Source organism: Lissotriton vulgaris, chromosome 11 (assembly GCF_964263255.1).
Source record: "Lissotriton vulgaris chromosome 11, aLisVul1.2, whole genome shotgun sequence".
NCBI lineage: Eukaryota > Metazoa > Chordata > Amphibia > Caudata > Salamandridae > Lissotriton > Lissotriton vulgaris.
Genome location: NC_141699.1, coordinates 473,742,023 through 473,886,201, shown reverse-complemented (window position 1 = coordinate 473,886,201; position 144,179 = coordinate 473,742,023).

Genomic DNA, 144,179 nt, shown 5'->3' with positions numbered 1-144,179 from the left:
CCTTAATCACAATGGCAGGGGGGTCATCACGCAATAGCTTAGCCAAAAGCGCTCCTGATTTATCCGCCTCAGTGTGGGATCTCTGTGTGTACCTCCGATAGTCTATATAGCGAAGTGCTTCGAATATTTCTGCATGTTGAATATGTAGTTCCTGAAGTGCCTCCAGCTTCCCTCTGTTGTGTGCGGCCTCTTGCTCTAGTCTATCCATTTTCCGTTCGGTGTCTGTGAAATACTTATGTATCTCCTGCCTAGCTCTGACTGTCGCACTGATAGCCCTCCCTCTAATTACTGCCTTAAAGGCGTCCCACTCCATTGGACCATTAGAAGCTGTGTGGGTATTTTTGGGGAAGTAATGTGTAATGGTGTCCACCATTGCGGCACGGGATACTGTGTCCTCAAGTAATTGCGGCCACAACCTCCCTGTGGGCAATGGGGTAGGTATCCTGCCCCACCTAATCGTTACCTCCAAAGGGTTGTGAACCGGAAAGGTCTTTGCAAGATACATGGAGTGCGTGACCTGCATTGCAATTGTGTTCAAGCAATAAATTCTGTCTATCCTTGTGTGTAGCATATGCACCCGGGAATAAAATGAGTATTCCTGGTGCGTTGGGTGTCGCATTCTCCATACATCCCTTAAGGCCCAGACATCCACCCAACAACAGATCGCCTTTGCTTGTTTAATCACTCCTGAACCAAGTAGTGGGGTTGGGATATGTCCAATGTGACGTCCATAATCATGTTACAGTCACCCCCTATAATCCAGGGGTGGGCCTCCCAACCTGCCAGCGACATATTCAGAGTGGTGAAAAAACGCTCCTGCTCAGTGTTCGGTGCATAAATACTATTAAGCACTAGTTGCTGGCCATCGAGAGTCCCTCTTATAAAAATGTATTGCCCCTGTTTGTCAATTTGCTGTTCCACACATGTAAATGGAACCCCATGTCATACCCATATGGTGACACCACGTGCATACCCCGAGTAAGTAGTAGTAAAAACCTGCCCTCTCCACCTCTTACCGAGCCTCACAGCCTCCTGTTCCAGCATATGTGATTCCTTTAATACACTATTTGTGCCTTCCTCCTAAGCAACTGTGCATGGATTCTATGGCGTTTCTGCATCAAGCCCAATCCTCTTACATTCCACTTTACGATGTTATACTGACTAAGTGAATGCATTCAGGTAGTAGGTCCGGCCCATGTGCAGGCTGTAGCAGAATCCCTGCTGTATCAAGCTGTTTCATATCTAGCAAATAGAAAGCATTACCTTCCAACCCGAAATACCCAATACTCGGCCCGGTCAAACAACCATACCGGACCATACAACAGAACATGGCAAACAGAACAGTGCCTTGCGCTACCACAGAATTCGCAAATTGGGGGACATTGCCAACGCCGCACCTGGTGCGCATATCGCGCATCGTAGTATTCTCGTGTTCCGACCTCACGGAAACCCGGGCTCAAGCAAGTAAAGACCCACAACACTGTATCATAAAAACAGTATAAAAAAACGGGATAGGAGTTCAATGACAGTATCTAGTCCTTAGGTGGCTTCTCTTGATAGTTGTCAACCAAACAGTCCATCTGCCTTTTGAGGGGTCACGGTGGGAAAGAGGGCCACGCTGCCCTCAGAGTCTGACCTGTTTTCGTCTTCCTCCGAGGATACCGAATCCTCTATGAGCGTAGTTTGTCGGAAAGTAGCTGCTGCAATGAAGGCCTGCTCCTTACTCTGTTGCTGCTGGTGTGTTGTCATATTAGGCCTCCGAGAGTTCCTGCATATTCGTCAGGTTCGGCGGATGCCATCTTGCCCTGCTCCACCAGAGCTGCGTTGTGTACTTTGGGAGGCATTGCCTTCTGTTTCTTTAAAGTCCATTACCTCCAGCCATTCCTCAGCATCTTCCGGGCTCTCAAAGACATGTGTCTTGTGCTCATGAATGATTTTTAGTCGGCCCTGGAAAAGCAGTGCATATTCTTTTAACTGCCAAGAAGGAGAAACGCTGCCTCTGCACTATATTCGTGTAATCCGGGTATAGGGATACTCTGCTGCTCTTAAAGTTAATTTGATCCAGTAGACATGCTTTCTGTAACAGAGCGTCCCTGTCCCTATAATTCAATAGTCGGACAATGAAAGGCCGTGACGGGGCACCTGGTCTGGGCTGGCCGGTAGGGATTCTATGTGCTCTTTCCATGCAGTATTGAGCAGAAAGGCATTCTGAGGTAACAGGTTCTGAGAACCATTGCTCCATGTATGTAGCTGGGTCCGTCCCCTCGCTTCTTTCTGGCAGGCCATTGACGCATACATTATTCCGGTGTGTCCTCCCTTCTGCGTCTTCCACACGATCCAATACGGTATTGACTTGATTCTGAAGTTGCTTTATCTGGGCTGTGTTCTGGGCTTGTTGGGGGGGATATATCAGCTATGGCTGCAGTGTTCTCCTTGAACTTATCAGCTAATTTGGTGTGGTCTGCCTTTAGTAATGTAAATCCCGTCATGAGGGCGCCTATCTGTTGTTCGATGTCCTTCCTAGAGTCCCCCACTTCCTGTAGGATAAGGTCCAGTTTATCCACCGGGCCCGTTTCTATTGTAGGCGGTATGCAGCTGGGCTATTGCGAAGGGCTAGTAAAATCCACCTGCGACATCGTGGTGCTCGCAGCAGTGTCAGAGTCCTGAGTTTTCCCTCTGTTGCGGCCCATCACCGCAGAACAGAGTGCGTGAGCCAGTCAAGGAGTCGTCACCCCACCTTATGTCCAGTGGACGATAGTGCCAGGGTGCCGCAATGATTTGCACGCGGCGCTAGCTGCGTAGCTCCTAGGTAGAAGCTATGATCACTGAGGGACCTGTACCAGTAGGCACTATGGACTCCCACGCCAGGTCCTTTGACTCCGACAGCCGCACAGTATGCCCTAGACGTCACACACAGGGCCACATGAACTAAGGCCCCTGTGCCTCAAGTGTTTTATTAGTGGGGTCAAGCAAGCATGTATCCAGCACCCAACCTGCCGTTGGGCTTGAGCCCTCCGCTTCCTACCCCTGCGCACCGTGGGTTCCCAGAATACCACAATATGGCGATCTCCGTGAACGGCGATCACACCCACCAGTGCGCCAATGCCGCTGACCCCACTCCCCAGGGGGGCTCCTCACCGATGTGCACCTGTGTCCTCTCAGCAGCGGCAGTTGCAGCTATGCCGCCGTGTCCTGAATGGTTGCCATCAGGTGGAAGGCCTCTATCATAGGCTGCAGCCAAGCCCCGGAGCTTGCGTAGACCCGGCCCCGGGGAACGCCCTCAACCGCGCGACGCAGAATGTCGCTGCCCGGGCCGGCCCGCTGGGGACACCACCTGCAGAATCTCTGCACCGCACCTCACCGTCACTCCCCGCCGGTGCTCCGATATCATCCAGGCACCACACCATTATGTCCCCGATCCTCAGCGCCCAGCAGAGATGTCTAGCCTCAGGGCCTGCGACACTCTGCTTCGGATCAGCCTGGCATCGGGTCGCTGACATCACTGCTTGCGGCCGATCTCCGGGCGAAAGAGTGGACCGGACAGTGGCACCACTCCCTTCCCCCACGGCCCACCTCAGGTAGTGGACATATATAGCGTGTGGCAGGATGTAGACAGATTTTAGAAGTCCGGGTCCGGAGCCTCACTAGAAAGCAGCCGCCATGTTTGGTAGTCGTACAAAAGGGGGTGGTGATGGACGGAGCATCTGAATCAATCAAACACTCACACCCAGTCAAAAGATCTGGGTTGAATCCATCACCGTTCTTAAGTCCACTCTGCCACCCCAGTTCAGACATGGCTATATGCAAATCAGTCTAACCCTGTGCTTCATGGGAACAGTCCAGCCCGAACTGCCAAGCCATGTCTTCCCGGTGATGGATTAAACCCAGATCTTTCGACTGGGTGTGAGTGTTTGATTGATTCAGATGCTCTGTCCATCACCACCCCCTTTTGTACCGCTTTTGGCCGCCATAAGTGTGGCAGGGTATGCTCAGACGTGAGTCCCTTGCTCACTTTGCCACTGGATTCAAGCAAGCCGGGCTGAAGACGGCTGGAATGCCAGAAACCGGTCCTCAGAAGCTTGTTTCCGGTCCAGGTAAGACATGGCTTGGCAGTTTGGACTGGACTGTTCCCATGAGGCACAGGGTCAGACTGATTTGCATATGGCCATGTCTGAACTGGGATGGCAGAGTGGGCTAAAGAACGATGATGGATTAAACCCAGATCTTTCAACTGGGTGTGAGTGTTTGATTGATTCAGATGCTCCGTTCATCACCACCCCCCCCCCTTTTGTACCATGTTTGGTAGTCGGCCACGCCCCCAAGCAGATTACATAATGATACAGGAAAAAGTGCTGACTGACAGAATAAGTAAAAAGTAGTTTATTATCATTGCACTCACCAGAACCTCGATAAGCGGAGCATTATGACCTCAGTACTGAGTGAGGAGACCCAAGAAGAACCACATGGGTTGAGCTCACTGAGCTGTCCGAAACCTGAAGTGGCCACCAACAAAGCTGCCAGGTGATGTCTCAGAACAACTCCAAAGGTCTCCAACAATTGAAGTGCTCTGATGGAGACCGAGGAGAAGGTCACTGATTCCCAGATTGTCCATGATGATTCTGAAGCCGGTCTATTGCAAGGCCTCAGCAATAGAACAAGTTATGCAGGCTCAAATGGACAGCCAACAGGAGCAGAAAGAGCTCCACCCTCAAGGTCAGCCACTCCCAACCTGTGCCTTTTTGAAACCACCACCTTTCGATACTGCCAAAAGTGAAATATTGGCGATAGATGGTCTGTGTGGATAGAGACATTTGATGATTTCATTGATGCACTTGAAGAGACTGATAACAAAAAAAAATCAAGTATCTCAAAAGTCTCGCTGGGAATGGCGTGAAAAACGTTTAAAAAAATGCTACGAACTGACAAAGAATTTGCATATTGTCAGATTAAAGAAACGCTGACTCTCAAGTTCAATCCAGTACCAAACGTTGATTATTAAAGATACATTTTCAGTCAAGAATGCCAAGAAGTTTGTGAAACCATTGAGGAATTTGTGGTGAGACAAACACTGGAAGTTCAATGGATTTAATGATGAGAGAGCTACTTGAATTAGAATTATTGATGGTTGCTTGGCATAATCATTCAGCTGATGAATGCAGTTGGAAACTTAGTCTTGGGCGAGTGTTGATGGCTGCCAGAGCTGGGGAGCATGCTGAAAGACAAGTCACTGACATGCAGGCTGGAGGTGCCCAGCTTGAATCAGTGATGAGTATGAAAACTAAACCAATATTAAAAGTTTGAAAAACACAAAATGCTGTCTACACTTAAAAGAAGTTATGTTTTAGATGTGGATTTTCATTTCTACATTGTCACGAAGTTCCAAACACTTTGCGGAGGCAGACTGTGGCTATCCCAATCTCCTGCCGACCGGTGTCGCAGCGGTTAAGCTCCTAAACCAGCCGAGAGGGGAAAGGGGAAGTGGATAGAGAAAAGAGACACTCCCGTTGCTGAACGCCCAGGTCAAGGTCCGGAGTCTTCTAGTTGTTTCTTCTGACCATCTTGGCATGGGTGTCTAATGCACAGAGAAGGGGAATTAAGAAAACACAGCTACCAAGATACTCTAATTACAATTCTATAATTAGCACTTATCCTACCAGCTGGCGAGGGAGTCTGCGCCTCTCTGCTGTATTTTTATGCTTGACTGGAAGCCCTGTCTACAAAAGAAAGATCTTATTACTACTGAGCTAACTGGCAGTTCACTCTTGGGGAATTAACTAAGTTTCACTTTAGATTACCTGTGAGCTTCACTTTACTGCTGTGTACTAATCACTGTCTTCAGGTAGAACTTCTTCAAGAACCATTTTACAAGAGTCTGAAGTAACAGCATCCTCCACAAGCGTGCAAAAAGGATAGGGGAAGGAACAGAGGGAAGGATAGAATAGGAAAAGCGCAAGCTGGGAGGGAACGATAAATAGGCAAGCTGACAGCTCCTCAGCGCAACAACTGTAGTCTTACTGTAGGTCTGTGGTTGAAGTGGCTCAGAGTCTGTGGCAGCTTACTCCTGGGCTCTCTCCTGACGAAGTTCTGACTGACTCAACACCAATTCCGTCATTGGCGCTTGAGACTGAAGTAGTCGTCTGATAACTCCGTGTTGAATAAACTCTCAGCAGTTCCAGAGGTGCGCAATAACGAAAACTTAGAACAAGGCTGCGCAGAAGTTTTTGACAGATTTACGACTTCCCAGCAAGGAGAAGTGACAATACTCTTAACATGAATTACACTCTGAGGATAGACGTTCGCTTCCTTATCTTAAGACAGAAAGGAACGAACACGAAATTATTCCTCCCGCTAATACAATTTAGCGGAGGAACGAACTCAGGCTGGCTTTTCAGGAAAAACGTTTGTTGAAGTGCGCAGCAAACAGCGCTCGCCTCGAACAATATGTGGCATAGAATGGCAACCGGTTCCTTTACCGTTCATAATGGCGGCCATCTTAGGAGAAGTTGTATTACTAGTTACAGTAATACCACACATTCACTGTACTGGGTTTAATGCTCAATCGTGGCCGTTTGCACTCTACCTGACTCACTATGGACGCCACAACATGACTCCTGACACACATGAAGGTAAATGACTGCTATTGGACGGATTTGGAATTGCTGTAGGAAAGAGAACTATTTTGTGATAGTTTGGGAAGCGAAAGGAAAAAGTAAGTGCGTCACGGAGTAAAGATAAAATAGCCTCCAGCCCATTCCAGAGGCAATGTTCTACCCACTCCCACAATGCCAAGCGGCAACATCAAGTGAGGCAAAATGACCCATAAAAAAGTCAATTGTCGTCTAAATCTTTGTAAAACAGTTTCTCCACGTCAATATCAAGTGAAAGTGAAGAAGACGGTTGTGCCATGTTGATTTTTACCTCAGAGAAACATGCGCATGTTGACTGACTGCATGTGAAGAAAAATGTCAGTCAAAGAAAAGTCAAAATGCCAAAGCACCAAAGTCATACAAATATTGTCCGAAAATTACATTGAAAACAAATGATTCCTCAATAAGTTTGATCATCGACAATGGCGCTTCAATAAACATAATGCCTGAAGAGAAATACCATGAATTATCTCTATAGAATTGACTTACGTCATTGAAAATCAAAGTGTGTTCTAGTTCTGCATTCACACCCATACATGGAAAAGGTTAATTTTTAAAGAAACACAAAAAAAAAAAGTGCAAACACCATTAATGTGCTTCAAGGTATAAGGGCAGGTGCCTGCCTGCTCAGTTCCAGTACCATTGCTGATATGAGGTTGAATTCTGTGAATTTCAATATAAATGCGAAAGAGCAGATGAATTCCCTTCTTTGTTTCATGGTTTGGGAAAGCTAAAGTTACATATTATTGACAATGTCCGTCCGGTTGCACAGAGACATAAATGAGTTGCTTTTAATTTACAAGAGCTGTTGAAAAATAATTTGAATCATTACTTTAGCATGACATCGAGCGTTCAGCTGGTCCAACGCCATGTGTTTCTTCCATAGTGGTAGTGCCCAAAACGGACATGGAAGGAACTGGATGCATATGTGTCGATATGCGCCAAGCAAACGAGGCAATTAAACGAGAACGGCATCCATGTCCACACATTGCTGGCATAATGCAATTAAATGGTGCAAAAGTTTTCTCTCACCTTAATTTAAATAAAGGTTATCATCAGTTGGAGCGCAAAGAAGGTTGCAGTTAAATTGAAGATTTAATGAGAAAAGCACCAAAAAGCTCAAAGGGCCAACTGTGGACATCTGGTTGTGCCAAATGGCAAGTGTGGGCTGACTACTGGGACCCAAGATGCATCAGGCAGCCGAGGCAATGTATCGCTTCAGAGACATTGTGAATTGTGGAAATCTGGTCATGTCAGACTGGGACTAAGCCACAAGTTCAAGCCAATTGCGATGGAGTGCAGGCTGACTAATGGAAGCCAGTTATGTCCTCTCGACAAAGTGCCTTAAATCCTGGTCTACAAAGCATTGAGAGGGTCTAAGTTGAAGATGGTTCATGCAGGCGATATGTTGATTCTAAGATGTGGTGAGGCTGCTGTGCGAGGACCTAAATCATCATTTAGGATACCGTTGATGAGAGCTTGCAATGCGAAGTCCGGCATCGAGGAGGTGTTGCACAGTCAGGGCAATGTGTCATTTCTAGGGAGCTGTTAGATTGTGTTGTGGAGTCCGTCATCATCAAGGCTGCTGTCAATGAGGGATTTGAGGGCCTGTGGTGGGAATGCATAATGCTGCAGCAGTTCCAATGAGACAACAGGCTGTTATTTGATGTGGTCTTTGGGACGAAGAAGATCAACAGAGCTGTGGTGACGTGTCGTTCTGCTCAGGGTTGCATTGCAGTGCAGAGAATATGCGTTGGTTCTGCTGGATCCACAGAGGTTCACAGACCACCTTAGGCCCACTTCCAAGGGTCAAGAACTGGTGTGGCAACACTTAGCAGGGTAGACTCACAGATGGCAGAGTCCAGGTGCTGGGGTCGAGGTTGTTGGAGCCTTCTGTCCCTGAGCTTCAAGTCAGGAGACCAGTCAGTTAGCTATTGAGGTCATGCTGGTGGTCCTGGGTTCAAACGATGCAGGTATAGTCTTTCAACCCAGGAAGTAGGGCAGCCAGAAGTAGGTCACCACAGCAGGGCTGCAATGCATCAGAGCCACAGTCCAGCAGAGTTGCAGTAATTTCAGCATCACAGCAGTCAGTTTCTGGCTGATTATCTACAGGCCTAGAAGAGTATTGAAGATGGGGGTGTCTGAGGTCCAATATGCATACCTGGTGTCCTTCACCTAGAAGGTGGGATACGTTTCCAGAGGTTTCCCTCAGATGTCCTCAGTTATCATCCTGCCTTCCCTGTCTTGGCTCCAAACTAACTACAGGGTCATGCAACCCTTTGTGTGGATGCAGGACACAGCCTATTTAAGTGTAAGTAGGACTGTGCCCAGCCTCACCCTCCCATTCTGCCAACGATGGCCCATCCAAGCACACCTTAGCTCTCTATTGTGTGTTGCTGTGTAGGAGGAATACAAAAAGCCCATTAGCCACACCCAGTCATGTAACCACTGGGACAGGCTACATATACTACATGGTTATTGGAGGAAAATGATGACTTTCCGAAAGTGGCATTTTCAAAATTGTAATTTAAAATCTGACATTACCATAAAAGTGGATTTTTCATTACAATTGCAAAGACCCCAAACATGAGCAGATCACCTGCTGCTGTCACGGTATGCCCACTCCTGACCCCATTCAGTCACTTCCTGATCCCATTCGCCATCAACCCCCAGCCAACCATCCATTCTGATTCCAAGATCTGGTGCCCTTGACTGAATGTTCTCAGCACCTGAGCACCATTAATACTGCAGAAAACATCTCAGCCCGAGCAACAGGTAATGTTTGTTTATATTTCTGCATTGTGCTAAGGACTCGTGTAACTTATACAATGTTTCATGCTTACTGTGCACAAGTTACATCATATCGACATTGCTAAGTTGCATCTGTATCAAGTGTTGAAGTTCTGTGAAACTTAACCTCTCATGAAACTACAAAAAATAATGACAGCCATTGTGGGCGTGTTTCTATTTAAAGCATGGCAAATGCCGACTGCGTGCTTTGCCTTGTGGTTCCCACCCAGAGAGGCCTTAGCCTGTACCCGCTTTCCTTTTGAAGGCCACTCGCTTCCTGTACATCTCGTGGAGCCACCTCACAGGTCAGCACCACAGAATCCTTGCGACCTCCAAATACCTGGAAAAGAAAAAAGAGTTAGACCAAAGAAACCGCCGGAAGAGCATGTTACTTCTAAGGTACCAAACAGTAAAACAATTCATAGAAGCACAAAGGCTTAACCAGACTTTTCTTTCAATCACAAAACATACCTGATTTGTAGTTAATCGATACTATTCCGAATTGAACAATCAATCCAAGTACAGACATATGTACAAGCTTGTAACAGACATTATTGTGTATTCACAGGTTCAAGACAATGCAAGCGAAGACTTAAATATATGGCACCCTTCCTTTTGACCTATCTAGGGCCTATCCTGGAGATTACTTATATGTATCAAATAGGAAGGTTTGGACCTGTCAAAGTCTATTTTACCAGATTGACATTGCAGTTAAAAAGTACACACACAGGCTGCAAATGGAATGCCTAAGACATATTTTAAGGACTACCTAATAGGGTGGCACAACCAGTACTGCAGGCCCACTACTAGTATCTAATTTTCAGGCCCTGGATATATGTAGTACAATTTTACTAGGGACTTATGAAGGGATATATAAGTATATTAAATATGCCAATTGGAGATAAGCCAATGTTACCATGTTTTAAGGAGAGATTACAATCACTTTAGCACTGGTAAGCAGTGGTAAAGTGAGCATAATCCTACTGCAAGCAAAAATGAGATAGTCAAAAGTGGAGGTGGAAGGCAAAATGTTTGGGGCAAGACAGGTCTAACAAGAAGTCTTTTTTTTGTTCAATCATACATGGCAGCATGCCTATTTTTAAAGAACAATTGGAAAGATTGTATAAATGATATAAATATAATACATGGGATTCTGCAATCCTTGTACAAATGCCTCTCTAATTTCTTTATAAGAAGAGACAAAATTGGACTGTAATAAGATATTGCATTTGAGTTCTGACATCTCAATGCCTTCTGGCAGAGCCAGCAGCCTAGGTGAAAGGCGGGTCAGGTCATGGAGCAGCTGTTTAAAGCAACGAAAATTAAATGTTGGCTTTCTTTTGCTCTATTTTTCTAGTTTATAGTGACTAATGAAAAGAACATGATTATTTTTTGCATTCCATAGATAGAAAAAAGTTCAACTCCCTGTGCATGTTTCTACACATTTTGAATTACTGCAGCCTTTTTTTCAAATTAGCATTGACAGGTTTCTAATAACTTTTTGCAAGAAATATCTAACAGGTTTTTGATGTGTTTAATTTTTCACTAAAGGTACTGTTTTTTATTCTTCATGTTAGCAAGCATGCTCTCTCTTTCTTATTGAAGAGTTACACACTAAAGTTTTAAAGGAGTTGTGGGAAAGATGATGGTGTGACCATGTATTATGTGGGATAAGGTGCCCCCTGACTTGCACAATAAGGATACTGCAAGTCACCTCGGAATTTCATAACCTTATAAAGGATTTCTGCTGCCTGCCTCATTCCTCTGTATGGTTATGGAGCTCCTTGGTGACTTGCAATATCCTTAAAATGTACAACAACAGTTACTGTATCCCCTATATTATCAAGGATGCACTACATAGATATACAAAGACCTGGTGTTAAGGGAGAAAAAAACCCCATCACAACAATGTTATTGAAGGAAAAAATCAATTCATGATGCAGCTCATTTAATAGTTCCATATAAGAACAACAATTTCATTAAGCTTGAAGTTGGAGACTCTTTAAACAGGATATCATGTCATTTATGTAACTTTTTCTACAAATGCAAGGGCTGTAGATGATCTAATTTCAATAAGATATTTTATAAAGCTGCTACCAATGCTCGAGCCACCTTTTTCTTCTAATGGTAAAAAAAAAAAACATTTCGTTTTGAACCTCACGTGCAAGGTATTTAACATCGTTTTAATTAGCACATTCTGTTGTTTGGTTCTTAATTTCACATTTGACTTGGCGGAGCCCTCACAAAAATTTCTGAACTCCGAGGGGTTAAATGGGTATAGCGTAGCAATCCTGCACAAATGGATTTCCATCATGTTCTTTGGACCTTGATATTCAGCACGATCCCCTTCAATCTGTAATTAAATGTATAAATAAGTGCAGTGCTGTGAATCGAGCGTCTGCTGCAGGATGATGTCACACAGGCCCACTTAGGAGAAGACGGAGCAGGCTGAGAGGCGCTGTGTGTGGGGCTAGGGGCACGCTTTCCCCTCACAGATTTATTTAGACACCTTGATGCACATGACACGTTTACAGTTACAGCTCAATTTACTGCGCCTTTGCAGTTTTCGTGTGGGCTCTTTCACCCGCCGAGTTTTGCAGGGTCAGTGGCTAATTCTTTTATGCAGCAAAAAAGCTGCTCCCCAGAGAGAAAGGCCGACGTGAGCATTTTCTACAAGGAAGAGATCACGTTCAACACCGCCTCCACCCCCACTCCGCCGCAGATTAAATTATGACAGGCGTCAAAAGATTACAGATCTTGCAATAAATTCAGCACACAAATGCCTGAAAGATGGCATCGACTTTGTAATGTCTATGTCTGGAGAAAATCTGAATTAAAGGTGTCAAAGACTGTGACGGGAGAGGTTAAGCAGCAACTTTTTTCTTGATCACCCCTTAATCTGTTAGGTCCCAGGCTCCAGTTCTGCTCCATCTGTAACTAATTTGTGTTTGACTCTTATAACAGTAGCCTAGGCAGATGGGCTGTTGAATGTTTTGACACTGGAAGAAATGTACACAATGCGCCAATAGTGTTTTGTTTTATAAATAATTTTGTATTATTTTCCTACAGGTACAGCAAGTCACATTGAAACCAACAGCAAGCCTCTGTTGAGACATAGATCATCATAGGTACAGTATTAACAGTGGGGATCATCTCGAACATAAAGAAAGACATCAACCTCACTATACCTCCTCATAGCAAGCCCATACCTGCTGCCCCAAACCATTTGCCTCATATTTTAGTGTGCTTAGCCAGGCACCCTAGTGAATCATGAATTTGTTTCCCTTGCTAGGCACACCAGTCCACTCCATGTCTCCACTGCAACTAAGTCGAGGGCCTGAAGTCTTTCCAGTTAGCCGCAATATTACGCTTGACCACTAGCAATGCCGTCCGCAATAGTGCTTGGTCCGTGTTGGTTTACCTTGCACACTTAAGTACCCCTAGTAGGAGTAACAGCGGGAGAAGTTTAGATCAAGGTTTAAGACTTCAAAAAGTTTGGATATCACCCTTTCCCAGTAACGTGTAATTCCAGGACAGGGCCACGCCATAGGATAGAAATCGATTCAGAAAAGGGGGTGGTGATGAACAGAGTGTCTGAATTAAGCAGACCACTCTTACCCAGTCCAAAGATCAGGGCTTGATCCATCACCGTTATTTATCTCACTGCACCATCCCAGCTCAGAATCTGGCTATATGCAAATCAGTCTGTCCCTGGCCCAGTGCATCATGGGAACTGAAGTAGGAGGGGTTACAGCGCCCTCCTACGCCCGTCTCTCTATTCTCTACATATCGTGAAAGTAATCTGCACTAACCTGACTGAGTAAAATAACTGTCTATTGTTTCACACGACCCTAGAGATTGACTCTTGATCTGAGGAGCAAAGTTGTCATGTTGCACGGTTGTTGGAAAACTGAATCCCTTCTTGTCTGTGCCAGGGAAGCTGATCACTTCCTATTTCAGTCAAGAAAGTTTCCAGTGACCTCTAAGCTAGTTGGTAACAAACCCAATTAAGTTTAGCATAGTCAGTAGAGGCCTGGAAGATCCGCACTTCTACGTCGATACTACTGTTTATGTTATTCCAATGTGCAGGGCCTAGTGGGAAACTAGGAACTACACTACAATGGTTCTTATTGCTATTTCATTGAACAAATGTTTTTTTATTTCTGTTCCTCCTCATACTCCTGTAAAGCGCTCTGATACCCCTGGGTCTAGCCAGTGCTTTGTAAAACCTTTAAAATAAATAAATAAATCTCCCAGTGATGTGATGCCTATGTCATCCCATTGACTAAACCCCTCCAGTGTAGCCACCTTTCTCACGTATGCGCCAAGCTTTAAGGGAGTCTGTTGTTTAAGTGTGGACACCCACCCAATGTGTAGTTGGGCCACACTCCATTCACTAAGCACCAACTGGGTCACCTCGGGTAACATAGTGGGAATAGTATCACCATATAGCATTGCCATAATTAGAGGAAAATCCAATGTTTGAAGCTACAATTTAAAATCCGGGTCGGGTCAACTGCCAGTAAATCAATCATTAATGATCAGGAGCTGGAATGATAGGTGATACAAATATAAGTTAGACAGACCCAATCTGACATCGTAAGGAGAACATTGGTAGTTCCCAAATGCCAAGGGCAGTCAGGAAACAGCCTTCACAATGCGGCCTTAAGCACACGTGCCATTTGCTTGTAAGCGAACCCACGCTTGCCTTAATTATGCATATGCGTGGTTAAGGCAGTGTGTGGTCTAGATGTTGGGATGGGCGAGCACATGAAGAGGAATGAACAGGAGAGGACTTGTTCTTTAAAGTGGGGCTGGGTTTTGGTGGGGTGGCAGCTAGTTTTTAAGGGTTGGGGTGGTTTTTAGGGCTCAGGGGGGTCAAGGTACTTTTTAGGGCTCAAGGTGGTTGGGGTAGGTTTTAGGGCTCAGGGCGGAGGGCTGGGGTGTGTTCTTTACCACATATACCCTTTTACCATTCATGCCTTTACCACAAAATTGCGTGGTTAAGGCATGTGCTGTTCAGATGCATTCATTGTTCAGGCAGCATTGTAGTGGCCCACGTGGTTTAGCCATGCATGCCCCTGTCATACAACCAGCAGGGTTCCTAGTTATGTCATAGAAAGGCTATTTCCACAGAATCCATCTCCCAAAACCAATTACAGGAAATCATGTGAGAGACATTTTGGAGAAGATAGAGGGTGCGTGGCAGTATCATCATTTTGTAAAACACTATTCTCCCCATTACATTTAATGGGAGTGATTGCCATTTTTTAGGATCCTCCTTGACCTTGCGAGTTAGAGGGGCGATGCTAAGGGACAATGTCAATGGGGATCTAAGGCAACTTAGATACCCAGATAACAGAAGCTAAGGCAGGGTACCTGGATAGTAGTTTACCAGTCCGCACAGTCCCGCAAAGGAGCCAATGGTACCAATACCGGTTTCGGGGAAAAAATCTCAAAATCCGGAGGCACCATGGGTCACTGGTAGCAGGGTTTGCCAGATATAGGAGGGCATCATCCGCATAATGGGATATATGGTCCGCATGCACTAACGTCCACTCTCACCCCTGTGTCTGAATGAACAACATATGACTCTCGCAAGGGGTTCAATAGCCAATGTAAAAAAGAAGAGGGATAGGGGTCAGCACTGATGGGTGCCATGCCATTGGGGAGCTCATCAGGCCCATTCCATTGATTTGTATTCTGGCTGTTAGATCGGAGCAAAGAACCAGCACAATTCCACATAATCAGTGTCCAAATACTGCCTTGTCCAACACAGCTAACATACACCCCCTGGCCAAGGTGTCACAAGCTTTTCAAAGTCAATCAATAACAATGCTAAATGGGAGGATAATGGGTAATAATAGAGAAGGTATCTTTGCATTATAAGAAAATAAATCACAGGAAGACAGACCAATCTGTATTACCACCTACAGCATAGCGTTCAACAAAGTAAGCAAAATAGTCAACAAACACTGGCGCATTTTAAACATTGGATCTCTGAATTTTCCCAAACCAATGTTCTCACATAAACGTGGGAGGAGCCTTAGAGACATTATAGTCCACACAAGACTACGTAATAGGGAAAACTCTGCCATATCTCAGAGATTCCTTTCCCCTCTCAAAGGCCACCACCAATGTGGAAACTGCAGTGTCTGTACCCTAACGGCCAAAACCAAACAATTGACTTTCAATAAAACACAAATTGGGAAATAAGACAATTTACTAACTGTAAATCGAAAGGTGTTGTATACATGATTACTTGCCCATGTCACCACCATTACATTGGTATGACAAAACGATCAATCAAGAAACGAATCTGCGATCACCGCAGTATTTTGAGATGTGACCATTTCACTACAAAAATGTCTGTACACTTCATGGAGAAAAAACATATAGTGCAGGATTTCCACTGGCCGGTCCTTGAACAAATCCGTAATGACTTCCAAAAAGAGCAATGTAGAGTCTTCAGATTGCAAACTCATATTAAGGGGCTGAACAATAATATACTCTGGAGCCATTTCTCCTAAACCCTCCTACCTTTTATGATTCCTCAATGCCTACATAACCCTATGTACAATTGTCCTTTTTGTAGGGTTTCCAACCCTGAGCCCGATAGAAACCATCCACCTGTTTGCTCGTTATAATTTTTTCCTAACACAAATTGGAGGAGGTATACCCACCACCACCTCTCTTTATCATCATCTGTTGGACGTGAAAATATTATTTGTTGGATAATGAATAGGGAACATGAAAGAATTAATTTTTTCAGAGGTCCCTTTCTAAACAATTCCCACACACTTCAATTTTTTCCCAAAGGTCTCATTTTTCCTCTTGACCCCCTGTTTCAAACCATTCTGAGAATGCTGTAACAATATCCAGTAGGAATATTACAATATAGGAAGAATTTTCACAGGAAACCCTTCCCATAAATTAACATTTTTTTTAACATACAAATTCATTTTTTACCTTTCTCTCTTCATTATTACCCCGGTACTTTGGAATTTGTTTACTCCATAGCACTTTCTTCACATCCAATAGGTAAATATTATTTGGGTGAAGATCCAGGAAGTGGTTTCACCATGGATGGCCATTTTGTAAATGAGAGCTCTAGCTTTTTCCAACACGAGGACGCCCACGCTACGCCCCGTCTCCCTGTCAAAAACAGACAGTTTCCCGCACACCACAAGATCATCGTAGCGCAGACAGTCTACTTTCAATTGACAGAGGAGTAGCTTTGATTAAGGAAATACGGTGTAGCCAAGACTCCCTCGAGTGCAACCGAGGTACACCACCTTTTTGACTACTAATATCTGTGACTCCCTCTAATTTTTACAGAGTTTGACTACAAGCGTCCCTTCCCCTATTGAGCTAGTTAGACCATATTATGGCATAAACATGTATGTTTTAGATTTTCACTGTACTTCTCCATTTTCACTTGCCAGTGGTGCCTGTAGTTAGCTCTATGAGACTCAGCAGCGAAGTATTGGTTGGCTATTAATTATTAATACCTGTGAATTCAAAATCCGGCATTGATAGGTTCTGAGCAATAGGGTGCGAGATGTTTTCCGAACTCATTATTAACCACAGAAAACTCTAATCTGTACAATGGCACATTCCTGCTGGCATAATGATATTGGATGCGACTGAGTGTGTTTTATGTTTAGTGTTCTGCATTGTGCCATCTGTCTTCTTTCACAGACCTGTTTATGGGTATCACAGACACAGTCTTTCTCAATACGACAGAGATAAATGAGAATAAAAATATTGTAAGAGAAAAATATATCACGTTTTCCACTAATGATGATGTGGTAATAGTTTTTTTATAAAGTTACCAGCAGTGTTCCTGGACAGAATAACTTTTCTCTCTTATCTTTCCAGATCTAAAAGAAAAAACACTACCGATTGGGTATTGTACTATGCTTTCATTTTGTCTTGATATCTATTAAGGTGACTACATTTCACGTAATTTGTAATTAGAAGTGGTAACAGGGATCATATTTGTGGTCCTTATGTAAAGCCTTGTGGTAAAGGCTTGAAACATGTAGACCTCTAGATACACATACATAAACGTATGCTTCTAAATTTAACCTTTTAACCAAACCAGCAAGAGGTCCAAATAAAACTTTTGTTCCTAATTTTCCAGGTATTTTTAACTCTAGATAAGACCCTCCCACTCCTATTCCTACCACCTCTTCTGAGTATTTGAGTAAAAAGTGCTCCCACATGTCCGTTTGGTCGGAGCATGACCCGTTCGCAGAAGGACAGGTAGAACCCGATGATGAAGCATGCCACCAAGAGAAGCTTGGTGGGTGAGGGTTATTTTAAGAAAACTTTGTTTTCTAATGTAAGAGTGAAAAGATAATCCAGTCAGCACAGATGGACTCTTTTTGTTGGACAAAGTAAATACAGGAGGGTGAGTGCTCTGTTTCCTGACCTCTGTCTCCCATTTTCTTGACTTGCTTTTTTCTGTCTCCATTTTATGTGTCTAATTCACATGCTTCGTTGTCTTTTGTCCAATCATAATGTAGTAGGTACAGCATATCAAGCAGAACTTCTTTTACTCTTCCTGAGTTTCTTGAATCTGAAACTAGCTCATCCGTGGCCTTTCATTACCTTTCCTCAGTGTTTCAAGCCCAGCCAGACAAATAATTTCTATAGACATTAGGGTGTCCTCCTATAACATCAACCGTGATTTGGGTATTTTGGGGCCTGTACAACTGGACCACTTAGTCTTCAAATTTGTACCTTCATTCCTGCCCCCAACAATGACATTCAGTATAGGCAGCAGCATTACCCTACCCTTATTCATGTTCTCCTTTGAAGCATTAGTCTCGCAAATGCCTTCACATTGTTATGTTATGCGTATTTGTAAAGCACGCCATCACCCGTGAGGGTACCCTGGCACTGAACAGATGTGTATGCCTAGCCCTTCCTATTGTAGGTTGGTTAATTGAAAAGTCAGGTCTTCAGCTTCTTGCAGAATTCAAGAAGAGAGGAGGAGGCTTCAATGTGGAGTGGAAGGCCGTGCCACACTTTAGGAGTGATGTAAGAGAACGCCCATCCTCTCGATCTGGTTCTGTTTTTTCATGGGATGTGTGTGAGTAGGAGTCCTGTGGAGCGGAGGTGCCTGGGTGACTGAGGATGTTTTGTGTATGGTGCCTTAAAACAGATTGCCCCTTTCCATCCTGTGGGTATTGTGATAATCTGGAGTGCATATCATCACCTTAGGTGGGATTTTAATTTTTGCTCATAGGTGGCCTAGAGAAGAAACATTATCCATTCTGCATTTCTCCTATTATACCCCTTTCTCTCTTGTGTGGACTCGATATAGCTTGTTCCTGTTACTCCTTTGTGTAGAGCACAACCCATCCCATCCTATACCTACTAATGTAACTCTGCCGAACTATTCCTTTCTCCTTAATGTCTATATGCATTACTCCTCCACATCTTCATTCTCTAAATCTCTCTGATGAACCCACCAACACTTAATTGATGGGTCTGTCTGTCTCGTTGGAGTATGACCCAGTTTTTTGCTCCCCTATTGCATTCAAATGAAATTCCCAATAAGTTAATCCACATGTTCTGCCTGAGGACGAGTGACAGTGGTGCTCTCTGTATTGAGAACCAACAATAGAATGTGACGAAAGCTATCTCCACATGTGCGAATCTAGGGGCATATTATCAAGGAACGGCGTTAAAATTATCGCCGCTTTAGCAGCAGGAATGGCGGTAATTGGCTTGATAATATGCCCTTGAGAATTCCACTAGAAGCCCATGTTCTGGTGTAACCTGGGCTTCTATTGGAATTCTCTAGGGCATATTATCAAGCCAATTCTCGCCGTTTTAGCGGCAGTTTCCTGCTGCTAAAGCGGCGATAATTTTAACACCGTTCCTTGATAATACGCCCCCATGTCTCTCGATGCACAGTCTGCTGATGAATCCGATGCAGGCTTCTGAGCTAATCATCTACAAACGTTTTTTTAAAGCGCTTTCTGTTACTATTTGTAAATACGGAAACTAGTTGTGCCTTTGTTTTCTTTTTTCTTCTTTTATTTTGATTCATTAAAAAAACGAAACTTATTAGATCAAGTCATTAATGTGCTGGGGTGAAATTCAAACAATTGAAATATGTCCGAAAATTTAAATTATTATCCACTGCATTCCTTGATTGCATCCAAATGAATTTCGGGTGACGAACGCCCTTCCACCGGTTTGGGGGTGAGGGGGGCTTTCAGGACTCACACATACTCTTTCCGCCACTACAACAAAGCGCTTTAAACATTTTTGGGGGAGAGGATTATTATCTGATGAGCCCACATCAGCTTCAACATTAGACGGTGCAGCGTAGGCCTAGATTCACTCCTGTGGAGATAGCTTGTTCACATTCCTTGGAGCATGACAGCACAAAAGTCAGAGTAATAACATCACGGGTCCTGGGTGCTGTCAATAGTCCTTTTCTGGAAGTGGTCCAAGTTTTCTGGGCCATACTCAGGGCACTAGGTTTAGGTGATTTTGCAGCTCTTTCACTTCCCTGCATGACTGAAGATGTACTTCAGGTCCTACACTATTCACCTGAAACTACCTTGGACCCTTGTCAGTGACAGCAAAGTGTCAAATAAATGTTACAGTACAATGCAAATATATAAGCATGGGAGCACAACTACAAACACGGGTGGGGAGGACTACAGTTATGGGTGACTATTGATTTTATCCACTGCAAATGGTAGATGCTCCCTGAGAAGGACTGGTTACATTCGTGTATTTGTGCATTGCCTATTAGGCACTACCTTGTTGCAGTATGACCATAGCATGATGTGTGTACAGTGTTCAACCCCTACTTTGGTTGAGGATATCTTTCGAATGTACCTCCTGTGTGTCACGTCGTCTCGCCTGACCCCTTTGGGACAGGACAGGTGAGCAGGAAGAAGGAAAAGGAAGTGAGGAAACAGGAAAGAGATTTAGTCTGTAAGTCAGTCTGAGGCTGACAGGGAATAAAGATAGACGTTCCTGAAAAGCCTCCGCCTCGGTGTGTTTATTTAGAACGAGTGATCTTGACAATGGTGACGAGGGTGGGATATCCCTAAAACCCACTAACCCTAACATCACTCAGCCAACCAGAGTGGCCGACCACCGAGCCCAGCAGCCTGTTTTGCCGGCGGCGCAGAAGAAACAAGAGCGTGAAATTCAAATCATCGCTGGCGCTGCCAACATCGACTCAGCGTCAGAGTTGCCGCTTGATGCACTCACCGAGAAGCCTGAGCAGTTCCTGAAGTGAGGGCCGCCAGCCAGAAACAAGGGGAGCGGGAGCGCATATGCCAGAGCGCTGCCCCACGTGGTCCCGACGCGAGCAGCCTGAAGGGTCCCGACGCGAGCAGCCTGAGGAGTCCGAGGCGCCAGTGCGGCGCGAGGAAGAAGCTGCCCGCATCCGCGATCGAGGAGCGAGGGTGAGTCACACCCGGCAGCCTCCCCGTGATGCCGGACTCGAGGAAAGGCAAGATCATACTCGAAAAACGACACCAAGTAAGGAGCAAGAAGTCCCGCGCGGCGGCCATCTTAAAGTCAGGCGCCGGCGCTTACACAGTCCACGAATCCACGATGGCGGCCATCTTGGGGTCAGGCGCCATGTACTGAATAACACACCCCAGTCAAGAAAAGAGCGCGAAAGTCGCGCAAAGACACAAAAAAGGCCTGGCCACTTCTTCAGAAGCCTACAATTGACGTGTAACAGATCACACTTGCCATTTAAAATAGAGATTACGCACAGAGTCACAGAAGACCCTGGAAACCTTCCTAGGATCTCACAGTCACTGCGCAGTCAGGCAAACCCACCCATTTCTCAAAGGGGATATTACAGCTGTCCGACCCACCTCCTGATAGCTCATCTGGTAACACGAGCCCAACTCCACAAGCAAACACAGCAGCCCCACAATCAAACACAGGAGGGCCATCCAATCCGGGTGACGCACCTACCATGGCCAACAACCCCATTGGAGCCTCGTTCATGCGCCAACCGCAGCCCCTACCTCTAACACCAGGCAACAGTATGGGCCCCACGTGGAAGCGGTGGAGTGAGGACTTTGAGGACTATATGATAGGGTCCCGGGTGGAGGACTCCAAACAAAAAATAGTGGCACTAAGGAACCTGATTGGTCCAGACATTGCACAGATCATCAAAGAACTACCTAATGTAGCAACCGCCACCTATGATGAAGTAAAGCTTGCTCTTGACAGACGATTCCTCCACAAACGCAATGTGGATTACGAAAGACACACCTTTCATCTAGCCACTCAAGACAAAGACGAGTGCATGAGTGACTTCATCATGCGCATCAGGAGACTAGCACAGTATTGTGACTTCGACAACTTCAAAACTGAAGATGCACTGAGACTTCGCATCATTGGTGGGTGCCATTCTGAAACTCTCCGTCGACGACTTCTAAAGAAACCATATTCGCTGGAGGAAATCGAGGAGCTGACCCGGATAAACGATCAAGCAGAAGACTATGCCAAGCGAATGGGCACACACAAATCCGACCAGAAGGACCACGCACTACGTGTTCAGACACACAGATCATCCAAGTCATCCAGACCGACGTCAAGCTCCCACAAATCTCATTCCTACCGGAAAATTCCGTCCAAAGGAAGCTCACGTCATTCCAGATCTGCCAAGTCTGCGCCCACCTGCTACAGATGTGGTCAGGATTACCCACACTCAGGACAGTGTCCAGCAATTGGCCAGCGGTGCCACCGCTGCGGGAGAGACAATCACTTTGAAGTGGCATGTCAAGCCAAGCAGTCACCTCACACGTCATCGACCAGAGGCCGTGACACTCGCCATCGTGACACCCGCCACCATGCAAGAGCCATCAAAGGGAGGGACAGTCGCTCCTCCAGCTCATCAAATTCCAGTGTCCAGTCCGCCTACTCCAGCCAGTCAAGAAGTCGCTCCGAGAGCATTCATCGGACCAGACACCACGCGACCGACTCCTATCGGTCACGTAGAGACACATCCAGTGGGTCTTCCTCATCGCACACCCCAACATCTCAAGACAGCGATGAATACATCTGCATGGTATCTGACCCGGACCGTCTGAAGCGATACCCGAAGCTGGACATCCTGATAGGAGAACATCCTGCAAAATTTGTCCTAGACTCAGGGGCTTCACTAAACTACATCTGCGCTCTGGAATACTATAGCATGAAACAGAGGCCCAAACTAACACCTGCCGCCGTCCGCATCTTCACATGGATGTCACGCAAGCCCCTACCATGCCTGGGCCAATTCCACACCACCCTCACCTTCAAGGACCGGACAGTCGATGCATACATCCATGTAGTAGAGGGTCCAGATGTAGCAGACTGCCTCCTCAGCCTACCAACGGCAGAAAGACTCAAGCTGGTAGAACTCCTCTACATGACGGAAGATGCTCCAGACATCGTAGCAAAATTCCCGAACCTCTTCAAGGGCCTCGGGATACTAAATCACTTCAAAGTAAAACTCCATATCAACGAGAAGGTGACACCTATCGCTCAACATCACAGAAAGGTGCCGTTCCACCTCCAACAGGCCATGGATTACGAGTTACAGGACCTACTCCAGACTGACCTTATTGAACGCACGTCAGGACCCACACCATGGGTGTCCCCAGTTGTGGTGGTCCCCAAGAAAGGACAAGACAACAAAGTCCGTTTGTGTGTCGACATGCGCGCACCCAACACCGCCATTGAGCGGGAGCGTCATCCTGGGCCGCACATCAGTGACATGATCACGAAATTGAATGGCGCCACTGTTTTCTCCAAACTCGACCTTAATAAAGGCTACCACCAACTGGAACTCCATGACAAATCGAGATACATCACCACGTTCACTACGCACCAAGGCCTGTTCCGTTATAAACGTTTGAATTTCAGCATCTCCTCGGCCGCCGAGATCTTCCAAGAGGCCATCAGACGGGTCATTCAAGGAATCCCCAACGCCTTTAATTATAGTGACGACCTGCTAGTGTTCGGCAAAGACCAAACTGAACATGACACGGCGCTGGACAGGGTCTGCCACGCACTGTTGACCGCAAACCTGACCCTCAACGCTAGCAAATGTGAATTCCACAGAGACACTCTGAAGTTCTACGGACACATCTTTTCCAAAGAGGGGATGCGACCTGATCCCGAGAAGGTAGTGGCACTTGCAGACACCCCAAAGCCTCGAGACGTGAGCGACCTTCGCTCTTTCCTCGGCATGGCAAGTTACTGTGCGCGCTACATTCGCGACTACGCCACGATCAGCTATCCCCTACGTGAACTCACTCGCCAGGGCCAACCTTTCGACTGGACTGACCCGTGCCAACAAGCATTTACCACCATCAAACAAGCTGTTGGGTCCGCCACAAACCTGGCATACTTTGACACCAAGAAAAAGACAGAAATCACAGTCGATGCCAGCCCAGTGGGCCTGGGCGCCATCCTGGCCCAATACCGTGATGACTCAGACCAGCGCCACATCATTGCGTACGCAAGTCGCAGCCTCACGGACACTGAAAAAGCCTACTCCCAACCGGAGAAAGAAAGCCTGGCTGTGGTGTGGGCGTGCGAACACTTCCACTTGTTCGTATATGGCAAGCACTTCACGATCATCACGGACCACCAGGACCTCATCACCATCTTCGGAAATCCCAACGCAAAGATGCCACCGCGCATTGAACGGTGGGGCCTGCGCTTGCAAGACTACATCTTCACAATCATACACAAACCTGGCAAAGCTGAAAACCCAGCCGATTTCATGTCGTGCCATCCCATGGCCGGAGCCCGGAACTGGCTGTGGCTGATGAATACCTTCACTTCGTCATTGACGCGGCCTGTCCACCCACAGTTCCTATTGCCGCAATTCAAGAAGCATCCACGACTGACCCACTCATACAAGCTGTCATGGCTCGCATCCGCACGAACTCCTGGAGGGATGTGAAACACTCGCCGCAAGACTCTGATCATCTGCGCCAAGATCTGGCCGCATTCCAACGGGTGCGTGACAAACTTTCCATCAGCGACAATGGCCTTTTCTTGCGGGGGGGAAGGATTGTGATTCCACTCAACCTGCGTCAAGGGGTCATCAATCTGGCACGTGAGGGACACCGAGGCATCAACGCGACCAAGAAAGCCTTGAGAGAACGCGTGTGGTTCCCCACACTTGACCACATGGTGGAAACAACCCTGAAAGACTGTATGACCTGCCAGGTGGTCAGTCGGGAAGAGCCTCCGGCACCACTACAAATGTCAGACCTCCCGGAAGGAGTATGGCAGCAAGTAGCAGTTGACTTTTTCGGACCACTGCAATCAGGACAATACATCATTGTCATCATGGATGAATACTCCCGATTCCCCTTTGCACAGCTAATACCATCAACTCGAGCAACAACAGTAATCCCAGTGTTGGATGAAACCTTCGCTGCATGGGGCATTCCACTGCGCGTAAAAACAGACAACGGACCGCCATTCAATGGACATGAATTTGCAAACTTCGCAACCCATCTTAATTTCAAACATAAGAAAATCACCCCACTATGGCCACAAGCCAATGGCATGCTGGAACGATTTATGGGAACACTCAAAAGGGCGATCCAACAGACCGAACTAACTCACAGAGATGTTCAACAGACACTAAATGAAGTGCTAAGAGCATATCGAAACACACCACACAGCACCACTAACCAGTGCCCAGCTACCGTGATGCTAGGGAGGACACCTCGAACTCGATTACCCATGGTGGATCCCACACCTCAACAGCGGCATGTCACCATCGACCACAATACACTAGTTGAGATAGACCACAGGAACAAACACCGAATGAAGACATACGCAGACCAGCATAGGCATGCCAAAGACACTAACATCCAAGAAGGAGACTGGGTGATTGTCCGGAGTGATCGGCGTGCCAAGGCAGACAGCCGATACCTCGACATTCCCTTCCAAGTTGTCAAAAAGAAAGGGACTATGATTACAGCCAAAGCAGATCACAAACAGATAACGAGAAACATCTCGCACTTCAAGAAATGCAACCGGAACACCCGACGAGGGACATCGTCGAGTCAAACCTCAAGTGAATCTCACAATCACAGTGACAGCAGTGACCAAGGTCTCCGCAGCCCGGCCAGGACAGTGGAAGTCACAAGACGTCAGAGTTCACCGCCAAAGCAAGAGAGACGTCCCCAGCGTCTCATCAGGAAACCTCGACGACTGGTGGAGGAGATGCAGTAGAAGCAAGACTCTGTGAAACAGGGGAGATGTCACGTCGTCTCGCCTGACCCCTTTGGGACAGGAAAGGCGAGCAGGAAGAAGGAAAAGGAAGTGAGGAAACAGGAAAGAGATTTAGTCTGTAAGTCAGTCTGAGGCTGACAGGGAATAAAGATAGACGTTCCAGAAAAGCCTCCGCCTCGGTGTGTTTATTTAGAACGAGTGATCTTGACACTGTGCAGCCAAGCTGTATGCTCTGTTTAGGAGGAAACAAACTTGTGAAGCACATTTAAACAGTTTGAAGTAGTTTCGTTTTCATGAAAAGACACTGCCATCAAGAATATTTGCCGATGGGGAATGCGGCACAACCTTCCACTCGGTGAGAGAGTTTGGGGCTTTCATCCCTACATTTGTAAATCATTTATTGGCTCACACAGTAGCTGTAGCTTTTGGTAGAGGCCGTGTTTTGGTTAACTTTGGGCAGACTGAGTGACTGTGGCTAAAACTGAATATGTGTGCGACGCTGTCTGTTCTTTTGTTTATGTGTGTGTGAGAAAGCTGGACCAAGAGAGTGTGTGTAGGCTTCTGTGCCTCACTTAGTGTGCTCCCTATTTAACACGAGAGTCCACCTGAAGATTTGTCACCTAAGATGTCAAATAACGTAGTAGCTTCAGTCAACCAAATATTGTGCTACTATTTGGTGATCTGCTCCTATATCCTATGGTGCAACGGCTTACATCTGACCGAATTCCATTGGCACCTACTCTTCTAGTTACCAGCACTACACATTGAGGGGCAGATTTATGTTTCCTGACGCATCGCTGCAAATCAGCAGGGATACTCCAGGAAACATGCGACACGCATCTCAATCCTTGCGCCACCATGGATGCGCCGCATTTACAATGCAGCACACGATGGCGCAAGGAAATGCAGATGCGTGTTGCATCTGCTGCCGTAACAGCACAGTGCTGGAGTTGTGTTGCGGGCGCGACGCAACTCCAGCACTGTGCCAACCCTGCCTATGTCTAACATGGTGCATCAAGCCTTACGCCTGCTTCAAGCAGGCGCAAGGTTTTGACGCAGCTGGGTCGGAAAAGCACTGCGTTATCTGCGTTAAAGGGAACAATATCTACAAGGCAGCATTAAGTCCAAAAAGGGGCTTAGTGCTGCCTCGTAAATATTGAGCATGCTCCTGTGTATTGAAGCGTCACAAAAAGTGACGGTCCGAAGGCGCAAGGAGCCTCATAAATGAGGCCCTGAGTCTTCTGCTACTCACCATTCCTCTTTTTTAGGGGAGGCAGGCTGGTCATGGTATAGTTAGCTTTTTATGGGATTTACTGACTCCATTTGCTTCTCTTTACATTGATGTGGAGCCTATGTCTGGGCATGATTTTACCACCTCCACCAAGTGCTGTACCCCCGGTGTGATGGAGAATCTGGTAGAGGTCTGCAGCTGTGGACTTTCATATGCTAATATTATCTACAGCTGCTCAGTACAAAGGTGGGACCAGGCCTACCCTAGACGGATGGCCATTTAAAGGGTGTAGGGGACTCTAGGATGCAAGCAGGTTGAAAGTGTCTGTTCTGTATCTCTGCAGACACATACGTTCCTCAGATCAAAACATGTTCCCAGACATCAACACAAAGCTGAATAGTAGAGAAAGTCAAGTGTTGGGTATTAAGTCACCATCCAACCTGGCATTGGCAGTCTGTGGGAGTTGAAGACATGATCCTGGTGGCAAAGGTGCCTCCTACCCAGGGGGCTGAGGGATTTTATGCAGCCCTAGCACTGGGTAGGCATTAAAGAGACAAATACTTCATCTCTGAGGTGATACAAAATCTGTATCTGGGTAGGAAGGGCAGATACACTAATTGGGCCCTGGCAGGCCTTAGAGAATGAATATACAATTATTACACCACAGCCAGTCAGCTCAGTTACGAATCTAATTTATCGAACTTGAACACATCCACTGAAAACATATAGAGGAGAAACATTGTAGTCTCTGATGGACATCAATATGAATCTGCAGGAACACATGGGTGGCCTGCTTGGTTGGCACCCTAGTAGGAAGCTAATCTAGGTACACGTTTTAACTTAACTTAAACATGGTTGATCCTCAGCTGTGGAGTGGTGCAGCTGTTAAGAGAATGGGACTAGAACCAGGCTCCTGTTGTTCAGAAACTCCGTATGATACAGCGATATCACCATGAAATGGAAGGGTGCTGTCTGTGGAGAGTGCTGTATTTCCCTCCACCTGCCTATGTTGATCAGGTAAATGCTTGTTCTTTCTGTGGGAGGCAACAACAGAACCTGCCCATGGGCCTCTGAAAGTAAAGCAAGAGTGAGAGATGTAAAGAAACTGTCTCCATATGATCCTTTTGAAGTCCTATTCTTCCCTCACACTGCACATTAGCAATTTACTGAAAGAGAAGGGGATCAGTATTAAGCATGGGCGAAATTTGCGAATTCGCGTTCCGCGAATTTGCGGATTTCCCTGTGAAATCGCACAAAAATCAGCAAATTCGGAAATATTCCTTCAAAATCACAGATTTTTTTGCGATTTGCCCTGGAGTACTTTCTACTGGCTAATCCAGTTAGTGCTCCCTCATTGGGTAAATGTATAGTGCTTTTACTACACTGCAGCTTCATAAAGGGCCAGAAGATGTGTCTCCAGTGACCATGTGTGCCTGTAACACAGGCACAGACATACATGGTCACCGGAGACACATCTGCTGGCCATTTACACAGCTACAGTGTAGTAAAAGCACTATGGGGCAGATTTACAAGCCGCTTGCGCCTCTTTTGTGCCGCAGTTGCATCATTTTTGTGACGCAGCGGCAGCACAAAAGATGCGCCATGGTCTTGGGTATTAACAACGTGACGCATCTGAGAGATGCGTCACGTTGTAAAGCCCTGCGCCATCAGGAGGGGTTCCGGCGCAGGGGAGGGCGTTCCAGCGCAGGAACACCTCCTAAAAGTGGCTGAGTGAAATGTACAAGATTTCACTCAATCACTTTAGGGCCAATGCTGCGTCAAAACCCTGCGCCTGCTTGAAGCAGGCGCAAGGCTTGACGCAGCATTGGGGAGATAGGGCCCCCCAGAGCATTGCTGGAGCTGCGTCGCGCTTGCGACGCAGCTCCAGCAATGCGCTGCTTTTATGGCACAGATGCTTGACGCATCTGTGCCGTTTTTGCCACATGGTGCGCCGCATTGTAAATGGGTGCACCATGAGTGGCAGAGCTGCGGCGCACAATAACTGGCGCATCCCTGGGGATCCGCCAGTTATTTTAAATCTGCCCCTATACATTTAGCCAACGAGGGAGCACTTACTGATTAGACAGTAGAAAGTACTTCAGTTGAGTAGAGGTATTGCACAAAAAGGTGGCATCTTCGTGGACAAACACGCAGGGCGGGATTCATTCTGCCCCTGTTAGACTCGTTTTTTGTGCCCTTCTGCCCTCTGTTAGACTCGTTTTTCCCTTGTTTTTCTGCCCTTCTGCCCTCTGTTAGAATCGTTTTTCCCTTGTTTTTCTGCCTTTCTGTCCGTTAGACTTGTCTTTTGTGCCCTTCTGCACTCTGTTAGACTCATTTTTCCCTTGTTTTTCTGCCCTTCTGCCCTCTGTTAGACACGTTTTTTCTGCCCTCTGTTAGACTCGTTTTTGTGCTTTTTTCCCCCTGTAAGACTCGTTTTTTGTGCCCTTCTGCCCTCTGTTAGACTCGTTTTTCCCATGTTTTTCTGCCCTTCTGTCCTCTGTTAGACTGTTTTTTGTGCCCTTCTGCCCTCTGTTAGACTCGTTTTCCCTTGTTTTTCTGCCCTTCTGCCCTTTGTTAGACTGCTTTTTGTGACTTTCTGCCCTCTGCATCACCACATCATCACTCAGCGCTAACCCAGCATCACTCGGCACCACCACATTATCACTCAGCACCACCACATTATAGCTCAGCACCACCACAGCACCACTCAGCGCCACCACAGCATCACTCAGAACCACCACAGCATCACTAAGCACCACCACAGCACCACTCAGCACCACCACAGCACCACTCAGTGCCACCACAGCATCACTCAGCACCACCACTGCACCACTCAGCGCCCCACAGCACCACTCAGCGCCCCCACAGTATTACTCAGCGGCACCACATTATCACTCAGCACCACCACAGCACCACTCAGCACCACCCCAGCATCACTCGGCACCATCCCAGTATCACTCAGCAACACCACAGCACCACTCAGTATCACCACAGCACCCCTCAGCACCACCCCAGCATCACTCGGCACCATCCCAGTATCACTCAGCACCACCACAGCACCACTCAGCATCACCACAGCACCACTCAGCACTACCACAGCACCACTCAGTGCCACCCCAGCATCAATCTGCGCAACCATTCAACAACAACTGGTTCAAACATGTTCTCTCAATGTTTCAATCTTTATTACAAATGTCACAAAAAGATGTTAATATTTCACTTCTGTTCTTGGATTTTCATCACAATAAAATACACTGAACATAATTTTCACAAAAGTTATTTGCAAAAGTTTAAGCTATTGCATTATGAATTAAAATCACTTTTATTTAAGTATTAATTATTTAAAAAAATTAAAAGCCTTTGTAATTTGAAATATCAATACATCTAAGTCACGTAAATGCAAACCATGTTGCATTACAAATGCTATAGGTGTCTCATTTGCGAAAGTTATAACTATTGAAATCGTAAATGACAAAGCTATTAATTTAGATATTTTCAAAACCAACACATAAATAAAAAAAATTGTCATTTACAAGACCAATAGCTCAAACTTTCCTAATGCGAGACCTATTGCATTGCAAATGCTTGTTTTTTATCTGTCAGTGCTTCCTGTTGAGGTTTAATTTTCGTGACAGGCGCCTGATTGCCTACTTGTAACTATTCTCTCACCTTTCTTCAAGGGTCAGAATAGGGTCAGAGAATAGTTGCAAGTAGGCAACGAGGCGCCAGGAAGCACTTACAGGCTTACAGCAGCAAGTGCCCAAATTTCTTTGTAACCCTTTTGTAAAAGGTTACAAAAAATCAGTTTTAACTTTTGCACCTGCCGCTGTAATCCTGTAAGTGCTTGGCTGAAAATTCATCCCCGCTGATTCGCGGATTTTACCCCGATTTCGCGAGATTCGCGGATCGCAAAATCGTGGAAAATCGGCAAATTCCACGAGAGGAACAAATTTTCAGTAATTAGTAAAGGGAGAGGCACTCCTGGCAATATAAACAGTAAACACTTTTTTAATGATAAACATCAATTAATCACGCGTGCTGAGGAGGAAGACGCACTGTCCAATTTGCGGCAATATGTAAACGTGAAAAATAATCAAGCGGAAACCGCTTGCCCTCTACGCACTGTTGCGATTTCAACCTGAATCGGTTGGCTTGTTACATCACATTTTTTTCATATGAAAACTCATAAACATTTTTGTTTGCAGATATTAGATTTTTACTAGATTTGAAAAACATGAAATTCACTTGAATGTCAGTAAATACCACGTATTCATAAATTTCAGAAAATGTATATACTGATAAATGTTGTTTTCACATCATGAACAAAAAAGTTTCTTGCCCACACTTTTGGCCCTGCCCAATGCATTTCGGGCCTATATGGCCCTTCCTCAGGGGCGATACCTGAAATAAAAAGATACAAAACTGGGTCACATAAATGACATCTGGCTCTCCAGATGCAAAGTTCATAGAATGTCACTGTATTGATTATAATACATGAATTAATCAAATGTCTGTTTATCCTAAAGAATCATAATGTAATCACGTACAAACAATGTAGACAAAACAATGCGTGGTTACACACTCACTTGTGTTCGTAAAAGGCGTGTGTGAGAAAAAATGGGACCTCGTGGAACGGGAAGAAAGATGAAAATATGTTCGGTCTTGCCTGAAAAAAACAAGCACCCTCATTAAAGAGATGTAGATTCAAAGATACGGAAGTAGCGAACAACCACTAACCAGAAACAACACTTACTGCTAGAAGCCACGGCGTGATACGGCTATAAGAGCTGGCAGAATCGGCGGTGTCCAAACATGCCCATGTGTCTGTCCGCGTCTTCGGAAATACCTAAGTGGATCCTGAAAAAGCGTAACAATCTGGCCTCAATACACGGTGTTATATTCGTCTGGTAAGCTTAAACTAACTCACTCTTGCATCTCACTGTTTGACTCACTTAAATGCGTGGTATCCCAAGTAAATGGCTTGCGCCTCATTAATGTGGCAGAATGCGGAAATAGTCACAACTTCCTCTGGCTATCCGTACATGCCGCTAAAACAAAACGCAAACAGCGACAATCAGTTCCACTGTATTCTATCCTACAAACAAGAACTACTCCACCATATACGACGCTAGTACCTGACGTGGTTGTGAACAACGGCTTCAGTCCGCGAAAAACCTCTCTTCCTCTCAACCGGTAACTGAGTCCGGTGTTTGTCCGGAAACTAGCACCAAGCTAACAGCGACGGCCTGTGTTTATGACGCGTCGATATGTAGTCATAGAAAAAGGACTTCAAGACTGAAGTGAATCTAAAAAACGACTCGAGGGCGCCATGTTGGTGTATTGTGATGACATAAGGTTCTATACGAGTAAAGTGCAACATTGAAAGTACAAATTACAAAACGTAATGAAAAACTTGCTTAATGTAATATTCAAAAAAGCCATGAAAATTAAATTATACAAAATAAACAATAAAGACAGTCCTCCAGCGTATTGTGTTGCGCAAATATCATAGAAAACACGTTAGATCAACTCGATCATTGATCCCTTTGGGATCTTGTGTCTGTAATTTTTTTATCCAGAAGATCTCTCTTTGTAGCAGAGTTTTGGTGAGAGTTTTGCCTGGTGATGGGGCAACCACTTCTAGGATCTGGAATTTCAATTGAGCTATGGTATGCCTGTCTCTTTCCCAGTGTACCGCCAAACTGCTCTTGGTATTCTTGTTCCGTATAGTACTTTTGTGTTCGGATATGCGAGTCTTAATTTTTCTCTCAGTTTTCCCCACATATAACAGTCCGCAGGGACATTTGATAGCATATATAACATTCATGGTGTTGCAATCTGCGTTAATTCTAGTGGGAATGGTTTCCCCCGTATGTGGGTGCTTGACTGTGTTGGTTACAATGACATTTTTGCAATGTACACAGTTTTGGCATTTTCTCATTCCTTTGTAGCTCTCGATGGTTTTGACTGAATGTGGTTTCAATAGTTCTTTGATATTCCGCGATCTCTTGTAAGCAAAAATTGGTTTATTGGTGAATAGATCTTTAAAATCAGTTTCTGTACTCAGTAAATCCCAGTGGTGATTGATGCTCTTTTTGATCTCTTGTGAACTGGTGGAATATTTTGAAACAAATACCTGTTGTTGTTGATGCTGCTTTGTTTTTTTCTGAAACAAGGTTTCCCTGGTTAACTTGTCGTTTTTTTCTTTTGCTGTTTGCAATACTGTAATGGGATATTTTTTGGATAGAAACCTGGTGTGAATTGTGTCAAGATTAGTTTGTAGAGTCTCCTCTTGAGAACAAATTCTTTTCGCCCTTAGCATCAAAGAATATGGCAAATTATTTATCAAGTTTTTAGAATGAAAACTGTTGTATGACAGAGCTGTATTTCTGTCAGTTGCCTTGTGGTAAACCTCAGTATCAATAGTGTTATCTCCTATTTTTACCTGTACATCCAGGAAAGGAATCACTTTCTCTTCAATGCTATTGGAAAGGGGCGACCATTCGGTCCCCCCGAACGTATGGTGGAGTACCTCGATCCCCCCGGGAAGCCATCTTGGGCGGGAGGCGAGTCTCGGCTGGTATGCCCGAAGCGGCGTAGCCGGGGCGCGCCTTTTTCCCGCCCTAGAGTGGGCTGGCCTAGACACCGACGCGGCCAGCCACGCCCTCGGAGGCAGGCGGGGGCGGGTTCACGCCCACCCTGAAGACGGATAAAAGGAGCGGAAGCCAAGAAAGCATCCTCTTATTCCTGTGCTCTGAAGCTGCACCTCCCCGCTGCACGTGAGCTCGAGACGGAACGAAGAGCCAATTTTGAGCGTTGTAATCTTTCTTTTGTCTTACAGATATCCCGTCTGAGAATGCCCAAGAAAGTCGGAAAGCGGGTCGGTACCGAGGAGATGCTCCGCATGCTCATGAAGGAGATAGCCGATCTGAAGAAAAAGGTTGAGGCTAAGGACGGGGAGGGAGGACCGAAACGGCCTTTGCAGGGTACAATCCCCGGTGGAAAAAGCAAGAGGCCCAGAAGGGGAGCACTTGGGGGAGAGACCCCGGTTCCCGAAACCCTACGAGAGGAGCCAACCCCGGTGCCGAAAGAGGGGAATCCAATCCCTGTGGTGGTCACCCCCGTGAACAGGGAGGATATGCCCCCCGAGTTAGCGGCACAATTGGCAGCGTGGTTGGGAAACGATAGCGAGGGCGCCACGGCTGACGACGCCCGGGCAGTAATGAGGCAACTGCGGGAATCTAGGGAGGCTGCGAAGGCGCCATCTTCTGTTCCCCCACAGGTTCCGGCGGCTGGAAGTACAGCAGGCCCAAGTTCGGCGACAAGCGCGGGGTCTACTTCAGGTAAGCGGACATTGCCGATTGCGGGGGAGGGGTCTGTACCTTCTCGAAAGGAGAAGATTGCCCAGCACGTCCCACAAGAAATCAAGGAATTGATTTGGGCTGATAAATATGTAAACATGTTTTCATTGCTTACCGACCATTACGAGATCGAGCATGTGAAGAGTCAAAAGGAGCTCATGCATCCGAGTGTTTGGCGCGCAAAAATGGCCGCCTTTAAGGTCGACGAGACCATTGGTACTTGGGGCAGAGCGTGGGGCATTTTTACTTCCATCATGGGTGAGCGCAGGCCCGAGTTGTTGACCGAGTTACCCATTTATCAGTCGCGTATTATGGAGTATTCTGTGGCATATGGGGGCAATCAGTGGTTCTGCTATGACAATCTGTTTAGAAAAGCTAAAGAACACAACCCATTGTTGTCTTGGGATTGTTACGACTCCGTGTCTTGGCAGAAAATGGAGAGTACAGGGATGTTGAAGGTGCCATTGGTAGGGAGTAACGGGGGGGAATCCTCCCGCCAAAACTCTGTGACACCCTTTCGGACGGGTGCAGGTAACGAGTACCACTCGAAGCCGAGTGGCAACACAGGTAAAAGGGGGATCTGTTGGAATTTTAACAGAGGCAAATGTACTAGGCCCCAGGGGTCATGCAAATTCAGACATGAGTGTGGGGGGTGCGGGCAGCCATCCCATCCTGAGTCCATGTGCAGAGCCAAAACGGGTGATAACGGTGGTAAGGGAGGCGCCAAACAGGTCTAATATAGTCCGAGGGGCGCCTTTACCGACCCCGATTGATACCATGGCAATGATTCCTTGGCTCAGCGAATACCCGGATCATGCTTCCGCTGGGGTGTTACGGAACGGGTTTTCATATGGTTTCCGCATCCCAGTGGGGGATTTTCAGGGGGTACCAAACTGTAAGAATCAAATGTCGGTCTTACAGCACACGGCGGTGGTGCAGGTAAAGATTGGGAAAGAGGTGACTCGAGGTCGTGTCGCCGGACCATTCGATTTGCCACCGGTTGCTAACTTTGTGTGTTCTCCTCTAGGGGTGGTCCCCAAGAAGGACCCGGGTGAGTTTCGGCTGATACATAATTTGTCAGCCCCACGTGGTCTTTCCGTGAATGACGCGATAGACCCGGAAGTGTGTTCGGTGCGGTACGCATCTTTCGATGAGGCCGTTGCCATGTTGAATCGCCTGGGGCCCGGGACGCTGATGGCCAAATCGGACATCGAGTCAGCGTTCCGGTTGCTCCCGGTACACCCAGACGATCAGCGTCTCCTTGGTTTTCAGTTTCAGGGTCGCTATTACATGGATAGATGTATGCCAATGGGATGCTCGATTTCATGTGCCTATTTCGAGAAGTTCAGTTGTTTTCTGCAGTGGGTATTCATGAGGAAGACAGGTTTTCAACATGTTATGCACTATCTCGATGACTTTCTGTTTTTGGGGGCAGCCGGGGATTCTGAGTGTGGACAGGCTTTACATGAATTTTGTGTCCTAATGAATCAATTCGGTGTGCCATTGGCGCCAGGTAAGACTGTGGGTCCCTCGACCTTGATCGAGTTTCTGGGGATCGAGCTCGACTCGGTGGAAGGTTGTTTTCGATTACCCAAGGAAAAAGTGTTAAAATTCAGGTTATCCCTTGAGACATGTATTCGTGCAACGAAAGTAAACCTGCATCAATTGCAACAGGTGGTGGGTCAGTTGAATTTTGCCCTAAGAGTAATGCCGATGGCGCGCCCTTTTTCCCGCTCAATTGCACAATCCATGGTCGGCTTGAAGGAAGGGCATCATCGCACGAGACTCTCGGCAGAGGTTCGCCAGGACATGCGCATTTGGATTGCATTCCTGGCGGATTTCAATGGTCGAATTGTCTGGAACAAACCAGCGGTGTCTTCCGAGGAGTTGGGGCTTTGGACAGACTCGGCGGGGAGTATGGGTTTTGGCGCCATATTGGGTACACAATGGTCGGCTCAAAAATGGCCGCCATGGTGGCATGAGTGCGGGTTGACGAGTAACATTGCTTTTCTCGAACTGTTCCCTATTCTGGTAGCTTTGAAAACATGGCCAGAAGGGTTTAGGGATCACTCTGTGGTGTTCTGGTCTGATAACATGACCGTGGTTGAGTGTATCAATAGTCAGGCAGCACGATGCAAATTGATTCTGAGACTGCTCAAGGAAATTGTGTTGTTATGCATGCAACTGAATGTACTGTTTAGGGCGCGACACGTGCCGGGGGTGATGAACCAAGCGGCTGATGCGCTTTCTCGTTTCCGTATGCAGGCCTTCTGGGGTTTTCTGCCCACAGCGGACCCGGTGGCGGCACCCTTTCCCGAAGCTCTCTGGTCTCTCGGTGGCCCGAACTACAAAACCTCGTGGGAGAGAGTTTAGCACCCAGGACGAGGAAGGCATATGAAGGGGCGTTCCGTTCCTATTGGGCCTTTTTGGGTACTGCCGGGGGGGAGCTTTGGGGTCAGGAAGAGTTTGTAGTGAGATTCCTGCTCTCCTTACATCAGGCAGGCAAGTCAGTAGCTACGGCCCAGAGGCATCGGGCCGCCATTTCCTTTATGGCAAGGGCTCATGGGATCCAGGACCCGACAGCGTCTTTCGTTGTGCAGAAAGCGCTACGTGGGTGGCAACGCCTTGAGGGTCGCAGAGTAGACGATAGGCACCCGATAGGTCTGGATAGGTTGACCCTGTTATTGTCCGTGCTACCGCTAACATGTTCATCCCAGTACGAAGCAGTGTTGTTCCGAGCCGCATTTGCATTAGCATTCCATGGGGCTATGCGGGTAAGCGAATTAGTGGCAAAGAACAAGCAGGATACGATGGGGGGACTGTGCCGGGAACACATTCAGGTCAGGGAGGAGACGATGACGGTCTCGTTTGTCAGGTCCAAATCCGATCAGGGTGCAATCGGGGACTGCATAATCATTCAGAGGATCCCCGGGTCTTCTATGTGCCCTGTTGTGTGTGTAGAGGAATATTTAGCGCAGAGGGTGGCAGCATGGGGGGGGACCTTGTTAAGACACGCTGACGCCACCCCACTGACGAGGTTTCAGTTTCAGCGGGTGCTTGCGATGTCGATTTCGGCCGCGGGCTTGAACCCCGGCGAGTTTGGGACCCATTCCTTTCGGATAGGGGCTGCTACAGAGGCTACAGCCAGGGGTCTGAATGTTGAACAAGTAAAACGTGTGGGGCGTTGGTCCTCGAACTGTTATAAGAGGTATGTGCGGTTGCACATGTTGTGAAGCTGTAATGATGTACTCACGCTTCTTGTTTTTGTTTGGTTTTCAGTTGCGCAAGCCTACGAGGCGGGGCGGACTGTGCAGTCGACCCGACACCGGGGGGCCAGCGGTCAGACATCATCGGCTGTGAAAAAGGAGGTGTGGGTCGTGGGCCACTCATACGTGAGGCGTGCCGCGGACGTATTCAAAGCAGGTGACATGATTCACGTGGCTGGGGAATACGGGTACAGTGTGTCCTTCTACGGAAAGGGCGGGCTCTGTATTGACCAGTTTCGATCATTTTTTGAGGGTTTGTTAGGGCGGACGAGGTCACCGCCGTCTGTAGTCATAGTACATCTTGGGGGCAATGATTTGGTGACCACTGGTAGACGACTTCTTCTTAAGGCGATGCTTTCCACGGTAAGTTGGTTGGCGAGAAGAGTTCCAGGGTGCACAATTGCATGGTCCCATATGATCCCACGGAAAGTGTGGAGGGGGGCTATTTCTGTTTCTGCTCTGAATCATTCAGTAAGGAAAATTAATAATAAAGTGAGTAGATTGTTCCGTTCAAGTACACTGCATTCTATTTTGCATGGTTGTATTAAAGGGGACAGTATGTATTTGGGGGATGGTGTTCATTTGTCCCGGATGGGGAACGATTTACTCATAGGAGACCTGATAGCTTGGCTAAAGACTTTATGACATGACCTTTAGGCAGGAGTGTTGTGGGGGGTCCGGATAGCCGGTCAACTATCCGGCCTGTGGCGGTAAGGTCATGATCGGTGAGCAGTAATTCGAAGATCCCTATGAGGGGGCGTCACCCATTACGGATGGGAGCGCACGGGGGAGGTGGCCAATTGGCCCCTCAACGGGGAGGCGGTCCTGTCTAAGGAGAGGCCGCCGGAAGGAAAGGAAAGGTGGTCAAGGCCCCTTCCTGGATAGGAGGGGCTACGGCCCCTCCTGGGGAATTTCCCGGGGCCAGGACATCTGCGACGGCAGATGGGTAAGTTGTGTGGGGTGCGGGAGGGGGTTTACGCTACCTTTTAGACACCTCACACGAGTCCTCGAACGACCGTTAAATGGCGTCGAGTTTATTGGGGCCCCCGTCAAGTACAAAGGGAAATTGGTAGATGCACTTGAGGTACGCCTCTGTGCGGTCACTCCTCTCACAAGTGAGGGGGGTATTTCTGGTTTAGGGATCTAACACCGGTTACGACCTTGCCGTTGGCCCTTAACGTTAGGATGTACAATTTCAAGTCAAATGTTTTGTAGGATGTTAGTTCGGCTAGGAGAACCTTTGTATTAGAGATCTGTTAAGGTTAGCCAAACATCGTAATGTGGAAATGAAATTGTACATAATATGAAACTGTTATTTTAATGTTTTAATTTTGTTTCATATTTTAATAAATACGGCCGGGAAGGGTGACTCCCTTCCCGCCTTCCAAAAAGTTCAAGAACGGTTTCCGGTTTCCCAATTCTTGGGGATTGTGTTGAGAGGGGGTGGCGGGTATCTCAGCCATATGGAAAGGGGCGACCATTCGGTCCCCCCGAACGTATGGTGGAGTACCTCGATCCCCCCGGGAAGCCATCTTGGGCGGGAGGCGAGTCTCGGCTGGTATGCCCAAAGCGGCGTAGCCGGGGCGCGCCTTTTTCCCACCCTAGAGTGGGCTGGCCTAGACACCGACGCGGCCGGCCACGCCCTCGGAGGCAGGCGGGGGCGGGTTCACGCCCACCCTGAAGACGGATAAAAGGAGCGGAAGCCAAGAAAGCATCCTCTTGTTCCTGTGCTCTGAAGCTGCACCTCCCCGCTGCACGTGAGCTCGAGACGGAACGAAGAGCCAATTTTGACCCACCCACCAGCCCCTGAGGACAGCGATTCGTTGTGAATACAGTTGATATAGTATCTTTTTGTTTTCTCTGTTTTCTTACAGGTTGTGATGATATCGTGAAATTTCTTAAGATGCAATAAAGATTGGTTATTTTCAGTATATTTTGCAAATAAAGTTTTGGAGCAAGGATTGAGCAGTATTCAGGCTTGGTAATAAGTGATGTTTGCTTTGTAATCTCAGTAACTTAGTTAGACTTGTCGTATTTATTTTGGTCGGGCGGTAAGGTCATGATCGGTGAGCAGTAATTCGAAGATCCCTATGAGGGGGCGTCACCCATTACGGATGGGAGCGCGCGGGGGAGGTGGCCAATTGGCCCCTCAACGGGGAGGCGGTCCTGTTTAAGGAGAGGCCGCCGGAAGGAAAGGAAAGGTGGTCAAGGCCCCTTCCTGGATAGGAGGGGCTACGGCCCCTCCTGGGGAATTTCCCGGGGCCAGGACATCTGCGACGGCAGATGGGTAAGTTGTGTGGGGTGCGGGAGGGGGTTTACGCTACCTTTTAGACACCTCACACGAGTCCTCGAACGACCGTTAAATGGCGTCGAGTTTATTGGGGCCCCCGTCAAGTACAAAGGGAAATTGGTAGATGCACTTGAGGTACGCCTCTGTGCGGTCACTCCTCTCACAAGTGAGGGGGGTATTTCTGGTTTAGGGATCTGACACCGGGTACGACCTTGCCGTTGGCCCTTAACGTTAGGATGTACAATTTCAAGTCAAATGTTTTGTAGGATGTTAGTTCGGCTAGGAGAACCTTTGTATTAGAGATCTGTTAAGGTTAGCCAAACATCGTAATGTGGAAATGAAATTGTACATAATATGAAACTGTTATTTTAATGTTTTAATTTTGTTTCATATTTTAATAAATACGGCCGGGAAGGGTGACTCCCTTCCCGCCTTCCAAAAAGTTCAAGAACGGTTTCCGGTTTCCCAATTCTTGGGGATTGTGTTGAGAGGGGGTGGCGGGTATCTCAGCCATAGTGTGAATTGAATGTTCTCATCCCGAAGGTTTAGCTGAAATATCTTTTGTTCCAACAGACTTTTTGAGTTCTGCCAAATTAAAAAAATATCGTCTATGTACCGACAGTACAGAACTGTATTGTCTACCCACTCATTGTCTGTCAGTATGTATTGATCTTCAAACCTTGACATGTATGTGTTTGCATAGGCGGGGGCCCCAGAAAAACCCATGGAGGTCCCTTTGTTCTGCAAATAATAAACATTGTCCCATTTGAAATAGCTGTGGTGTAAACAAAAATGCAAAAGTTCCAATAAAAAGATCTTGTTGACAGGTAAGTCTTCTTGTTTCAACAGAGCCCATTCCACAGCCTCTATTCCAGCAGAGTGCGGTATAGAGGTGTATAGGGCGCTGACATCCATGGTACATAACAACATGCCGGGTTTTACTGTGACTCTCATTAGTTTTTGTAGAAAATGAGTGGTATCCTTGGTGTAGGAGTACCATGACTGTACGAAAGGTTGCAAAAACTGATCAATAAATTGGCCCAGAGGCTCGAAGATGGTGCCACATCCCGTGACTATGGGACGAAACGGTGGGTTGGAAAGATTCTTATGGACTTTAGGCAGCATGTATAGTCCTAGCTGCTTAGGAACTAAAACTGTGAGAAATTGTCTTGTTTTATTGTTGATCCATTTCATGTTTTCAGCAGTATCCAGTATTTTGTCTAACACCTCCTTGAGTTCCTTGGTAGGATCATGATCCAACTTGACATATGTGTGAATGTCAGAAATATGCTCAATCACTTTAGACTCGTAAAATGTTTTATCCATTACAACAATAGCACCCCCTTTGTTGGCTTGTTGGATATGAATGCTCGGATTTTGCGCTAGTTCTTGTAATGTGTCTTTCTCGTATTTGGAAAGATTCCATTGGCATTTTTTGATGGTGTTGATCTTTTTAAGGTCATTGAGCACTAGATTTTCAAAAGCATCTAGGATCTTATGAGATGTGGGTGCTTGAAAAGTAGATTTGGGTCTGAACTCCATGTATTCAGGTGGATCTAACACTGAAGCTTGGTCTGGAAGATTGGAGAAAAAATATCTTAAACGCAAAATTCTCATGAATTTAAAGAAGTCAATTTCGATTTCAAGGGGATTGGTCTGATAAGTTGGCACGAAATTCAACCCTTTATTGAGAACTTTGATTTGTTGAGGTGTCAAGTTGTGCGCTGAAATGTTCAATACTAAGTTGGTCGTGTGCTCCTCAGATTGGGTTTTGTGACTTCCTTTGCCTCTCCTTGTTTTCCTTTGGTTTTCCCGGGAGGTTGTGTGGTATCCGCGTCCCCGGCGGAAAAAGACGTTTTAGAGGAAGCTGCTCCCTCATTGATTGTTGTTTCCGTTACACTTGATGTTGTTGTTGCAACTGTTGGAGGTGCTCTAGTGGCTTGAGTTTCTCCCTCCGAAACCACACTTTCTTGTGATGATGTGTTTGGTGTTCTTTTTATAAATGTTCTCCTCTGGGCGTACACCTCCGCCCACGTATACACTTCATTCAACTTGTAGTCCAGTGTATCACGTTTGTATTTCCTCAATTTACCTTCCTGAATTTCTTTAGAATGTTTATCCATTCTGGTGTTCATTTCTTCCAAAAACTTTGACCAATCTTGTGAGTCCATTCTTGTTTGTAGATCTGATTCTATGAGTTTGATCTCTTCTGTAATTTCATTGATAACAACTGCTAGTTCCTCTAATAATAGTAAAAGTAAATCCAAAGAACACTTGTTAAGCACTGCATACCAGCGGTCCATAAAATCTTTCTTCATGTGAAAACGGAAAAGCATAGGTTTTATGGGCATTCTTAGACCTCTAGGTATCCTCTTGGCGCGATGATATTGCACAAGTGTAGACGCATGGAGGCGTTGATTCAATTGCCTTTTTGTCAAAAATTCTAATTGTTTCAATTGTTGTGACAAACTACTCCCCTGCACATTGAAGGACCTGACATCATGTATCAGGGAATAAATTTCTGTGGCTTGGTCATTGGTGTAAGCCAGAACATTGGCACGATTGTCCGTGAGACTGGTTATGGCATCGAAAGACATTATAAGAAATGGGTGCTCGCTCCCTGTGGACAGGGTAACAAAACAATAATTAGTAATGGGAGAGGCACTCCTGGCAATATAAACAGTAAACACTTTTTTAATGATAAACATCAATCAATCACGCGTGCTGAGGAGGAAGACGCACTGTCCAATTTGCGCCAATATGTAAACGTGAAAAATAATCAAGCGTAAACCGCTTGCCCTCTACGCACTGTTGCGATTTCAACCTGAATCGGTTGGCTTGTTACATCACATTTTTTTCATATGAAAACTCATAAACATTTTTGTTTGCAAATATTAGATTTTTACTAGATTTGAAAAACATGAAATTCACTTGAATGTCAGTAAATACCACGTATTCATAAATTTCAGAAAATGTATATACTGATAAATGTTGTTTTCACATCATGAACAAAAAAGTTTCTTGCCCACACTTTTGGCCCTGCCCAATGCATTTCGGGCCTATATGGCCCTTCCTCAGGGGCGATACCTGAAATAAAAAGATACAAAACTGGGTCACATAAATGACATCTGGCTCTCCAGATGCAAAGTTCATAGAATGTCACTGTATTGATTATAATACATGAATTAATCAAATGTCTGTTTATCCTAAAGAATCATAATGTAATCACGTACAAACAATGTAGACAAAACAATGCGTGGTTACACACTCACTTGTGTTCGTAAAAGGCGTGTGTGAGAAAAAATGGGACCTCGTGGAACGGGAAGAAAGATGAAAATATGTTCGGTCGTGCCTGAAAAAAACAAGCACCCTCATTAAAGAGATGTAGATTCAAAGATACGGAAGTAGCGAACAACCACTAACCAGAAACAACACTTACTGCTAGAAGCCACGGCGTGATACGGCTATAAGAGCTGGCAGAATCGGCGGTGTCCAAACATGCCCATGTGTCTGTCCGCGTCTTCGGAAATACCTAAGTGGATCCTGCAAAAGCGTAACAATCTGGCCTCAATACACGGTGTTATATTCGTCTGGTAAGCTTAAACTAACTCGCTCTTGCATCTCACTGTTTGACTCACTTAAATGCGTGGTATCCCAAGTAAATGGCTTGCGCCTCAAATTTTCAGCCCATGCTTAATCAGTATGCTTTCTTTATGTAGAGGTGTGCTTCAGCCTGTATAAGAATGTTGTTGCTTGTCTCTGTCCCAGCTTACAGGTTCTCAAGGATGGGCAAGGCCCCAAAGGAGCTACTCATACACAAAAACATTAATAGGGGATCCTAGGGAAATCTTTAAAGACCAGGTAGTGTTTAATCCCCAATCTACCACTGAACAACAACACAAAAAACTACCGGTCTGACAAACACGAGAAAGTGGCATAGCAAAAGCTCCTAGATGACTAGGCCAAACAGAAAAGACAACATACATCAAGTAGAAAAGAATCCCATCAGCCCACATGCGTGGCTACTCTTCGTCATCTGGGATTGATGGTTGGTTGCACCATTTGTGCAACCCACCAGGAGTAGTATCAAAACTCAGCTTCTTTTGTACCCCAGTGATTGGTACAGCCACTCGCTAGTCTTGATAAGTGTTGCCGAAGGTTTGCAGTGCAAAAAGTGGAAATTATAAAGTGAAATTGATAAAATTGGCTACTAGGATAATTCCTGAAACTTTAATAAGCATTATCCCAGTGTCAAGCTTAAAAACAGAGCGCAGACAGTTTGAAAGGATAACTGTCAGTTGCGGTGGAATAACAGGTCTACATGTTTCAGCCACTAGGCTTTCGCCAGGACCAATACAGACAACGCTACTGCAAAAAGATGTGAGAAAGAAAAATCAAATCAAACGGTTGGTGCGATACAGCCTACCAGTATCCTGTAGCTACCATCAGGTAAGCCTATCGTACCGGAACTTTGGATTCATTCCTACAAAACGATAAACAAATATATTACAAATATAAACAGGATTGAATCTCATCCCATCTTTCTTGATCCAGGCCCTCCAAGAGCATCACTATCCAGATTCTCTCTTATTTCGTGCGCTAGCAATATTGTCCAACTAACCATTTCTATGTGACTCTTTTTACCATCAACAGAAGAATTTCTCGTACTTACCCAACTTTCTGTGGGAGTACTCCGCACCTCTCCTGGCGACTGCTCAGGGAATGAGGCCCCGCTCTAAAAATGGGTAAACAAAATAGATCACACTAGGAGTAACTATCTCTGTGGATCGGTTCCAAAACAAACATTATTACATATAAAAACACTTCTTAACCAAAAACATTTCTGCAGTTTGCCCCTTCCTTAGATAAACTCAAAAAACTTCTGATTGCAAGAACTCTTATGGTGTAAAAATTCCTCCTACACATTCACAAACCATACAGAGGTACATACTTGTATCCCTCCTCATGACAGGCAAGTAAGTAAAAGTACCCAGACAAATGATCCAAAGAACACTGTTAAAAAGGCTCTGTCGGAAAGACATGTCCAAGATACCATCCAGCATATAGTTGCAATGAACACGGGCAGCTGGAAGATACGACCATGCTCAATTGTGATTCAATGTCTGGTTAATTGAAAGTAAACACCATGTGGATCATACGTAGGCACTTTCTACAGCCTTGACCATCTGCAAGTGCTAGGGGCACAGTGTGTAGTTATCTCTAATGCCCACACTAAAATTTAGTTAAAACGTAGGCAAATAGCTGATGGCCAAGGGCGACTAAAGATAAACAAAACTCACTACATAGGGGCCGATTCCGATCCTGGAAAAAGCGCTAAGATTAGCCGTACGGAGCGTTTTTCCCAAACGAATCGTACCCTGCAACGTCCCCCGTACGTACGACGAAGTACGATTCGTAACAGGAGCAGAACTCCGTACGAATCGTACAAAGACCGTATGACTCGATTCTCAGCACGATTCTCCCTCGGAACCCGCTGTACGCGACATCTTTATGGATCGCGGCTGCTTTGTCCAACCCGGCAAGTATGATTTGTGTCGGGTATGCACCGTACGACCCTTTTCCTACGAGAGCTGAAAACAGCCGTAAAAACAGAGTTCGCCCTGAAACAGGTACGGAATCCCCCCCTGGGTACGGCGTGTACCCCCCATGATCGCAGGGGTACGGCGCGTACCCCTGCGATCATGGGGGGTACGTGCCATACCCCACGATCTCAGGGTGTATGCACCGTGCCCCATGTTCGCTGGGTGTACGGTGCCTACACCCTGCAACCGCGGGGTACGGCACGTATCCCCCATGATCGCAGGGGTACATGCCATACCCCTGCAATCATGGGGTGTCCGCGCTGTACGGTGTGTATGTGATTGTGCGCTTTTCCGTATGAATCGCCCTTACCTGACGTGGACCGTACGAATCGCGTCCTGATTCCCCGGTCCGGATAGTACTCGTCGGGTCGTACGGCGTGTGTACAAGTCGTACGGTTCATGGTTTCAGCCTTGCAATATGTACGGATCGCGATGATTCGGACGGATTCACAGAATGCGGATCGTACTTCGCGACTTGGAGGGACGGGTACGATTCGTGCGGAAAGGGCTCTGGATACGAATCGTACGGACGTTTTTTTACCAGGATCAGAATCGACCCTATTATGTCTCTAAAGCTCTATGATTATAGCTCTCGGGACAAATCTGTGTGAACATAGAGAAAGTGCAAGTACCTAGGGTTGAAACTGGGGGAGGTAATCGCAATGCCCCGATGACATGTTTAAATAGATGCTAGTAAGTGTCCTTATTGGTGAAGGAATCCTGATTAACCCCGGAACTAGGAAACGCAGTGTCCGGACACTTCATTAGTAGTACGGAAGAAAACCACTACAAGGACAACAGCGCATGTGTTGATAGCATGATCAGTCCCGTAGGGATTCCCTCATGGGAGTTGTAGTTCGCATCGCATTATATTGTTTGCGAATATAATCATTAAATAAAGTTTTGCATTATTTGGAAACAACAACAAAATGCGCCTAATCAACTTTGCAGGGACTATGTCTTATATTAAAAAAAAGGAAGAGGTAAATACGATGCATCATTAGTATATTCGATAAATGCTAGCAGGACTAAAAAGAGAGAACAGATGTTGCAGGTTTGTGCCATTAAGATCACCACCTAAAGCTTAAGGGAGTAGTAGTTTTAATGGTCCCCTAAGCGTCTAGTTTTATTATAATTAAAAGCAGTAAGCTGTAACTGCATAATATAGTTAATAAAACTATGCCTGACTCATCATGACCACGGGTTAAGTAGTTTTGGTTGTCGATACTTCGTTTATATGACAACCTACATATGCTGTTGTGTTTAGTGAGATCTGATATAATACTCAACTAACCATCACATTGTTGTGCAGTGTCAAGTGTGTAGAAACAATACTCGAAGTGCATAAATAATGCACATTGATGTTAAAGGGGTCTCACAATACGCATGAAAGTCATAGCTATACAATGGTACACAGTCTAAATATAGATTCCTAATTGTCGACCTACACAAATATCGAGTTGGAAATATCGTAGGTACAGAATTTCGATGTCAAGAATATCATTGGACAGAATATTGACCCTTAGGTAAGTAATATCGAATTTATTTATATCGATGTAAGTAATACCAATAGCATATATATCGATGTAACTAATTTTGATGTTACTAATATCGATATTTGTATTATTTTTATGTATTTAATTATGTATGTGTAATATGTTTTTGTTAAGTATTTACATTTTTTAAAAATATATGTGTATTATTTTAATATAGTAATAATGTAAATTTTAAGTGAATTTTATGTTTTAGTACCAGAGCCAGTTGTGGGTTTATAGGGGAATAGGGTGGGAAGTAATTAAAATATACTTAATTAATTATTAATTTTTAGCAATTATAAATTAATTTTAATTAATTTTTGTTTTTATTTGTGTTGCGGTTTGTGGGTTTATAGGGGAATTGGGTGGGAAGTAATTTCATTGTTATTAATTAATGATTTATAATTTTTTTTGTTATGGATAATTATTTTATTTATAATTAAATATTAATTGGCAATAAATTATTTAAATTGATAATTTATTTTTTTAATTGGTAATGTAAATGTACATGTATTTATATAGCGCAAATCACTGACCGAGGTCGGTATCTAAGCGCTTGCTTAGGGAACCCGTCCTGGTATTCCCCTGTGAGATAACCCCGGCAGGGTATCCACAAGGTGAAAGCCAGGCATCCCGCTGCGAGGGGCCGTTGTGGAGATTAAGCAAGCTATTGCCCAGAGTCGCAGAGTGTGAACCCGTGAGTCGAGAAGGCACCGGAGCGAGAATTATCGAGTCCGTGGAATTTTTGAGCCCAAGACCCACCGAGGCGGGTAATTGAACCCTGGTCCAGGGCCAATCTCAGCTTCCGGGTCTGCCGCCTCTAACCGCTGAGCCACACTTCTCCTAGTTGATGTTTTTAATTGTTATTTAATTTTTTTTATTGGTTATTCATGTTTGTAATTGGGAAATAACTTTTGTAATTGGTAAGTAATTATTTAATTGGTAAATAATTTTGTTAATTGCCAGTTAATAATTTTAATTGGGAATTATTTCTTATTAATTGAAAAATAATTGTAATTAATTGGTAATCAATGTTTTATAAAAAGTATTATTTGGTATTAAAAATAATTTTATTGTTTAATAATTTTTAATTGTGAATTAATTTGAAATAATATTTTTTTGTATTGAAAAATATTTTATTGTTTAATATTTATTATTTGGTGAGTAATATTTATTAATTAATATTTACTGGTATTTGTTGTTAATTTGTTGTTAATAATTATTCAAATGTAATTGCTTTTAATAATTATTAATTGTTTGTAAATTATGTAGATTTATTTTAAAATTTAATTATACATTAATTTAAATATAAAAGTTATTTATAAGTATGTTATATTTAAATTCTCCGCTATCCAACGCTTTCCCTACTGTTGCACCCTCTGGAGGTGGAATAGTAATTTTTACCCCTACACTATCCAATGCTTTCCCTACTGTTGCACCCTTTGGAGTTGGAATAGTAATTTTTACCCCTACACTATCCAACACTTTCCCTACTGTTGCACCCTCTGGGGTTGGAATAGTAATGTTTACCCCTACGCTATCCAATGCTTTCCTTACTGTTACACACTCTGGAGTTGAAATAGTATTTTTTACCCCTACGCTATCCAACGCTTTCCTTACTGTTACACACTCTGGAGTTAGAATAGTAATTTTTATCCCTACGCTATCTAATGTTTTCCCTACTGTTACATCCTCTGGAGTTGGAATAGTAATTTTTACCCCTACACTATCCAATGCTTTCCCTACTGTTGCACCCTCTGGAGTTGGAATAGTAATTTTTATCCCTACAATATCCAATGTTTTCCCTACTGTTACACCCTCTGGAGTTTGAATACTAATGTTTACCCCTACGCTATCCAATGTTTTCCCTACTGTTACACCTTCTGGAGTTTGAATAGTAATTTTTACCCCATGCTATCCAACGCTTTCCGTACTGTTTCACTCTATGGAGTTGGAAAAGTAATTTTTACCCACCCACTATCCAACGCTTTCCCTACTGTTGCACTCTCTGGAGAGGGAATAGTAATTTTTACCCCTACGCTATCCAACGCTTTCCCGACTGTTGCACTCTCTGGAGTGGGAATAGTTATTTTTACCCTTACGCTATACAATGTTTTCCCTACAGTTTCACTTTCTGGAGTGGGAATAGTAATTTTACCCTTACGCTATTTAACGCTTTCCCTACTGTTTAATTTTCTGTAGTGGGAATAGGAATTTTACATTCTACGCTATCCAATGTTTTCATTACTGTAGTTTTTTTTACATTAAATAGTAGTTTTATTTATTTCTGTATTTAATATTTTTTGTATTATTTTAGATACTGTTGTATTTAACTAAGTTTTAAAATATTGAAAGTATATATTTTTTTAATTTATTAAATATAAATGTTTATTTTTATTTATTTTAATATTTTATGTGTGTACATATTTTTGTGATTCATACTATACTTTAATAATTTATAAGTAATTAAAATAATTAATAAAATGTATTATTAGGTAAGTATATATTATATGTTATGTTTATTTTTAATTAAAGTTATATTATTCAATATGTATTATTTATTAATTGTAAACATTATTAAAAATGTTTAAATATGTTTCTTTTATTTATAAGTATTATTTACTTTATTTAATTTTTTTTTAACAGAAAAAAACGATATTTTTAACTTCGATATTTTGGTTTCGATATTTTTGTACTAACCATGTTGTAGATAAGGTGTCGATATACTTGCCTTCGATATTCCATCTTCGATGTTCTGTAGGTCGACATTATATCCGTCGATATTCTGTCATAGATTCCTGTACAATATCTAGGCCACTAGATTCAATCGCGATGTACTTACGCGATCTGTGTTAGTTACCCATATAGCTGTTCAGTATGTTAAAAATTATGATTATTGTATCTCACATATGATTATCAGTAATTTAGCAGTCAGCTTTCAGTCATTCTTACGGTTATTATTTTGTCTAATGATAAGGTTGAAACGGTAGAGGATAATCAGTGTCAATACCCAGAATGTCCAATGTACCTAATGATGTAATATGTGATATGGTAGAAGAGAGCAAGTTATAAAGTCACCCACGGAATAACATCATTCCGCCCCAGACTATCTGATTTAAGTTTAAACATCCATCTTTGCTCCTTGGCAAACAAATACTTTGTGATGTCACTGACATGTGGTGGAATAAAAGGTTGCTCCTGGACAATCCATTTCATATCCTCAGCTTCATGCTTCATGGTTAGAAAATGATCGGTAAGGCATGTAGACTGTTTCTTGCACCGTATTGTGCTCTTGTGTTCACTGATCCTCTGTTTGATCCTGCGTGTCGTCATGCCTATATATCTTAGTGAGCATGGACACGTGATCATGTAGATAACCTTTTCAGAGTTACAGTTTGTATGTTTATTCAGAACCCCCGGCCTCCCAGTGCCTATATCAACTGATTTCATGGTTTCAGTCTGTGGACAGGCAGTGCAAGAACCACACGCATAGTGGCCTTAGACAGAAGGGAGGCCCAAGAAAGTATTGACTGGATTGAGTGCTTGAGTTCTTTGTCCCGTATGGACCAGACTATCTTGCAGACTCGTGCCCCTCTTAAATGAAAAGAGAGGGAGAGGAATAGTGTCAATTGCTACATTAAGAATTTTCTAATGCTTACAAACCGACCTTTGTACTTGGTTGGATAATACACTACATGTGTTCACAAAGGTCAGTCTTTCCAGAGACTGTTTCTTCACTGGTAGATCGAGCAGTGCCTCGCGGTTATTGTTAGAGGCCCTTTTCTTAGCTTTTCGCACTGAACGTGATGGATAGTCGCGATTTTTCAATTGAAGCAATAACGCCTCAGCATGTACTTCAAAATCTTTCTTGTCTGATCAGTTCCTACGGATCCTTAGGAATTGGCCTACTGGCAAATTTTCCAGCAGGGCTCCAGGGTGGTGACTACCAAAGGTCAGGAGGGAATTCCTCGCCATAGGTTTCCTGTAAAGTGTACTCCCCAACTTTCCTTGTGTTGGATAGATCAAAATGTCCAAAAAGCGGAGTTCTGTTTTGCTGTATTCAACTGTAAACTTTAGGAAGCTGTTTTGGGTGTTGAGCCAGGTCTGAAACTCCATGACAGTATTAGGAGTGCCCGGCCAAACGACAAAAATGTCGTCTATATATCTTCTCCTCACCAAACCCCGGTGGTGGAAAGGGTTACTGTGGACCAGGACACGCTCTTGTTCAAAAACGTGGACGTAGAGGTTGGCCAAACTCACCTCAAAAATGCTGCCCATAGATGTTCCAGAAATTTGTAAAAAGATGGTGTCTTCAAATTTAAAAAAGTTCTCTGTCATGGCCAACCTCGCACACTCCATGATGAAGTGTACTGGTGTAATACTGTTGAGGTCCCTTGTCTCTAAAAGGCCTCTTATTACCTCCAAGGTTTCTTCTCGTGGAATGCAGGTATAAAGCGATTCCACATCAAAGCTGACCAAATAGTCAGTCTCGGTATCAAAGTCAATGTCCGGTAGTAGTCTCAGGACATCTTTAGTATCCTGTAGGTAGCTCGGCATTTCTTTAACCAAAGGTCTTAAAAAGTGATCAACATAAGTTGACAACGGTTCTAACAAGGAACCAATGCCTGAGATAATCGGCCGGCCAGGTGGTGGTCTCTGGACTTTATGAATATTTGGTAAAACGTAGAAGTACGACATAGTAGGGTGACTTGTAATCAGAAATTGTGCTTCTTGTGCAGTGATCCACCCTTCTGATTTAGCTTCTTCTACAAGGTATTTTATCTCAGATATCAAGTTCAGTACGACTTGATATCCCCCAGTTGTCTCAAACATTCTGTGTGGTAGGTGTCAGTGTCTAAGATCACCGTGGCTCCCCCTTTATCAGCAGGTTTTACCGTGATGGAGTTGTCATTGGCCAGAATATTCATGGAAAAATTTTCTCTAGCTGAGAGATTATGAGAGGTGGAGTGTTTGGATTCACATAAGGCCATCACATCATGAGTTACCGCCTTTTCAAAAACCTGTATTTGTGAGGGAACTTGATGTATCAAAGGAGTAGAAGCCACTTTCAAACCAGTGTTGATAGTACACATATCAGGAGACCCTAATTCGGCCTCTCCCACTTTGGATTTAAAGGAGAAATATAAATGGATCTTCCGGAAAAAAAATTCAAGTTCACATCTCAGTTGAAAGGGGTCACCTTTATTTGTGGGAACAAAACCCAACCCTTTATTTAATGCCGAGATCTCATCCTCTGTCAAAATGCGAGAGCTCAAATTGACTACTAGGTCGTCCTGTCCGTACTTGGTCCTGCTGTTTGCTATTGACCCCTCCTGCTCTGTGTGTTGGGGAATGTTTTTTCCGTGCCCCAATGTACCTGGGCCTGTGCTCTTCTCCTGCCTCAATTGCGTCAGTGACAGTGCCCTAAAAAAGGCTGATTGTCAAAATATTGTGGGTACAGTGGAAAATGGGGAAACTGGGGAAAGTGTGGATATCCCCATGGGCCTGGCGTTCACCATGGCCCCTGATGTGTAACTGGGCCTTGTGTGCCTCGCCAGCGGTTGAATCTATTTTATTGACCTCTACCTCTGTTGTAAGAAGTATCAGTTTTTCAGGTGTCTGAATCACTCAAGCTCTGGTCAGAGCCTGATGTAGAGTAGTCTGAACCATATCGTTTGCCTCTTTTGTTGTGGAGGTGTGTATGTATCACTGGTGTAAGGATATATCTTGGTCAACGAGAAGCGGGCCAGATACTTCTTAAACTTCTCAATCTTAGTCCAGAGAATATTATCCTTATATTCTTTATTGGACTTGTTAGTCTCATCCATGTTCTTTTTGTATAGGGTGCCGGATATGGTTGTCTTAATTTGTCCTTTTAGATCTGTATTTCAATTAGGATTGCATCTGCTACCCTTTTAGCTGTGCTGATAATTAAGATCAGCCAATCGCGTGTACATCGCCACGCGATCAGCGACCAATCCCTAAGGAAATCTTTATCAGTCAGGAACAATCTTGGCGCATTGGTAACAGTCAACCCAGTGGGCGCACATTTACCTCGTAAGTGCTCTGCCGTTACTAAGCCATGTATATTGGTGCGAAAGTGAGTTTTCTTCAAATTAGATAAGGTTAACCAATCATCTTGTGTACTAGTCTGTACTTCTGGTAACGCATCTAGAATAATAGGATTGTCTGAAAGTATAGAGTTCAGTACATCATTGTCAAAGGCAAAGCCTGCAAAATCAGCCATGTTTAAGAAGTGAGAAGTAGTCAACAAGGCGAGCAAAAACGCACTCCTCTCATTGGGGAGTGACTTCAAAAGGGAGACCCGCAGCCGTGGCTGCTCAAATTCAAATACACAAAAACTTTAATAGAGGGTCCTAGGAAAATCTTTAAAGACCAGGTAGTGTTTAATCCCCAATCTACCACTGAACAACAACACAAAAACCTACCGGTCTGACAAACACGAGAAAGTGGCGTAGCAAAAGCTCCTAGATGACTAGGCCAAACAGAAAAGATAACATACATCAAGTTGAAATGAATCCCATCAGCCCACATGCGTGGCTACTCTTCGTCATCTGGGATTGATGGTTGGTTGCACCATTCGTGCAACCCACCAGGAGTAGTATCAAAACTCAGCTTCTTTTGTACCCCAGTGATTGGTACAGCCACTCGCTAGTCTTAATAAGTGGTGCCGAAAGTTTGCAGTGCAAAAAGTGGAAATCATAAAGTGAAATTGATAAAATTGGCAACTAGAATAATTCCTGAAAGTTTAATGAGCATTATCCCAGTGTCAAGCTTAAAAACAGAGCGCAGACAGTTTGAAAGGATAACTGTCAGTTGCGGTGGAATAACAGGTCCACATGTTTCAGCCACTAGCCTTTCGTCTGGACCAATACAGACAACGCTACTGCAAATAGATGTGAAAAAGAAAAATCAAATCAAAAAGCTGGTGCAATACAGCCTACCAGTATCCTGTAGCTCCCATCAGTTAAGCCTATTGTACAGGAACTTTGGATTCATTCCTACAAAACGATAAACAAATATATTACAATTATAAACAGGATTGAATCTTATCCCATCTTTCTTGATCCAGGCCCTCCAAGAGCTTCACTACCCAGATTCTCTCTCATTTCGTGCATTAGCAATATTGTCCGACTAACCATTTCTATGGGACTCTTATTACCATCAACAGAAGAATTTCTCGTACTAACCCAACTTTATATGGGAGTACTCCTCACCTCTCCTGGCGACTGCTCATGGAATGAGGCCCCGCTCTAAGAATGGGTAAACAAAACAGATCACACTGGGAGTAACTATTTCTGTGGATTGGTTCCCAAACAAACATTATTACATATAAAAACACTCCTTAACCAAAAACATTTCTGCAGGTTGCCCCTTCCGTAGATGTACTCAAAAAACCTCTGATTGCAAGAACTCTTATGGTGTAAAATTCCTCCTACACATTCACAAACCAAACAGAGGTACATACTTGTATCCCTCCTCATGACTGGCAAGTGAATAAAAGTACCCAGACAAGTGATCCGAAGAACGCTGTTAAAAAGGCTCTGTCGGAAAGACATGTCCAAGCTACCATCTAACATATAGTTGAAATGAACACGGGAAGGTGGAAGATACGACCGTGCTCAATTGGGATTATATGTCTAATTATTTGAAAGTAAACGCCATGTGGATCATACGTAGGCAGTTTCTACAGCCTTGACCTCCAAACCATCTGCAAGTGCACGGGGCAGAGTGTGTAGATATCTCTAATGCCCATGCTAAAATTTAGTTAAAACGTAGGCAAATGGCCAATGGCCAAGGGCGACTCAAGATAAACAAAACTCGCTACATAATGTCTCTAAAGCTCTATTGTGACGATATGCTTAATATTTATGTAATGTACTTCTTTCTTCCTTAATAGAATATAGAATGTATTGTGCTTGTTAATTATACACTAGCATGCTCTCATTTGGAATGTCGTGGTTGTGTTCTGGTCAGTTGACCGGTGACAGTTTGTGGATGAGGTTGAATAAACCTATGCACTGAAAGCAATCTTAAGGTCTTTAATTAATTTATATGTCGAAAACACCACATTTATTTGGCGACGATCGGGAGAAGCTTTACCTCAACGCAAGGAGAAGCTTATTTGCATTACCACTCCTCCAGCGTCAGAAAGATTTGAAGCGAAGCGCAGTCTTCCCAGCGGCAGACTGAACGTGTTGAGCTGTGCCCGGATATCGGATGTTGGTGAGGAGTATGGTGGGAGGATTACGAAGAGTGTTCTGTGAGAGTTTTTAAAATAAAATCGGAGTGGAAAATTGGAGAGCGTTGTGCGTGTCAGTGACGTTCCTGTGAGTCACTTGTGCGTTTCAACTTGATACGTGCAGTGCGTCTTCGTCTGGAAGGCTTTCACGCTTATTTGCGATGCGTGTCAGCGACGGAAGACGCTCATAACGTCATCGGCACTGTGAGGTCGATGAAAGGAACATTCTTATCCTTTCAAGGGATGTGAAGAGACGCATTGTAGTTGCTTGGCAACCGAATAAACAAAGAAACTAAGGAGAGAATTCTGTGGCATTTCAGGATATATGGACATTAGTTCTGCAATTGGCTGACTTAGTTATAAACACGTGAAGAGTGTATTCTTTATTTTATTTTTTCATTTTTATCGGAGTGTGAATTAAAAAATGCATAAGCTTTCTAATTGACACAAGTGGAAAGTGAAATAAGCTTCCGTATTGACTCTGTTACTGGAAAAGTGCATAACGGTCAAGGATAAAGGAAGAGGAGAAAGGAAGGAAAAGTTTATTTATTTATTTATTTATTTTGGTATTAACTGTGCATATATTTGGACTAAATTACGAAAAGTTAAAAATGCAAAATGTGACGCAGCCTGTATTCTTCCTAACAAGTTCAGGTGAGCCTAATGTAAAGTGGCAGAAATAGAAGAAAATATTTGCAAACTATGCAAGGGTGTGTGGCACGAACTTGAGTGCTGAGAGAAAGCACTCTTTGTTGTTGCATTGTCTGGGAGGTGAGGGTCAGGATGTTTTGGAACACTTGCCAGAACTAAGTGCATCAGAACAAAGAAACTTGAATGAATATGAAATAGCAATTGAGCAACTAGATCGACATTACCTCCTGCGGCTAAGCACGATAATGGAAAGATATCATTTTGGTTTGCGAGGGCAAAAGAAAGATGAATCGGTGGAAGAGTATGTCTCGGCATTCAGGAAGTTAGCTGCTTCATGCAAGTTTGGTCAAACTTTGGAAGAAAGGATTAGAGACCAGTTTGTTTTAAAAAGTGCACATGATAACATAAGAAAAGAACTTTGGTTAAAAGATGAACCTCCTTTGGATGAGGTATTAGTTATTGCGAAACAAGTTGAGCACATGACAAAATGTGTAGATGAACTCAAAGGAGAAAAAGAGAAGACAACAGACTCTGAAACAAAGTCTGAATCTAAAGTTGAGGAGGTTATATGTTAAGTAAAAAAGCGGATAAGGTTACAGTAGATAAAAGCAGTTCTATGGTGAATAGCTCTAGTACTAGTGTTACAAATCAAGGTAATAGTTTTACATGTTTTAGATGTGGAAATCTTGGTCATTTGGGCAATTCCCCTAACTGCCCTGCAATAAAATCTAAGTGTAATACTTGTGGAAGGAGGGGGCATTTCTCGAAGTGTTGTAGAACCAAATCATATAAAAGAGAAGGTTATTCTAAGAGATGGTCACAACCCCAGGTAAAAACTGTTACTTTTAAGGTAATTGGGATTTTATTGGAGCATCCCTCTCATTTAGTAAAAGTTGACAATGCTGTCATTGACTTCAAATTTGACTCTTGCTCACAAATTACAATGATTGACGAAAAGTTGTATTTTCAAAATTTTCAAAACAAGGTTAAACTGTTGAGAAGTGATATTTTTCCTTTGCGATATGGGAGAAAACCTATCAAAATGTTGGGATACTTTATGGCCTCCATTGAATTGGGTAGTCATATTATTGCAGGAAAAGTTTATGTGGCCAAACAGGGTGATGCATTGTTAGGTTGGCAACATCAACGAGATCTTGGTGTTAAACGTAATCCCAATGCGTCACCTCAAGTACAAATACAGAAAGTTGATGACATGTTCTCATTGTTTGCTGATCAGTTTCCTAATGTTTTTAAAGAAAGTTTAGGATGTTTACAAGGCTATAAACATTGCATAAAGTTAAAGCAGAATGCCATTCCTGTTGTAACGAAGGTAAGGAGAATTCCTTTAAGTGAGCAAGCGAATGTACAGAAAGAAATTGATAAACTTATTGAAAACCAAATTATTGAGCCGGTGGAAGCCACAGAATGGTTGGCACTGGTCGTTATTGCTAAGAAACTAAGAGGTGATATTCGTTAATGCATAGATTTACGTGCTTTGAATAAAGAGGTGGTAGTGGATAGATTTCTGTTGCCAAACATTGATGAAATGGTGGGGATATTAGAAGGTGCGAAGTATTCCCCACCTTAGATTTGGCATCTGTCTACCATCAGGTAGAATTCGATGAAGCTTCCCAGGAGTTAACAGCTTTTATTACACCGATGGGCACTTTCAAATTAAGAAGGATGCCTTTTGGTCTCATTTCAGTAGCTTCAGTGTTCCAACGTATCATGTCAAGAATTCTGAAAGGTATTATAGGTGTAAAATGTTATCAAGATGATTTGTTGATATATGGAAGTAATATTCAGGAACACAATGGACGTGTGTGTGCAGTGTTAGATATGTTGAGTAAGGCTGGATTGTCACTCAAGAAAGAAAAGTGTAAATTCGTTATGGAAGAAGTAAATTATCTTGAATATTGTATTAAGGGTGAAGGAGTGTTTCCTAAAGGAGAACTAGTTGATTCGATTGACAAAATTGCAGAGCCAGTTAATAAGGAAGAACTCATTTCATTTCTTGGCATGGTTGAATTTTATGGGAAATTTATAATGCGTTTTGCTGACAAAACTAAAAATTTTCAAAAGACTTACTGCAAAGAGTGTGGTATTTGAGTGGTCGAGTGAATGTAAGAAAGAGTTTGTGGATATCAAGGAGGAGTTGAAGAAAGCTCTGTCTCTTCATGCATTTGTTCCTAGTTTTCCAACTTACATGTTCACGGATGCGAGTGACAAAGGCCTTGGTGCCGTTTTGATTCAAAGTAAACATAGTAAAGAATCTCTAATTGCTTGTGCATCAAGGTGCCTTAGAGGTCCAGAGTTAAATTATTCGGTAATAGAAAAAGAATCATTGGCAATTTTCTGGGCTCTGAGAAAATTTAAAAATTTGTTTTGGGGAACTAAAGTTTGTGTTTTGTCAGGGATGTACGGCATTACAACGCAGGTTTTTACACCGTGTGCCGTTACAACGCTGTTTTTACAACGCAAGTCGTTACAACGACTTGCGCTGTAAGGGCTGGATAGTGGAATAGTTTAATTTTCTATTCCAACTCCACCCCACGTTACAATAGGGAAGGTGTTGGAATAGAAAATTAACTATTCCCTATTCAATAGCGCCCTCCAGCGCAAGTTGTCATAACGACTTGCGTTGTAAAGGCAGCGTCGTAATAGCAGCGCGGGGTAATGCCCGCGTTGTTAAGGATATTTCCCGTTTTGTCAGACCACAAGCCATTAAAATTTGAATTGTTTAAAGGCAGAATTCCTAATACTATGTGGTGTCCCGGTGGATGAAATTGAATAAAGGACTTGTAGATTATGGTATAGGTGAATGGAGAGAAAGGGAGTTGAGGAAGCAAATTTGTAGGAAAAGGTATTTTGATGACAAAAAATGTGTTCAATTTCAAGAGGTCAAGATTGGGGACTTAGTTAAAATAAAAGCACCTGTTGGACGTAGATCTTGGTCAAAGTATACTGATGTTAGACCTGTTGTAAAAGTTTTTAAGAATGCAGTCAAAACACAAGATGGGAGGATTTGGATTAAGAATCGGGTAGTAATTGTTAAATCTAAGATGCCTAGGCAAAATTATTTTGATGCTAATAACAAATTCTTTAATTCAGTTCACATTTCTATAGATTGTTTCATGTCATCTTGTGATGTTTGCGAAAGGAGTCAAAGGATACTTAGGGCTCCTGCTTACATGAAGGATTATGTATGATCTGTTATTATTCATTTATAGGACCTTTGTTCTCTTATATTAAGTATTGCTGTTTATTTTTGTTATACCCAGTATACATTTTTATGTTTTGTTGAGAAGGAAGATAGGTGATTATATGCTTAATATTTATGTAATGTACTTCTTTCTTCCTTAATAGAATATAGAATGTATTGTGTTTGTTAATGCTATAGTAGCATGCTCTCATTTGGAATGTCGTGGTTGTGTTCTGGTCAGTAGCCCGGTGACAGTTTGTGGATGAGGTTGAATAAACCTACGCACTGAAAGCAATCTTAAGGTCTTTCATTAATTTATATGTAGAAAACACCACATCTATGATTATAGCCCTCGGGACAAATCTGCGTGAACATAGAGAAGGTACAAGACCTGCTGGTCTGTCGGTACCTCAGGTTGAAACTGAGCCGAGGGGGAGGTAATCACAATCCCCCGATGACATGTTTAAATAGATACTGGTAAGTGTCCTTATTGGTGAAGGAATCCTGATATACCCCGGACCTAGGAAACGCCGCGTCCGGACACTTCATTAGTAGTATGGAAGAAAACAACTACAAGGACGACCGCGCATGTATTGATAGCGTGATTAGTCCCATAGTGATTCCCTCATGGTGTTCATGGGAGTTGTAGTTCGCATCGCATTATATCGTTTGCGAACATAATCATTAAATATAGTTTTGCAATATTTGGTAACGACAACAAAATGCGCCTAATCAACTTTGCAGGGGCTATGTCTTATATAAAAAAAGGAAGAGTTAAATGCGATGCATCATTAGAAACGCTGGCCCGCTATGTATATTCGATAAATGCTAGCAGGACTAAAAAGAGAGGAGCTACCCCAGGGAATGCCCATCCATTGTGCTCCCCAAGAACTGATCCGGATTGAGGAAATGATCTGCGCTTCAGATTGCCCAACAGTCTTTTGGTTCTTGTTTTGCCATTGGTAATTACAGGCCACAGCTAAGGGTAATAGGACAGAGGATGACTGCCGCCTAGGTGGTACAGTAGTCCCTGTATGGGACATTTAGTTTTCCCTAGTTCAATCAACCTCGCATTCTAGGACAAACATTTAATGTTTAAGTCTGACAATGAGGCCATTTATCATCTGCAGCCCTAATCATTCTTCGTGGCAACTACCCCATCCATGTCCTATAAAGGGTAAGGAACGTTACAAAAGCTATCCACCATCTATGGGTTGACTCAGGAACTTTCAAACCTCGAAAACTTTTGGCTGAAAATGGAGCCTAAAGTAATGCCTTTCCTCGGTTCTTTCATGGAGGAATGAAAGTTAATCAGGACATAGAAGCATCTCGGTTAGTACACCGGGGAGACATTCACACACTCAGCACGGTATTTCACTGCTTAACCTGTAATGTGATTTTAGATTACATTTTTTTCAGATGTCCCTCATTACACTGCCTTGTTAATTGCTCGTTGCATTACATTATACAGTGGCTAGCTGCCAGATCCCTTGTATTTCAGGCAATCTGTGCAGGTCACAGGTACACACGTGCTCGATAAACCCTCCCTCTGACTGTTTTGCCTCCTCCTCCCTTTTGCTCATTCCCCTCCACCTCCCTTTTAGTCATCCCAAGCCTTCTCATACTGCTATGACCTCCCAAATAAACAAACAAAAGTGATTCTAAATCCTTCCCTTCTATTCCTCAACTATCCTTTTCAATCCAAATAACAGACTAACATGTCCACCACTCAAATTAATTATATATTTCACCATGCTAATTCGCCATTAATCCTTTATGGGTTCCGGAGTAGCGTGCTACTCACCAGAAAAGCATTTCAATGCCTCATCAGGGGTAGCAAGCGCTATATAAATGAAAACCTTGTCACTACTTCTACTCCATCGCTATCCTTCTCAATAAAATAGCTTACTAACATAATCACCACTCAAATTACTTTCATATTTCACTATACTAATTCACCACTAACACTGTATGGGGAGTAGCATGCTACTCGCCAACAAATCACTTCAACACCCTATCAGGTGTAGCAAGCACTATATAAATGCAAACCTTTTACCCTTCACTATCGCTCCACTATCCTTCTCAATCCAAATAACTGACTAACAAATCCACAGCTCAAATTACTTTCATATTTTCACTATACTAATTCACCACTAATCCTTTATGAGATCCGGAGAAGTGTGCTACTCGCCGAAAAAGCACTTTGATGCCTCGTCTGGGGCAGTGAGCGCTATATAAATGCAATTACAATACAATTCAATATGGAACACGTGAGCTCTCTTAAGGGAGGGACCTTCTGTAACTCATGCACCACGGTTTAGAACCTGCTCTCCAGTTGTATTTGATAATATTGTTCCCAGCAATATCATATGCCATAAACGTGTGCCCCAAATACTATTTATGTTCCATTAGGTGTGAGTTTTCTATTTCTGAATCAAATTTGGCGATATTTTTGTGAGCATTTTTTGTCAATTTTGATGCCAGAATATTCTGGTACAATACCTTCTGCACGCCTACACTGAGGTTTGGACCTACAGGTTCAAGGAATCCTGCTATTTATAAAAAAAAGATGCATTAGTAGAGATTGCACTCTGTGCTTAATTTAAAGAGTTCGGATTTTTCGTGAAATAGCCTTTAGTGGTCGCTGAGAAGTTGCTCTTAATTCTGTGGCCAGTTCAGTGACAGCCAGAGTTGTTCTGCCAGTGACAAACCGAGGCCGGCAGAGCACAGAACAATCTGTGCAAACATTAGTGTTCCGAGCTGCTGAAAGCCAGCGGGTGGGTGGTTTTCTGACCGGTAGGTTTATCTCCACAGACACTGGGTGAACATGAGCGGAAGATATCTGCTGTTAACCTCCACACGGCTCAGACCTCTGATGAGATTCTGCACCATGGGCCAAACACATAAATCATCGCAAACAAGCCGAGAATAAAAGCAAAATGAAAAGTGCACGGCCTTGAAACACAACGTAGAGCTGCTCGTGCCAGCAGAGAAGAGCATTAGTCGGTGAGTAACCCAGCGCAGTGAGACAGCCAATATCCTCTGGGCAGTCGGCAGAGGGGGTACCAATAACATCAAGCATCGACAAAGTCAAGAGGCTTCACTTTTGTTGATGATTAGTAAAGCGTGAAGATGTGAAAAAGAATGAGGCATTTTTTTGTTTTGTCTTTGTGCAGGTGCTGTTTTGTAAGTACCACAATATACATTTGCAGTAGAGAATACAGCAAAGCTGGTGAAAGGATGTAAACAAATGCGTGGGAGTTTCTTTTCCAAATGTTTTTTCTTGGTACAGCTCAGTGGTGTGTGCCAGAGATAGTAATGGTAGGATAGTACAAATGTTTCAAAGGAATAAAAATAACAGCGATGGCTTTTGTTATAAGATCTGAGATGCTCGAGAAAGGAAATGTAGGCATGGGATGATACTGCTGAAAATTGTTCATGAAATAAACTGGAAAATGTTCTACCTTATTTACTACAATAAATGATCATGCGTCGAATGCTTGCAAAAATTACAACACTGGCATTCACTCGTCACTGCATTTCAGTGTGAGTGGCATAGTGGGCAAAACATGACCGTTTGGAATGCGAGCCTGAGTAATTATCAAGAATTTCCCTCATACTATTGTTGTTTTTTTCCAAGTAAGACATGCTAAGTGCAATAGGTATATGTAAAAATGGACCCCTGCTTATCGTGCCCTTAGACTCAAGCAGCACCTCACTGATGAGGTCCAAATAGGCTAAAAGTGGTAGGGCAGTGAGTACAAATGGATTGTATTATGACAAGGGGACCTGGAAGTAGCTAAAATCAATCCAAAAGAATTACTCTCATCCCTTTATTTCTATGTGTGACTGTCTTCTGTAAGCCAGTTCAAGGGCAAGACAATCCGAGCTGGCCGTTTAGGTGCAAATAGCAGGGGCCTGCCAAACTGCACTCAGAAAGAAAAACCACATTGCATAGAAAAGGCAGGGCCGGCATCAGACACGCCAAGTATATGGCGGTCCTGCCGGACCCTGACGACCTTGGAGGCGGGCCTGTCGCACACAGCAGTGACGCGTCAGGAGCCTGCCGCATGATAGGTCGTGGGGTCATGGGCCGTGATCCGGAAGTGAAACAAATCACTTCCGGGTCACGCAAGTGTCCAGCACCAGGCCGACTAGAACCGGTCTGCTGAAAACTGCCCATAAAAGGCTGGGGAGCAGAGGAATCTTCCTCTTCTTTTTTTTAGATCAGATCAGATCAGAGAGAGAGAGAGATCACGATTGACCCGGGTTCTGTGACGATCGTCAACGCTGATGGCAGCCCCTGATTAGGGCTCTCCCCCTCCCCTCGCTCCTCGCTCCACGCTCTCTCCCCACTCCTCCAAGGGGCTGGGCCTGCGCTCCCTGGCTTGTCCGGGGCCAGGCTGCGCACTAAGGAGGGGACGGAGAAGTGGTCGCCCCTACCCAGCTAGCCTCTCGTGGGTGCTCAGACGTCGGCCGCCATTTGCCGCCATTTGCTTCCTGGATCGAGACGGCCCCCAGAGGACTTGATCTGACCAGCGGATTTGCCGAGCCGACCACGGACGACTGCATCAGCTGATTCCAGAAACACAGTAGGCGCCATTTTCTATCCTTTGTGATAGATCTGGCCTTTTTCATTACTTTAACAGCCTTACACTGAATTTCGTTTTTTCTCGCTCTGCTTGTTGCTTGTTACTTTTGCTGCTACTGATTGCAATTTGACTTGCTGAGCCCTGCCTGACTGACTAATTTCCTTACTTTGTAATTGCTGCGCTCTGATTGCAATTTTGCATTGCTGCACTGTGTCCAATCCATTCCAAAACGTGATAATATTTACAGTTTGTGCCTTGTAATTGTAATTGCTGCGCTCTGCTTGTAGAATCATTTCCACTGCCAGATTGCTTTGATTTTACTTTTCAGATTCCAATTTGCTCGCCTGCGCTCTGCTTGCCTGCTTAAAATTTTCGCTGCTTGACTGATTTTATCACTCCGAATACAGCCTAGTTAGCCGTGCTTTACTTGATTTATCCCGCTCATCGACACTCGGCCCAGCCCGCTCTGCCCTCCCTCCCGCTCCTCTAAGGCGCTGGGCCTGCGTCTCCCTGGCTTGACCGGGGCCAGGCTGCGCGCTAAAGAGGGGAAGGAGAAGGGCCTGAACCCCTTAACTCCCCCATCCAGCTGCACCAATTGATCATGGAGGAAGACATGGCTCAACCCAGCTCTGCCACCGAAGATGACGGGCAATGGCAGATTAAAGCGAAGAGGGGACGTGACTCGTGCCCAACGTCACCAGAGAAAGCATCAAAGCTTGCCCGCCCTCCCCCTGCAGAAAGCTCAATTCCAACCTCAAACCGTTATATGGCTCTCGGAAATATCCAGGACAGGGACGCCCCCCTGCAAGACCCCAATGCTACTGAACCTGAGACCTCTCCAGCCCCCACCAAGCGACTAAGGATCCCACCCATCATCCTGAAGAACCTAACCACCCACAAGGCCCTGGTGGGGATACTGGATGAATACTGCGCCTCCCCCTACACAATCAAGCCCAGGCAGGACCATGCCAAGATCATGCTCACCACCCCAGAGGATTACAGGTGCTTGACCGACATATTTACCGCCCAGAAAATGGAGTATTACACCTTCCCAATGACCACTGCAAAAGCCCAGCGCTTTGTAATACGGGGGCTCCCAACAAACGCATCACTCGAACACATCTCTGGGGATTTATCTGACCTAGGCCTTCCAGTCAAAAATATTGCGCAGATTACCTCTCCAGCGGATAAGAACAAGAAATTTCCCCTCTTCGTTGTAACCCTGTCAGCAAGCCACGATGGGAAGCCAGCTGACCTCTCGGGAGTCACACGTCTCTGCGGCTGCGTCATCACCACAGAAGCACCTAGAGGGAAACGAGGACCAATCATGTGCTACAACTGCCAGCGCTTGGGGCACACCTCTGCCTTCTGCAAGCAGAAGCCAAAGTCCGTACGCTGTGGAGGAGAGCACACCTCCAACCAATGCACTAGGAACCGGGAAACCGAACCAGCAAAATGCGCCAACTGCGCAGGACCACATCCAGCAAGCTACCGCGGCTGCCCCTACCTCCAGAAGGCAAAGAAGGAAGGCCAGCGCCAACCCCCACAACCACAAAAGACTTCCCCACACTCGACAACGACGGGTCAGGGGCCAAGGAATACTCACAGACCCGCAATGGCACACAGGATCCTAAATGGAAATCCAACCAACAGCCATAGCAGCGCGTGCGTGGATGGAAGATCATACGCAGAAACAACTAAACCCAAGCAGGACAGCCCAGCGCCACCTACCGCCCCAGCATCATCTACCACCCCAGCACCAGCAACCACCCCAGCACCATCCTGTGAGTTAGGCTCAGCCATCAACTGGCAGGAACTCATCGCGAAGATTGCAAAAACAGTCGCAGACATGAACATCCACCCAATGGTGACAATGGTGGCGAACCTTATCGCCGGACTTTTCCAGGGCGAAGAAAACACCAGCAATGGCAGCAAAATCTAAAAGAAACTCTCTCTTCGTGATGTGGAATGCTAACGGCATTCAGAAGAAAACTGCAGAACTCCTGCACCTGATGGAAACCATGGACATGGATATAGCGCTTATTTCCGAGACCCACCTCCAAGGAAGCCAGAAGCTCAACATAGCAAACCACAGGGTATACCGCACAGATCGCACCACTGGAGCCAAGGGCGGAGGAACAGCAGTGATAGTCAGCACAAAAGTGAAGCACCACGAGATCTCTATACCACCAGTCGGGAGCATTGAAGCAACTGGCATACAGATCCAGACATCTGCAGGCCCGCTGCGGCTGATTGCTGCCTACTCACCCCCAGGCAAGCTAGCCCCAAAGGACCTGGATGCTTTATTGGACCCCAGCATCCCAACACTAATTGGAGGTGACCTCAATGCTAAGCACAAATGCTGGAACTCTCGGACGGGAAACAGCAAAGGACACGCCCTACTTGCCCACTCAAAGAAGGAGGACTTCGTAGTGGCCGGCCCAACTCAACCAACACACTATCCAGGATCTGCACTGCACAAACCGGATGTTCTGGACATTGTGGTCATGAAGAATTTCTCCCAGTCTATGGAGCTTGAAACCCTAACAGCGCTGACATCCGACCACAACCCAGTGTTGATCACAGTTGGAGACGTACTTGAAGACCAGCAACAGGGCACCAGGCACAACTTCAAGAAGGCGGACTGGTGCCTATACAAGAGATGCCTGGAGGAGACACTGGTCCCTGGTCCCCTACGCAGCATTGAAGACATTGACCAGGCAGTCCACCACCTCACAGCCTCAATCCACACAGCTATTGCGCGCAGCACTCCAGAGCAGAAACTCCAACGATGCTCTATCTACGATCTCCCAAAGGGCATCAAGCAGTCAATAGCTGAAAAGAACAGAGCCCGCAGAGAGTGGCAGAGGAACCGCACCCCGACCTGCTGAAGAAGTATAATGAGCTGACAAGGCAGCTGAAGATACAAATAAGCCAGCACAGAGGAGAAAAATGGGAAGCAGCTACAGCTAACCTAAAGGACTCAGACAACTCTCTCTGGAGAATGACCCGACGCCTGACTGGGAAGAAGGAGCCAAACCCACCGATCCAAGGGAAGACTCACCTGGCATGCAGCAACAGGGATAAGGCTGAGGTCTTCGCTGACACACTGGAGGAATCCTTCAGGCCCAACCAGGCAAGCAAACTGGCAACAGAAGTTGAGCAAGAGGTCGCCATGCATCACCAGGAGCACCCACCGGAAACAGAAACTGCACACATTGAGGAATGCTCACTGGGCGAATTACTGGCCCTGTCAAAAACACTGAAAAACGGCAAGGCACCAGGGAAGGACGGAATAGTCAACCAAGCCATCAAGATGCTCCCAGATAACGCAGTGGATCACCTTGCTGAGATATTTAACGCGTGCATGCAGCACCAGTATTTCCCAACCGCCTGGAAAGAAGCAAGAGTCGTCGTATTCCCCAAGGCTGGGAAACCACTGCGAGACCCTACAAACTACCGCCCCATAAGTCTGCTATCTGGCCTATCAAAACTCTTCGAAAAAGTTATCCTTGCCCGTCTCGCTGACTTCGCGACAAGCAACAACCTACTTGCCAAAGAACAGTTTGGGTTCCGGAAAGACCACTCAACCAATCACCAACTCCTCAGAGTGGTGGACATCATCAGCCACGGATTCAACATCAACAAGTCTACTGGAGTAGTCTTTCTGGATGTAGCCAAAGCATTTGACAGAGTATGGCATGAGGGTCTGCTCTACAAACTTATCAAGCTCAAGTTTCCCAGCTACCTGGTCAAGTTGCTGACCAGCTACCTGACAAAACGGACCTTTCACGTGGCGGTGCGAGAAGACTGTTCATCACCGCGCCCAATTCTAGCTGGAGTGCCTCAGGGGTCAATCCTAGGACCATTCCTCTTCAACATATTCACAAACGACATACCCACTGACCTAAAGAAGACTGATCTTGCCCTTTACGCGGATGATGTTGCAGTCATCTCCCAATCCTTCAGCGACAAAGAAGTGGCGAAGAACCTGGAGGCATCGCTTTGCAGACTCTCCGAATGGTACAGCGACTGGCAGATCACCCTGAACACAAGCAAAACCACAGCAACCTTATTTACCAGGAAGCTGAACAGGAAACACCCGCAGATCCTCCTCAATGGGGATGAGGTCAAATGGGAAAACAGCAGCTCCTACCTGGGGGTGACTCTGGACTCTAAACTCAGCTGGAGAAACCACATAGAGAAGACCTGCCAGAAAGCAGCATCCAAACTGGCTGCATTATTCCCACTCCTGAAGTCTAAGTCGATGCCCATGCAGAGCAAGGTGCGAGTAATCACCGCAATAATTCGACCAACTATGACATACGCTTCACCAGTTTGGAGTGGCTGCCGCCCACAGCTGCGGAAGGACCTACAAATACTTCAGAGCAAGGCCTTACGGATTGCAGCAGGTGCTCCCATGTTCACACGGACAGCAGACCTCCACAGAGACCTAGGCATCGAGATGCTGGACGACCATCTCCTCAAACTCAACAGGACATTCTACAAAGGACTGGATCAAAAAGAAAACCCACTGATCCGGAAACTTGCAGATATCGCTACAAACCCATTTGACCGCTATCCGCGTCCCATTGAAGCGCTAACCTTGCGAAGCTGAGACGGAAACGCAGCATCCAAAAACTCATCACTGCCTGAAGGCAAACGCCGGCAGATACGCAAAACCTCACTGCTGCCCTGATGGCATAATAGCCTCGGCAAGCACCTAAAACCCGCTCACTGCCGGCTGGCATTATAGCCGCGGCAGGCACCCAAACCTCAACACTAACAGAAGGATCTACACGGACAAAGACGAGACTCTCGAAGGAAACATGCTGACAATTCTGCAAACACTACTGACCGCTACCCGCGGCCCATTACTGAGCTGACCATGTGATGCAACCTCAACTGTGACAAAGCGTCACACACCAATAAGACAACCTAAACAGCGACTACAAAATTCCAAGCGAATAGGGAGTAATGAGGCTATTGCCTCGGTATCCAAAAACTCACCACTGTCAGAAGGTATCTGACAGGGGAAGACAAGAATCAGGTCGAATCTTCCTCTTTGCCATCTGCGCTTCCCAGCTAGTAAACCAGCCTCGCTAGGAGGCTGCTATTTAATTTCTGTTTTTTGTTGCAGGGCTCTCGAGTTTCCCCTGCAGCCTGTGAGGATCGTCGCGTGAAGTGCCTCGTTGCCACCTCGTGGAGGGGTTTGGGAGCATCCCCCGAGGATCGTCGCTTGAGGGCTCCAAGAAGAGCAAGGGCCGCCTGTATTCAGCCAGAGAGGCTTGCAAGTGCCGCACGAGGATCGGAGCGGTGTCGGACCGAGGCTTTTCATCGTCGGAGCAGGAGCAGGACCGAGTGTGTTTTATTTTCCCCTGTAGCATCGTCGGGAGCGCTGGGGACGTAGGATTGGCAGTTTATTAGATCGGCTGTCCAAGCAGGAGGGCGGGTTCACTGCAGGCGCATCAGGGCGCAGACCGGTTTGCCTGGTTTGTGTTCATTATTTGCTGGATCTGTAGCTACACAAAGGATTATTCAGGGACCACAGACGGGCCTGCACTCCATCACTTCTGTGGGCCGCATAGGCTTGAGAGTGCTGGTCTAACCCTCAGATTAGCTGTTGTGGCACGGCTCCAGTTGCATGGGTGCTTACGGCCGGTTGTGTACCTCCAGCAATAAGGTAAGGGCCTGGACGGTGGTACCAGGCCTGGAAGCATTGTGGGTTAATTGGTTCCATTGTGTGCCATTGCCAGATTGAACGTGTAAGCAGGGCTAGCATTGTATTCGCGGTGGTAGTCACAGCATTGTTTACAAGTAAATCTGCAGCTAGGTTAGATGGGAGGTCCATCGGGAGTGGTTCCTTCGAGAGGCGTATTTTGGGTGCCCCGGTACCGGTCGTGCATGCAGTGGTGGTTCCAATTGGCAGCGGCACGCAGGTCCCATTGACTACTGGGGGGGGGGGGCGTTCCCAAAGATACCCCGTTTGCTCTAACCCAGTCCCACCAGATTTAATGGCACATTAGCTGCAGTTCTTCCTTGGTTAGGCAGATCAGGGATGTTGTCAGCATCAGTGGGGGCAAAAGAAATAGGGGAGGACCCAGTCACTGAAGCAAGAAAGATGGTAGCTCAGTTTGTGACAACACCTGGGGGATCACTAAGTGGGGGACAGGGTTCTCCTCTTCTTCCAAACCCAACCAGTGGGGTTCCTCCATCTGAAGTCAACAAGAATGAGCCATGGGTCAGCAGAGGCAACAGAGAAATTGACGGACCCTGCAGGTGTGAGTTCAGTAGGTAAGTAGGTGACACTGCCAATGTTAGGTGTGTATGAATCCCGTACCGGGAGAGAGAATGTGGCTAGACACATGACATGTGAGGTGAAGGAACTCATATGGTCAGGCAGTTATGTTAGTATGTTTTCTTTGCTCTTGGATGAGAGAGAAAGGGTGGAAGCCAAGAAACAGCAGGACTGGATGCTCCCTAGAGAATGGGCAACAGAACTGTTAGAATTCAGGGTGGAAGAGAACTTGAATAACTGGTCCAAGGGTTTCTCAGTGTTCATGGCAGTGATGGCAGAATGATTTCCTAACTTACAGGCACAAATGGCATGTTATCAGAACCGCATTACTATGACGCACAGCAAATATGGGGGTGGTTGGAAGTAGTATGCCATTGACTTCAGGAGGACTAAGTCAGCTAACCCAGCCCTCTCCTGGGACCAGGTGGACACAATATCCTGGTTGGATCAGTTTGTGGTAGCATAGTTCAATAATCAGTTTTGTACAGAGCAATCTAATAAAGGCGGACAGGCAGCACAACCTTTTCAGCCCTTTCGGTCCCCCCCAAAACACAGGCCCGGCCAATAGCCCAGGTAGCGGGGAAGGACGGAAGGGGACATGTTAGGATTTTAATAGGCGGACATGCACCAGGATGCCAGGCACGTGCAAATTCCAACACACCTTCTCTATTTGCTCTAACCTATCACATCCCTGCACCTGACTATGTGCGGGCACCTGAATGCAAAAATCAACTTTCAGTTAGGACTAACCCAAGCGTGGTGGCAAAAAAGATTACTAAGGAACTACGCTTGGGCAGAATACTGGGGCCATTTGATTGCATCCTGGTACACAATTTGGTCTGCCCCCCTTTGGGGGTGGTCCCCAAAAAAGAGGAGAGGGAGTTCAGGTTGATTCACAATCATCTGCACCTAGGGGCAAGTCATTGAATAACGCCATCAATGACGAGATTTGTAGTGTAAAATACGCGTCATTTGACCAAGCGCTGGAAATGCTTAGGGGTCTACGCCCTGGTGCATTGCTGGTGAAATCAGATATTGAGTCTGCTTTTCGTTTGTTGCTGGTTCACCCAGCGGATTTTCACTTGCTAGGATTTAAGTTTCAGGACAAATCCTACATGGATATGTGTATGCCCATGGGGTGCTCAGTCTCCTGCGCTTTCTTCGAAAAATTCTGTTCTTTTCTGGAATGGGTATTTAGACAGGTGACCAGGCAACAGTTTGTCATGGAGTATCTAGATGACTTTCTTATCCTGGGATCGGCGGGCTCACGGAAGTGTGCGTGGGCACTGCAGGAATTCTGCACGCTCATGCAGACCTTTGGGGTCCCCCTGGCGCCAGGAAAGACAGTTGAACCAACAGCAACAATAGAGTTCTTAGGCATTGAGTTAGATTCAGTCCAAGGGTGTTACTGCTTGCCGGCAGACAAGATTACAAAATTCAGAACAGCATTGCAGCAATGCCTCACCAAGGATACGGTTACCGTGCATCAGTTACAGCAGACAGTAGGGCAGTTGAACTTTGCTTTCTGAGTAATTCCAATGGCATGACCATTCTCCAGCTCCATCTCCCAGGCCTGGGCGGCCTCAAAGAAAAGCACCACCACACCAGGCTGTTGTCTGAGGTTAGTCAGGACATCCAGATTTGGAGGGCATTCCTGCAGGACTTCAATGGCAGGGTAGTGTGGCCCGGTCTACCCACTACCTCGGCAGAGTTAGGTTTATGGATTGACGCTGCGGGTAGTGTAGGATTTAGCGCCATACTTGGTAATGAGTGGGTGGCATAAAGGTGGCCAACATCATGGGTGCAGAATGGTTTAACAGCTAACATTGTTTTTTAGGTCTCGCCTGTCAATGCGCTTGCGCATTGAGCTTGCAAGAATATAGGGGCTTAATGAGAGCTTAACCATCAGGTGATTTCATGCTGTGCCCGTGAAAAGCAAGCTCAATGCGCAAGAGCCATGACCTGAAAAGCGCATGCACATGAAAGCCAGCCATCTGCCGCCAGCAGCTTCTCTTGAAAGGGGTTGCAAATTAGTGGCTGAGTTAATTTTGCGCAATACCAACTTCTTCAGTACTTTTTCAAATCAGTGGCTCAAGGGAACAAGGGAAAACGGCCACCAACGTCCACAGAGGTTCTCTTTAGAAACAGAGAATGCAACAAAATAGAAATTGTCCCGAGCACAAATCAGCAAATGACAATATTTTTAGAGAAAAAAGAAGAAGGACCAAATCAAAGTCTTTCTTTTTCACAGTTCTTTAACGGTTCTTTTTATTGTTTCTGTTTATTGGCTACGCTCGATGTGAACTGTATGATTTATGAAATATGGAATGATGATCTTCTAACAAGTTGAATAAAGAGAGAGAAAATGAAAAAGAAAATAAAAAGAACCGTTAAAGAACTGTGAAAAAGAAAGACTTTGATTTGGTCCTTCTTCTTTTTTCTCTAAAATTTTGTCATTTGCTGACTTGTGCTTGGGGACAACTTCTATTTTATTCACTTGAAAGGGATCATTTCGCACTTTTCACGGCCGCCAGGCCGTGTCGCATTTCTCCTCCCCACAGCAATGCCCTCCGTCTCATTTTGTGCTGCCAAGAGCTTGTTTTTCATGCTTGTCCTCGCACTCTCCCTGCATTAGCCTCTTGTTACAGCCATTTCTCCTCCCCTAATTATTCACAGCCGGCCGGCCGTACTTTCACTTTCACGGCCGCCAGGCTGTGTCTCTCGTTCTCCTCCCCCTTCCCCCTCCCCACAGCAATGCCAAGAGCTGGCTTGTTTTCATCATGATTCCTTTTTGCCTCAGTGCATATTGAGTGTTATCGCAAGTTCTTGATCTACCCTTCCTCCAAATACACATGAAGCCCTTCATAAGGCGCACCCCATGAGATTTCAGTGCAGCCCCCCTCCCCCGACCTGCTCTGGATCAATCACACCAGTGGTTCAGCTTGGGATCCTTACATTGTTCACTGTCGCAGCCCTTCTTAGGATGCCTGAGAGTAATGTTCCGGCATGCCCAGAGGCCCTAAATGCTTTGTTTCCGATTGCATGCATCTTGGTTGCAGTTCTGTATACATTAGGTTCCCTCTCTTTAATACGTTTTTATATTTCCAGAGATTTTGAGGTTGCTGAGAGCGCTGTGCCCCATCCTCCGGCTCAAAGACATCTGTACTCCACGTTTTCTTATTGTGTACTCTTATCTAAGTTTGTGGCATTGCTGTTTTCCTCCCCACAAATCCCCTGGTATCTGCGCCGGCTGCTGTTTTGTATTCTTTCTGTGAGCAGCGCATGCCCTCCCCTCCCCTCCTACGTGCCGCACTGCCGTCCGTCTCTTGTTATGAAAGCTCGCTCTCTTCCTTTGGGTCTGAGCTGTAGGAGCAGTGTGCTTTCCCCTCCCCCTCCAAGAGCAGCCCTGCGTTTTCCATAGATGTTCTCTTACATTCGCCGACTTTTATTCCTGCAGTCCTTTCATGGCCTCAGTGCTACACGCCCTTGGTGGCAATTCGAACCTTTTATGGCCCAGAAGCCCTAATTTGCTGCTTAAAAAAAAAAAATGGGTGATCTTTGTCGTCTGTCAAACGAAGCGCTTGCCCTGTGTGCGCCCAGCGTGTGTTTTTCTTTACCTCCTGTTTCGTCCTACTTCCCCTCTTCCTGCATAAACACCTTCTCTTCTCCACATCTGTTTTATTCTCTCCCTGCTCGTCGTTTCTAGCATGTTTTCGTCCCCACCGCGGTGACTGCTGTTTTGTCCCAACATAATTAACAGTTGCTATGTGACAAAAACATCATGTGAGCTGTGGCCTCCCTGCGCCATGCCAGGCTTTAAAATGTACAATCCTGCTCCAAGCCCCCACCACCCTTCCGAGGTCACTGCTGTTTTGCGCCCGACATCATTAACAGTTGCAATGCAGTGAAAACATCATGTGACCTGCGAGCTCACAGCGCCATCCATGCCAGGCTTTAACTTTTACAATGGCGGCTGCATGCCTTTCTCTGGTTCTGGCCGGCTTGCGCAAATCAATTTTCTCTACGATTAAGATTAGGATTTATCGCTTGCACGCTCTTTATAGCTGTTGCACGCATGTGATGGCCATTCTGGGTGTCTCTCCTCGCCTCACCTCCCTTCCCCCCACCACCTTAGAGCGTGTGTCTACGGCAGGTAGGAGCAGAAACACTGCACACACACAGTACACCGAGATGTATCAACAGTCGCCGTGCAGCAAAAACATCATGTGACCGCGACCTCCCAGCGCCATGCCAGGTTTTAACTTTTACAATGGCAGCCTTGTGCCTTTCTTTGGTTCTGCGGGGCTCGCCCATATCAACTTTCTCCACCACTCAGCCAGCCGCACCCGGAACAAGCATGGTGGCGCTTGCTTCATAGTCATGGCGGCAGCATACTAATTTGCCTCATCTTTTTAGGTCGAGCTTGCTCGACATTTTGTACAGGGGCTTTTCAAATTGCTACCCATGTTTTCCCTGGCTGCAAGCTTGAACGCGCGCAGTGTCAGCTTGCTCCATGTCACCGTGTTGAGCCCCTTACCCCCACGCATTCCCAGCCCTTTGATGCTTCCGCCGCACTACAATTGCTCCCTTCTCCCGTGGAGTTTGTAATCCTGCCCCCTGCATTTCCCCCTCACCCTCACACTGTGCTTGCATCTTTGTTTGACTATTTTCAAGACCAACACATAAAAAAAAATTGTCATTTACAAAACCATTAGCTCCAACTTTTCTAATGCGAGACCTATTGCATTTCCAATGCTTGTTTGGGATTTTTCCCTACCTGGGTGGCCTTAACAGCTTGGCCTAAAAGACTGCGAAATCAATGGTGTTTTGGTCTGACAACATGACTGTAGTCAAATACATCAACCAACAGGCAGCAAGGTGTAAAATGATTCTCCGCCTGTTTAAAGAGATAGTGTGCTTGTGTATGAAAGAGAACATACTGTTTAGGGCTAAACATGTGCCAGGTGTGTTAAATCATGCTGCTGATGCATTCTCTACCTTCAAGATGCAGGTCTTCAGAGCACACCTCCCCTCTGCAGCAGTGAATCCAACATCCTTCCCAGAAGTTCTTTGGCTGATTGGTGCCCCCAACTACTGAACCTCATGGCAGCTAGCCAAGCTCCCAGGACCAGGAAAGCTTATGAAGGGGCATTTTGGGCATATTGTGCATTCTTGGGAAAGGATTGGGCAGATGAGTGGTATGACACAGGGGCACTCCTGCGAGGCACAGTATCAAGCAGGGAGTTAAAATTATCGCCGTTTTCGTGGCAAAGAAACTGCCACTAAAGCGGCGATAATTGGCTTGATTATATGGCCTGTGAATTCCAATAGAAATCTATGTTCCTGTGTAAACATGGGCTTCTATTGGAATTCTCCAGGGCATATTATCAAGCCCATTATTGCTGCTTTATCAGCAGTTTTCTGCCGCTAAAACGATGATAGTTTTACCGCTCTGCTTGATAATATGCCCCAGCGTTACTTAGGAGCTTTACGTGAAGAAGGACGCTCAGGGGCAGCAGCCAGGTGCCACGTAGCAGCAATATCTTTCATCGCCCGAACCAGAGACATGAGGGATCCCACTAATAGCTTCACAGTCAGAAAGGCTTTAAAGGGTCTGCACTGGACTCAAGACATCCAATAGGAGTGGAGTTGCTACCATCCTTACTGGGGACGCTTGACACTGTTTGCAACACCAAAGGGGAAGCTCTGCTATTCAGGGTGGCCTTTTCACTAGACTTTTATGGTGCTTTTCACATAGGGGAATTGGTGGCCCAGAACAAGCAGGATGTACAAGGGGGTCTACAGTTAGACCATGCAAAAGTGCAAGGCGACGCCTTATTGATATCCATTAGGTTGTTCAAAACTGACCAAGAGGCCCGTGGTGAGGGGTTAGTGCTACATCGGGCACATGGTAGTCCTTGCTGCCCCGTAGCACAATTAGAGGCATTTTTACAGCATTGACCTAATACAAGGGGGGGCACTATTAATCCATGCGGACGGTACCCCACTCACCAGGTTTCAGTTTAAAAGAGTAATGGATATGGCAGCACAGCAGGCGGGTTCGGAGCCTAGTGACTTTGGAACTCATTCATTCAGAATAGGGGCTGCCACGGAGGCAACTGCAAGAGGTTTGCACAGCAGCAATATAAAAAGAATTGGGAGGTGGTCCTCCAATTGTTACAAACGCTATGTGCGGCTGCACATGTTGTGAGTGGGACGTTAGCAATATACTGATGCATGTCCTTTTCTGCTTATCTCTACAGTTTCTCGAACCTGTCACACAGGGGGAAACTGGTGCTGGCCCATCCGCAACTACTATCAAAGCAAAGACCTGCACCACCAACGGAACATGGACCACATGTTGTTTGGTTTGTAGGCCATTCATATGTGAGACGTTTAAAGGCATTTTTCTTGTCACTGAATTACAAATACAGAGCTGAGCAGGCTGGTTTTAGGGTCTCACTGCATGGTAGAGGGTGTCTTCATTTGAATCAGTTTAGGGGTTTTGCTTTTGTACAGGACCAACTGAGCAAGGGGGGCCTCTCCCTAGTATCAATATCTTACACCTGGGAGGGATTGATCTGGTGAATCTGGGTAGCAGAGGGCTAGTGTAATCCATAATCACGGAAGTGGGTTGGTTAGCTAAAACATGCCAGGGATGCACCATAGCGGGGTCACAGATGGTACCTAGATGTCAATGGAGGGGGGAGTCTGTGAGGGCACTGAACACTCAGAACGAAGGATCAATAACAAAATAGAGAGGTTGTTTAGGTCTCCTCAGCTACAGACGACCGCTCACGGGTGCATCCGGGTGGATCCGTGCTTCTTATAAGACAGTGTCGACCTATCAAAGATAGGCAATGCAATCCTTTCAAAGAATTTGCTGGCATGGTTAGGGGGTTTCAGAAACAGGGCATGACCTTCTAGTTAGCATAGTGGGGGGGTCTGATAGTCGGGCAACTATGCTGGCCAGTAAGGTTATGATTGGTGAGCAGTAAATTTAAGGTCCTTAGAGGGCGGCGCCATTCTTGAATGGGGTCGCCCAAGGGGGAGGGACAAGTGTCACTCCTAGAACTCCAGGGGCAGTTACAGCCTTTTTGGCTGGATGAGTGTGGAGAAGTAGGGGGTTATGCTTTTCCTAGGCTGGTTGGCCACACCGCACATGCACAATGGCGCCAGTAAAGGGCGCAAAACTGCAAGGGCCCCTTATGGAGATAGTATACAGAGCGTATGGGGGTAACCGGGGGGGAACTACCCTCACGGTGAATGGGCCCTCTGTGCATGCAACCTCCGGCTGGAGGGCGGGCTTAATTGATAAGGATCTGACACCAGTTATTGACCTTGCCGTAGGCCAAAAAAAATATGGATACGCAGAAAAGTAATTGTCCTTATGATTATTGATGATGATATGTTTATATTCGGATATGAATAACTTGTGTTAGAGTTATGTTAAGGTTAGCCATCTGATCTGTACCTATCAATGTAATCAATGTCAATTGTATGTTTTCTGCTTAATTTTTGTAAATATTATTATTATTCATTGTTTAATTGTTTGATAATAAATACGGCCGGGGGGTTATCTACAACCCCCTTTTCCCAAAAAACTCTTGTTCTTGATATTATGTGAGTGTTGACAAGGGAGGAGGGGGTATAGGTAGTTCCAGACCATTTAAGTATCTGGCAGAAAAATGTCACTTTCCTTAGGACACCAAAATAAATGCAACTGTCCCTGTCTGTCATTACTTTAACCAGTAAGCTCCTTCATGTGTGGTGTTATGTGATTGTGGCATGGGAGGTTGAGAATAATTCTGGCTGCAGAGTTCTGAACGGTCTGCAGACTTCTGGTGAGTTTTTTTGTTGATCCCAGCATAGAGGGAGTTCCTGTAGTCCAGACTGCTTGTGTCCAGGGCCTGCATGATGTATTTCTGGGTACTTATTGATAGCCTTTTGAAAATCTTCCTTATCATCTTCAGGGTATGGAAGCATGAGGCGGTGACAGCATTGACTTGGGTGGTCAGGTTGAGTTTGCGGTTGATGATACCAAGGTTCTTGGCATGGGGGTGGTGTTGTTCCTAGATCTGTTGACCACCAGATGGAGTCCCATGGTGTTGTGCTCTTCCCAAAGTTCACTATTTTGGTCTTATTGGTGTTCAGCTTTGGACAGTTGGTCTTCATACAGTGGACGAATAATTATGTAGGCATTGAAATTGATCCTCGTACTGGTCATTTTGTCCTTGAGGGAAAGAATGAGTTGGAAGTTATTGGTGTGGGAGGGATGAAACTGATATAGTGAGAGTGGATGATGCATGTCTTGAAGATGGCTGGGCCCAGGGAGGATCATTGCAAAACTCCACAGATAAGGTGGCCTGCATCCAAGGTGTACATTGCCAGACTGACTGATTGGGTCCTTCCGGTCAGAAAGGAGCAGATCTATCGGAATGTGTGTCCTTTGATGCAGATATTTTGGAGGTTTTGGATGAGAATTGGGTGGCAGACTGTGTCAAATCCTCTGCAAATATCCAGGAGGATGAGGGCCACCATGTCTCCTCTGTCCGGATTCATTAGGATGTCATCCATAGCTGCGATGATGGCCAGGGGTGTACCACAGGCCCCCGCAGTCCCCACGGTGCGGGGTGTCAAAAGCTGCAGGGGCCCCCTCAGCACTGCACTCTGGCCAGAGAGCTCATGATTGAGCCTGGAGTGGGCCCCTCTTCGTACTGTGCAGGGAGGTCCCCTCAATTTTTTGTTGCGCCAGTGATGAGGGCAGATTCTGTCTTGTGGCCTGGTCTGAAACCAGACTAATTGATGTCAAGGAATTGTGCTGAGCTCTGGGGAACCTGATTTTCCTCCCATTCAACTTACTTCAACTATAGATCATGAAACAAAGTGGCAAAATTGCATATATCCTTTTTTGTTTCCTTGATCGCATCATCAGGTTTTTGCATCCTGTAGGCTTTAGGGCCTGTGTCCTATTGCACTTTACTGTGTGATATACTCGACAAAAAACTACGGTTGCCTCTTTTACCCTTTGGACAACTCGGGCTTCTGGCACTTCTTTGTTAACTTTCTACCCTTCGAGAAAGGACTGTTTGTTTATGGCTGCTGGAAAGGCCTAAAATGGACAGACGATTGTTTTGATGTATGCATTGAAAAGCACAGTTCCCTGCAACTTGCACTCAAAAATATGTATTGCTTTTTTTTCCCAAAGGCTAACTATGAAATGCTTCAGTTTTGTAGTAACCAGATTTTATTAGAAGTTATTATAGAGTTGTAAGAGGAGGAAGGTTGTTAGGAAACCTCTGAAGATGCATATAAAGAAGTTGAAGAATAGTAGGGTGCTGCCCTCTTTCTCTTTCCACCATCTTGTTTGATCATGCATAGGTTTCCATAGTTCCTCAGCTGTTTAGTGTTCATTTATTGATTTTGACTCCTCCATCTCTCCAAAACATAGTTCGGTACATTCACTATGCTTTCTGTGAAAGAAGCATTCCTTTATTCATGAGCCAGTCTCATAACCTTTTATTGTAGCAGTATTCCTCGGATGGTAATTGCTGACCTCCTGTTCTGTATTTATTCTCTTTAATTCCAGTCTTTTTGGGCCACTGTGCCACTCTAATCGACCAGCCATGTTCAGATCGCTTGGACCCATTCCAGTAGGAATACTCCAGCCCAAACTGCCAGGCCAACACAGAAACACAGACAACTTCAGAATAGATTTCCACCAAGCATTGTCAAAGCCAGTAGGTCTCGCCTGTTGGAGGTGTTGGCTATGGCTGTAGTCATGCTGACCAGCAGCGCAGATGCATTACAGTGTGGCTAAAAGGAATTTATGAAAGTGCTGTGATGCAGCCACAGCTAATGTGCTATTTTTTTTTAAGTGCATTAGCTCTGGATGAATCATTGTCTTTTTGAAATAATTCTTTTAATTATTAGTATTAATTTTAGCCATGCTGCACTGCAGCCACACTGCTGTACGGCCTGAGTACAAATCACTGCCAAAGTCAGCAATGTCCGTGCTGTGCAGCATGAATATAAGGCAATGACAGAGTCAATAGTATCAAAGACGAGACCTATTGGCTTTGCCAATGCTTGTTACTATTATTGTTGTCTCTGCCTGACTTGCCATAGCTAGGGGTTGAATTTCTCCAAAGCCCCCCTGCACGACAGAATGGTGGGCAATTATGATGGAAACTTATGAAAGGAAGAAGGTCCTGACCAGAATTCTATATGGGGCAGATTTGCATATGATAAGATTATCATGCTGGATCGTGGGGATTGAATAACGAGGGGAAGGAGGATATGCAGTTATTGTTGTTAAGTTGGTACCACTAATAAATTATGTAACTTATATGTATTGTCATTGTACTTTCATTATATTATTGTAATGCTACATTGGATGCCTAATGCTTAATGATTACTCCCTTTTGACAATAAAAGACATATATATAAAAAGAAAGAAGACTATTCTCAAATATAATTCTTCTAGTATCTTCTTCATTCATTTGTTCTTTTTCTCTCCTGGTCCTTTTACGAGATGGTGAATGACATCTTGATCTGGATCTCTCTGGGGAAAATTAAAATGATGATGAGAAGGAGGCAGATACATAACTAATTTTGGAGAATTCTTTCTCACTGCAAATCAATTCAGAAAACCCAAGTGTAAAAGCTGTTGAAAAATATATTCCAACAGTATGCTCGGGGAAATAAGTGCCCAAAATAGTGTTTTCAAAGTCAATGCAAACTAGTAGCCATGAATATTATGAGGCCTGTAAAGTTTGAATCTTTGAGTCCCAAAATGAAAATCCATGCATGTGAGGTAGGGAGAACGATCCCCATTTGCATGAAGAATAAACACTACACCCTACTGCTCAAAGGAGTGTGCACCTCAAGTCTCCCTTACCAAAAAGCTTGGGGATATCAAAACGTGGCCGCAGTAATGCATCACTCTTATTCAAGTGCATGTCCTGATAGGAGGCAAAACAGGAGTAGAAAAACACTTTTTAATCTACAGTCACACAATACCATTTTTTGAGCTGAGAATCATAATCACGTCCCCTGGTTTTCCCGCTTGATGGAAGCAAGATTTACTCCACAAGCCTTGCAGGTTGGAAAACACCTTGTTTCAATGGTGGAGATGCCTGCCCTGTTGGCAACTCAGCATTCCCTTGTCCTTCCCCCTGGACATGAAAACAAAACAGGAAATGTGGAGTTGAATGTTTGTCCTTGTAACTCGCTGCTAAGAATGGATGTGGTTGGATTTAATATTTACTATTTTGTTTAATGGACTTAGGCATGACAAATTTTTACATTTCTTACAGAAAGGAATGTCTTGCTAGGCTAAGTACTACTTTACTCTGTGCTTCACTCTTGCTGTGTGGAAACACAAAACACTGGAAACACAAATCTCTTCTATTCTCTTCATGTGTGTAGAAACAAAATAAATGAAATTAAAATCTTTTTTTCTCGACTCTTGCTGTGTGGAGAAACAAAATACAAGAAATAGAAATCTTCTCTTGCAGTTTGGAGAAACGAAACACAATAAATGGAAATCTTCTTTTCTCTTTTGCGTGCAGAAGCAAAACACAAGAAATGGAAATATTTGCTCCTCTTTCTGTGTGGAGAAAAAAAACACAAGAAACATACTTTCCTCTTCTGTGCTGTGAGGAAACACATTACACAAGAAACATAACTCCATACTTCTCTTCTCTTCCTTTTTCTTCCAGTGTGTTGAAACAAATCACACTACATGGAAATCTTCTCTTCTCTGCTGTGTGGAAACACAAGAAACAGAACTCTTCTCCACTCTTCTGTTCTCTTGCTGTTTGGAGAAACAAAACAAGAACTCGAAATCTTCTCCTTTCTTCTTTTCTCTTCTCTTTCTGTGTGGAGAGACAAAACACAAGAAACTGAACACTTCTCTTGCTTTTCGACATACAAAGCATAAAAGCTGACCTCTTCTTCTCTCTTGTTGTGTGGAGAAACAAAACACAAGAAATGTAAATCTTCTCTTCTTTTGCTGTGTGGAGAAAAAAAACAGAAGGAACAGAACTCTTCTCCCTTCTCTCCCTGTGTGGTGAAACAAAACTCAAGAAACTGATCTCTTCTTTTCTCTTGTCGTGTGGAGAAACAAAACACAGGAAACAGGACTCTTCTATTCTTTTGATGTGTTGAGAAGCAAAACACACAACACTGAAATCTTTACTTCTTTTCTCTTGCTGTGTGGAATAAAAAACATGTGATTATTTTCTTCTTTTGTCTTGTGTGGAGAAACAAAACACAAACAACTGAACTCTTCTCTTCTTTTGTTTTGTTGTGTGGAGAAACAAAACACAGGAAATGGAAAACTTCTTTTCTTTTGATGTGTGGAAAAACAAAACACAATAAGCGAAACTGTTCTCTTGTCTTACTGTATAGAGAAACAATACACATGAAACTAAACTTTTATCTTACGGTGTGGAGAAACAACACAAGAAATGGAAATCATCTCTTCTCTTCTTTTCTCTTCTCTTCTCTTGCTGTCTGAAGACACAAAACAAGAAATGGAAATCTCTTCTCTACTCTTATCTTTTCATGTTTTTTCTTCTCTGCTTTACTCTCCTCTCCTCTCCTCTCCTCTCCTCTCCTCTCCTCTCCTCTCCTCTCCTCTCCTCTCTTCTTCTCTTCTCTTCTCTTCCTGTGTGGAAAACAAAGCACAAGAAATGGAAAACGTCTCTTTGCTTCTCTAGCTGTGTGGGCAAACAAAGCAAAAGGAATGGAAATATTATCTTCTGTTCTGTTCTCTTCTTTTATCTTGTTGAGTGGAGTAACAAAACACAAGAAACTTCTCTTCTCTTTTCATCTTGTAAGGAGAAACGTAACACAAGAAATGAAAATCTCTTCACTTCTCTAGCTGTGTGGAGAAACGAAACACAATAAATGGAAACTTCTCTTCTCTAGCTGTGTGGATAAATAAAAAGCAAGAAACAGGAAATCTTTTTATCTCTTCTTTATCTGTGTGGAGAAATAAAACACAAAGAAACAGAAATCTCTTCTTTTTTGCTGTGTGGAGAAACAAAACTTAAACAACAAACTCTTATCTTCTCTTGCTGTGTAGATAAACAGAACACATGAAATGGAAATTATCTGTTCTCTGCTGTCTAGAAACACAATACACAAGAAACAGAACTCTTCTCTACTCTTCTCTAAGGAGAAACGTAACACAAGAAATGGAAATCTCTTCTCTTCTCTAGCTGTGTGGAGAAACGAACACAAGAAATGGAAACTTCTCTTCTGTAGCTGTGCGGATAAATGAAAAGCAAGAAACAGAAAACTTTTCATCTCTTCTCTATGTGTCTGGAGAAGCAAAACACAAAGAAACAGCAATCTTCTCTTCTCTTCACTAGCTGTGTGGAGAAATGAAACAAAAGAAATTGAAATCTTCACTTCTCTTCTCTTTAGCTGTGAAGATAAACAAAACACAAGAAACAGACCTCTTTTCTTGTCTTCTCTTAGTGGGTGGAGAAATAAAACACAAGAAACAAAACTCTTCTCTTCTCTTGCTGTGTGGAGAAACAAAGCAATCCAAAAGAAATCCCTGTACCCAGGACACTAGTTATTAATTATCTAACGGGCATGAGACCATTGTCCGCCTGAATTCTCAATCGTAAAATTCCGGACAACACCTATTCTTATTTATGTGTTTAGGTGTTCCTTGTCTATAATGCCCTACTGTCCCAAACAAACATAATGGTTTGTAAATACTACTAATTATGGGGGGTTCAATATGTTTTCAACTCGGCGCGACCTAAAAAATGTCAGCCCTACATAGGACCATACATATATCCACACATACACCCATTAATCCAGAAAAAATGTGTGGCGGAGAGGAAGGCACTTCACGGGCGAACACCCTCGGGGAGATCTGGTCAGATGTTTACCAGAGACTTGGCCCCTTTCTCATCATAGGTGACCATTCCTATTCCAGAGTTTAGTGAACAAGTGAAAAAAGAGAGGAGTGAAGAGACGGTGCAAAGCAAGGAGCGTTTTGGTTCCTGGGACGATACAACGTTCCTGAATCAAGTTGGTACGGTTGAAATTACAACCGACAACCAGGAGGACTGCCTTTTCAGCTGGTACGCAGGAGCATAGCTGAATTAGGCTCCCTGTTTTAAAGATGTCGGAAGTGGGTGCAGCAACAGAGTACTAACCCTGATGAATCTGCCATAAAGTTTATTGGGCAGTGAAACATGTTGGTTGCAGGTAGTGGTATGCGACATTAAGCTACCAGCCTTTTTACTTCAACTGTGCATACCTCAGTCAGTAATAAAGTAGTTTTAGAGGTTTGACTGTTGATTTTATTCTCACTCTGTTTTGTTTGTTTAAGGAGTCACGCTCTAAGCTCCTTGCTTTGCACCGTCTCTTCACTCCTCTCTTTTTTCACTTGTTCACTAAACTCTGGCTTTTCCCTATCAGTACCCATAACTTCCCTCTAAGCTCCCCTTGCTATTGAATGGAGAAACAAAGCACAAGAAACTGAACTCTTCTCTTGCTGTGTGGAGAAAGAAAACACAATAAATAAAAATCTTCTCTTCATGTGTGTAGAAACAAAACACATCAAATGCAAATCTGTTCTTCTCATCTCTTACTGCGTGGAGAAACAAAACACAAGAAATGGAAATCTTCTCTTCTCTTTTCTTCTCTTCTCTTCCCTTGTGGATAAACAAAACAAAAGAAAATGAATTATTCTCGTCTCTCCTCTTGCTGTGTGGAGAAACAAAACACTGGAATAGCAACTTTTCTCTACATGTCTCTTCTCTTCTCTTGGTGTGTGGAGAAATAAAAATAAAAATAAATATAATTCTACTCCTCTCTTCTCTTCTCATCCTTCGTGGATGAAAAAAAACACAAGAAATGGAAATCTACTCTCCACATCTCTTCTCTTCTCTTGCTGTGTGGAGAAACTAAACAAAAAAAAACAGAAATCCTCACTTTTCTCTTCTTCTTTTCTATTCTGTTTTCTTCTCCTCCCTTTGCTGTGTGGAAAAATAAAACACAAGAAATGGAAATCTTCTCTTCTCTTGTTGAGTGGAGAAGCAAGAAATGAAATTCCTTGCTTCTCTTTCTGTGTGGAGACCAAAACACAAGAAACATAACTGTTTTCTTCTTTTCTCTTCTCTTACTGGAAGGAAACACAAAACACAAGAAACAAAACTCTTCTCTTGCTGTGTGGAAACATAAAACACAAGAAACAAAACTCTTCTCTTTCTGTGTGGGGAAACAAAACAAAACAAACTGAAATCTTCTCTTCTCTGCTGTGTGGAAACACATTACACAAGTAGAAAACTCTACCCTCCTATTCCCTTTTCATCCTGTGTGGAGAAACAAAACAGAGGACATGGAAATCTTCTCTGCTGTGTGGAAACACAAAACACAGAAAACATAACTCTTTTCTTCTTCTCTCTTCTCTTCTCTTCCTGTGTAGAGAAACAAAACACAAGAAACTGAACCCTTCTTTTCTCTTGGGTTGAGAAACTATAAACAAGAAACACACCTCTACTTTTTTCTTGTTGTGAGGACAAACAAAATTCAAGAAATTGATTTCTTCTCCTTTCTGCGGAAACATAAAAAACAAGAAACAGATCTCTGCTCTACTCTTCTCTTCTCTTGCTGTGTGGAGACACAAAAAACAAGAAATTATAAACTTCTCTTCTCTTGTGGAGAAACAAAACACAGGAAGCAGAATTCTTCTCTTCTGTTCTCATCCTGTGCGGGGAAACAATCGCTAACAAACAAAAGTCTTCTCTTTTTTTCTCCTGGTGTGTGGAGAAATAAAACACAAGAAACTGAATTCTTCTCTTTTATTTTCTTCTTTTACTTTCACATCTCCTCTCTTGCTGTGTGGAGAAACAAAACACAGGAAACTGAACTCTTCTCTTGCTGTGCCAAGATACAAAACACAAGAAATGGAAATCTATTCTCTTGTTCTGTGGAGAAACAAAACACAAGAAATGGTACTCTTCTCTTCCCTCCCTGTGTAGAGGACCAAAACATAAGAAACAGAACTCTTATCTTCTCTTGCTCTGTGTGAACCCAAAACACAAGAAGCAGTACTATTATCTCCTCTTCCTTTGTGGAAAAACAAAACACAAGAATCTGAACTCTTCTTTTCCTGTTGTATGGACAAACAAAACACAAGAAACTGAACTCTTCTCTTGTTGTATAGCGAAACAAAATACAGGAAACTGATCTCTTCTCATCTGTTGCTGGGTTGAGGAACAATCACAAGAAACTAACCTCATCTCTTCTCTTGCTGTGTGGGGAAATGAGACACAAGAACTGGAAATGTTCTCTTCTCTAGCTGTGTGGAGACACAGAACATGAAATAGAAATCTTCTCTTGCTGAGAAACAAAACACAAAAAAATGAATTTTTCTCTACTCTTTTCTTGTCTTCACTTGCTGTATAGAGAAATAAAACAGAAGAATCTGACCTCTTCTCTTTTCTTTTCTTCTGGTATTGTGTGGAAAAACAAAGCACAAGCAACAGAGCTCTTCTCTTCTTGTGCTGTGTGGAGAAAGAAAACACAAGAAATCTTCTCTTCTCTTTTATTTTCTTCTCTTATTATCTCCTTGTCTCTTTTCTTCTCTTTCTGTGTGGAGAAACAAACCACTGGAATAGGAATTCTTCTCTTCTCTTGGTGTGTGAAGTAACAAAATACAAGAAACTAAACTTTCCTCTTCTCTTGCTGTGTGGAGTTATAAAACACAATAAAAAGAACTATTCTTTTCTCTTGCTCTGTGTAGAAACAAAACACAGGAAACTGAAGTCTTCTCTTCTCTTGCTATGTGGATAAACAGAAGCAAGATATGGAAATCTTCACTTCTCTGCTGTGTGGAAACAGAAAACACAAGAAACATTTCTTCTTTATTCTGCCCTTCTCTTGCTGTGTGGAGAAATAAAACATAAGAAACAGAACTCTACTCTTCTCTAACTATGTGAATAAACAAAAGCAAGATATGGAAATCTCTACTCTGCTGTTTGAAAACACAAAATACAAGCAACAGAACTCTTCTCTTCTCTTGCTGTTTGCAGAAACAAAACAGAAGAAATGGAAATCTTATCTTCTCTTCTTTTGTCTTCTCTTGCTGAGTGGAGGAACAAAACTGAACTCTTCTCTTTCTGTGCGGAGATACAAAAAACAAGAAATGGAAATCTATTCTCTTGTCCTGTGGAGAAATAAGACACTAGAAATGGAAATCGTCTCTTCTCTTACTGTGTGGAAAGACAAAATACAATAAACAGACCTCTCTCTTCTCTTCTCTTGTTGTGTGGAGAAACAAAACACAAGAAATTGTACTCTTCTCTTCCTTTCCTGTGTAGAGGACCAAAACATAAGAACCAGAATATCTTCACCTGTCTTCTCTCAATGTGTGGAGAAATAAAACACAAGAAACTGAACTCTTCTCTTCTCTTGCTGTGTGGAAACATAAGACACAAGAAGCAGAACTATTATCTTCTCTTTATGTGTGGAGAAACAAAACACAAGAAACTGAATTCTTCTTTTCTCTTGTTGTATGGAGACACAAAACATAAGAAACTGACCTCTTCTTTTCTCTTGTTGTGTGTAGAAACAAAACACAAGAACCTGAAGTCTTCTCTTGTTGTGTAGCGAAACAAAATACAGGAAACTGATCTCTTCTCATCTGTTGCGCTGTGGAGAAACAATCACAAGAAACTGACCTCGTCTCTTCTGTTCTCTTGCTGTGTGGGGAAATGAAACACAAGAAACCAAAATCTTCCCTTCTTTTCTCTAGCTGTGTGGGGACACAGAACATGAAATGGAAATCTTCTCTACTCTTGCAGAGAAACAAAACACAAAAAATGTAATTCTTCTCTTCTCATCCTGTGTGGAGAAACAAAACGCAAGAAATGGAAGTCTTCTCTTCTCTTTTCTTCTCTTCTCTTCCTGTGTGGAGAAACAAAACACAAGAAATGGAACTCTTCTCATGTCTTCACCTTTTTTTTTTCTCTTGCTTTGTGGAGAAACAAAAAACAAGAAACTCAACTCTTCTCTTCTTTTGCTGTGTGGGGAAAGGGAACACATGAAATGGGAATCTTCTCTTTTCTTGCTGTATGGAGAAACAAAACACAAGAATCTGAACTCTTCTCTTCTCTTGCTTTGTGGAGAGACAAACCACAAGAAACAGAACTATTTTCTTCTCTTCCTGTGTGTAGAACCAAAATACGAGAAACTGAACTCTTCTCTTCTCTTGTTGTTTAGCAAAACAAAATACAAGAAACAAATCTCTGCTCTTCTCTTGCTCTTTGGAGATAAAAATCACAAGAAACTGATCTCGTCTCTTCTCTTGCTGTGTGGGAAACAAAACAAAAGAAACAGAAATCATCTTTTCTCTAGCTGTGTGGAGACACAAAACACAAGAAATGGAAATCTTCTCTTCTTTTGCTGAGAAACAAAACACAAGAAACTGAGGGGCATATTACCAAGCAATAGTGATAATTATCGCTATTGCTTGGTTAGAGACAAAAATTTATCGCTGAGCTGCGGCGATTTTTACAGCAAATAAACCTTGGTATTACCAAGGTTTAACGCAAATGCGATAAAAATAGCCGGAAAGCATGAATATCACTGAAAAGTCAGCGATATTCATGCTTTACCGAGCTAATGATCTTAGCCATGTTATCCACCTCCCATTGGATAACATGGCTAAGAACCGCTCAGGGCAGGTGTTAGCTTTTGGAGATATTCGCGCTTAGCGCGAATATCTCCAAAAGTTGGTAATAGGAGATAGAGATGTTAGCGACTGTTTTCAGCCGCTAACATCTTGGCACGCCCACTTTGCATGTCATTAGTGATAAATATCACTGACATGCAAAGCGGGGCCCAAGATGGTCGCTATCTCCTACTAGCTGTAGCTAACTGGTGTTAGCAACAGCTAGGTAATAGGGAGATAATTTTATCTCCGCTTTCTTGGCTTTTAAAGCCAAAAAAGCAGAGATAAACCCCCTTGATAATAAGCCCCTGAATTCTTCTCTTCTCTTCTCATCTTGTGTGGAGAAACAAAACACAAGAAATGTAAATCTCTTCTCTTCTCTTCTCTTCTCTTCTCTTCTCTTCTCTTCTCTTCTCTTCTCTTCTCTTCTCTTCTCTTCTCTTCTCTTCTCTTCTCTTCTCTTCTCTTCTATGCCCTTCCCATCCCTTCACTTCCCTACCTGTGTGGTGAAACAAAACACAAGAAATGGAACTCTTCTCTTGTCTTCCCTTCTCTTCTCTTCTCTTCCATTCCCATCCCATCCCTTCATTTCTCTTCCCTACCTGTATGGAGAAATAAAACAAAAGAAGCTGAACTCTTTTCTTCTATTTTCCTCTCTTATTTTCTCTTCTCTTGCTGTGTGGAGAAACAGAACACAAGAAACTGAAATCTCTTCGATTCGCCTGCTGTTTGTAGAAACAAAACACATGAAATGGAAATATTTTCTTCTCTTCCTTTGCGTAGAAACAAAACACAAGACACTGAATTCTTCTCTTCTCATCCTGTGTGGAGAAACAAAACACAAGAAATGGAACTCTTCTCTTGTCTTTCCTTCTCTTCTCATCCCTTCCCATCCCATCCCTTCACCTCCCTTCCCTACCTGTATGGAGAAATAAAACACAAGAAACTGAAATATCTTCTCTTCTCTTGTTGTTTGTAGAAGCAAAATACATGAAATGGAAATCTTTTCATCTTGTCTCTTGCTGCGTGCAGAAGCAAATCACAAGAAATGGAAATCTTCTTTTCTCATTTTGAGAAACAAAACACAAGAAGTGGAACTCTTATCTTCTCTTGCTGTGTAGTGAAACAAAAGACAAGATACTGAACCCTTCTCTTCACTTCTCTTGCTGTGATGAGAAACAAAACACAAGAAACAGAACTCTTCTCTCCTCTTCTCTTGCTGTGTGGAGAAACAAAAAACAAGAAGCTGAACTCTTCTCTTCTCTTGTGGTAGGGAGAAACAAAGCACAAGAAAATGAACTCTTCTCATGTCTTGTTGTGTGGAAACAGAAAACACAAGAAACCAGTAGTGGTACGTGGTGGGAATATGGCAAAATACAGGTAAGTAAACATATCAATAAATAAAAATAATTTTGTTGTGCATACTGCATCGCCAAATGCGATGCAGTGCGTGTAACGAAATTTGTTTTTATTTATTTATATGTTTACTTACCTGTATTTGGCCGTATTCTGTAGTTTACTATGACCCAGCCTGCCTCTCCCCAGCCCCACATCATCGCCCGGCAGCACTCCCACCACCGACTGCTACTGTAAGAAACAGAAATCTTCTTTCTCATCTCTTACTGTGTGGAAACACAAAACACAAGAAACATAACTCTTCTCTCCTCTTCTCTTGCTGTGTAGAGAAACAAAGCTTGGGAAACAGAACTCTTCTCTTCTCTTGCTTTGTGGAGAAACAAAACACAAGGAACAGACATCTTGTCTTCTCTTATTGTGTGGAGAAACAAAACACAAGAAACGGAAATCTTCTCTTCTCTTGCTGTTTGGAGAAACAAAGCACAAGAAACAAAACTATTCTCTTCTCTTACTGGTTGGAGAAACAAAACACAAGAAACTGAATCTCTTCTTTTCTCTTGTTGTGTGGAGAAACAAAACCCAAGAAACTGAACTCTTCTATTCTCTTGTTTTGTAGAGAATCAAAATACAAGAAATTGATTTATTCTCTTCTCTTGCTGTGTGGATAAACAAATCACAAGAAATGGAAATCTTCTCTTCTCTTGCTGTGTGGAGAAATGAAACACAAGAAATGAAAATCTTCTCTTTTCCAGCTGTGCGTAGAAATGAAACACAAGAAATGCAAATCTTCTCTTCTCTTCTCCAGCTCTGTAGGGAACCAAAACACAAGTATCTGATATCTTCTCATTTCTTCAGTTTATCTGTATGGAGAAACAAAACAGAAGATATGCTATGTGGAGAAACAAAACACAAAAACAGAAAGCTTCTCTTCTCTTCCTTTGTGGAGAAACAAAACACAAGAAATGGAAATCTCGTATCATCCTGTGTGGAGAAACAAAATTAGAGAAATTAAAATCTTCTCTTCTTTCTCTTCATGTGTGGAGAAGCAAAACACAAGAAACAGAACTCTTCTCTCGTCTTCTCTTGGTGTGTGGAGAATCAAAACATTAGAAACAGAACTCTTTTCTTCTCTAGCTGTGTTGAGAAACAAAGCACAAGAAACTGAACTATTCTCTTCTATTTTCATGTGGAAAAACAAAACTCAAGAACTGGAACGCTTCTCTTCTCTTCTCTAGCTGTGTGTAGAAACAAAACACATGAAACAGATCTCTTTTCTTTTCTTCTCTTCTCTTCTCCAGCTGTGTGGAGAAACAAAACACAAGAAACTGATCTCTTCTCTATTCTAGCTATGTGGAGAAACAAAACACAAGAAACAGATCTCTTCTCTTCTCTAGCTATGTGGAGAAACAAACCACAAGAAATGGATGTCTTCTCTGCTTTAGCTGTGTGGAGAAACAAAACACAAAAGCAGTGGATCTCTTCTCTCCTCTTCTTTTCTTTAGCTGTGTGGAGAAACAAAACACAAGAAACAGATATCTTCTCTTCTCTGAAATGGAAAACCACTCTTCTCTTCTCCTCTATAGCTGGGTGGAGAAACGAAACACAAGAAATGTAGAACCTCTCTTCTCCTCTCATTTTGCCTCCTCTCCTCATCTCCTCTTCTCTCTTCAATCATGGGCTTTGAATCAAACAACACCTCGGAAGTAAGAACTGCAACTTTAACCAGGGTATCAGGGCCCACCTTAAATGTTTTAGATGTGGTACATCTCAGGCCCACTACCATCACATAAGATATAGTGACATTTAGTGCAAGGACCAAGCTGGCCTTGAAGTCCACAAACATGTCCAGTAACTGCTTCAAACCCTCACCAGTCCACACAATGAGGCTCACATCTTCGGTGTTAAGTAACACCGGAAGTGGTTGTGACCCAGCCTTAGGGCAGTCAGCCCACACTGAAAGAAAGGCATATCAAAAAAGGGCAAGAATTCACCCCACTCAAACCCCATGCTAGTGCCAAAAGGCTGTATGCAGTGCAAACTGTGAGTGTATCACATCACTGTTGTTGTATTGGTGTTTAAGGGCCCGATGTAGGTAATCCCAGATTACTGATTCTTAAATACCTAATCATAGTGATTCGGTATTTAAGAACAGGCAAATGGGATGTAGGTATTTTTACAGAAATAATTACTGAATCGGTAAATTTTGGTAATTACCGAATCGGTAAATACAGATTCGGTAATTGCCATTCATTCCTATGGACCTGGAGGCCCATAGGAATGAATGCCAATTACCGAATTGGCATTTACCGATTCGGTAAAAGGGGGAAACATTGAAGGGTGGCAGGGTGTCACTTTGACACCCTGTTCCACCCCTCAATTGTGTATGGGTGCACATGTTGCCTACATACATGCCCATGTATGTCTGCAACATGGCACTGTTGGAAAAGCAAAAAAAATGGTTTTTCCAAGGTTTTCATTATTTACCACCAATTTGTAGTTGGTGGTAAATAACGAATCCTAAAAGGGGAATAGCACTCATTTGAGTGCTCCCTACATAGCAAAATCGGTAATTTACTGATTCAGTATTTTAAAGAATCAGCAATTTACTGATTCCTTAAAATACAGATTCGGTAAATTACCAACAGCTCGATTCATGAAGCTAATTTGCGCTCGCAATTGCTGCAAATTAGCAATTGCGATCGCAAAATGATTAAAAGCTATTCATGACCTTGAAAATCGCAAAAATGCGTAAGCGCAAAATATAAATAGCGAATTTGCAAATAAAATCGCAGAAACCAGAAACCACCCCATTTGCGATTTTGAAATAGCGAGCAACCAAGGATTCTGTGAAATCAATAGCGATATCGCAAAAAAATCGCTATTGCCATTCATGAATAATCGCAGATAGCAAAAAACACGAAAATTGCTATTAGCGACGCGCAATTTAAGGAGAACACAAACCAGGTGGTAACCAGGAAAGAAAAAAAAATGGTGATTAAAGTCAACTGCACACAGGTGCTGGGCTGACCAAACACACTAAAGGACATGCAGCTGGAGACTGAGGACTCTCACAATGCCAGGACTCTACATGGTGGTCAGGCGGCGTAGGCTGCAGCGAGCAGCACAGAACAGGCGTAGGATCCAGTAGTGGATATTCCTTCTGGGCCAAACCAGGGAGCTAATCTATGCCAAGTACCGCCTAAGTGGGCCAATGATCATTAAGCTGATCCAGGACCTAGACCCCCTGCTGCAGCATCCAACAAGGAGAACCAATGCCGTACCCACCCATGTACAGGTATTGTGCAGCCTGCACCTACTGGCCTCCGGAAGCTTCCAGGGGATAGTTGCTGTTGCTGGGGGTATATCCCAGCCCGCCATGTCCCGCTGCCTAAGGAGTTTCCTGGATGCAATGCTGACCCGGCTACACCACTACATTTCATTCCCCACCACCCAACAGGACCTAAATGACACCAAGCTGAAATTCTACAACATTGTACATTTTCCGCATGTAATTGGATGCATTGACTGTACCCATATCCACATCTGCCCACCAGCACAAACGGAATACATGTACCGCAACGGAAAGTCCTACCACTCCCTCAATATCCAGATGGTGTGCAACGCAAAGAATTACATCACGGACATAGTGGCACAATATCTGGGCAGCACACATGACTCCTTCATCTTCCGGCTCAGCGGCATTCATACACGACTGGCAAGGGGAGACTTTGGCGAAGGACACCTACTGGGTAAGTACACATGTCCACAAATATCACACTTTCATCATGTATCTGCGCAGAATAGGCACTCACCCTGTGCTCATTACCCGCAGGTGACAGCGCCTACGGTCTACGTGAGTACCTCCTCTCCTCAAACCTCAACCCTGCCACACCACAGCAACGGCGTTACAATGCTGCACACATACGGACAAGAAATTGTATAGAGAGGACATTTGGCCTATTGAAGAGCCGTTTCCGCATACTGCACAAGACTGGTGGGGCCATCAAATACACACCTGAGGTCTGCTGCTGCATCGTGGCCGTGTGTGCAATACTCCACAACATTGCTACCAAGCGCAGGATACCAGTGGAGATATCTGGCAGTGAGTCTGAAGGTAACAACCGGCCGCCTCCACATGTACGTCATGCACGCGGAGAAGATCCTGCTGAAGGACACAGGCGCCGCAACCACATCACTGTGAACTGTTTCTAGTGCACCCATTCCCCTAAGACAACACTACACCCATGCATGACAAATGTAATAATGACATACGTGTGAATCAAGTTTGACCATTACTCTTTATTGTTAATTCACAATAAATTGCCCTTTAAGAATTCAACTGTCTGATGGAGAGAGTATTGCTCCATACCTCCCCATGCTGGGGTAGGGGGTTTGCAGGGGTTGTCTGCATGGCCTCCCTCTGAGTGTCAGAGTCCTCAAGGTCGGTGACCACGAGACGCCCCAAGTCGTCTCTCCCCATCCTGAGGGACGGTTTTGGCCCTAGTTGCTAATGTTGCCCTGCTGCTGCAGTGACGTGCAGACATCGGTGGCAAGCATGCGCTGCTGTTGGTTGACGCAGCCTCACTTGCGTCATCAGCCCCCTCTGCTTCTTCATGGGCAGTGGGCTGTCTGCCGAGCACTGCTGCGGTGAGTAGGTCTAGTGACCTGGCCACATCCTGGCAAAACTGCACCATCTGGGCCTGCATAGCGAGTGACCTTCGTGCCAGATGAGATGTAGCATTACCAACTACATGATTGGACCTAGTGTAGGCCGATAGGTGGGCCAGTAGTTGGCGGTGGTGTCGGCGGGTCATGTCCTGCTGGGCTACAAGCAGCTGGTTGTTTTCACGGACTGCAGCAGTCATCTGGGCTATGTGTTGGCCATTCGCCTGCATCTGTGTGAGCATTGGTGCCATGTGAGGCGCCTGTGTGCGATGCACCGCCAGCATACGGCGTTCTATGACCAGGCCTGGATCTGGTATTTCAGGTGCCCTGACGGTGCCTGCAGGGCCCTGGCGCTGCTGGCGCCTCAGTGCGCTGGTGTGTGACCTGGCACCAGCTGTGTGCCTCGTCTGCCTCCGAGGCGCTGGTGGTGGAGCCTGTACCACTGCTGTGGCTGTTTGCTGGGGGGTTGGCTGCACAGCTGTGGCTGCAGGGGTGGCCCTGTCCGCACGGGGTGGTGGTGGTGGTGGTGGGTGCACTGCTGGTGGCTGTGATGGGCCGGGTCGTTGGGAGGACTGGCCCTCACCCTCAGTGTCCTCCTGGCTCTCGGCGATGTGCAGCGCCTCGCTGTCTGTGCTGGCTTCCTGACCTGCACCTATAATGTGAAAGGGTGCATGTTTAAAGTTATGTATCTTGCGCAGGCAATGTTGATACATGCATGCAGCCTTGATTTACCTGACTGGCTTTTGAATTTAATTAGCATTGACTGCTCTGGCAGTGTTGGGCTAACTGTGGGTACATGATTACACTACAACTTCCACAATGCAATGGGGCTTTTTTGGTGGGCATGGGCTGCATTGTTGGGGATGTCATGTTGCTAGCTCACGACTTAGGGGCATTGTTGGGGGACAGGGTCGCAGTCGCATGGCACTTACCTTCAGGTTGATGGCTGGGTCGAGATGAGTCCAGCTAAGTGACCCCCATGCAGGCTTCTGGCGCAATGGTGTCCTCAATCAGGTCATCCAATGGGGTATTCGGTGTGGCTACAGGTTCCCCTCCACCAGTGGCCAGTCGCTCCCCAAGCCTCTCAGCAATCCGCTCCTTAGAACAACCTCTCAGGTCGTACCAGCGCTTTTTTAGGTCGTCAATTGAGCGCTGGGTCACACCAACAGAATTGACCTTCGCGCGGATGCGCTGCCACATCCTGCGCTTCTCTGCCTCTGGCACCCTCCGGGAGTCTTTTCCAAAGAGCCTGGCATGATCCTTGCAGACCCCCTCAATGAAGTGCTCCAGTTCTAATTCGGAAAACTTAATTTTCCTCTTTCTCTCCTGCCCACTGCTCCCTGCTGCATCCTGGGACATCTTGGGATCATTCTTTTCTGGCTGGGGTGCTGCACAGTGTTGGTTTTGGTGCTCCTCAGTTTCCTGCTGCCACTCCCTGGCTCTGTGTTCTGTTTGTGGGTGTGGTGAGCCTACTTCCTGGTTGTGATATCATCAGTGGGCTCGTAAAGCGACTCCCAGTTTTTGCGATCTCGCAGTTAGCGAGATCGCAAATTGCGATATCGCAATTTGCGATATCGCACTTTCTACATGGGAAATTGCTGATTCTCCGATTATTTAGCGATTGCGGCAACTTCGCAATCGCCAATTGCGATCTATTGCGAATCTCTTTTTTTAATCTCATTTGTACATGAATTCCAATCTGCGATTCACAAATTGCGAATCGCAATTTTTCACAATTTGCTAATCGCAGATTGGTACCTTCATGAATCTGGCTGCAAATCAGTAAAATGCCCACCTACACCTCATTTTCCAAATACCGGTCGGTAATGGACGAAATGACCGAATTTTGGCCGTTACCGACCAGTATTTGCCTACCTACATCTGGCCTAGGTCTCTTAACCCTTTCAGTGCTCATGACGAAATGGTTCCGTCATGAGCACCAGTGCTCCTGTGCTCATGACAGAACCATTCCATCATGTGCACAGGTGCACTAAATCCCTCTGTTGCAAACAGCAGAGGGATTTCCTTTTTTTTGGGCCTCAGGAGGTGGGGAAGAGCTTCCCCAACCTTCCCAGGCCTGTTTTTTTTTTGATGTAATGACGATCTTGCGCATATGTGCGCTGTCATCATTACATTGGAAAATGAAACTGAAACTTGGTTTCTGTTTCATTGTTTTGGTTCTTGTGGGTCTATCTCAGCCCCCGAGCCCCGAAACACTTGGGAGATGTATCATTAGAAAGGGAAGAATCTGTCCTTTCCAATGCCACCCTTCCCTAGTGGATCTCTGCTTGGGGATCGCCACAGGAGGCAAGGGCCTTTGCTCCCGCATTTTATTTTGGCATAACCTGTCTCTCTGCCCCCCGGGGGGAAGATGAGATCAGTAGGCCCCAATCTTCCCCCATGGGGGGCAGGAAGCACCCTAGATGCCAGGGATTATTTTTTAAAGGCCAGGAGTGGGTGCTGCCCAGAATGGGCATGCCAATTCTCTCGCCCCCCCCCCAAAAAAGTCAAAACTTTCTGGTCCCCCCAGGAGGCAGATAGGGGCAATAGCCCCTGATCTGCCCCTGGAGGAGCAGAAAGTCCACTAGGCACCAAGGAGGTTGTTTTTAAAATGTACGGGTGGGAGCTGTCCAGAATGGGCATGTCAGTGTCCCCACCACAAATGAATTTTTACAGTCTTTCTGCCCCCCTGGAGGTATATGGGGCAATCACCTCATATCTGCCTCCCAGAGGGACAGAAAGCTCACTAGGCAACAGGGATTTTTTTTCAAAGTTCAATATGGGGCTGACCAGAATGGGCATGTCAATGCCCCCACCACCATCCAAAAAATGCCACAGTCTTTGGTCCCTCCAGGTGGAAGATGGGGGCAAAATCCCCTGATCCCTCCCCTCCTCCCCCTCCACCCGGGGCAGAAAGTCAACTAGGCAACAGGGATTTCTTTTTTCGAAGTTCACAGTGGGGGCTGCTCAGAATGGGTATGTCAATGCCCCAACCACCCCCCCAAAAAAAGCCACATTCTTTCTGCCCACTCAGGAGGCATATGGGGGCAGTAGCCCCTATGCTGCCTGCCGGGGGGCAAAAAGCCCACTAGGCACCAGGGATTATATTTTTTTATGTAAGGGTGGGGGCTACACAGAATGGGTATGCCAATGCCCCCACCCCCTAAAAAATTGTAAGACTTTCTGCCCCCCAGGGAGGCAGATGGGACAATAGCTCATTATCTCCCCCCCCCCCGGGGGCTGAAAGACCACAAGGCACCAGAAAATATTTTGTTTCAATGCTCAGCGGTGGGAGCTGCCCAGAATGGGCTTGCCAATGTCCCCACCCCCTCAAAAAGGCCACAGACATTCTGCCCTCCTCAGGAAGCAGCTGGGGGCAACAGCCCCTGATCTGCCCCCCAGGGGGGACAAAGGACCCTCTAGATGCCCGGTATTACACTGGCTTTTTGATACGTAGGGGTGGGGGCTGCCCAGAATGGGCATACCATGTAGTGTAGTTCCTAGTTTCCCACTAGGCCCTGCACATTGGAATAACATAAACAGTAGTATCGACGTGGAACTGCGGATATTCCAGGCCTCCACTGACTATGCTAAACTTAATTGGGTTGTGTTACCAACTAGCTCAGAGGTCACTGGAAACTTTCTTCTCTGCATAGGAAGTGATCAGCTTCCTTGGCACAGACAAGAAGGGATTCAGTTTTCCAACAACCGTGCAACATGACAACTTTGCTCCTCAGATCAAGAGTCGATCTCTAGGGTCGTGTGAAACAATAGACATAGATTTCACTCAGTCAGTCTAGTGCAGTTTACTTTCACAATATGTAGAGAATAGAGAGACGGGCGTTTATCAATAAAGGTTAACATTTATTGAACAGTCTTTCTTCTCGTACAAGAGAAATGAATTGCCACAATTGCAATAACTGTTATTATAAAAAGTACGTACAGTAAGATAAGAATTGCGAAATAGAACTGTAAAAGCATTGATATGGTTTCTTAGCCATACAATGGTTTAAAAGTAATAAAACATATATACAGTCATATATACATTAGGCTAACATACTCAACTGGTGCTTCTAACTAAGCCTACCCCGGTGTGCCTGACCTAAGCCTAACACGTGAAAAGGGGAGTAAGTAAGTAGCTTAAGTTAAGTTGGTTTTGCCAAGGTTTGTTTCAAGAATTCTCGTCTAAGGGTTTAGTCAACACCATACCTCTGAATAGAATGATGGAGGATTGGTATCTCCTTCAGGGGTCTCTCTCGATATCCCAGTCACCTGCGAGGGTAAACCGGAAGCGCCGGGACTGGATTTCTCTGCACGAGAAATGCAGCGGCTTCTCTCAGCGCGTCGAGGAAGGAGGGGTGACAGCGTCCGCGGGCAGCTGGGCTGGATGTCTTCGCAGAGGACGGCTGCACGGCTCCTCAAGCGTACTGAACCACAGTTCGCGCTGTAGCGGCGATAATGGTAATCAGTAGCTTCACCACCACAGGATAGCAGGCTGCAGCGACAGAGTGCTAGTTGTTACCAACACGGGGTCATGCAGGCAGCTGGCATCAGCAACAGGTTCGCTCATTGCTTAAGGCAACGTTGGTAATATTTATACCTGACAGGTGCCGGGTTTGACGCAAGTTTGCTGGACATAAGACGTCAATTAAAGATGTCACTAGGAAGTGACAGTTATCAGTTGCTCATTAGAGTTCCATTACTAATCAAAACATAGCAAGCAGGGATTTCCAGGTTTGCTAAGTTTTTATCTTGTTGAAGAACTCGGAGTGTTATCTAGGAATATCAGATAGTGACTGCTGCTCTGTCATTGCACTAATTGGTCGCAAAGGAAGTAGCAGAGAGTCATGCTGGAATGTGGCTCTGTTCGTGTGAGGCCAGAGATGACTTTACAGAAAATCGCACTTGAACGGTTATGCCAATATAGGGAATAAAGGGCTTTATAGCCGAATAGGGGCATAAGGTCACAGTATCGATCAGGAACCTAGATAAGCACGCAACACCCACTCCACGTATACATGTCCATCAAAATTACTAAAACTAAGCAATTAGATGTATGTGTAACATTGCCCACCCCAAAATACATAAATGCATTCGAAATAGGCGTACTTGCAATACATGGAATTTAGGTACTGTACGTTTTTTAAAGCATAGTAATCATTCAAAAGGTTATTGCATATAAAATCAATGAACGATTATGCAAAAAGAATTACACATGAAGTATCTCTGACAGAAGAAATGCGAGATAAATCATCACATAAAAATGCATTGTAATAACATGTGTGCTAGAGGCTGGTGTTATGTTGTTATGTCTCTAGATGTGTTTAGAAATAGAAGTGTGAAGCTTCTGTTCTCTAAGAATAGTTTTTACGTTAAGCAAAGAATTGTTCGTGCCAAAAAAGGTCAATATTAGAAAAATTGTCCAATTCAAAGAAAATAGATTTCCAAAGCTCCTGGCAGTTTTTTGTTGATCAAAACTGAAGGCCGAATTCAGAGTTCATGGGAACGCTGTGTGTCGGAAAGCTTTTCAAAAGTTATTGTTTCTCTATGGGTGAGAACATCGTATCAGACAGGCTCGCAAAGAATTGGTCTACAAAATCAGGTGATAGTTCAACCAAATTAGATAGCGCTGTAACTTGGCAGGTGTGAGAATGATTGCTGTCATCGAAGGCAGGACCAGCAATGCTCACAGCACGTTGTACCTGGGTGATGTTGCTTTTGTCACTCGCTCCACTGTTACCACTTGGCTGTAGTACAGGAGTCTCCACGAATGCCGTCATCAGGATTGGTAGCCGCTGGGGACAACACAATGCGTGAGCCGTTATTGGACTTAGCAAAGTATCGACGTCCATTGGTACTGCTGATGGAAGTGAAAGACAGATGTCCAACACGCATTCCTCGCCGCAAAGCATACACCGTAGCACAGGTAAAATGCAATTTTGCCATATCGGTCTGAATGAAAGGAACCAGGTCATGTTTAGATCTCTCAGCCTGGCCAATCCGAGGACGTTAGTTATCCTGTCCCTGTAGCGCATTGCTAGGATTGTCTCTTCCATTCCCATGGGAGCTATGTCTGAGCCGAGGCTTGCCATAACGTAGCAGGATGGTCAAAAATAGAATCCCTGCGATGAGTCCCAAAAATAGTGGAATACCACCAAAGATGGAGTGCACAAAATTAGGAAAGATTCCCAAAATTGCCTGGAAGGGTGTTAGCAGTCCCGTAAAGACTGTCTTAAATATGCCTGGGATGCTTGTTGCACTAGACATGTTAAGGAGTTGGCTAAACATTTCTACGAAATGCACGGGGCAATTTGTTGATAAAAGGTCATGGACCTCAGTAGCCGTCCTTGCGACTAGAAGATCATACGTCTCTTTAGATGACGTTATAGGCACTGTTGTCTGTAAAAGCACAGATTTCATTTTGCTTAATGTATCAATTCGTATAGAATAGAGATTCAGACGAGGCCAGAGGGGAGTCACTATGTCTGGAGGCCCGCTCGGGAACAATGCTTGCATACAGCATTTGACCATGGACGTTACTTGTACTAGATAACTTAGTCCAGCACCTGTGATCCGTTCTAAGAATGTAACTCCCGTTCGAAAGTTGCATAAAGAAGGGCTCTATCTGAGTTGCAGGTGTGACTAGCTGGTGGCATGAGAGGTTGTTTGAATTTCCATCACATGTTCCGTGTAAATTAATACCCTGACACAAAAGTATACCGCTTAGTGAGTGTTTACAGTTGTCACCACTAAGAAATACATTTTTGTCGCTGTCACTATAGCAAGAATGAGTGTATGGTAATTTCCATTCGGATTTAATATATCCCTTACCCAATTGTTCATACTGGCCAGCAGGTATGTACTCAAGGCATTTATGAAATCGGAAAGTTGTTATCGGAATTGTGATAATTCCGTGTATTATCCATTCAATGACAGGGCTCTCTGACATTGTCAATGGTAATCTCTCGAGTTTCTCGATGCTCAAGATTGTATAGTCTGCTCCTTTCTGTGCCAAACTGATCTGTTTATCAGTAAGGTTAAAAATGGAAAATAATGACGTTGTGTTTATCAAACGCCAAGGCACATAGCCTGAACGAAGATTTTGCAGCGTCCAGCCTAGTTCTATAATAGAGCGTAATTGAGACTGGCCATGTTGTAACATTAGCAAATCTCTGTCTATCACATCAAAGGCAGAGGATACAATATTGTCCAAAGAATATATTCTGGAAGACAGAGTCATTAACCCATTGTCTACCACAGAAAGTGATTTCTCCAAATTAATACGATCAATTTCTCGTATTTTTTCAGCAGTTTCAATTTGCTTTACTTTCCAAGCCTCGTTGTAAGCAGCATAGATACTGGTCGCTATGAAACGCTTTTGACGCTGTTTGCGTGGTCCAAGAATGAAATCGCGCAAATCAGCACCATCTTTTAATAAAGACAAGTGTTGCTTAATTTCAGCCAGTGTGGATGTAGTTAGCCATTCTAGGCAGAGTTTCCCTACACTGTATGTGGTTATAATCCCTGGATGTTGTCTCTGGGAGTATCTAGGGTCTAATCTGGTCATTTTTAAACCATGTGTTTTATTCAGTAACCTATCTTGACAGTTATTTGTGTCTGTAGGCCAGATTAACCACTTATTCCAATCAGGATGTGTTCTGTTGAAATGTAAAATGTGTGACACGTCTAACTCAATATCAGCTGTTGCATTTTCAGGTATTGGCTTTGGTATAGACGGTGTTTTCATTTCTTTGATCTTAGCTAGGCCAAGACAAGATGTTTGGTGTACAGTGTCATTTAAAAATAACATTTGTTCTGGTATCATGCAGGTTCTAAACAGTGCTTCTAAGCCTTGCACCTGCCAATCTTTTGTACCCCAAATTGTTTTCGTTTCAATATTATTTTTCCAATAATCAAAACCAAATGTCATCATTTTGTCATAAAATGCTTCTGAATATATCAATTTTGAATTTGTCAGCATTGTTTTCATTCCTGTTTTATCTAACAGTTTATAATAAAACGTTTCTGCATTACTGGTGTTAAACCCTGAAAAATATTTGAATTTCTCAAAAAATGCTTTAGAACTGCTTTTAGGTGGTGTAGAACAATGTTCCCATTGATTATACATAAAAACATTTCTAGGCTGTGCAGATTTATGCAAGTAATGATCCCCATAGTGGGTGTAACAGAATAACTGCTCATAACTAGATGAACCTTGTAAATAATCATGATCTGTGAATCTAGCTGACATTACTAAATCAGACATCATGTCATTAATACTGTTAAAGTCCCAATCATCAGAGAATGTACTTGGTGTCACAAAGTCACTTAAGGAAACCTTTAGTTGATGAGGATACTTCAGGATTTCGACCGGACCATAGATCTCATAGTCTGTTTTCTCCCATACTACCCCACCAGGTATTGGAATTGCTGTGACATTTACTGTTGACAGTTCTCTTTTCTTCACGTGGGATGATCTGTGTGGTTTCAGGACTAGGTTGATGTTCTGACTTGCTGTGTCCATTGTAATATATTTTCCTTCAATGAATTTTCCCAAACACAGTACCATGATGAGCCAAAGCAGGAGGAAAAATACACCTAGACCGAACCAGAACTCTAGCCAAGGGGAAATAAGGTAGATTTCCTTCAGTTGATGAAAGAGTTCCGTTGCTTTTTCTTTAAAAGACTTTTTTGTTTCTGGCATCACTTCGGGGTCGTTTAAATCTTCAGAGAAGTTGTCGAAGTTGATGAAATAACCAGAGGCAGTTCTGTCAATTGATGGGATTGTTCTTTCAATCTGTCTCTCGGTAGCACTTTCTGATGCCACATCATTGTAGACTGGTGTTGTTTCCTGACGAACTGTTTCAATCTGTGTTTCAAGAGGCACGAGTTCCATGGCATTATTGCATAGTCCTTCATTGTGCACTGCAGGCTGATCGAATGTGATGAGTCTTTCAGTTTGAACCTCTTGGATTGTTGCAAGTTTGGGTATTCTGTTGTTTCTTGGGAGTCCACTGGGCCTACTGTTGATTATAGGCCACATGCTTGTGGTTTTACCAGATCGATGGACACGATTCTGTTCTCCTTTTTACCAGCAAGGGGCGGTAGCACAACTGATCTTGTTCCGGTGACTGCTAAGACAGGTACTGCTTTTCTGTAAGAAGGCCCAAATTCCTTCTTAACCGCGATCTTTTCTCTGACTAGATCCCCAATCTTTGGAATCCAGACAGGCCTTGCTGGGGCTGTTGCGGGTGGTGCCTCGTCAGTGGTACTTGGCTGTTGCTTTAACTTTATGTTGCTTAATGATTTTCTTGTTTCATTCAGTTCCTGTAAAACAGCCAAACGGTCTTTTACTTCAAACTGCGTTTTTTCTTCTTGTACCACTGACATCTGACTATCGAGGTCCTGAACGTTCATTCTAATTCCGAACAATAGTTCGTATGGGCTGAAACCTTTTAGAGAATTTCTTGGCATGTTGTTAAGACTAGTCTGGACACTTATTAAATGTTTGACCCACCCAGCGCCTGAACCTAATACCTTCGCTGTTATAGATTGCTTTATGTCCCGGTTTTTTCTTTCTACCACACTTGTGCGACGGACAAGAATACCGCAACCCAATTCCCATACTGGCCATGGCCTCCCTATAAGCTCGAGAGCTGAAAGCAGGACCCTGGTCAGAATGGAACGTGGTAATTGCGTATGTGCCGATATGGACTCGCTAATCTTTTATAACTGTTCTAGCGTCAGCCGAGCGCTGGAGGCCTCATTATTTAAGTGCTTTTCGTCTTAACTATTAATAGGACGCAGGATGGGGTGTAGGCAGCGTTACGCTCTTTCTGATTGGTAGCCGGTAGCAAGGTTCCTTACTGCGATCCCTATTACAGTTTTCACAGTTGTTTGCATATATTTGGTGTTCTACACTCATTCCCGGCCACCAGAATACTGATTGTAATTCAGTCAGTGATTCCTTGATCTCTCTGTGCCTTAGACCCAAACCCATGTGTGCGTCTGCTATTAAAAATATTCTCCTGTTCATGTTTGGAATTACTCTATCCCCCACTCCAGGGATTCGAGCAAAAGGAACGGAGTTTGCATCGATTATGTATGCATAATTGAGTGGATAGTTTACGGGTAGTGCTGCACAGTCGCCTTTTACGGTCGTTTTTACTGCCAGCATGGTTTCCCCGTCTATATACTTATCTGTACGCTTTTTTGTGGCTACGGAAGCCGGGTTAGTTGCTTCCGCGGTGGCTGTATTAGCCAATGAATTCCCTGCAACGTGAACGCCATCACGTTGAAGACTCTGTGCGTGAATCACGTGAGTCTTTTGTAGTTCTTTGTGTAAAAGAGCTACCTCGTTCCAGAGCTTTTTATGCTTTATTGTGGCACCTGTGTCATCTTTGTAGTTGTTTTCGATCCAACTCTGCAGTTTGTTATTGAAAGAATTGACGCAAAAATGAGAATCGCACACGATAAGTGTGGGGAATTCGCGTTCTACATTTTCGAGCGCCATCTTTAAAGATCTGATTTCAGTTCTTTGAACCGAACAGTACTTTACTGATTCGGTTTTTGTTATTTTCGGTCTGAATTTACCGCACAGCCAACGACCTTTAATGATCGCACATGCTGCATTGTAGGATTTGCTCTCTACGTTGAAATGCTGTACAAAGCTATCTGTATAGATTATACAGGCGTATTGTGGGAGAGGCAGGATTTCGATTGGCAGAGGATATTCTTCTTCATATTCTAAATCATTCAGTTCTTCGTATTGAGGGGCAAAATAGTATTTCACATCTTCCGCTCCTAGAGAATCTATACACTGTATCCATTTCGGATCCAGTGACACTGTAGGCAGGTTTACTGGGCTGAATAGCGCCTCGAAGGCGGATTCCGCTGTAAGGATATTAATCCGTTTGCCATGTGCTAGTTCTCTTTCATTTGCTAATGCGATTTGCACTGCGTTCACAGTTCTTTCTGTGTGACTGAATGTTTTTTCTGCTTGTGTGTACAAGTGAGATTTAATTGAAATTGGTACCTTTTCTCCCTCATTAGAGGTTAGGTACGTGAATCCGCATCTTCCTGGGATGACTCGGATTACAAGATCACGTGTGTTGTCACGTGTATCTAATTTTGTTTTTGCTAACATGTCTGTTTGCAGTGATCTCAAAATTTCTGTGTGTTTTTGAGTCCAATTGATTTGTTTTAAATCAGGTTTTATTAGTTCGTAGAGAGGTTTTACCCTCTCTCCGTAATTTAGTATGTAAGTTCTTCCGAAATTCAGAAAACCTAGTATTGATTGTAAATTCTTCAGCGTTTTTGGAGCTTGGAGTACAGCGCACTTCTCTAAGAAGTTTCCCTTCACTTGATAATTCGTACCCTAAAAATAGTACTGTCAGATGGGCAATTCGGGACTTTTTAAAGTTGAATTTGTAACCCTCTGCTGCGAACCCAAGTATAATGGTGTTCACTCTCTTCAAGTGAGTATCCAAGTCGTCGTTTGTGAGATAAATATCATCTACGTAAGATAATGCTTCATCATCATAGATTTGTAGTAACTCTGTTACTCTAGCTGAGAATAGTCCTGGGCTGTTCTTGAACCCCTGTGGGAGTCGACAGAATTTTTTCTGCGACCCAAATGCAGAGAAAGCGGTCAAGTATCTGCTTTCTGGTGCAATGTTTTGACAAAAGAAACCATTAGAAATGTCTAATGTCGTTTTATATTTTTTCCTAACTATGTTATTCATTAGGGCTGCACTATGCGAGTTTTGTACTGCAAAGGTTTTGCAACATGTATTAAGATGTCTGTAGTCCAAAACTAGACGATATGAATTGTCTGGCTTGGAGACAGGAAACAAAGGATTGTTCATTTGAGAGGTGCATGTTTCAATCACCCCCTGGTACTCAAGTTGATCTAAGATCTCCCTGACCTGTTTTTTAGCTTCTTGCTTTATGGGATACTGCCGTTGGGCAGTTGGTTCATTTTTTAGTTGGATTTTGTGAGGCGGTGAATCCTCATCCCATCCTACATGATTTTTATACAATGCAGGTGCCTGGGCTACTGCCCATTTCCTTGCATATGTGTATTTTTTATGAATCGGAATGTGATTCGAGAAGGCAGGCATAATCACTTCTTCGCCACGAGGGCACTCCCTGACAAACTCCGGGGGCCAATCTTTTTCAGCTAACAGAATATCATAGCCTTTTGAGAGCTTATCCCAAAATAGACCCTTAATTTTCCTAGTCTTATCACCCTCTATACGTAATGTTATTTCGTATATTTTATGGGGCTCGCTAAGCCTGGCGTCGGCAGTTTCAACCTGAATGTATTCATTCGTGTCCACTGTCTCCAGATGACTCATCAAGTTCTTGCGCACTATACTGATTTCTGCTGCACTGTCCAACATTGTCAATGCCCACTCCCCGTTTTTCAACTGTGTCCTCAGTATTCTCGGCATGGTTGATTACTCTAATACTGGCTACCTTCTTTTTCTGAAATTGAGATTTCTTATTTTGAGCAGGTTCCTTGTCTTTGGACTTGGTGTGCTCTCCTGGGTCTGACCGTCCTCTTCTTTCCGAATTCTGTGGAGAAGATCGAGAGGGACGTGTATCAATACTTTGATATCTATCAGGTTTTTTAATATTATCCCTATTTCTAAGGTTATATCTTTTCTCAGAGGGCTCCCGTTGGGGAGACTGGCGTTCTCGAGTCGGAGTTCTCTCCCTCCGTCGAGGAGACCTTCCTCTGGACTGGAAAACTTTTTCCTTGGGAGTGGATTGTTTATTTCCATCCCAGCTCTTTTTAGGAGTGTTTAAATTATTTTTAATAAATAATTTTTCAGGATTTTCGAGCAGTTGGGGCTTAACTGGTTTTCCACCCAAGCTGTCTCTACCTAATTCTTCATAGCATTTTTCTATGATTTTTGCAAGCTCAACAGGATCTTTTATATCTGTTTCCTTCAACTTCTGGCGGATCGCCACAGATGCTGCTTCTCCCTTTACGTTGGCTAATAATATAGCCGTGACCTGCTTGAAGTCTTTCAGTAATTTCATACCTAGATTTAAAGCGGGCTCTGGACCGAATTCATTTTGAATCTGTTTTAGCACGTCTGGTATTACCGCCATAGACGGAACACTGTGTTTTTTTGTGTAAATGGAAGCAAAGACTGTACCCCAAGTGTCGCAGTCCTCCACGTGTGGTGCGATTCCCATAGGAAGGCAGATGGTCAAGATTCTGTGTTTCTCAATAGGGGTAGTATCAGGAAATACTGCCTCTATTTGAGTGATTTTCTGGGCTAACCAGAAAGGAATTTGTTCCCGTTTCACGGGTGTTTTACCAAGACATGACTGTATGTTCTGTGGTGTAATTTTATTTGTGTTCCCCTGATGAGGGGTCAGCTGGTGTGAATTAACAGCTGGCTGGACTGTTGCAGTCCGTATTATATATTGGACTAATTGCCTATGTATTTTTATTAATGTGTTTAGCTGTGCTAACAGCTCTTCCTTAGACATTTTTGCAATGTCAGGATGTGGTGTGTAGCTGGCTAGAACCGGCCACGTGGCTCCTGGTCTACCTAGTGGACCGAGCCTGGTTATGTGATCATTATGTTTTAGGGCGCCATTAAACCAGAGCAGGTGCTCTTGAAATTTAAGTGGAATTTCAACCTCCTCGAAAGGGGCGTACTCATCCAGAGGTTCCTCTATTTTGTAATAGTGAAACTCTTGTGTTATAGCGTTTACCGCTGGAAAGTTTATCCATGAATAGAATACCTCTGTCTGCCGATACTCGTGAGCCTCTATCACGAAAATTACTGTACCACCTTGAGGTGGCAGTCCGTTATCTATAAGTTTTAAAGTTATAGATTTTCTTAACTGGACCGGGATGATAATAGCATCCGGGTCTGTGTATTCGGGACCTTGCTGAGTCACATCTGCTGCGGCCCCAGAGGTTCCGTTATTTTCTGGCATTGTAAAAATGCAAGGTTTGCAGAGTAGGTCTCCAAGGAGACAAAGATTAGATGCACAATATTTTGGAACACTGTATCCTTCAACGTTGAATAAACCAGAGCTTTACATAGGAATCTCTTCCTACTAAGGTCGGGCGGATTTTAACCTTTCACCCACTCCAGACGTCTATTGGAGTATTTACGGGAGAAAGGGGTGTGAAATATGCACGACTGAGTTACTCTACAAGTCTTACGTTAGTTTATCGCCTTACCAAACGTTAGGGCGCCATGTAGTGTAGTTCCTAGTTTCCCACTAGGCCCTGCGCATTGGAATAACATAAACAGTAGTATCGACGTGGAACTGCGGATATTCCAGGCCTCCACTGACTATGCTAAACTTAATTGGGTTGTGTTACCAACTAGCTCAGAGGTCACTGGAAACTTTCTTCTCTGCATAGGAAGTGATCAGCTTCCTTGGCACAGACAAGAAGGGATTCAGTTTTCCAACAACCGTGCAACATGACAACTTTGCTCCTCAGATCAAGAGTCGATCTCTAGGGTCGTGTGAAACAATAGACATAGATTTCACTCAGTCAGTCTAGTGCAGTTTACTTTCACAATATGTAGAGAATAGAGAGACGGGCGTTTATCAATAAAGGTTAACATTTATTGAACAGTCTTTCTTCTCGTACAAGAGAAATGAATTGCCACAATTGCAATAACTGTTATTATAAAAAGTACGTACAGTAAGATAAGAATTGCGAAATAGAACTGTAAAAGCATTGATATGGTTTCTTAGCCATACAATGGTTTAAAAGTAATAAAACATATATACAGTCATATATACATTAGGCTAACATACTCAACTGGTGCTTCTAACTAAGCCTACCCCGGTGTGCCTGACCTAAGCCTAACACGTGAAAAGGGGAGTAAGTAAGTAGCTTAAGTTAAGTTGGTTTTGCCAAGGTTTGTTTCAAGAATTCTCGTCTAAGGGTTTAGTCAACACCATACCTCTGAATAGAATGATGGAGGATTGGTATCTCCTTCAAGGGTCTCTCTCGATATCCCAGTCACCTGCGAGGGTAAACCGGAAGCGCCGGGACTGGATTTCTCTGCACGAGAAATGCAGCGGCTTCTCTCAGCGCGTCGAGGAAGGAGGGGTGACAGCGTCCGCGGGCAGCTGGGCTGGATGTCTTCGCAGAGGACGGCTGCACGGCTCCTCAAGCGTACTGAACCACAGTTCGCGCTGTAGCGGCGATAATGGTAATCAGTAGCTTCACCACCACAGGATAGCAGGCTGCAGCGACAGAGTGCTAGTTGTTACCAACACGGGGTCATGCAGGCAGCTGGCATCAGCAACAGGTTCGCTCATTGCTTAAGGCAACGTTGGTAATATTTATACCTAACAGGTGCCGGGTTTGACGCAAGTTTGCTGGACATAAGACGTCAATTAAAGATGTCACTAGGAAGTGACAGTTATCAGTTGCTCATTAGAGTTCCATTACTAATCAAAACATAGCAAGCGGGGATTTCCAGGTTTGCTAAGTTTTTATCTTGTTGAAGAACTCGGAGTGTTATCTAGGAATATCAGATAGTGACTGCTGCTCTGTCATTGCACTAATTGGTCGCAAAGGAAGTAGCAGAGAGTCATGCTGGAATGTGGCTCTGTTCGTGTGAGGCCAGAGATGACTTTACAGAAAATCGCACTTGAACGGTTATGCCAATATAGGGAATAAAGGGCTTTATAGCCGAATAGGGGCATAAGGTCACAGTATCGATCAGGAACCTAGATAAGCACGCAACAACCAATGACCCAACCAAAAACATAGCCACAGTCTTTCTTTCCCGCTTGTGGGCATATCAAGGTAATAGCCCCCTGATCTGTCCCCCACCCCCTGCCCAGGGCAGCAGAAGGCCACTAGGCACTGACCTTTATTTCGCAATGTACCTAGCTATGGATTTTGGGCCCTAGCGCAGCCGGAACATAGGGAAAACAGGTAAACCTGTACATTGTTTAAAACTGGACACCAAGGGGAATCCAGGATGGGGTGACTTCTGTGCCTCTCATCAGATTCTGTTTCCAAGAATCCCTTGCAAACCTCAAACTTTGTAAAAAAAAAAAAATCCTGTGATTGAAAGTTCTGGAAGCTGCGTTGATCCACAAACTTCCATGCACCCCAAATTCCCCAAAGTCTCCTGATAAAAATGGTGCCTCACTTGTGTGGGTAGGCTTAGTGCCTGCGACAGGAAATGGCAACAAAACACGACAGGGACACACCACATTTTTACAGTGAAAACTAACCCTTTTATTTGCAAAGTGCCTAGCTGTGGATTTTGAACCCTAGCTCTGCTGGCACCAAGGGAAACCATGCAAACCTATACATTTTTTAAAACTACAGACCCAGGGGAAACCAGGATGGGGTGACTTCTGTGTCTCTCACAAGGTTCTGTTACCCAGAATCCCTTGAAAACCTCAAACTTTGTAAAACGAAAACACATTTCCCCACATTTATGTGATGGAATATTATGGAATCTGTGTGGGTCCACAAACTTCCACCCACCCACATTCTCCAAAGTCTCCCGATAAAAATTATACCTCACTTGTGTGGGTGGAGCAACTTCCCGCAGCAGGGAAGGATCCAAAACGTTTTGTGTAGACATCAAAATCACCTAGCACAAAAAGACCTGGTTTTGCAAAGGGGCCCACCTGGGATTTTGGCACTGCACTCGGCAGCCATCTAAGGAAACCTACCAAACTCAGACAACTTTGAAAACTAGACACCCAGGGGAGTCCAGGAAGGAATGGATTGTGTGGACCTCCCAAAGTGTTCCTACCCAGACTCCCCGGCAAACCTAAAATTTTACTGAAAGAATTGAATTTTCTCAAATTTCGGTGTGGGAAAGTCATAGGTTCACCAAGGTGACACAAATTTCTTACCACACAGCGCTCCCCCAGGTCTCCCAATAAAAATGGTCTCACTCATGTAGGTGGCCAAGTACCAGCAACAAGCAAGGACCCAAAACATATTGTGGAGAATTCAAAATTACCTATCACAAAACAATCTGATTTTGTAAGGGGGTCACCTGGTTATTTGGCCCCAGGCTCGGCGGACATCTAGGGAATCCTACCAAACCCACACATTTTTGAAAACTAGAGACCCGGGAGAGTGCAGGGAGGCATAGCTTGTGTGGATCCCCATAGTTTTCCTACACAGAATCCCATGCAAACCTCAAATTTAGCTGAAACAAATCTAATTTATCTCAAATTTCTATGTGGGAAAGTAAATGTAATTTGTACTTGTAAAGCGCACTAATAACCCAACTGGGGTGTCCAAACCGCTGTGGAACCCTTCCTGGCTTTTCCCTGTGATATGTCCACTCCTGGGCACCCCCAAGGTGAAGCCAGGCATCCCAGCGCTGTTGGGGCCGTTGTGGAGATTAATCAAGTTATTGCCCAGAGTTGCAGAGTGGGACCATGATTGGAATAGGCACCGAGGCAATAATTATCAGGTCCGAGGAAATAGAGCCCAAGACTCGCCGATTCAGGATTTGAACCCTGGTCCTGGGCCAGACTTCTGGATCTGGGTTTTCTTTGCATTAGTTTGGAGGTTATTTACTGAGTTATATAAATGAAGAGTCTCAGGTGCCCTTTTCATGCCTACTCTGGTTTGATCCAGGATGACAAGGTCGTTCGCATATTGCATAATAGGTATTCTAAGGTACCAATTTTGGTGGAAAATTATTAGATTTTGAGATAGCAGCTCCCAGGTTCGCAGTGTATAGATTAAACAGCGTTGGCGCAATCACACAGCCCTGTTTTAACCCTGTGTTCGTGTAGATCTTGGGAGTTGCGTGTGACTACCTGAGCTTCGTGCAGACCCATGTGCCAGTATGGAGGGACATGATGACTGCCAGAAGTTTCCCTGGTATCCCCCACTTTGCAAGCTTTACCCACAATATGTTGCCATCGATGCCATCAAAGGCGGCACTGTAGTCAACAAAGCAGGCATATAGGGGTGGGTTTATCCCCTCTATGGCCTTAGTTACCAGATATAATAATACAATGGTGTTATCCATTGTTGAGGAGTTCGCCCGGAATCCAGTTTGGTAGTATTGTATTATTTGATTGTCTATTATCCATACCTCTAGCTCTTTCAGAAGGACTTTTGCATATGCCTTCCCATCCACGTCAAGTAAAGCAATTGATCTGTAATTCTCAGGCTGTGAAATGTTGCCTTTCTTATAGATTGGTTGTAGAATGGAGCCTTTCCACGAGTCTAGTACTCCTGAGGTATTAAAGCAATAGTTGAATAAACTATGCATATGGGGTGCCAAAAAGGCACGATCTTCATTAGAAACACTTCCCGGTAGCCCGTTCGGTCCTGGGGCCCTGTCCTTCCTTATACCTTTCAATATGAGCAGGGTTTCTTTTTCGCTGATATTGAGGGCCTTATTCTCATTTCCGTCTAGACAATCGTTTTCAACTACCACTGATTTTAGACTAGATTTACCCTGATCAACGTATAGCTTAGTGGTGTGTGCTTCCCATTCTTTGGCAGGTATTGCAGTATGTGTGTTGCTTCTACCGTTAAGATTATGGATGTAATTCAAGAATCCCCTGCTCTTGCTGGGGGCAAGCAATGCATAGATACATTTCCATTTATCTTCGATGATTCTCTGTTTCAACTCCCAGACTGTGTTTTTCTGCGCTCTTCTTTCTGCTTTCAAACGTGTTTCTAGCTTTGAGCATTTTTTCCTCAGATACTGTTGCTCAGCCAAGTGACACTGCTTTTTGCTCTCTTTAAAGTCTTTAAGGTCGGAAAAGCTGTCAGACCCGCTACTAAGATGTTTTCTTTGTATGCCAATTGTTTTCCTGTGGTCATAGAGTCAGATATTAACGAAATAATTTCCCACCAATTCTTATGAGGACTAGTTATGCGTGTTGCCTTTTTCCAGGAATTATATTTCTCTAGGCTGATAGGGCCCCATTTTATATGTTTTATACGTGCAGTATCAGATGTAGTCCAATGTCAAGATATTTTTAAAGGTTGGTTGTGGCTTCATATTTGGGGGCACCACTTGACTTGCAATTTCAAAACTGAATTCATTGATACAAGCTTGCATAATATTCACTCCGTTGTCTCCTCGGTGGCTGGCTGAGCTGCACAGGTCTCTCATGTTGAAGTCCCCAGTGAGAATGCATTCATGACCTGGATTTTCATAGAGATATTCTCTAATTAGGCCGGTGACCGTCCTTGAGCTCGCAGTTTTTGTCTTATTATTTGGGTTAATGTATAGATTAATTACCTCAGTTGTTATTGGAATTCCCTCTAGCCTTACCCCCTTCCGACTGACAATCTGGATGTCGCATGAATCGGAATTTGCCAAGCAGGGTGATAGTAAGTTCCAATTCTATTAGGGACACAGAGGCGAAGAATATGCTTTATCCTTTCTCCGCTTTATTTAACATTTCAAACACAGCAACCAGTAATATAAAACACATTTTTTCCCATAAACATAGAAAACTACAACTCCCTACACCCAGGGAGGCCAGTCAGTCCATAGTCCTTCCACCATGTTTAGCACTCCAGGTACTAAGTCCCCTGCTTGTCCAACTGAGCCACATTCACCACCGGTTTAAAATAAAACTGTTTAAAAGTGGAATCCGAAGACCAATCTGCTGCCCGCATCAAATCCTCTAGGCGCGCTCCCAACACAAATGCACCCATCTCGCAATTGTAGGTGAAGACACCGCTTTGTGCGGTTTCTTGAGTGCTATCAAAAGTTGTTGTTCGCCCGGAGGACGAAATTCTAGGGTCAAGTCCTCATAGGTTTTAAGACAATCCACCACACATAACTTTGGAATATCCCGAAAAGCCGGATATGATACCATACGAGTGTTTAAATTAGTTCAACGTCCAATCGTAAAAACTACGCCCTCTGGCGAGAAGGTCCTTGCTGAAATGTCCAACGCTCGGACATCTGAAACTCTCCTGCAGGAGATCAAACATAGCAGCATAGCCAATTTCGCGTATAATTCTTTCAAAGAAAGGTATCAATTCGCCTGCCAAGATAAAAGATGTTTAAAACCAAGTTGACATCTCAAAGGGCCGAATACCGAGGTTCCGGAGGTAACGACAACCAGATACCACATAAGAGTCTACAGACCAAAGGATGCTCCCCAACTGGCTTCCCATCGAGCAGGGAATGACCCTCAGAAATTGCTGACCAAACCGCATTATTAGAGCGGTATGCCAAGCCATCAGAAGCCCATTCCGCCAGAAAATTCAGTATGTGAACAACATCCGTGACCACGGGATCCAAATCCCTTTGAACACACCAACGAAGCCATTGTGTCCAAGCGGACCTTTAATGCTTCGTGGTGCTGTCCGCCCAAGCCTTGGACAAGAGAGACGCAGCTGGTTCTTAAAGGCCTGGCAGCGACCAATGCAATTGTACAAGTTGCGTGAATGCCAGTCCGCGGCCTGATTGGCCTGCCCTGGAAGATATTCCACTGTGACTGAAATGTGGTGATCTAGACAAAAAGTCCAGAAGTCTTTCACCAGGTTCGCTAGAGCCCGCGAGTGGGAGCCTCCCAAATGATTGACGTACCGGTCAGCGGTAACGTTGTCCATTTTCAGTAGGACACTGGATTGCACCCTGTCCTTGGTCCAGCAACGGACCGTGAAGCAACCCGCTAAGATTTCTAGACAGCTGATGTGGAGACTCTGTTCATCTGCAGACCACACTCCACCGGTGGAAAAATCTCTGCATCGTGCGCCCCAGCCCGAACGACTGGCATCGGACTCTATGATCAGATCTGGAATCGAGCCGGAAATCGCCCGCCCATTCCAGGCCTCCATGTGAGACAACCACCATGTAATTTCCTCTCTGGCCTCTTCTGAAAGGGGAACCATGTGATCGTACGAACTCCCTCTTCGTAGATGAAAAGCCTTGAGGTGCTGGAGTGCCTGGTAATGAAGAGGGCCCGGGAAGAAAGCTTGAATTGAAGAGGAGAGCAGGCCCACCACACGGGCCAGATGGCGTAGAGAAATGTGGGACTTCGAAAGCGTTTGTCGCAATTCGTGAAGAATCTTTGCCATTTTCTGAGAGGGAAGACTCAGAGTCACTTGGACAGAGTCTATCACGAACCCAAGGAAAGTTATCAACTGAGAAGGATGAAAGACCGATTTGGCCCCGTTGATCACAAACCCCAGACCTTGTAATCGACACACCGTCTGCTGGAGGTGAGAGGCAAGAACCCGAGGACATTGCGCTATGAGCAACAAATCGTCCAAATACATGATCATCCGGATGCCCTGAGCTCGGGGGAACTCCAACGCTGGATGCAGCACCTTGGTAAACACCACGGTGCTGAGGACAGACCGAACGGAAGAGCTGTGAATTCGAACACCAAGTCCTTCCAGCAGAACTGCAAAAATCGACGATGCGATGGATGGATAGGCACACCCAGATAGGAGTCCTTCAAGTCGAGGCGCACCATTCAATCGGCGGGTAGGAGAATGTCGCGGTGGAGGTGTATCCCCTCCATTTTGAAATGACGATGCATCAACCAGCTGTTGAAATCCTTGAGATTGATAACAGGACGGTCTTGTCCACCAAGAAAATATTGCTTAGGAAGCCATGGGGATGAAGTGTTGATCGACGAATGGCCCCTTTGTGAAGCAATTCGGAAACCTCTTCGTCGATCAACTGAAAATCTAGGGCGCTGAAGGAAAGTGGACGAGGGAGAATCTCCTGTCGAGGGTCCCTGTGGAACTCTATAAGAAAACCTTGAATGGTTTGGAGAACCCATGCATCTGAAGTTATGTCCTCACAAGCATCTCGAAATGCCGCTAAACGCCCCCCAATGCGCACAGGAGTCGCTTGTAAGAGACTTACTGAATCCTCCAGGTCCTCGGAATCATTGTCCACGTGTCGGGTAGAAGTTGTTGTAGGTTGCGGACGTATTGTATTGTCCGCGGCCAGAACCTAGTCCCCTGCCTGAGGGTTGCTCTGATCCATGACCGGGAGAACGGCACCTGCCTCGCCGGGCCCCACTGAACCCCTGCTGGTTAAAGACCTTTTTTATACTGGACTGGGCCTTGTCAAGGGAAGTGAAAGTTGCAACGAACTTCCCCAATTCCTTCATAAAGGGGTCGCCTAAAAGGCCTCCCTGAGCCACGGCCCCTGCCTCTGAGGAGGCCAGATCTCCCAATTTTGGGTCCAGCTTAATCTCCTATGCTCTGTGGACAAAGCGCATATTCGTGTTGTCCATAAAAATAATAGCCCGTTGGGCCCAATTAGAGAGTACCTCTGGGGAAATAGAAGTCCCTGAAACTTTCGCCTCCTCTGCCATGTCGAGAATTTTCGTCATGGGTCCAATATCAAGCATGGCATCAAGCAACGTATCCTGACAGGATCCCCAGGATCTAGAATTCCTTTCCTCGGATCCTTCGTGAACGTTACCATAAATGTGGCCATCTTCGGATCTAGATCTGGGATACAGGCAATCTTATTCTCTAACGAAGGCCTGGGGCACTCAGCCTGCAGACAACCTCGAGCTTCCTTCTCCAAGGGTTTCCGTAACCTATTAGCCACAAATCTGGCCACCTTATCACCAGGAACCCAAGCCGCCGAACGAGGGAGGATCATCTCGTCGGGGCTGAGCATGTCAGCATCCTCCTGTGCGGTAGCTTCAGAGGTTGACTGAGTCGCCGATGGGAGCGAAGACCCCGCCTCGTCGTCTGTATCCCCCTGTGTGCCATCATCATCAGTGGCAGGGGAAGGCATCTGCCGGTGGTGGATGAGGGACAGAGGAAGCCCCTGAAGCAATAAAAGCAGACTTAAGGTGAGCAAAAGCCTCCACATCCACCCCCTCAGGGTGATGTTTTTTAGATTGCGGAGGGTTCTCCCCAGACTGTTGGCCAGACTCCCCCGGAGTGTCCGTCCACGCCGTCGCAAGGTTAGCGCATTCCCGGACTATTTTCTCTGACAGGCGCTGCTCCATTGGACCGAAAGGAAAGAAGGGGTTGTATCCCAATATATCCTTGCGGGCTTGGGCAAGTGATGTGTAAAGTATTAGTTGCCTGCAAGGGATTTATTCTGAAATATTTTTGACAGCATGTAGAATGTTATACTTGTTGAGATTCAAACTGTAAACATCAGCTGTTGCAAAATCACAAGGGTTCTTAATCAGTCATGAGAATGAAACAAATAGAGAAATCTGATGTACAAGGAATATTACATTCATTCCTATATTACAAAAAATAGAAAGTCCAAACTGTTACCAAAAAATTAGTAGTCATTGTTTTTTGTTTTTGTGATTTCACAACAAATATTAACATCTTTTGAAAAAAAACCCTGTATGTTGCAAATACTTTTTCTAGCTAGTGTGGTAGTTGTTTTTCTCAAGTAACTGATATCTCAATTAAATACAGCAACTGATGTTTACAGTTTGAATCTCAACAATTGTTTTAAGTATAAGCTTCTACATGCTGTCAAAAATATTTCAGAATAAATCCCTTGCAGGCAACTAATACTTTACGCTCCATTGGACCAACAACCTCATTGACCACCCTATAAATGGAGGTATCCACCGCCTTGAAGAACTCATTGTCCCATGGCAAATAACCCATCATAATATTCAGAATGGCCTGCCATAATCAACAACAATGCCTGTAACTAACTGCTCACAGCAGAAAAACCCCCACTAGGAGTGTAGCACAAAGAGGTCAATAGAGGGCTTAAAAAACCTCCAATATGATGCAGGCTGGTTTGCTGCGTAATTTGTGGGTAAACCAGAGGATTACAATGGGGGCAGCACTCACCCCGAACGAGCACGACCCTCAGCAGAAACTGACTGGGCCTTCTGCCTGCCGGTGTGCGCTCTGCGAGATGCGTGAGGTTTGGTAGGCGCGGCAGCGCGCGAACAGAAAACAGCGGGATTAGAGCCTATACAACGCTCCACCGAGCGTGTCCTGAAAGCGTGTAGACACTCTTGGGTACTGACCCCCGCCGGGGCGTTCAATGTAGGAAACAGCAGGGAAAACAGCCCGGTCGGGCGTCAAGGTGAGGCAGTCAGGGACAGGCTCTGGCTCGTTGCTCGCGCCGGCCAACTCCTGAATGAGGAGCGATGCCGCGAGAGCAAAGAGAGTCCCCCTAGCAGTCCGATTTGAGCACCGCAACAGCAGGAGGGCGGCCGCGTGAGGAGCGGAATGAACGCTCCCACGGTGGGGAACCTGAAACGCAAAGCGCAAGCCTAGAATAAGAAATATTACACGCTCAGGTTCTATTTATAATTCAAAAGACATGAAAAACTACTAAAGGCAATAAAATGAAACAAGAAAGTAGTAGAGCACTTAACTGGATGACCAAGCAGCGAAGAAAGAGGACAAGGAAGGACAAGCAGGGTACTTAGTACCTGGAGTGCTAAACATGGTGGAAGGACTATGGACTGACTGGCCTCCCTGGGTGTAGGGAGTTGTAGTTTTCTGTATTTATGGTAAAAAATTGTTTTATATTATGGCTGCTGTGTTTGAAATGTTAAATAAAGCGGAGAAAGGATAAAGCATAATCTGAAGCCTCCGGTCCTGACATAGAATTCGTGGGCCATTTCTCCTTCTTAACTTGCAAATTCAAGTTTACATAGATTGATATCCCACCAATAGGTCTTCCAAATAGGTTTCTATTACTTGCTAAGGTGTGAATTGCCTGGTAGCCTTTGATGGGTGTTGGCAATGTCATCCATGTTTCTTGTAAACATAAGATGTCTCCTGATTTGAGAAGGCTTAAGGCCTCCTTATTTGTTAACATCAATTTGAGGGCTGCAAAATTCCAGCTTGTAAGTCTGAGCATTGTTCTTGTTTTAACAGCTTCTGTGCTAGGGATTTGTCCTCCCTTTAGGGTGCAGAGCCGTTGAGATCCAAGCCCAATCTTCTGCGGTAGTGCTCAGAGTCGCTCTTGTCTCCATGCATTGTCTGGGGGCTTCCCCTTCAAAATTTTGATTTTAACATTGTTATCCCAGTGTAAGCTCGGGATCGGTCTTAAGTATGCAATTGCGTGGAGCTACTGCAGTTGATTTTTGCTGCCTCTGAAGTAGGATGTGCGGATGCTTTTCAGTTGGAAGTGTATCTACGCGAATCCCCCAGCCGCTGAATACGTCTTTTTCTGCCATAATATTTTGAATGTCCTGCTTATTGGTCCATTTAGTAAGTGTAGACCCCCAATGGCTTATGAAAGGACAGTTTTTACAATGCACCGCTTCAAGATGTGCTGATTTTAAATAGGCCATTGAGGGTACACAGGACAGTATATATAATATATTTGAACGATTTAAGATATCTTGTCTCAAATTCAGGCGTGAAAATAACTGTATGCTCTGTTTCCAGATGGTGTGCTTTTCCCAAGTTCTTTCCATTTTGAACCTTGCTTTCACTCTCATATTCGTTTGATTGATATTAAGACCTATTTGGTGTTGTTCCAGCAAGGTGTTGTTTGCGGCTTCCCATCTGAAGTGGTAATGGAGAGTTCACAAGACTGATGTTGATTGAACAACGGCTTCTGCCGTACCTGTGTTGCTTTCGACCTTGCTTTGTTTTGTGTATTATGTTAAAGTTCCGTTACGAAGGGGCATTCTTTCATTGGGCTAGTTTCCTGCATAGATGCACTTATTTTCTTTTCTGCCTCTACACAAGAATTTCTGTGATATTGTGTCCTGTTGATTGGTTTGTCTTGTTTTTATTGATCTTAAGTAATGCCTTCACCTCCGGGCTTTCTGTTGTTTTGATGGTATTTATCATAACGGCTTTTGTAACCTCGGCATACGATTGTGTTTGCAAGTTGGCGGTATTGCAGGTTGTATGCTTTGTGGGTGTCACCTTGGCTGGTCCCTCAGTGGGGTTTTCATTTAGAGGATTTGGTGCTGAGATTTCCGGACTAGTGTTTACTGCAGAAGCCTCGGATGTGCTGCTATTTTTTTTATGTAAAAATGGGATAGTACCTCAGGCCCTTGTCGGTGCTCATTGTGCCCTTATCACTCTGACCATTGTTTGTTCTGAGTATATTCAGCTCTTCCTTCATTTTTCGTAGGAGAGCCATTGTACTTTTCCTTTTGTTGATTTTCAGAGATTTCCGAAGTTTTTTCTTTTGCCGTCTAGATAGTTGATCTTCAATCGGTCTTTGATCTGATGTCCTGCAATCGTCTCTGGACTCTGCACTAGGTGTTTTGGGCTCCTGCACTTGTGCGCTAATTTGTTATTGATTGTGCTTGATGTGCCCTCAATTGAGCTCCTGCATTTATCCACTGATTGTTTTTTGATTGTACTTGATGTGCCTTCTGTTGTTTCCGATTTATTGAGTGTTTTAACTTGCCCGGTGCGTAGGAGCCCTTTTTCTGCCTTTATATTACTTTGTGTTTTGCTTACTCGTGTTTGACTACATTATTTTGTTAAGATTTTTAATAGGTCATGCAGTGAGGCTAATTTTTCCACTATTTTCTCATTAAGATTTTTTGTTGGGCTTGTGGTCCCCACGTGGCCTGTTTCCATAGTGAGCTACTGGTCCATTTTTGGGTTTATCGAGTCCACCTTTTTGTTAATTGACAGAACACTTTGCACAAGCATATGAATCAGGTCTACTTGTATCTCTAGTTTATGTGATTGCCATGTGAGGGCCTTTACTGCTGCCAAGAGTGATGTACATATTGTGTTTAGAATGGATTCAGGGCCATCTTTATCTATTGTGTTGTGCGGGACATACTGTACTCCGGAATGTTGTCCTGAGACGAATCCAATTAAATCCTCCATGATTTGCGAAATGCTTGAAAAGTTTAGATCTAAGTTTGTTTTTAATGGCTCCACTACATGTGTATCTGGGATCCGATGATCGGCTAATTTTTGTTTTATATTTGAGCATTCAATATTGTTTGCCAGTGTGGAGCAATTCTGTATTAGCCCCTGGCCACGTGAATTTACAGCACCTTCCAGAAACACCTGGTGCTGTTCATTTGTATGGTAAATAAGAGCCTTTATCTCAGTCTTATTTTTGCTACAGGTGTCTACCAATGTTAATTGAACCTGTAGGTTGGATGATAATTTGCCATCACTTAAGGCCAATGAAATCTCGATGATCTCAGTTTGCTCAACCCTATGTCCAACTGTGCTGAAGTTTTTATTACATTCTTTATGTTGGTGGTTAGTATGTGCGAAGTTGTTCCTATCCATGGTGGATTCTACTAACTCTGCAAATCCTTCCCTCTCGAGAGCTATTGATTCACCCCGGGTGGTCTTGGATGTTTGTTTTGCCCTGAGTAGGGGCTCTTCCCCCACAATTGCCACTTCCTGACTGTGTCCTGGGCCGATGGTAATCTCCTCCTCCGGTTGCCTTTGGCAGTCGATTTTGTATTCTGACTTTAGTCTTGTGAAATATTTATTTATCGGTGCACTTCCAATTGGGGCGTTGCCTGAGGCTAGCGTATTCTTCACGCCAGTTATGGTACCCTGTTGCTGCCTTGCTTTTGTCTCCTTGTTGACAGATCCAGTGCGCTTCATTTTTCTTGCGGGAATCTTGGTGGTTGTCCTACATGCCATAAATGACTTATGTAAGAGTTTCCAATTGGTATGAAATGTTGAGGCCTGTATCCTGACCCTACGTGACCAATCTTTGGCCCGCTCACGTGATTTTTGTTGCCGTGTTTGGCTATTAACTTCAACTGTGAAGGGCTCCCTTTTGGGCAGGCACTTGGGCAGGTGCTGATGCTCCTGTTGTCCAGTCTGTCCAGATTGAAGGCTTAGGATCATTGGGTCAGTTTTTAGCCGGCTTGGCTGGTTTGACTGGTTTGTGTGGTGAATTTGAGAGTATTGTATTTTTAGTTGTTTATACTGTGGTTGAGTACCAGTGATAGTTGCGATTTTATTCTTTTATTACAATTATTGAGCTTGACCTTGCTATCAGAACTTTAGCTTGGCTTATGTTGACTTAACACCCTCCATTCAAGTGTTAGTACGGAAATGCGTATTCCTTGTGGCCTGCTTGCTTGTGACCTCCTTGCTTATGTGCATATTGGATATCTGAAATTATATTGTTCTCATCCACCCACCTTATCGGTCTGTCTAATACCGCTCTGCCCAAAACATTCACTGCTGCATTGATCAAGGATATTGGCCAATAGCATTGGGGTTTATCTTTGTCCCCTTTTTGAAATATGTGTACAATTACTGCCATGGGTTTAGCCACTGCCCAACTCACCTAGTAGTAATCCACAACTCATTTGTAGGTTTCAAACAATGAGATAGAAATTACACTTGTGTTGTTTATTGTATGCAAGTATTGTTCCTGAATAACATTATTGAATGCAAGTATTGTTCCTGAATAACATAATATGTACATGGGAAGTTCTGGACTGGTTAAAAAGCCCGGAACACACTTGTGCATTATGAACAAGCTAAAAAAGTTATGAACACGAGTTGTATACATGTTCCTATTCTTAGCTAAGTCATCCTCAGGCTGCCAACACTTACGGCTGGTCTTCTTTCCGGCATCCTCCTCCTTCCTGTTTCCCGGCTGGGAATATTGGACCCTCCAAGGGAAACACAAAAATAAACAAAACAATGTGAATGATCGTACAGTCAAGTCAGATAAAATGGAAGATTAACTCACATCGCATTCCGTGAGATTAATGCAAGAAGATAAAGACTAGACTGGTTTGCTGTGAGATTAACCGCTAAAATGCTAAACTGAGACATTGGTACAAAGCCAATCGTTTCCAGAGACATTATATGCATTGGACGCTCTCTGTATTTTTATTATTTATTTTGATGTTCATTTGTTGGAATGTATTTTTTTAGGATACAATTGAAAGTGGACAAGCAGATTATAAATAATAAGTAGGATTGCATATATCCACACACAAAAAGTCTATAGAAGGCAGGAACACTCGCAGAAAATAAAGGCCTTGTTTTTAAGGAAGTGTATCCTCTTGTTTGGAGCGATTCATTCAAAAGTAAAAACAACAAAATCCAGATATTCATGACAATTAGAAATTAGACTAAAACAGAAAAGCTATTAGGTACATACATTAAGTATATAGTGAATATGTGAACTATACTCAGAGATCTTAATGCACTGGTTCATACATGCTTTGTAAGTTGTGCTACCTGCCTGTTGTAGCCACTCTGCAAGCCAGCCATTCTACCAGCTCCGTGCTCCGATTCCCGCTCTCCCTCCACCGCAGCACTTGTGAGACCAGAGGTGCGGCCGCCAAGTGGGGGAGAGCGTGAGGGGGGCAAAAACTACAATCCCCATCACCCCCTGCGACCGGAAGTCGCGTCTACGGACATAGTGCCAGGAGGCGTTCAAATTCAGACTCGTTTGCGGCAGAGCGGGGACGCTTTGGAAGTTGTGCTACCGGCCTGTTGTAGCCACTCTGCCAGCCAGCCATTCTACCAGCTCTGTGCTTCGATTCCCGCTCTCCCTCCGCCGCCGCACTTGTGAGACCTGAGGTGCGGCCGCCGAGTGGGGAAGAGCGTGAGGGGGGCAAAAACTACAATCCCCATCACCTCCTGCGACCGGAAGTCGTGTCTATGGACATAGCGCCAGGAGGCGTTCAAATTGGAGACTCGTTTGTGGCAGAGCGGGGACGCTTTGGAAGTTGTGCTACCTGCCTGTTGTAGCCACTCTGCCAGCCAGCCATTCTACCAGCTCCGTGCTCCGATTCCCGCTCTCCCTCCGCCGCCGCACTTGTGAGACCTGAGGTGCGGCCGCCGAGTGGGGGAGAGTGAGAGGGGGGCAAAAACTACAATCCCCATCACCCCCTGCGACCGGAAGTCGCGTCTACGGACATAGTGCCAGGAGGTGTTCAAATTGGAGACTCGTTTACCGCGTCCCAGGAGCGCGCAGGGCGGCGCCTGGCAAAGCCCGGGCCAAGGGCGGGCCCGTTTAAGCCAGTTAAAGACCGGGTAAGACTGGACTGGGCCACCCCTTTTACAACAGCATTTTGACATCATCTACTCTGTACTTTGCTGGTTATACAATATCTTCTGCCTTCCCTTCATTGTTATAACACTGATTCCAGCTACCTACCAATCATTACTAGAGGTAGTAGGAGCAAAACGGCACAGGGAAACGCACTCATAACTGGCCCAATTGACCAATATATAACCAGGGCTAACAAGAGCTAACGAGGCGATTGACCAGGGCATAATCCTACTCGAATGCAGGGTATCGATGGATTTGGCCCTGGCCAAACGATCCTCGTTGGGTTCCCTAGCTACAGTTAACACACCTATACAGCATCAAGAAGTTGGGCCTTTATTGGAAGTGCACGCTGAATTTCACACAGAAGCTCACGCAGAAGCTCACACAGTGCCAAGTATGGTTGATCTGTCTGCCTCCCTCGAGCTATCGGACTCTCAATCATCTTTGATGCTAGAAAAACCCCCCGTCCTCTTTGCAAGACCAACCCGGGAGTACCCTAGTTTAGCTCCTAGTAGGGGTTTGAGGGAGGGTGCTATCCCCAAACAAAAAATCAAAAAGAAATCGTATGAAGCTAAACATCCCAAGAAACACCTTAAGCACAAAGATCTACCTCTAATCCACTCAGTAGGACATGTTAGTCCAACACTGAGAGAGCTCAATACCATACCTATCGAAATTATTAATCACTCCCTGAATACTGCAAATCTTAGTGCAAATTGCAGCACGGATGGAGGGTGCAAAGTGTGTGAGACAAATAACCAACTCTTAATCAGATTAGGCGCTTTAGTTAAAACTTACCTGCAACCCATTGAACTGTCCCTCATTAAGCTAGAAAAGCAAATAGCAGCCCTGACCAAAACCTCAAATTCCAATAAGGGGGAGGGATCGGCTCAATCAGGGGGACTACTAGTGAGTACTAAAACTTCCAAGGTAGGGGTGCAAGCCACAAAAACCCCTGCTGAAGTACCAATTGCAAAATCGAAGCCCCCATTAGTAGGGGTGAAGAAAACCCCATTGACAATAAAAACCCCTGTGATAACAAAAACCCCAGTGACAACAAAAATTCCTGAGGTATCCAAAACTCCAGTCCCCCCCACCATTTTGAAACATAACCAAACCAAGTCTTGAGGAGTAAAAACCACTAACATCAGATCGAGGGGGAGGGGTGGGTACCCAGTACACTTGCCACCAGAAGCAATTTCCTTTGTGGTTATTATGACCGCGGTTCCCGAGCTGAGTGCTAACGCAGAGGAACCAGAATGGTCCCTAAAAATAAGGTGTTGCATTGGCTATCCACTAACAGACCTCTACCACCGTACTCTACAAGTAGAGTTTCAACGGTCCGCAGGGTCTCGTGGATAGGCAATGAGCCGAAAAGAATCCCCGGCGACTGCGTCATAGTCAACTTTGACGATCCTTTCACAGTTGAGCACATTTGCTCCTGGGGTACGCAAGCTGATAATGATGGGGTCAACACAAAAAGACTTGCTTACTTTTACCCCCCAACACCTCGCTATAATGACAGCTTATCCTGGAATTGGACCCATGTAGGAAACTGGGATAGGCGAAGAGACTGGGTTAACTGGTCAGGATATGGTGGTAGAGATATAGCCCCTTCTATAAGTTGGAGAGGACTACCAGTCGCCAACAGATTTGATTGCCTAGAATTGGTTGACTGACCACTATTGGCTACTGTTCAGAGATATAAGGGCCCTCTGCCCACAACTTACAAAACCCCATCACCACCTATAAAATCTGTAAGAGTCTCTCGTCCAAGCATAGTCCTTGAGTCGACGAAGGACTTACACCTACCTACTCTACAAATAACTCCTGATCCCCAACAGTCCCATGCTAATATAAATGTACTAAATGAGCCGCCTGGTAATGCGGGGAAGATAGTCTTTGCGACTGTAGTAGAAGTAGGTTTATCTTGAGTTTCTCCATCTACACTTAATGATCCAGCTAATATGCTACCTACAGTTCTGCGGCATGATCTGCTTCCCCAGCCTGGCACAAGAACCTGTAATGCTCCCCCCGAAATCATCGCCCTGACAAACTCACCACCGACCCTATCAGTTTTGTTTTGGAACGTTGCTGGCCTTCGTTCCAAGACAAAACTTAAACCTTGGTCGGACGTAGTTAATGCACACCAAATAGCATGTTTTCAGGAAACCTGGGCTATTGAACCTATACACATTTTAGGTTACAAAACTTATTATGTCCCAGCTAGCTCCAAATCCTTGGGCAGACCCAAAGGTGGCCTAGCAGTATATATTTCCAATAATCTTTCTGAAATGGATATAACTGTCTTATTGTTTGGTGATAACTTTCAGATTTTAAAGGTCCTACTTAATCAATGTATGTTGTTTTTCCTGGTTAATTTTTATAATAACCTTCACCCCAATGATTGTGTTAATACCTTTATCACTCCTACTTCGTACGTGATCTGGGGGGGAGATTTTAATGCACCATTATGTAACAACTATAAGAACGGTACATGTGGCCTCCAGGACGATAATGGTTGCCCTATTACTCACTTTACCCATACGAAGTTAGGAAATTGTCTGAACGACTGCCTGTTTTCTTTGGAACTAGAATATGCGAATGACCTTGTAGACCCACCCATCGACTTTACACCAACTTTTCATGGTAGGGGTCTTTCAAGCGTCATCGATTATATTCTATGTTCACAGAAAATAAAGGGTCAACTTAAAAACTTTAATACAGGCACTGATATTTCAAGCAATCATTTCCCTATCAGCATCAGTGTAATACTTAAAAATCCTCTTCCTCACTCATCAAGGGATAGTCTACTGAATCAACAATCTTTGTCCATGGATAGAGTAAATGGCTTCTCTGTAAAGTGGTCTAAAACTGAACCAGAAGCAAGTGGTAAACAGAGCTCCACCATGGATGAACAATTGTTTAGCACTAGACTCTTCTCCCCAGCTGATTTTAAGCAGCTTTCTGGAAATTAATAAAATTATACGAGACGAGTTGTTTCGTAAACAAAAATCCAGAAACCCAGAAATTAAAGGCTGGTTTGACTCCACCTGCCGTATAGCCCTAACTAACTTAAAAAAAGCGGTTCAACACCATGTTAGAGATCGCGCTGAAATTATTAAACTTAGAAAGGTTTATAACCAAGCACTAAATAATCGCGGAAAAGAAATTTAAAAGAACTTGTGGGCCTAACTACATGAGAGCTGCCTTCATAAAGACAGCTCATTGTTCTGGCATACAGTAAAATCTCCGTTTCTGTTAGATGCCTCATCTCCTCAGCACCTAGACGTGACAGTGACGGCAGATGAGTGGGTGGCTCATTTTTCAAAGATTTTCAGTGGTCCCTCAGAGGTTACCAGTGTTGAGGCTTATTTACCGCGTAACCCCTCCGTGGAACCCATATTCCCTATCGACCTCCTTTTCGACCACAACGAGGTCATTACCGCATTGTCATCTTCAAAAACTGGTAAAGCTCCTGGACCGAACGGGGTTCCACTGGATATCTTTGCACACAATCCAGAACTTTGGACACCCCTTATTACACAGGTCATGTCAGCAACTACAAAAACTGGCTTAATAGATTCATGGTCCACCTCTATCCTGCTCCCTATATTTAAGAAGGGTGATCGTAACAACCCCGCTTGCTACAGGCCTATTTCCCTCCTGGATTCCTTGGGGAAAGTCGCTGGCCGGCTGGTCCTGGAACGCCTCCAGGATTGGGCATCCTCTAATAACATCTTGACTGATCTCCAGTACGGTTTTCAGGAGGGCCTTGGCACCGTAGAGCAAGCGTTGAATTTGGCTCTCTTAATTGGTAAATATGTGGGGGCTAAAAAAGGCAACATTTACCTAGTTTATGTTGACCTTAGTTCAGCATTTGACTGTGTTATTCATTCCAGGTTGTGGTCCATTCTTGGCAATTTGGGGGTAGATCCCCCTCTCATTCAATTTCTCCGCGAACTCTATTCTGACGCTACTGCGTGCGTCAGATATGGGATCGGCGGAGAATTAACACCATCATTTCCTGTTATTAAAGGAGTTAGACAGGGCTGTGTCTTGGCCCCCTTTCTTTTTAATTTATACACTAACGGCCTGGAAGCTGCCATGCTTGAAGGCTGCCAGGACCTTCCATCTATCAAACAACGCCACATTCCCGCTTTGTTATACGCAGATGATTCAGTAATCCTAGCCAGAATATTGAACCAGCTACAAAAACAGCTGAATAAGTATTGCCACGTCATGCTCTCCTTAGGCCTAAAAGTAAATAAAAACAAAACTTTTGTTATGCATCTTGGCCCCAAGGCGAAGAACCCTCAGTCAGTCTTTATAGACCAAGTTAGGTTGGAACGCATCAGAGAATATCCCTATTTAGGAATTTTAGTTGACGACAAACTTTCTTGGAAACAAGCCATGTCAAGTAAAAAGCTACTCTTCCAAAGAGCAACCTCCGCCTTAGTTTCCTTTTCTAGGAAACTGGGTAAACCAGCCCCAGGAGAGTTGCTAAAAAGTTACCATGCCAAATGTCACAGCGTAGCAACCTATGGAGCAGGGGTATGGGGTTACGCTGATACAGCCATTCTCCAGACGGTCCAGAATGGGTCTTTAAAATATATTTTGCCTCTACCACAAAGTGCCCCAACGTACGGTTGCCATGTCGATCTAGGTATTGATTACCTGACAGATAACATCAAATACCAGCCGATCCTGTTATGGCACCGTATTTGGTCTAAAGAGCAATGTCATCTTACCCGATCTCTGATAACTGACTGCTTGTCCATGGCAAACTGGAATAAAATCCCCTGGCTTTTTTATGTCTCTAACTTCCTTAAAGACTTGAATCGTACATCTTATTTCTCAGACCCTTGCTCACTGGTAGATATTACCAGGAAAGATGAGAAAAAAATGTGCTTAAGCCATCTGAGAGATTTACGCCTTACACAGGAAGTCATGAAAACCTCAAATGTACAGATTCTGTCTGTTCAGACTGGTTTGGGAATTCAGCCATATCTATCTTACCACCTAACCAACCACAAAAAGTAAGTTTTGACTAGGTTTCGCTTTGATTCCTTTTTCCGTCTAGTTTCTTTTCCAACAGCAAAGGACTGGTCGCATACCCTTATGAAATGCCCTTGCGATGGTATATCATCTCAATCATCAATCCATGTAATACTGTTTTGCAGATACTATGAGATTCCTCGCAAGCGCTGGATCATTCCTTTACTTCGGAAACTGGGATTGAGAACTTGTCAGCCTGCTTATCTAGCTTTGCAGCTCCTGGACTCTCAATATACTGCCAAATGCGTAGCCTGCTTCTTAAAATCATGTCTAAAAATTTGTTGTAATCATTGAAGTATTTTATTTTATTCGTTTTCGTATCCCAATGAACTGTTTTTAATTATGGTTTCTAATGTATTCTTACTGTTTTTAACACAACATGCATTGATTTTTTATATGTACTACAATATTTTATTCTTGTACTTTTTATGGTTACATGATTTGTTACCGAATAAAAGTTTATGAATCGAATCGTTTCATACATGTCCTTTCTCCTGTATATTCTTCAGTGGCAACACGAAGAACAGAGTTTCTGCACAGAGTAGTATATGCCCAGAACTTCCTGATTCCCCAAGATGCAAGGAATCTCCAGGTATCCTAGTGCAGCTAGGCCTACCTGCATTGTCTTTTTTTCTTCTCTCTCTTTCTCGTCCCCTTCCCGTTTTTCCACTGGGGTCTTCCGGATTGGCAGTGTGTGTCCCTGCTCATTGCCTTTCCGTGTGGCCCCAGAGGATTGGGGCACTTTCAAATTAACAGAGCTGGTACACGATTTGCATATAAATGTAGCACTTAAAGCAGGAAATTCACGCTCTTAGAAAAGAACTCTTAAGAAGTAGATCTGAGTTCACTCAATGGAGAGACCTGAATCAGGTCCCATCCTGGTCCCACCCAAATTTGGTTCACAATTTTTTTCCCCACAAGCCTCAGCTTCCTATCGCCCTGACCAGAATTTGAAAGTCACAGTGGTAATTCAGAACCAAGTTCCTATGGCCAATCCAGAACGTTATACTGGGGATAGTTCTCGCTTTACCTCGTTTATGAAGGCAAGCAGTCTGCTGCAACTCTGGAGAGTTGCGGTCTCACACAGTACGTGACCCAGGAAGGGAGAGGTTGATGCCCAAGGGAGAACGAGTGTGGAAAAGGGTCCGCTTTTAGGACATTATCTCTATTTTTTTAAATTTACGTATATCCTCTATTTTTTTAAATTTTGTTTTCCTCTTTGGTTGTGCATGTTTTTTTTAATTTTATTTATTTATCCTGTACTCCACCGGTTTCTGTGCACAGTACTCTGCACCCAACTGCACCCCACAGGTTTCTAAACTCGTGGTTGGTTTAATAGGCTTCCAACACCGAGAAATAAACCAGGCCACAGAAAAAGGAATGAAAGGCATATGTCTGCCCTGCAAAAAAATATTTTCATCACTGTTCCTCACATTCTGCAACTTGGGTGTGGTGAAAGGGTAGCTCATGCCAAAAGTAGCTATACTTACCGCCTCTCTCCTCTTTGTTGTTTCACCCCACTGCAAGTTACTCACGACCCCTACTTATGACACGGAGCAATCTGTAAGAAGAGAGAGGAAGAGAGAAGGCATCAGTGAAGTAACTGTGGATTTCAAAGGCTTTTGCAAAGAACAGTGCACTTTAACGTGAAAACAACCCGTATTTCCATAACTTTTCTGTCTTGACCTGTAATTTACCATAATAAAAGGTCCATTATTAACCCCATAAAGCCTCCTCGCGTCTGTTTTCGCCCGAGCCTCCCACCGGAAGATTAACTCACATTGCTGTCCGGTGAGTTAAAAAAATTCCTTTTACTTAAAAGCTATGGGGCAGATTTACAAATCCCCTTGCCCCTCTTTTACGCCGCCGTTGCATCACTTTTGTGACGTAGCGGCGGCGCAAAAGATGCGCCATGGTGCGGGGTATTGACAACGTGATGCATCTGGGAGATGCTTCTCGTTGTAAAGCCCTGCGCCATAAGGAGGCGTTCCGGCGCAGGGGGGGGGGGGGCGTTCCTGTGCAGGAACGCCTCCAAAAAGTGGCTGAGTGAAATCTACAAAGATTTCACTCAGTCACTTTTAGGTCAATGCTGCGTCAAAACCCTGCGCCTGCTTGAAGCAGGCGTAAGGCTTGATGCAGCATTGTACAGATAGGGCCCCCCAGAGCATTGCTGGAGCTGCGTCGCACTTGTGACGCAACTCCAGCAATGCACCACTTTTACGGCAGAGATGCGTCACGCGTCTGTGCCGTTTTTGCCCCATGGTGTGCCGCATTGTAAATGCGGCGCACCATGGGTGGCGGAGCTGCGGCGCACAATAACTGGTGCATCCCTGGGGATGCGCCATTTATTGTAAATCTGCCCCTTTGACTTTGGATCACTTGTCCGCAGAGTAACTTTAACAAAAGAGAATAAAACCTTGAATGGCTTTGCAGTGAGGTTAACCGCTAAAACGCTGAACTGAGTGAGTTAAAGAAGATATATTTGTAAAAATACAATAATTTCCAGACTCCTTATATGCATTGGACTCTCTATATATTTTTATTTTATATTTTGATGTTTATTTTTTGGAATGTATTTCTTTGAGGATACAATTGAAAGTGTACAAGCAGAGTACAAATTGTATGTAGAATTGCTTATATCCACACGCAAAGTGTATATAAAAGGAAGGAACACTCATAGAAGTTAAAGACCTTGATTATTTTTTTCAGGAAGCTTATTCTCTCATTTGGAACGATTCAGATAAAAGTAAATCAAACGAAATCCAGAAAAACATAATAATGTGCAATTATACGAAAACAGAAAAGCTATTCGGTACGAAACATTAAGTATATTCACAGAACTAATCTGAGACAAAATCCTAAACTTACTACTTTTGGTATTTACAGCAGGCATTTAGTAGTAGTAAAGTTATGATTTTGTCTTCAGTCTATATTAAATGTGTCTTAAGTCTGTCTGAAGTCTGTCTTAAGTCTGTCTTAAGTTTGTCTTAAGTCAAACTTAAGACAAAATCCTAACTTTACTACTACTACATGCCTTCTGTTAATACCAAAAGTAGTACGTTTAGGATTTTGTCTCAGATTAGTTCTGTGAATCTGGCCCTAAGTGAATATATGAACCATACTCAGAGTTCTTAATGCCCTTGATCATACATGTCCTTTCGCTTGTTTCTGCTCAGTGACAAAACGAAGAATAGAGTTTTTGCCTGAGAGTAGTATATGCCCAGTACTTCCTGATTTCCCAAGATAGAGAAAGAATCTCCAGGTATCCTAGAGAGAGAACCACCCAGTGCAGCAAGGCCTACCGGCAAAGTCCTCTTTTCTTCTCTCTCTTTCTCATCACCTTCCCCTTTCTCCTGGGGTCTTCCGGATTGGTGGTGTGTGTCTCGGCTTATTGCCTTGCTGTTTGGCCCCAGAGGACTAGGGGGCTTATTGTCGCCAAAGCGGAACAATCTGGAGCACAGATGAGTGGCCAAGCATAACAATTACAGCAGTAGCCCCCCTAACTACAGCATTTAGAACTATTGTCAATATGAGGCACTGCATTTCAGTGTCATCCAAGGAAAATCCCATCAGATCCCAGGTCATTGTTTCACAAGAACATCCACATGCCCTTGCTAACTTCCTCTGACATAAAAACAATATTAGCTCTTCTACAAAAAAAGCACACCTAAGTCCACATTATCTCCATTAGGCATACAACACTAGACCCATTCAAAGTATGCCACCCACTGATGCTCAGTAATATTATGGCATAATGCAGTAGTATTATCACTTCTGAGAATAGTTCTATTTATTACTCATCAAAACAGAGCTATCCTTACTATCGCAAGCTTGAACTAGATTGTCATTTGGCTGTGGTAGTCATAGGAAGTAACACTGCCATTTTACATGCAGACATTTCATACTTGCATGACAGTGCAGGATTCGTTTTTCTGAAACTCCATTGCTTACATTTCTACTTCGTAGGCGCACTATCACAACACCTTGAACATTTAGTACAAGGCCTAAGCTTGCATTGTGTAATAGTTGCTTGTTATTGTCTGTAAGGCAAAATAGTTATCACAGGAGGATAAACACTGCCATCCTGGCTGAGGCCTTGGCATGGAAGTATGGATGCTGTTATAATATATGCACATGTATTTCCATGTTCAAATCAGATGAGCACTCTACTGTCACTGTGAGGTCACTGTTTATCAGAGTCTCCCTCTGCGAGAAGGCATGTCCAACTTGTGACCAAATACAGGTAATGGGGAGTTAGATCATCCAGTAGGGGATTTTGGCAGATCACTTTCTCTAGGCAGCTAGGTTAGGGAGTGCATAGTAGGAGTGTACTATACACAGTATGTATATGCCAGCAAATATGCACTGCTTCAGCACAATGGTGGAATTGTTTATCCTTTTCAATCTTCTCATATTGCTAATCACTCTCATCTGCTTCTGTCTATTGATCATTGTAGTACATATATTTTACACAAGACTCACAATGGCTCAAAACATTTTGAAATGCCTCTTTGTGTATCCCTCGGGGTATGCACGAGAGACTTAGCAAAAAGTTTCTAGATTGGCTACCATGATTCCTTAGGGAGTAAGAGTTGTCAAATTCTGAATTTGCCCAGTCCATGTTACCATAGCAGGTTTATGGGTACTTATCATGGCTCTGTGAACTAACAGGAATATAGGCCAACATAGCCTGAGAACGTGCACAGACTCAGTCTGGAACAATCCCAGTTTTTGTTATCCAACAAACGTACAGCTCCTACTAAGAAAATCAAAGCCATACAACATGTCATCACCAGCATTGAAGATTGGGTTCTTATTTAATGGATTGCCTGAGTAATTCTCTATTGTATACCCAAAGACCCTTACTCACCTCCTAACTGAAGACATCCATGGTGGTAGGGACTATCCTCCTAAGCTGAGTAGGTAACACCTATGTATTGGCTGTGGGTTGTTCAACCTTGAACAATAAAAAGGATTATCCCATTGTGTTACCCTCTCTGAATTCCATTTTCTATTAACTTCGAAAGAGATGAACTTATGACTGTAGCGAATTACAGACATGCGATTACTCAGAAATTGTAACATGCTCTCACACTCACGAGTGGAGATGTGATCTTCATAGTTTAGGCCCACGAAGCATATAGGACAGAGGTATTTTATTAATGGGTTACATTGACAGTAGCAGAAGACACAACATGGCTGTTTCACAACTACACACCAGATGAAGATCCAAATAGCTACATACCATTTGAAGAAATAGAAATACCAATATCATACCAAGAGCACAGAAATTGGCTTGAAGGCACCCTACCACACACAACAGAAGACATTAGACTAGGTCCCCTTAGTAATGAGGGAGCAACATGCCCAATCTTATCAGGTTACACACCACATCCTGATGTTTTATAATTTGACAACTGTACAATTGCAAGGATGTATACAAATGTTGTAACAATATATAGAATCATGACAAAGCTCGTTGGGCGAACATTAATGATAAACCGTGAGAGGGCTACTCAAGCTGCACAACCACAATTTGCCACACCAGGCATCAGCTCACATGCACTAAATGTAGTCATTGGTAACGTACCCATCAGAATGGAGGAGATCCCATTCTGGATTGCACAAAAAACAAGTCAGCCTGAGCAGTGTTTCACCCATACGAGACCCCAGGAAAAACATAGGATTTTAACAAAATGTTTGCTATTGGGGATGGTTCCCCCTGTGCAAGACTGCACAACTTGGGGTACAGTTTTTACTGCAGTTTATACCAGAACTCATGGTACCCCTTCATGAGCTGCTTTGCCATAAGTGCTTAAACAGATGTAGAATTAGTACAGGGCAGCTCTTGCCCTGGAATTGGGGATGAAACGGATGGGCAACTTTGCCGCAGCATCCACCATCATATTACATAAAATTATAAAGGAAGGGAAGCAGCAGGGTATGCTTTACACCAGCGTCTAAGGGATTTGTCCCTGGGATGGCAGGAGTGCGAATTACCTACAATTTTCAAGGAGACCTATGCAACATTAGGTACAGATAATTCTGGAGCCATTCAAAGCAAGCACAGAGTTTACTACAAAGAAGAAGTGGTATTATAAGAATAATAAAGATAAAACTAAATCACAGCGTCGGTCTCCTCAGTAGGAAACAACTGTGAAGTGTTATAACCTACATAAATGTGATATCATTAAACAGCCTGACAGATATCAAGATAATGAAACACATTTGTCTTGTTCCTTTCAGGAGTTATCTAAAACGCATTCAGATGGAAGGAGTATGTGAAACTGCTCACAATGCTCATTTGACTATACAATTAAGCAAGAAGATAAACTAAATTAATCTAAAACTCAATTCCAAAAGAAGAAGGTAGCTGGACTTAAGGTCAGGCATGCTGCGATTTTAAAGGACTCTGCTTCTCAATGGGGAGTGGGCACTCACCTTTATGGACAACGCAGCAGTGGTCACGATAGTTCACCAGAACCTCAAGAATTGTCTGGCAGCAGTAGCACTGAGTGATTACATGCATGTGGAAAAACTGGATACACAGGTAAGTGTTTCGCATCACCTATGGGAGATGTAGCTTAAGGGAGATGCAACTCCAGTTGGAGGGGGACATGCAAAGACCCATTAAAGTTATTTTGGAAGAACATTTCGGCTATGACATTCTCCTGGCCGGAAGTGACTGGTCACCAGAATTTGCATGGACTGCCCAAACAGAGAAACAGTAAGTTATCATGCCTTCTCCAACCTTGTACCAGAACACGTAAACATTTTTATGCCAAGGAGTTAGCACAAGTTCCGGCATTATACTGTAACCATGTAAAGAGAGGGATAACAGACAAGATTAGATCACGTAGTTCTGGGATTTGCTCACATGGGTTACAATTTAATTTAAAAAAATAAAGGCCATGAGACATACTTCTTGAAGAAGTGTGCAGTTCTACAGCTTCCAAATGGGTTAAAGAGTTTACAATCTATATTTTGATTCCTACATTGGCAGAACATACTTTCCAGATTACGCAGAACGGTTTAAACCATTCTAAGACTTTAAACGTACACACTGGACACCGGAACACACCAAAAATGTGCATTTAGCACAAGCTAACATGCTTGCTTCAAAACACTTACACACACGTATGAACCCAGCAAACCTCATGATCTGCATAATTGCGGGGGCAACAGGGTATACCTATGTTGCATTCAATGAAGGTGACAGTGTACTGACTGTATATAAATTGCATTTACTCTTTGGGAAACAGGGGACCCCTATATATCTAATACACAAGCTATACATAGGGAAAAATATGCATTAAATGAAGACCTATAGCTAGTTTATTTTATGGACAACACCAATTCTACATCTCTCTGTAAACTGTAACCACTAATGTAGAGAATATATAGACAATAACAGATCTAGAAAAATATATTTATTTTTATTATTTTCTGCAAATTCATTTTCAAATTTTCTTTTGTTTTATGAAATGTTATCTTTTTAAAGGGGCGTTCATTGATCTCACATAGTACATTTGACAAAGATCAACATAACTGAATGAATTCCATAAGTAAATACGATAGACATGGAGTTGATGGAGGCAGTGTGGCAGATGTGGACTACGCACGTTTCGGCATTCGTGCTTTCATCAGGTAACCGTCTATTACGCTGAAAATATGTACTTAAGAGCTGGATTCCTATTGACTACACAGGATGAATAAAGACTCCATATGTAATTCAGCTAGGCGCAATAGTATATTTAATGCTTGATGTCCATGCATCACAGCAGCTTGCGACACCTTCAGTACGTGCTGTTCGACACGGAGTATTAACGCACGCATAGGCATCCGCCGTTATTTGATGTATAAATTGCATTTATACACCAATGCCAAAATGCATTTTGCTCCAAGAAAAAAACTACTAACTGCAGTACAAAGTGCTGTAGTGAGGGAGTGAGCATTGCCTCAGAGAAAATGAAAAATTGTCATGACTCCAGTTCCAACCATAAAGGCTGTCACACAAACAAGCATTCCAGATGCAAAAGCATTACATCCACAATGGATACAATGGGCTAACTCACTCACCGCAACTGATGTAGCTTACAGATTTGACTCTACACTTCAAACGTAAGCCTTTCTGCAATATAAACATGACAATCATCTGCCTGACGAAGTCATGCCTCTTGATCAGTATGATTCCATTATATATACTGATGGTTCTGCCCAGCCGCCCTTAGGGACAAAGCAGCAAAATTCGGCAGTGTGCGCTACTGTAAAGGGGCGCAAGCAGGATGGAGAATTCTATCCCGAAAAGACCTACTCACAGACACTATGTGACTGCACTGCACAGTTTTCTGAACTTAGAGCTCTAATTCTGGCACTAGAGAATATGGATCCTGGATTCCCCACACTGATAGTGTCCAATTCATATTAGTGTGTCCAGTCTTATAAGTATTTACACACATGGGAGCCAGAATCGAATCAGAGATTCAAAACGGTGCACAATTAAGCACAAGATGCTTTGGGAACAGTTGACTAAGCTGAAAGAATGCTTGCCACAGAATCATGTAATACATACCTTGAGTCACCAACATGTTGGCATACATTTTACTGAGAATTCCATGGGTGATGAAGCTGCAAAAGCAACAGGGCAAACTGCTGCAGTTTCTGCAATTACACATTCAAGTACAAAATTAGATGGAGACATAATGACTGCTGTCAACGCTGCATGCTATGACACCCATCTGCCAAAAGGCTTTCCATTCAAGTACTCCTACAAGCTAGATGCGCAAAATATACAGTTTGCTAATGTTTGTGGAGTGAGGGATAGTGTAATACCAAATAGAGACGGCAAATTAGGTTTCATTCTAGCTGCGCATGAGGGTCTAGCATCTGCACACACAGGGGTGGCTGCTATGATTTCACTATTGTAGCAACGCTGCTGGTGGCCAGGTATCCATTAGCAGACCAAATATTTTGTTCTTGAATACGACATCTGTCAGCAGATGAAGGGCTCCACTGTGGCGTGTCCACCCCAGAAACCTCTTTTCATTTCCGACAAGCCTCTTGCTTGAGTTTACCGGGACAACTGGGGCCCCTTGTCATCAGATGAAGCTTACAAGTGTGCCTTGGATGCAGTGGATTCCTGCTCTTGGTTCTTATGGATCCAGCTGCAGGAGTAGGCTAACAACTGAACACTTTTTAAGGATCTGCAAGGCTTCATCAGGACAGATACAGTTGGTGCACTCCATTTCGAAAACGCTCCAGCGTTTGCCTTCAAGGATTATAAAGAGGTCATGGGAAGTTCGGGTATGACACTGCAGTATTCCTCACCATACTATCCAGAGGGAAATTCGGTAGTGGAGAGGACAAACCGGTACTTTAACAGCTTTTAATATCTAGGGTAGTATGCTAAAATGGCAGTTGGGTCCATCACCGATATGGGGTCCAGAGGGCTTTGAACAATCTGCCTAGAAAATCACCTGGGTGGTTGAACTCTCTATGAGATACTGTTTGGTGTTAAAATGTGCGTCCCAGATCTCGACAGTCTCATCACAGTGGCAGCTGAAACACCATTTGATATAAACAAATGTTCAGCTGTTTTACCGTAACTGAATTATTTGTGGGAGGAACAAAGCAACATCCAAGCAAAACACACCTCCACAGGTGAAATGACAGAAGTGCAAGCTGCTTCCAGTTGGATCCAAAAAGTTGGGGACCTGGACAGGGAGAAAATAGTGGACAAAGAAATAATTCAGACCATCCTACACAGTGCCTGCACCTGTCTTGACTGTTGAAGGTACCAGAACTGTGCTTTTTCTGCCTCTTGCCAACTGCAGAAACAAGAGATTAGTCTCTATTGTTTGGATCAAACCACACCATGTGGCTGATTCTCAACAGTATGCAAGGTGGGCTCCAGGGTAGTTACCTGGTTCCTCTCACTACCATACGGGAAGTTCTAATAAAAGCTTTAATCACTGATGAACCCTCCTCTCCCCCACAGGGGATATCAGTAACCGACAATGAAGTATCACCTCTACCTGCTACATCAACAACTATCATACAATCTCTTTGTACGGAAACACAGATTTCAATTTAGAGTTCTGACACAAATGTTTACGTCAATGTACCACAGATCGAGTCATTTTTCAGTTCTACACAACCTGAAGAGCTTCCAACAATAGATCTGACTGCCTCCTTCATTGACTTAGATTACTTTTCTTCAGACTCATCTGATCCGCCAGCACCTTTACCTTTTTAGATGAGACTGCATATTTTCTATCTTAGATTGAAAAAGTCATACTTCGTTCCTCCATGGTTACACTTTTGGATTACACTTTTATTTCTTTTCCTGGTCCTTTGGCTTGGTTTTGTGACAGTCTTGTTCTTGCTTTCGAATGGACACTATCTCCCAGAACACTCTGCAGTACAACTGGTGAACTTGGTTCTAACACCACATTCTTCACACAAATTGCCAGAAACCTTTTCCTAATGAACATTTCAGCTGTTCCAATTCCTGATTGGATTGTTTGGGATAGGGTATTGTATAACACATCTGGTCCTGCAGAATGCTTGCAAATTCCATCCATATTTTGTATTTCTCAGAATACATTATCACCCCAGATTCTGTCTTTTTACAGTGCATTACATGCTAGAACATCTTGAGCATTCTTGAGTGTGTTATTCTGATTAACTGTATTAAGAAGGTATGACTAACTGAGATTACATTTTGTTTTCAACATAATGGTCACCATTTCTTGCATACAGCAAATATTCCATGTATTATCTTTAATTATACACAATGGAAACATTGCCCTACACCTCCACAGGGTAGTTCTAAAACATTTGCACAGACGTTTACTTGTTTTTCTGGTTTTGATACATTAGACCCAGTGTCTCTTTAAAAACTTGCTCCATCACCTGCAAAGAAAATTATGCTGACAAATGCTGACAAACACAAGCCAGTTTTATTCTGTTTCTTTTCTTTCCCAGTTGTCCACTCAAGGGTTTGACTTTTGGAGGGACACTGTTGATATTAAATCAATTTGGGGAACAAACCCTATTGACCAGTATTTATCCAGTACCCCCCTGTCTCTGCCCAGGCTACATCATTAGGGCACCAACCTGCTGTGCCTGAGGCTGCACCGAGACTCCTTCTGTGATGCTGGGAGCCGGCCGGCCATCTTGCAGGCCTACGAGACCTGAGAGCTGCTCTGGCGTGGAGGCTGCTGTCCTGGAGCCAGAGCCCGGGCCACCGCTGGGAGCCCAGAAACAGATTGCGGGGTGCTGGTGACGGGCACATGGTGCTAATTCCCGGTGGTGGATGGCACAGGTGATTTGCTGGATGCACCCTGTGCAGCCGCTCCTGCATCGGGAGGTGTACCTCCCCTGGCTACAGTACTGTGTCCTGCGAGGGGCTGTGCCGGGGCTAGGGTGACCAACTGGCATTGGTGCAAATTCAGGTCGGTGAGTGTAAAAATTCAGGACAAAGGGTCGAAATTCAGGACACAAATTCAGGACAGGAGGTCAAAATTCAGGACAAAACTTCAGGACAATTGGATTCGTTTTACAGACACATCAGAGGTCGCGCAATAGTATATAAGTAAGCCCAGCCAATCCAAACATATTCAACAATTTGCAAATCTATCCACCATGCATCCTTCCATCTATCATTTCACTCATCCATCCCTCCATCCACCCTTTCACTCATCCATCCATTATCCATCCATCCACGCTTTCACCCTATCCATCTGTACACTCATCCATCCACTCTTCCATCCATCCATCCATTCACTCATCCATCCAGCCATTTACCCTTTCACCCATCCAGCCATCCTTTCACTTACTCATCCATCCACTCACCCTTCACCCATTCACCCTTTTAGTCATCCATCCATCCTCCCTTTATTTCTCTCCATCAACCCTTTCACTTAGCCATCCTTCCTTCCATCCATCCACCCACTCATCCATCTACTAATCCACTCATGAATCCATCCATTGACCCTATCACTCATCCTTCCTTTCTCTCATCCATTTATCCTTTCACTCCTTCACTCATCTATTTATCCTTTTGTCCATCTACCCTCCCTTTCACTCACTCATCCATCCTTGCATCCACCCTTTCACTCATTCGTCCATCCATTCACCCTTGCATTTATCAATTCATCAACCCATCCATCATGTCACTCATCCATCCACCCACTCACTCACTCATCATCCACCTTTTCACTCATCCATGCTTTCACTCACCCATCCACCCTTTTACCCATCCAGCTACACTTCCACCTATACATCCAGCTATTTCCCTTTTCTCTCTTCCATCCTTCCGCTTACTCCTCAATCCATCCATCCTCTCTCATTATCCATCTATTCAATCTTTCATTCATCCATTCACCCTTTCACTAATTCATCCATCCATCCACCCATCCCTTCACTTACTCACTCGCCCACCTTTTCACATTAATTTTGAGCTGAGCCTTTTTGAGAAGAGGCCCATCAAGAACTTCACCTGCGCTGTATGAGCCATTCCAGGACTGGGACAGAAGCCACCCAGGGCAGAGACAGGCTCCACCACCGGGGGGGGGGGGGGGACGGGACAGGAGCCATCACAGGCGGTGGGGGGGAGAGACATCACTGGGGCGGGGAAGGAGCCATCACAGGAGGGGGAACAGGATCCACCAGGGTGGGCACAGGGGTGGGCATGCAGTATTCTAGTATAATCTTGGTCTCTTTCAGGGTGGGGTCGGGCTCCTCACTGCCTCCTGGTCAAGACAACGAGAAATCAGGCTCTTTCCAAAATGTTAGTTTTGCCATCCCCCACTGTGATGTACAGTACTTACAGGAGATACTCCAGGAGACTGATTGTCCTCCATGCTTTATTAATCTGTGTGGGTGTGATTGTGCCATTTCTTTATTTTATTAAATTAAGACTGCATGTTTGAAGAGCCGAGGTTTGTTCACAATGTAGTGACAATATTTAAGCTCTGTGAAGAGAACCAGTGCTGCGCTGTTGTGTAATCAGGGCCGGTTCTAGGATGTTTGGGGCCCTGGGCTGAAAGGAAATGTGTGAAGCCCTCCTAATTCGCAGAGACATGGCGCATTCAGGGCTGTTTGCGTCTAAATAGATGCCCCTGCTCCTGAAGCTGCATCCCCTCCCTCTCAGTCACCTTCAAGCACCTCTTAATGGGTCATCAAGGGCTGAAGGTGTGAGGGTTGTGTTACATTCCATTTAGTTTAGTTTAATCTGTTTTATTACTATGTATCTTTAAGTGCATGAGCCATGTTATGTTTCCTAAGATGTTCCATGTTCTTAACAGAGTTTTCCTCATACAGCATTCTGCTGCTATTGTCAGTTGTAACCTGGACACCTCTGTATTTAGACTTGATGCTGTGCTGCTCAATAAACCTACTTTGGAGATCTACATTTCTTGGATTATTACCATTTTTGGCGACAAGGATAACCTACTCCAGCCATCTTCAGCACAGGAGCGGAGTTTGAACCCATTGTTTTCAATTTTTGGAATATTGGGAATTTCCTCATTTTTTTTAAGCTTTAAGGAAACCTTGAAGAATCCTTTACTTCATTTGACTGCTTTGGAACTTAATCTGTCTTAATCTGCTTTCCTGGAAACATTTTGAACTTTCTATCCTTTTGTACATCAATTGCATCTTTCAATATATTCTACCTTCATCGATGCACTTGCTCGCGCTGGCGTTGGCGTTCCCTGGCAACCATTTGTTGTTTATGCCCTCTCGCCGATCATCGCTGTGACGAGTCAACCCGAACGTTGCTGCTTCCGCCAGTGCTGTTCAGCTGCGGACACGTCACCGATCCCTGTGCTCTGCTGTTGGTGAGCTAGGTGACGGACACCGCCTTGAATTCCAAAAGTAAACATTGGCTATTGCGGAAGTCAAAGAACGTCATCACGCAACGTATTGCGTCACCGCGCAACTTTCAATACGACATTGCGCGATTCACGCAACGTGACTCCATTTTGATTTGCTTTATTTACTGGTATCTTAGCAACCATCATACGGCGAGTCTACTTATATTGTTTCCAGCTCATTGGCAGATAATTTAGTAACTTACTGCAGCGCTTTGGAGTTATTCAACATTTTATCAACGTTTTTCATCTCTTCTGCCCTGCTACATTGGATTTTCATATCTATCTCGTTCCTACTACATTGGATTTACATATATATCTCGTTTTTCTCCAGCTCAAGTACTGCATCAATTTTTTTACTGTGGTACTACATTTATTTGTTTTTATTATTTTCATTTATTTTAAAATTTTATTAGTACCTCATTTGTTTTTATTTACTATTTCTTTTGTATCTCTGTACTATTTTAACATGCAGTTTGATCCTCCAGCTAAATTTTTACAGGTTAAGGGTGATCCTCCTATTCCGTGGTCAAGGTGGAAGGAGGAATTTTTCAACTACATGCGAGCTATAGATGGAGAAGTCAAGTCAAGTCAGAAACACTTTATTCGATTGTTT